The following is a 144179-nucleotide window of genomic DNA, read 5'->3' on the forward strand; positions in this document are numbered from 1 at the left end:
ATGAGAGAATTTTGGATAAGGAGCCACTTGCACTGGGACACGGGCTGGTAATTAACTTTATTAACTTCTATAACTTTATTTTATCCATGCCTTTGGATGCCACACAGGTGGCACGGGGTCATGGGTGAGTGACCTCAGAAGGAGGGGTGTCACAGGAGACAGCACTGCTTGTCAGGGCTCCTTTGTGCTGGAGCTTCCACTGCTCTCTCTGCTTTACATTCAATTCTCTTGCACATTATTCTGACCCCAGCTGCCTGTTTGCTTGGCTATGCAGAGTTGGGTCTACTCTGCTGTGGGATGGAGAATGTGTATGAGCAGAAGGAATAGCTGGGAAATATAGGTGGGGAGCTGAGAAGCCCTGTGTAGTGAAAAAAGAAAACACTTAAAAATAGTTTGAGTGCTTTCCTCATGCAAAGAAGCTGAAGAAGTGATACTGGAAGTTTTTGAGGCCACTGGTATGTACCCAGCATACAGAGATAACCAGAAATTCAGAGAATAACTATTTTTATGAACTCCAAATGATATTACCCAAACACAGTCAAAGTGAAAAAAACTGAGGACTGCGCTACTCCAGTCAATGTATTGATGGATTTTCTTCTCCATTAACAGGAAACTTGGAAGAGACAAAGTAGACACTGCAAATGCATAGCACTTAGGAGCTCACAGTCATTTCATGGGCAGTTATTATTTCCTGATTTCTCAGGTTCAGTGTTAATGAGAATGTGATGAGATATAGATTACTAAGAGGATCATCAAATTTGCAGTCACCTACTAATGGTTAAAGGGGAAAATGTGCTTCCACTGATGGCAATTCTGCATCCAGCCTGAGTATGTGGTCTTGCTTTTAGGCAGAAAGTATGAGGGAGATCAAATGGTAATGTTCCCACTGTAATATTTTGTTTTGAAGCCAAGTCCCTCTGGACAAGGAGCCATCCTTGACAGGCTGTCATCAGGCTCCTGCAAGGTAAGCTCCAGAGCCCACCTACCAGTGACTAATATTTTCCTTTTTGGACAGGGCTGAGTGTGTGGTTTCCAGGTCAGACAAAGTGAATCCCCCAAGGAGAAAGATCCGACTTATGGATTTCCTGTACTTTCCTATTGTCTAGCAGTGTCTGGGAGCTCATGTCAGTACAGTGCCTCGTTATCATCAATCCAAAAATTACATTTCTTTAAAGGCCAAAATGTCCTCTCAGAGAGCTCTGCTTGGTTCAGATTTCTGAAGCAAACATTCTCATTTGTCCATGACAGTCTGGGCAGTGATGACTTTTCTCTGTGCAGATCACATTTTAAAGTTCACCCTGTAATCAGATGGAATGAAAATAATGTCTTCCAGTGTTTCTTTGGGTTAGTGGGTTTTATGTGACTCGGTGGCATCTGGCAATTTCTTATCATTATTGTCCAATTGCTTTGTAAAAGAAAAGCACATTCAGCAAGTCGGCATAATGACTGAGAGCTGAAAGAGGAGACCTATTTTCCTCTCAGAATTCCATCTCTTGGGGTGTCCTGGGGTAAGCTGGCATTATCAATCCACAACTACACATCCTGCATGTGTTTAAGGCCAAATTGGATGGAGATCTGTTCAACCTGGTCCAGCAGAAGGTGTCCCTGCCCATGGCAGGGGGTTGGAACTAGGTGATCTTTCAGGTCCCTTTCAACCCATTCTGTGATGAACTGAGATATTTTATGGAGAAAATTGTCTTCTCAGTCCAGGAGGCCTGAGATAAAGAGCCAAAAGGAGAATCTCAGCTCCAGTTATGCTTGTGGACACAGATGCTTTAATACAAACCAGAAGAAACATGTATGGCCTCAGGCAATCTAAGAATACTGTGAAATAACAATCAATTTACTTAATTTCTTGATGTTCCAGCTGGATATATACACAAACATTGCCAGTGCCTGTTGTGTGCTTGATGCAAGTGATTCTGGAGAATGAGACAGGAAAAGAGCAGAGTGCTCCTTGTGAGCCTGTCTTTAGGCTTATAAACATGCACATACAGTACAAAATGCTGGGGGAAAAAATCACTGCATGTCGATGTGTTATATGTGTTTAAAACAGATGTAGTGGGGTAACAATGTCACGATGACAAATTGCAGGGTCCCTTGATAAACTGAGCCCTCCTCTGTTAAAGGGCACCCCACTTTTGACCTCTTCACCTAAAAAATATTTTTGTACCAGGATACTTCTCAGGGCACTGAGAGTCTCTGTCTAACAACAGCTGCATTGGAAAAATAACCAAAAGACATGAATTGCCCCCTCCCACACAAGGTATTTATTTAAGATAAATGTATTGCTCCAGATTGGAGTCTGCTGCAGCAGTTGGCGCTGGGTTTATTACAGGTTTCAGATCCAACAAGCCATTGCTTTCAGTGCTAGGAATGTGTTACATCCTGACCTGGTTCCCATCCACACAGTTTGGGCCTTTCCATGATGGTCCTTTGCAATCTCAGTCATTGTTCCAATGGTCTGGGCAGTGGTGCTCCTAATTACTGAGTACTTCTTGGAAAGGAGGCTCGTTCACGTCAGCCCTGCGTGTTTGTCTGAAATCTGGTCATATGGTTTTGTGGTGCAGGGCTTCACAAAAGAGAGATGGAGAGCAGGAGCCTATAAAATGTATTTTGAGTCTCTAAGGAACATCCAAAATAAGGGTTCTATAAAATAAGTGCCATATACAGAAGGCAGAGTGATCTCATTTGATTTCAGTTTTACTGGCAGTTGTTTTAGCCAGTTTGTACAAACTCCTTGTGGATGTCTACTCTTCAGGGTAACTTCACAGATTCTACCAAAAAGTATTTTTAAGCTGTTCTCCCATTCCATGGTGCATAAAGTATCCATTCCAAGGCCACTTTGAGAGAACAGAAACTCTTACTGGAAAGCTTTTAAAAAATCTGGCTATTCAAAAGTCTGGGGTTCAGGTGAAGATCACAGTAATTTTTTTTTTTGCCCAGGAGATCCACAGAATCACAAAATTCACTGCAAGGAATTCAAAACCTTGAGCTGTTTTGTTTTTTCATCACTCACATCCCTATACTCTCCCCCATTATTTCCAATTGTCAGAGTTATCCATCTCCAATGATATTATAATTAACAGTTCTAAAGGCAAGGATGGATGGATGGATGGGTGGGTGGATGGATGGATGGATGGATGGATGGATGGATGGATGGATGGATGGATGGGTGGATGGATGGGTGGATGGATGGGTGGATGGATGGATGGATGGATGGAGGATGGATGGGTGGATGGATGGATGGGTGGATAGATGGATGGATGGATGGAAGGAAGGAAGGTGTGTTTGTTCTTCCCGAAGCTATCTGATGGTCAGTGTCCTAATTGTTTCTCAATTAGAATTGATGAGTTGTAGAAGTTAAATTTTCCCTTCTGAAAGGAACAAGGACCATCAGGAAACTGTCTGCACTGTTAGTGTAGCAAAAATAAGGATTTACCATGTAGTTCTCTCTCTCTCTCTTTTTTTCTTTTTCAATGCTAATATGTATGAGTATTTCTTCCAGTTTTGGGTTGTGTATCAAGCTTCGTCTAAATAGGGTGTAACTGGGACCTGATCTCCCACAGATTAAAGTACAACACATTGACCTTCAGCTTTTAAATCTTGGTACCAAAGACAGCTTTTACCTTCAATATGTTTTAATGTAAGAGGTATCAGATGGGACTTGACAGCCAGTGACCCTTCCACCTTTCCACATTTTTCAGTGGCAAGAGCTGAGCTTCCTTCAAGCCTCCTCACACAGTTTGGTGTCAGCCCTTTACAAGTCTGTCATAAAGGTTTGATTTTTGTGATTCACAGAAATCTTTTTCTTAAATGGAATTGCCCAACATGCCCTGCACAGAAGCAGCAGTTGCAGACACTTGTAAAGAAAAGTAAATGAAATTCATGTTATCTGTGACTAAAATTGAAGTCCAGCCATAATAATTCTGAAAATAAGAATGATGTGACATTTTGTAATGCCTTTTATAATTTAGGCATTTATTTCACACTGCATCTGTTAGGTGAAATTACCTGGGGCAGGCAGGAGGACCTAAGAAACCTTTCTTACAACCTGAACCTCCACTCTTCTGCTCTAAACCAGATGCAGAGGCATTTTCTCTCACTGGTGTGCACATCTAGCATAGCCAAGACCCTTCCTGCTGGGCCTTAACCCCTGTAAAGTCTTCATGGGGTAGGTATTGAAGCAACACCTCTTTGAGGATCTCTTCTTGTACAGCACGTTGCCTCTGCCTCAATCTGAGGTTGTTCGTAGCATCAGGGACATAATTAAGGACTGATTTTCAAGACAAGAGCTGCCATGGCAGTTGTGAAGTGTTATCTGTCATCCTGACAGAAATCTATAAACAGAGAGTGTCCCTTTCCTTCAGCATCCATGACGTGCCTGGCGAACGTCGCTCTCACAGGCGTGGAGAAAATTAATCAGCCGCCTACTCATTTGTGCATCCCCTAATTGCACAGGCAGCTGAAGGAGCTGTCACCCAAACTGCCAGAACAGAACTGGGCTGGTTCCTGGAGCATTTGGAGAAGCCTTTCTAATGAGCAGCTCTGATGCCGATCACATAACGAGCGTGAAGACAGAAGTGTGACCGTGACACTTGTGCAAACACATTTGGCTCGGCTCCTTTTTAATTAGCGCCTGCAAGCAGGGCTTGCCAAATTCTGGGGGCTGCCTGTGAAGAGGCAGCTTGATTGAGGTCAGCATCCAGTCGTGTGTGCTGCTGAGCACTGGCTGCTGCTTGATCCCTACTGAAAGCTTGCAAGCCTGCAAGTTTTCCCCGTCCACATCCAGCTGAACAAAAGCGCCTTGTCAGGCAGCTGAGGGAAATGAAAGCAGTGGGAGGGAGGCAAAGAGGTTCTCATCTCTGCCATCCTTCCATGAAAATGGTACCTTTCAGCTCCCTGAGAGTCACAGCCTTTCTTTGTCATTCTAGGACACAAAATAAAATGATGCAGGCACTGGACTTTCCAAGGTAAAAAAGGGGGTGTTTAATTTCTGACTCCAACGTTTATAGTTTTCCAAAAGTGACAGTGGATTGGGGGATGACAGTGCCACCTCTCCAATGACCCTGGACAAACCAACAGTCCATCAAATTTCTCTTTCTCTCTAGAAGAATGCAAAACAATAAGTTATTTACATAAAGTGTGTGAGAAAGTTCGTTACAAGAATGTAAACACCAGAAGGCTTAGGAAAACTTAAAAAACCAGGGTGACATTTCTTCCCTGATGTTATGTCAGCTAGGGTCCTTTTGATATTTCAGCAAATAAAAATGATTTGTTGCTGTTTCCTTATGCATTATCAGAACTGAGAATATCAACCATAAGCTGTGTGGAACTTGCTTTCCACCACACACAAAACACAGAAAAGGACTGAAATTGTACATAACATGAAGCCCATAGGGTAAACTCCTTTCCATATACACATGTGCTATTTATAACTTCTAAATTTATTTTCTGGCAGAAAGTTTAAGGAAAGCATGTGCAACATCCCCAAATTGCTTACACTACAACACTGTTTTTGGAAAAGAGTCTGAGGAAGAAAAAGGGGTGGATCTTCAGTTTTTATCCTTTAAGGATGATATGGCCAGTTGAAGAATAAGGAGTGAAATGAAAAGACGTGGAATGAGATGTTTTCTGAAGCCTCACTTTTTACAGTTCTTTTGACATATCTTCTTGAGAGACTTTGAAGGACTTCAGAGCTGTCACATGATTTGTGGATGCCAAAAAAAAAAGAAAGCCCTGGGAATAAAGTCTTGGATCAATTTTTTTTTTTTTCTCTAGTGTGGTATGGTCGATGCAGAATAATTCCTGTTTGTGAGAATCCTGAAGAACAAGGTGCACATAATGGGCCATATTTACAGAGTAAATTTATTTATTTTCACTGAGAATTATATGAGTAAGTCACCAAGTTTAAGTGCTGAAGCAAATGTGACTGCTGGGAAACAGAGAGTAGCCAGGCTGTTGATACAAGAAATTAGTGAAGAAAACTATTTAAAATCATTTTTGTGCTCTAAGCTGAAGGAAATTGTACAAGAATTTAAGCCTGGAAACATCTGAATATGTCTTCATGTATTGTTTTACTTGCAGGCCTGGGGGCTCGAATACCAAACATAACGGGAAAAGCTCTGAAGTTTCTGTAACTAAAAGCTTTCAAAAAGAGCATTGGAAATCAAACTGAATAAAATAGCTTCAGATAAACAAGAGCTGGCAGCATCTAAGAGGCCAAATATCTCTTGGAAGATATTTTGTAAGAATCTGGAATAGTTGGTCAGATAAAGACCTTTGGAGGACTTGCAAAAGCGTGGAGAATTTGAGGAATGGCCTGTTAGGCAGAAAGTGTTGAGGGCTAAATTGGTAGGCATGATGGGTTATGTTTGGTTTTCAAAGCTAAACAGATGGGAGGAAGCAGGAAGCAATTGGGAATGGGGTAGAAAGTAAGGGAAGAACTATTGAGTCAGTGCTCACAAACCACTGGGACCAGAGCTCACTGCCTGGCAGGTTCCAGCTCTAATTTTCAGCCTGTTGGCCCTTTCTTTTTTTGCAAGGTTTCTGTTATTGTGATTTGCAAATGGAAACCAGCCAGACTCAAGGTGTTCTGAACAAAGGTTTCATAATCTTGGCACTTTGTCTGCTACTTGGACAGAGGGAGGGACCAGCAGAAGATATTCTTTTAGAAAGTGAGGTGTATTTTGAATTCTGTTTTACAGCCTGTCTTCCTTCTCTGTTTAGACAAGGAAAAGTTCTTTCTTGACCAAGAAATGTTTCCCAAAAAAAGTTATAAAACAGCCAAGAGCTGCTTCCATGGGTCTGTGCTTTATCCATCACCTCATAGCGTTGCTGGCATGGAATGCACAGAATTCTGGCACCTCGTGGGGATGGAAGAGGACAGTGCTGCAGGAAGTGGCAAACAAAAGGAAAATGGAGCCTTGAAAGCTGTGCAAGTTTGGCATCATTTTGAAAGCCTTGGTATTGGGCAGCCACACTATCTTTAAGATCTGGCCTGCTTAAATTGACCAGGAATTTATGACAGAAAAAGGAACAAGCTACTACAGGAGACACTTTGTCAGAAAGACTCCATCCTTTTATGAAAAACATTTTTGAGTGAGCATAGTTTATTAAACTTCACATAATCTGACAACTGTGGTCTTAAAGTAGAAGACTTTCCCCTTTCTACCCCTTATAAATATATTTTGACCCTTTTTTTTTTTTCTTTTGCCTCCCTTTAAGGGACAAATGAGTTCATGAACTTCATCGATAAACAACGGTGCTCCTATCTGGACTTTTGTTTTCCTTTCAAGAGTTTTGCTGAGCCATCTGCAGTTAAATCTTCATTATTCTGGACATATACTTTTCCAACTATTCCCTTCTCCTAGCTCCTCATATAGCAAAGCCATTCCTATTCAGTCATGCTCATAAACATTTGCATAAAGTGAGTTGTGTACTTGAGTTGGGGCCTCCGACATATCCTGTTTGATAGAGCAGACCTCATAAAAACAAAGACAAGACAGATGCAATTTGGGCCTGTCTGGAAGTGAAGTGCTTCTCTGCTTCCCTCCCATAAGCAGCACAGTCTGGCAGAGAGCAGAACATCTGGGTGCTGCCTGCTTTTCAGCCAGCCCTGACAGAAGAGGAATCCTTTTATAATGCAATTAACTACTAAACGTGTGAAAACCATATCAGTAAAATAGAAATAGTTTCTGAACACTCCAAAGCATTTTTGGCTTTGGTTGGTGATATGAAATGCTATATGCAAAAAGTTAAGGAGGAACCTGAGATAATTTTTTTTTTTCGTAACAAGGAAGCCATAAATGCCTGCAGAAGGGGTAGGACATACAAAGTTGCCTTATTTTTTCCCAGCACATGGGTGCAGAAGCTCTTGAACAAGGTCACTGTATTTTTCCATTAAATTCTCAGTTAAAATGTAAACACTTCTTAGGGTAACAACCACTGTTCATGACTCTGGTCTCTCTAGTGGGTGTGCTTGGAGGCCCTAGGAAGTCTTACTCTCTTTTCTGGGTACAAACCTGTCTTATGATGAAAAACTGCTCAGTAATAAGGTGAAGAATGCCCAGCAGCCAATTTCTTGGTGCTAGCAAAAACATCTGTACATCTGATGTTTTGTCCATCTCATGACATGAGCTTGGACAGCCAGAGGATCTTCATTGTTGAGGGTTTTGCCTTGAAATGTACCCACCTTCAAGAACTATCTTATCCCCTGCTGAAGAGTGTGGGTGGTCAAGTAGGTTGGGAATCTCTGATAGAAATTGATTTAACACACTGAACACCTCCCTGCAGTCCAGTGCAGACCCAGTGTTGGAGGAAGCTGCTCAGGTGTGCCCTTGCTCATCATCTCCTTCTTGGCCAGCCCCGAGGGCTGGGTCCTGGGCATGCCCTGGGAAGTACCAAACTCTCCATCTTCTCTTTGCTGAGCCACCAGTGCCAACACTCAGGTTAGCCCTTTCCAGGGAATACAGACCTAAACCTATGAAAAAGGCAAATTCTGCATTCTGCCTTCCTGTAAAATCTGTCTTGGGGCAGAGAGCTGAGCCTGGATCTCTGGAAATTGGCTTATATGGCTGGGCCTTCCTGCCTTTACACACACTGAGGACCTCAGACAAGAAAATTTATAGTTTATTCATAAAAAAAGTAAAATCTTAGGTTATATTTCTTGTGTGAGGTGCAGCAATACCCACAAGCAAAACACTGAAGTCCATCATTAAGGATTAGCTACGTAAATATGACCTATCAAAGAGATTCAGTGAAGACAGTAGTGCTCTGTGGAGAACTGAATCATTTAGGTCAGGGGATTTTATTTTATTTTTTTCACTATTATTTTTTAAAAGAGGAAAACAATTGCAAGGTGGCCAGCCAGAAAGCCTGGGGGAACCATTCATGCTCAAGGTGTTAGTACTAAAAGGCACAATAGGAAGCAGATGTGCAGAAAAACAAAATAAAACTGCAGGCAGGAAGGACTACCTCGGGCTATGGCTGTTCCTACTGTTACTAGTTAATGAGAACTCCACAAGGAATTACTGATTTAATTACAGCTCAGGGGCAACATGCTAGCTTATCCTTTTGAAATTATGCATCAGAAGTGTGCCTAGCAAATGGAGGCTTTTGCGTGGTTCCACGTCTCACAAGGAGGAGGAGACCTTTGGTTTTAAAAATATTCAGTGTGCAGGGGACAGGCATGGTGCCAGCTGTCCAGAGAAGAGCAAAATGCCATGTGGGAACAACTTCCATGATTCCAGGTGAGAGATGGAGCAGGATCTGGCTCAGAGGCTTGCCCTGTGCTATAAGGTCAAGTGCTTGGGCTGAATTAGGGTTACCCTAATTAATTCCTCTGTCATATTTCAGCAAATATGGCAGGTCGAGGCACACTGAAATTATTACATTGGTATCAAACCTGAACAAAAAAAGACTTTGAGTGAAATTTCAGGCCATTCCCAAGGGTATATGAATCAGCAACTCTTCCTAAAAGAGCACTAAATCCATGACATTTAAGCTAAAGGATGAAGGCTAAACCCAGGTTTCTAAGCTGTTTTAGAGGCCATTTCCCTATTCAGATAACAAAAAATTTAAATTTTTTGTTTGCAAGGGTATTACAGGAAATGTAACCCAGAGATTTTCCATGGTTTCTGCTCCTCTTGCCGACCTGGTCCAAAAAAGGAGAAGGCAGAAGAATAAAAAGAAAAGCCTGTTGATATTATATGGTCTCCTGAAAGCAAAAGATACCATTAGGAACTTTAAAGGAAATTTATGTACAGCTCCTGTGTGTCAGGGCTCAAATTTTTCCAAAAACTTTATTGTTCAACCGGATGTGTCAGGAACTAAACTGAGTGCAATTCCATGCCAAGAAACTGATGGTAAAGAGCATCTAGCACTATATATCACTGAGAAATCATTCCAGAGGGGATAAAGATATGCAATGATTGGAAACAAAAAAGTAAGTTTCCCCATAAAATGGGCTTAGGAAGCACTTTTCTGTTATTTCTTACAAAAATTCTTCTTAGTAAAAGATTATGGGCTCTCAGTATGAATAAATATAAAGAGGAAAAAAGGGCATGCTAGGCAGATTTTGATAGCAGGCAGAGTGTCACATCAGTAGCAAAGGGTGGGGCATGTACCTGGGCAGGCACTCCTGGCAGGGAAGAGCATTGATCCACAGATTTCTGTCAGTTAGGGAACACCCATATTGATGCTTGTGTCAGATAGTTGGGTTTTCCCCTCCACGTGCAGACAGATTCTAGAGCAGGGTTAAGAGATTTCCATGTCAGGATTATTCTGACATTTGTTCCACATGAGATGGAAAAGGGCCAGGCTGGAAAAGCTGGAGGGAAGAAACATCCTTCCAGGCAGGAGGCATTTGGGGCACTGCAGAGGTGCCCTCCCTGTGCTTTGCTTTGTTCCCTTAACATGAGAAGGAGGGGGGACAGCTCAGACTCACTCATCCCATTTCTTACCCTAATTCAATATTTGTTGCCTGGGTAATGTGCAAATCAAAGAGTCCCTTGGGTGTTTTTTGCATGTGTGCTGGGCTGGGTGTGGGAGCTGGCTGCTCTCCTGCCTTCCTACACATTCCACGAGCCCTGGACGTGTGAGTGGTTTGTATAACTCTGTGCATGCAGTATGGAGTCAGCTTGGGCAGCAACAAATAGGTTTCAGTTTGTCAGCAGCATCATATTAATACATGCATGTGTGTAAATTTAGAAATAAATTTAGATATAAATTTAGAAATAAATTTAGAAGTAGAAGTGTATATTGGCAGTTTGTGAAGCTTCTTCAGGTGATTTTCAAGTCCTTGTTTGTTCTCGCTGACCACAGGATGAAGGTTGGAAGGAACCATTGGAGGTTATCTAGTCCAACACCACTGGAATGAGCAGGGACGTCTCCAGCTAGACCAGATTGCTCTCACCCAGGTCTTTTCCTGCTGAGCAAGTCCCAGATATTTTCTCAGAACAATTTCCTCAGGATCATGAATAAATGCATAGCAAAGGTAGTGGAAGGCTGTCACTGAGCAGCCTGTTTCATAGAGCACATGGTCACCCTTGAGAAAATCATCATTTTGGCCAACAGCAGCAGGTCAAAATGCCTTCCTGAGTTTGTTTTTTGTTGGTGCTTTGAATTATGTTTATTTAGAAGAGAAAGGATCCTAAGTGATATTTCCATTGCCACACATTAGACATTATAATCCACAAACAAACACCTAGGCAGCCCGATTTTTGTCAGGTTTTCAGAAATCAAACAATAAATTGCTTCATCTCCCTAGGTGACTAACAGAGAACTGAATCAGGATTGCTGTGTTGCTTTTAAATTAGTTTTGGAGGTCCCTGGTGAAAACCAAAGTGAACTCCAAAGGACAAGGTTCCCCAGCCAGCTGATGCTCTCTGTGCATGTTGAACTGAGTGGGCTGATATTTATTTCTCCCTTTTCTTAAACTGACTAAATGAATTAGGGTTCAAACTGTATATTTGCTCTAGAATTTCATCTAATTCCACTCTCGTTGCAGCACAACATTTAAACATAAAATAAAACAGTAAACTCAGTCTTTCTGAGTCTATGGCTTGTTGACATTGAACCTCACACAGTCCTTGCACCGTCTGCTTGGGACGACATGGCGCTATTAGATCAACAATACCAGCTGGTTTTTTAATTCTCTTGGGAGCCAAATTTTAAATAAAGCTAAATATTAGGTCTGTGCTTAGATCTGTTCTATAAATATTGTCATTAATTTAGGAGACATTTGTTTTGAGGGTTTTTTACATTTGATTTTTATTGTTGATCTTTGCGATCTTGAATTTGTCATTGTTTTTTGAGGTATTCATAATAAGTGTTTTGTTTAGCATACTTCTGTGGTGCAATTTTTCTGTCATGATTAGATGTTTCTAATCTGCTCTGGGCTTTGTTTGCTTTGTCTCTGTAGTAATTTTAATTACAGGACCACATACTATTTGTCACTGAGTGTCAGAAAGAGCAGGGGGCTGAGACTTGAAAGGATTTGGAATAATTTGTCTTGTTCTGGGTGTTTCAGTGAAGTTCTTTGACCGTCCCCAAAATCTCTTGCATCTGTTATCCGGAGTGTTATGAGTTCTCAAATGGACAGCAAGAATCATGAGGTGATTTGGGCTGGGAGGAACATTAGGGATTGTTGAGTTCCAACGCCCTGCCATGGGCAGGGACACCTTCCACTAGACCAGGTTGCTCTGAGCCCCATCTAACCTGCCCTTGAGTATTCCTAGGGATGGGGCATCTTCTCTGGGCAGCCTGTGCCAGGGCCTCACCATGCTCACTGCGAAGAATGTCTTCTTAATATCCAATTTAAACCTGCTGTCTGTCAGGTTAAAGCCATTCCCCTTTGTCCTGCCACTACAGGCCCTTGTCAAAAGTCTCTCTCCAACACTCCTGTCACCCCTTCAGGTACCAGAAGGGACTCTGAGGTTTCCCTGGAGGCTTCTCCTCTCCAGGATTACCACCCCCAGCTCCCTCAGCTGGTGTGTGTTCTCTCAGAAGCAGGCAGAGTCGTTCAGTAGGATGACACATGACGGAAGAGAAAACCATGAATACCTAAGACTAATGGTCATTTGATAAAGGGAAATGGTTTTCATGCATGAAGATGGTGAGGATTAATCAGCATTTACCACCAGCAGACGAGAGATTTTCATAGCACAGCTTCTCATGTATCCAGACTTATCTGTCCTTTAACACGGAGCTCACGTATTGAGCGTGGATTGGCCTCGCGCGCTCGCTGCATTTCTCTGGCAGAATTGTCTCAGGTCATGCAGGCCCCAGAGAAAGCACAGCAGTGCCTTCCTGCCATTGTGCACCAGGAAGGGCTGGCTGAATGCCTGCAACTTCCCCCCCTCGGTTCTGGGATGCATTGTTTTCAAGCAGCCAGAGGAACAGGAACAGAAAGCTGCTCCTCCGCGCGCAGGAACAACTGCTGGGTTACGGGACAAACAGATCCCCACCGCAGCCTCTTCCAGCTGGTACCAACACCTGCTTCACCAGGGTTGTAATCCAACATCCTTATTGCACTGGAGGTGGAGAAATAACCCCACCTTCATGTCAGAGAGATTGTCAAGACTGAAAATCTGAGGCCAGATGCGTTAAGACCCCTCTGTGCCAATCAATGTGAAAATCAGAAGCAAAATTATTCAGCCCTTGCATCCCTTCCCATGTCTTTTGGTCCAGGACATGTGAAGGGATGAAGTTCTGGCTTCTCATGCCACAGTGAGCTACTCTTCCCTCAAAGCTCAAATACTGTCTGTCTGTGCTGTTTCCTGCAAGATTAAGTTATCATTTTGGGCTGGAAGGTTGTAATTTGTGAGGTTTCACCAGAGGTATCTGGGGTTTGTTTGTTTCTGCCTCAAATGGGAACATGGATAAGACTTAAGCACAGAAAATAGTATAATTTCCAAAGTATTAGGGAGGATGAAGGACAATAACTTGAGAAGAGATGGTGATGTTCTAAACCTGACGTTCCCACCATTTATACCACAGTAAATCCACAGGAATTGTGATTTTCTCTCAAATGCAGAGAGACACACCATCCTTAAAAACCTAGGAAACTGTGGGAGGAAAAATGTCAGGGAAAGGGCACCAAAAGAGATGTGTAAAGGGCTTTATGTTGGCAAAAAGTTAAGAAATAAAGCCTGTGCACTGGATGATTTGAAATGTCAAATACCTCAGTACATAAAAGTACACTCAGTATCCCCCAAATACCTGAGAGACTCATCTGGAATTAGGGATGTATTACACTGCATAAAGCAACTATGGAAACAACTTGATATCAGATTTTTGAAGAAAATTAGAAAAATAATTGATTTTCTGCTAGTGATTTTACTGGCTGCCAAATAATTCTTGAATATATGCAGTTTCCCAGTCCAGACAGAGAAATAAGTTTATCAAGTTAATTTTTGCTCATTGCTGCAAATAGATTAAAAAATAAACAGATGTTATATCACATTTTTTTATATAAAATCATGATTGAAATAAATGGAGGAAACTCTGAATACAGCCTAATACAGAAAAATGCAACTGCCCCCTTATGTGTCAGGCAACATTTTTTCATGTGCATGAAATAATGGTCCCATTTTTTATAAGCATTTGAAGTACAAAAAGGAATGAAATAGTGACAAAACTGATTTAATTAGTTTTAATTGTTTTATACTTTGCTAATTGGTCAGGCTGTTTGGGGGGTAAAAGCATCTCATGTCCCAAGCCTTTTATTTCTCAATCTCTTTCAGTCACATCCTCCTGTTTGCCACAATTGTTGAAGGAAGTTCCAAAGTGCTTTGGCAATCCTGTTTTCAGGTTTTAAAGGTCCCCTCTAGGAACAGCTGTGTCCCCCTGAGCTGCCTAGAGTGGGTTTTCGAGGCTCCAGCCTTATCCAGTCTTGTTTTTGTGGTGCTTAAGTTTTGGAAATAAAGAAGCTGAAAATATCTGTCTAATGAACAGCATCCAAGACTTAAAGACAACCCAGATTAGACATTGCAATTAAATCCTTAGCCTGAAAAATCCATGCTAAGCCTCTGAGCAGTATCAGCAACAACAGGAAAAAGCTTTTCCTCTCTGTACCTCCAGCACTTAAACTTGGGAAAGGCTTTTATTGGTGAGGCTGAAGTGGGATTTAACACTAAAGGCCAGAGCAAAAAGGGTGTCATGAAGGTAGGCTGATAAATCAGACAATCTATTCCAGCTGCAGATTTGGCTCCTAATAAATTGTTAGTTTTACAGAGACATATTAAAATAATAAAAGTCAGTGAATCAGCAGCCTTCACAGCAAACCATGTTACAGAAAGTTCAATCCCCACAAGAAGCTCTCTTTCTCCAAACATTTGGACATCATCTCTGTCTGCTGTGTCTTTTTGAGTTTCCCCTTTCTAATTCTGAGCAAATTACTGCATGGAGCTACTTCCATGTGTCAGAGGCAGTGCTGAGCAGCAGCTGCAGCCAGGATACACCAGTTCTGCCCCAGCCTGATGCAGCCAGGGAAGCAGCAAGCTGCTGTCCAGAGGATCCTTTCCTCTGGGTGTTTGCACAAAAAAATTTGAGTTTCTGAAAAGTGCAAGACTTCCCTCCCTCTTACTCACCCCCAAACAGCATAATTTAACCAAATAAATGGCTTTTCCTGTGGGGATTGTGTTCTTTCTATTGCAGGAATCATCTGCAAGTAAAAGAGGGAAGAACTAGGGTTCAGGCTGTGACCATTGGCAGCATTAGCAAGGAGCAGCCTTGGGTACCTCAGTGCTCTCCTGAACAGTCTGAAAAGTGCCTTCAAACTGATGGCTATATATTCTCCTAAGTAAGATTTAATGCTTGGTAATACAGGTCTGTAGATCTTGGGAGAAAAAGTTCTTAGTTACAATTTGGAAGCAACAAAAATTTACTGCAGATATATTGGGAAAGTAAGGAGCTATGCCCATAATCAGATTTCTTCTCCCCATATTTCTACCTTTTTTGGCTTATCCATAATAGTTGGGTTCTGCTTTTGAAATGGAGGTAAAGAGTTGTGAGTGAAATCACACACATGACACATAAGTGGAAATTAAAAAAAAAAAAGTAGTTAATTTTAGAATTAAAATCATTGGTGTCCCCTTTCACTCTGTTTTCAGCAGCTAATCATTTTTAATGAAAACATCTTTGATGGATAGGAGAAACTAGCTGGCAACTAAACTGGAGGAAGCTGACAGGGAATACATTAGCTGGGGAGAGTCATCTGTTCTGGAGCTCTTTAGCAAGTGGCCATATATTTTAAATTTGTGTTACATCAGAGCTGGTAAAACTGCTGAGCTGCTCTGCTGAGTGCATTGAAGTAGACTCATGGACGTTGCATGCAGAGATATTTGTTCATGTTAACCAGACAGAAACATTATATTTAGTGTTGCTGTGACTGAAACCCATCTGTCCTGACACACAGAAAGGAAGCTTAAATCTGGCCTGTGTTTAGAACAGCAAAACTATGTGTGTGTATGAAGTTATATGTATATATTATATGGAAAAATATGTAGGGATTATGGCTGCTAAATCCAGGTATCATGCTGGTTTATGGACCTGCAGTAATACATACATGTAAGAGAGCCTGTGTGGGATTTTTTTATACATGGTTCTAAAATAATAGTCATGACAGTGGGTTTTCTCACAAAAACTTGTCACACTCCTGACATATTTCTGTTACCAAATGACAGACAGACCTCATCTAGATCTTCTCCTGCTCACACATTTTTTTCACAAAAGAATTTATTCTGAATGAATGTGAGCTATGAGTTTTAGTTACAGCTAATGAATGAAGAGGAGGGGGAAGAAACCAGGTGTTGTTTTGCCATGATTTCTTCACATATTTAAATTTTTAGAGAAGATCAAAGCTTTGTCTTGTAAGATATAGGTGAAGAAAAGTCAGTATTGGGTTCTCCTGAGTAGAGAGAGATTTGTTGCAGGTTTCCTTGCAGTTTGCTGCTTTGCAGAGGATTTTGTATGTGATAAGAGGACAGATGATGCTCAGGCTTAACTGTGGCACATGGAACAGAAGAAGATGTCCCTGTTTTGGTTAAATAAAACTGATGGTGTATCATGGTGAGCCAGGAGTCTGAGTTCTCATTATGTTATTTAATGTGAAGTATTATTGGTGGAAGAATACCACAGGAAGAGCTGTTTAGAAGAAGCTACCTGGTGCAGTGATAGATGTTAGTCTTCAATTAATACAAAAGCTGTTAAAAGCTGAAGATCACTCTTTTTCCAACCCAGCCCTAAACCTTGCACCGACAGGAACAGAGAGACCAGCCATCCCCACAGAATCCCTTGGCCCACATTATTAATCAGGGCTGTAATATTTAAATAAACCTGAATTTGAAGACCTGCCAGCCATGCCAGAGCCCATCTCCATGGCTGTGTCAGTGATGCCTCAGGTTTTAGCTTTTATATTTTTCAGCCTCTGTGCTGCTTTAGTGGGCAGCTTTGAGCTTCACAAGAGGGGATGGTGAGCTCTCTGCACAGAGCAGGGAGATAAAACAATTCCTGCTCTAGCTGGACAACTGATCCAAAAGTCAGGATCCAAGAGCACAAACACCATGGGCTGAAGAGAGAAAAACAAGAAGGATGGGACTTCATAATCTAAAGCTGTAATTGGACAATTGACTCCAATGTGGAAATGGAGCAGAACTTATAAAAGTGAGAGACCCCATGACTGATGGTCCATTTTGGGTTCATCTGGGGTGTAGCCCTGTCTGGGCTCTTGTGCTGCCCAAGGTGTGTGGGGGGATAGAATGCAAGAAAATGAAGATAGTGCAGGAGGTAATCTCACACCTGAGGAGTTGCAGCTGTACTAATCACCAAAGATTAGGAGCAGGGCTGCCCTTAATGGGCCACAGCTGTGTCCAATAAGAAGAAGAGAGCCACAAAAGAGTGGGTTAGCTAGCTGGGGAGGGAGTTGGGGTTTGTTGGCTGTGCTGTGAGGAAGGAGTCAATGCTGTGAAGGAGCTGCCCTTGAGGTATCACCGAGCAGGTATGGAATTTTTGCAATAAGATGGCAACAGAGGTGCAGCCATTGAGGCCTTTTACTAAATCCCTAATTTATTCTTTAACTCTGTCTAGCCTCTGTTCTAGGTCAGCCTTCACAAGGTATCATCAGTGCAGCACTAGGGTTGCAAGTGCCAGATGGGAATGAAGCAGAGCAAGCAATCAGGGAGGTGTGATGGCTGGCCAGTTCTCTCCTGGAGGACCCTGAGTGCATTCAGTATGCTACAGAGCCAAGGGATTAATTTTAGGATTTATTGGCTTTGCAGTGATGAGTGGATGCAGTAGGGGAATGATGAGTGGAAAAAAAACCAGGGCAATTAAAGCCATGAAATATGATTGCAACTGTCCAGCCTACACCTTCCCCCAAATAAACAGAACTGACTTCCAAGTCAGAAATGGGAGCCAAGAAGCTGTGGAGAGGGTAAAAAGAAAAAAAGGAAAGGCATCCTTTCCATCTGGGCATGGGATTTATATCCATAATCTCTGAGGAAACCAAATAAGAGAAGGATGCATTTTTCATCCCTCTCCCACCCTGAGAACTGCAATTGTGGTGGAGGTTCCTCCCCACTTTCACGTGGGAACGGAGAGCGAGTCCCACCAACCAGTGAGGAGCCTTGTGTTCAGCATTCCCTGGAGAAGAGAAAAGATGGAACCAGTAAAGCCCCATCAGGTTTCTTTATTTCTGCTGGAATGTGGGAAACTGAGCTTTTAGGTATTGTGAAATCTCAGCTCCTTCTACCCAATGAACTTAGAAGAATTTATTGCAAGAAGAGATGATATTGAGGTTCAGTTTTATTTGTATTCAAAGATCTGGTTTTGAACTTGGCAGGACAAATTTTTTGCAGGGTTTGGCTGTTCTTGCAGAACCTAATCCAAAGCCCATTGAAGTCAGGACAAATCTCTCCCCAGACTCCAGTGAATTCTGGGTCAGACCCCTACAGTAACATTGATTCTGATGGTTGCAGAGGTTGAGATTTTATTACTGCAATCAACATAAAATATGTCTGGCTTTCATTTTGGATATTTCCCTCTTTCTTTTGCATAGAGTTCAAGAAATAATAATATTTGCTTTTTCTGGGGAAAATATTTATTTATAACTTTACAAAATGGCGAAGTAGAATTATTGTTATATGAAGTTACAGAGAATTCCATGAAAAACTGTACTCAAAGTTCTCTGCATTTCTCTTGCTTAATTTCCTCGTGTCTTCTGATGTTTATTCCATTTGTACATTACAAGACATGCAGTTTTTAATTCCCTTTCCAGACGAAGATTTTGCCCCAGAAAAGAAAATAACATAAGCAGAGACTACAACAGGCTTCATCCAGGCTGGAGCCCTAATTCTGCATATAATTCTGGCTATAGTTTTACTGACAATAATATTGGTGAATTCTGCACTCAATACAGGGCTATTATTAAATATAAATTGGGGTCTGCTGAGCCATTTTGAGGCCATTTTAGAGTTTACACCATGACAAAAATCACAAGCAGGTGGTCCTTCCCTCACAGAGGGTCTGGGATAATAACAGGTTTTTTTGTTGTTTATGGACACATTTATATTTAAGCAGCTTGGTTAAGCACTAATAACTTATGGTTTAACTTTTAAAAATTTTTATTTTACTTGATCTCAAAAAAAAAAGTTGTTAGTCTTTTTCTCTTTTTTGCATCTTTCTTTTTTAATTCCTGTTTTTGACAGCTAATTATCAAGCTAGAATCCTACTACAAAATTATCATTTTCTTTTTTTAATTTAATTTTTCCCCCCATTTTTAATTGGGATACAAAATCAAACACTTTCTGCAGCTGGGGTTTAAATCTTCTTGGGCCACAATCCAACCCCTGTGCCTTTTACTCAGGTGACTCCAGTAATCAGTGCCTTAACATTTTAAGGTTTGCAAATTCAAACCCAAAATCATTAAACAGGGAATTCTAGGAGGAGTGAGAGGTTGTGGAAACTGCGTATTTTCTTTTGTGTTACAGTCTCAAAATCTGTACAATGCAAATAATGGGTAGAAATATTCTGTGTCTGGAATGACAAATTTATGCAGGTGAAATTGTTGTGTTGTGAATACTTTTGGTAAGAAAGGTGAGGTGGTTTTATACCCAGTAGTACTTCATCCCCAAGGTTACTTTAAGATGGAGGAAAGAGCATTTACATAGAAGTGTTGTGCAGCTCAAGGAGTGATGGATAGTGCTGCTATAAATTCAAATCACCCAGCCCTTGATTTATTCAGGAATTTTCAAGAGTATGGCAATCTATATTTCTAATTTCCACTGAGGATGAATTTGGTGAAAGGAAAGAGAAATTATTTGCTGAAGTCTAAGCTGGAATGAGGGAGTGGATGCCAATGTTAACACTCCTAAAGAAGAGCTGTTTCCTGAATTAGGCTGCAGAGCAAGGAGCACTTTCGGCACCGAATTGCCAGAGCTGCTGACAGACAGTCCCCTTACAGGTGGGTTTGATTAAAAGCTGCTGATGAGAGCTTTCACTGCCAGTCCTACCAGAGCTCCTGCCCTCCACAGCAGCCTCCTGGCTGAGGAGACAGCAGCAAGCAGGGAAAAGAGGCTGTGGGCATTCCTCTAGCCTCCCTGGCTCCTCGAAGGATTATGGAAAAGAAATTATGAATTATAACTGCACCTTTGATGGAAGGTGCTCAGTTAGCTCAGAGATCTGCATTGCAAGGAATGAAAAGGCACCTGAGTAATAGACAGCTGACTATCCCCATTATCCCCAGCTCCAAATATAATAATCTGAGTGTGAATAGCACTTTTCAGCTGGAGATATTAACAAACTCCCCCTGTCACTTATGGAGACAGGAAGCACTATTATTGCATTTGGGATCTGGGGAAGACTGAGATACCTAGGAGTTAGTTTGTTCAAGATGGCAGGGGGAATCACTGGCAGAGCTCTGAGGACTGTGCCTGTGTTGCTGAACCCTTGCTGCTTATCCTTTCTTATTCTTTCACAGCACATCTCTGATTTAAAAAAATACTGTCTCCTGTGTCAGACTGCAGGAAGGGTCACGTGAGGCAGGGGGTGACCCTTGCTGACCAGCACACAAGGGCTATGAATGACCATGGCTGTGCAATATATTCAATTTACAACTTTGTACAGTGAGTACAAAGTGAGCATAAGGCACTGTGACCACAACATGTTCTCTTATTGCTCCAAGAGGTGGAAGACAAGGTCAGGCTTTTAGAATTGCAGTCTTTTTTTTTTTTTTTTTAGAAATTGTTTTATTTTTTATTGCTGCTGTGAGAGATACCAATCAAGTCAATCCAAGCACATAGCAATTTCAGCTCTGCCTCTACCCTAAAATATTTAAACTTCCTTGAAACTCTCACTCATAAGGAACAGAAAGCCCACACCAAGGTGAGTTTTCTAGACTGTTGTAGGGTACTATGAGGCTTCTCTCAAGCTTGGTCAGCAAAGAGCTCTGCAGCTAATCTCTGCACTTAAAGAAAAAAAAATAGCTGTGCCTTAACCTTAGGAGGAAAACAGAAATGCAGTGAGGGAAAAGCCTGTTGCTGTCAGTATTTAGAGTGCAGAGGTTACAGCCAGCCTCTCTGCCAAAACCTCGCCTCCACAGATTGTTTATTTTCAAAATTTCTAGACAGACGAAGGCAGTGCATTGATCTAAATTTCTGGGTCACCCACGATTTCTTATAGCATCCACCAGCAAATGGAGGGTCTGGAGCAAGAGTCTGGTGAAGAGCAGCTGAGGGATCTGGGGGTGTTTAGCCTGGAGGAGTCTCAGGGGGATGTTCTCACTCTCTGCATCCACCTGCAAGGAGGGTGCAGCCAGGTGGGGCTCCCAGCTAATAAGGGACAGGAGGAGAGGAAACAGCTCCAAGTTGTGCTGGGGAGGTTTAGATTGGTTATTAGGGAAAAAAAAAATTCTTCAGTGAAAGGGTGGTCAGGCAATGGAACGGAGAAATGGTGGAGTGGCCACCCCTGGATGTGTTCCTCATGCTGGGGACGTGCTTTAGTCATGGGTTTGGCAGTGCTGGGTTAGTTTGGCTCAGTGATCTTCAGGGTTGTTGCAAACCTCTCCAGTTCTGTTCTCTGAGTCTGTGGGCCATTTGCAATGCAGAGAAAGTTGGTGGCAAGCAGTGTTTTCTTGATGGAAAAATCCGAATAGTTTGGGAAAATACGAATCTCCAAACTTTGAGAATCTGTTAACAGACTGTGGGGAATATAAAATAACAAGTATTTATTGAAAAGGCCTTGATGAAGCCTTTTTGAAAGCCTCTGCATTTAAGAACCAGAGTCTTTTGTGATTTGACCTCCCAACAGCAACTTTTTTTTGCAGAGGGAAAGAAATGTTAAATGCTGTGACTGCTGGACTGGGAGCTGAGTTCAGCTAACATCAGGTTTATGACCCAGGATGGAGGTAAATGGCCAAACCTGATCAACACCCCATTAATCCAGGGATGATCAAGTAACATTGCATTTGGCAAAGCCACAAATAACCATGTAATAACATTGTAATTCTATGGTAATTCCTTACACATGGTTATTGATGCCCTGTAAAATAATGTGTTACCAATAATCCCATATTACCTCTCTGCTCTTAAATATAAGGTCACTGACAGACCATGACTGTTTAATGTACTTTCAGTCTCAAACAGAAATCTTATACAATGGTTATAAAAACGAGCCTTAGTGGGTGACCCTCTTTGCTCTCCTTTAGTTGTTTTTTTCCTCAGAGCATGTCACACATACACCAGTGCTACTCTAGATAGTTTGCAGGGTATTGGATTTCATTGACATTTAGCATTTCCTTTCCACTTTTCACCTACCTACTTAAAATTAGGACTCCTCTCAAAAATTTGGATTGTACCCACTTTCAAACCAGTGCTATGCTAGGTTTGTGTCTCTCAAATCTGGACCTTATTTGACTCAAAATAACTGTGATGTTTAATATAATCATTTCCACCTCTGTGCAGAGAAATCCATATTCCTCCATATGCTGCTGTTTTTACATGGAAGTTTTGGGTCCTTCTTTATAGTAGGTCTCACTCATAGTCTAAACTTTATCATGGAATGGTTTAAATTGGAAGGAACCTTAAAGATTATCTCTTTCCAACTCTCCTGCCATGTGCAGGCACACCTTCCACTTGACCAAGGTGGTCAAAGCCCAACTTTTTCCACTTTATTCTTGTCAGAAAAAAATTGAAAAAAGATATTAATTCTGACCTTTAACTTTGGTCTTGAATACTCTTAAAATTACAAAAGATGTTGAACCGAATTTACCTTGTATTTTAGGCCTGACCCTCTTGTCTTGGTAAAAAACATTGGAAAATACCTATTTGAATCAAATTGTGTTTTGTCAATTTTTATGCAGCTTTAATTAGGAACATCTAATGAATTAGCAGTCTGGCCACAAAAACCTTGATCAGGCACACAAGCAAGAACACATTGTGCTCCCACAGCTGAGGCACCCCAGAGCATCTCCTGCTGCTCAGCTTTGCCTGGGCTTCCACCTTCCACAATCCCACAGCCTGAGGCAAGGGAGTGCTGCACACTTTGAAACCCCATTTTGTTCTTTTGCTTGTGCCCAGCTCTGGGGTTGTGAGAGTTAGTTTTATGTCTGCAGTTCCTCAGGGCTGCTGTGTTTTGTGCAGCGGGGTAGCCAAATTTAACAGCAGTTGTTGTCATTCCTAGGCAGAGAAGATGTGTAACTGGGGGTTTATAACATTCTCCAAGAAGCTGTCCAGGACAAGAGCAGGTCAGGCTTTTCAGGAAAAAACAAACAACAACAAAAGTGCTACAAGGCAGAAGAGGAATCCCAGGAATGGTAACTGCCCTCTATGCAGAAAAGAGTGGAGAAGCCAACAATCCAGCAATCCCATCAGCTTCATATTCCCTAGGGTCTGACTGGAATTAGCATCTGACTGGGCTTCCTCTCACCAGCTGTGACTGTCAGGTAAACAGACCAAGGGGAAAATAGAGACATCTGTGCCTGGACCTGGCAGAGTTCCCCTGGCCTGTAAACCCACTGGAAGTCACATTCACTGGGCTCTGCTGGGGGCTGATGAATGAGAGCAGTGACTCTGCCTCTGGCCCAACACCATGCTCTTCAAACTGCACTTCTGAATTTGATTAGCTTCTAGGAGCCTAGTTATGTTTTCTCTGTACAGCTGTGGAGCACAAGCAGTTGTGTGGTTTCTGTGACCTTTTGTTGCTCCTTGCAGCCTTTTCTCTGATGCTGCCTCTCAGCCATTCCTTCCACCCCATCATGTTATCATGTGCACTGTTCATCTCCTTTAAAGACACAGCTGGGGATGCAAACATGATTTATGTGTTTCACAAGGTGTTCTGCACCAGTAAGAAAACCACAAGGCTCCTTTCCAGTGTTGCTGACTGGGACTTAGCTGGGGCTGTCTGTCACAGTATAGACAGCCATGACACACAGAATATCCACATACAATTCCAGAGGGCTCCAGCCCACACAGAGTCACACCACACCACTCCAGAAGGCTGCAGGCATCTGCTCTTCTTGTCTTTATCCCAACATTTTACACCCTCCTGTTGATGCACTGCACCTGTGTGCCCTCTGCTCCCTGGGGTGGTTGGTCAGTGCCCCTGGGCACTCCTTACCTTCAATGCTGCTCACCTGTCCTGCACACCTGTAGCCACTGGGGATGAGGCTCAGCTGCAGCCCCACTCCCAATTGCCTACAGCTGTCCATGGCATGGAAACTTCTGCTGATCTTCAGAGATGTGAGCAGCACTCACTCCTCACTCCCAGCCTTATGTGTTGGGTTTTGACCTGGGCATTGGCAGACCAGAGGATGTCGCTCATCCTGGAAGTTCTCTTTGGAAATGCCCTACTGCAGTCACTGGTGAGCCAGTGCTGGTCATCAGAGCTAGGGTGGAAATGGGGAGTGAGCCTCCAGGCTGCACTAATCTGTATTTCTTCTCCAATGGACAGCAGAAAAGGGCACAGCAAAGCAGGTATCAACTCTGGTCCCTTGCAAGCAGATTCTGACCGGCTTTGTGTAAAAGTCTCATGTAAAAACACATGTTCTTGTGAAGTTAAAGCATGAAGATACCATTCCTTTAACTTATAAAACAAAATTTCCTTATTTACTGAGTCAAGAAGAGTATTTTAAACTCCATGTTTTAATTAATTATTATTTCTATTATGAGATTGGATAAAGAGAGATTCTGCATGACTCAAGATTACATGTCATGCTTTTGAACCTGCAATGAAGATGCAAAGTTAAAAATCTATTTTTTATGCTAATTGTCAGGCTTATAGAATTTTTTGGGTTTGCTAAGTCCATTTACATGTCTGATAGTCAGTAGGATCATTTACTGGCAAGATTACTGCAGGCAGCAGTGCTTCCTTTTTTTTTCTGCAGCTTCCATCCCTCTTCCATAATAATCCTTGGTCCTGTCACTGGAAATTAACCTTTTCCCACGTAGAAATATAGCTACTCCTCTCTCACAAAGTGCAATAATATATATTCTTTTTAGTGATTAGCCAAAAGTTGCAAACTATTATTTTTAAAAATTTTGTTTAATGAGGAGAGAAATTAACCATAAGTGCGTTGTTCAGGTTCCTAAGCCATGTTCAGTCTCTGAAGGGTATACCTGGGCATCAGGGTATAGAAAAGGTTCTTAGCCCCCTAGGATTCAGCATTAACTTCCAGGCACTTGCCAGCAGTGAAGGGCTAATTTAAAGCCTTTTGATTTGGCACAATCCACTTCAGCATGCGGAGAGAAAGAGCGCCAGTCCCTTTGGAAGGGACAGCGTTCCAGCACCAACAAAGCCTCATTGTTCTCCTGCCCAGAGAGCCTGGAAGCACTGGTGACCCCAAAGCAGTCCCTTTGGAAAGGGAAAACTGCTTTGCAATAATAATTATTCCTAGAGTTCAAAAGACTAAGCCTTTCCCCGAAAGAAATCAAATGATTAAAAATTCGCACAACAGCTGGCTGGGCTTGAATGAAGACGTCAATTACACTGATAAGGAAGAAAGGAATGGTGCCTTCCAATGCTTCAAAGGAACAGCAATGTATAAATGTGTTTGGGCCTTGTAAAAATAGATCTACGGTGCTATGATCGGCCTAATTAATGTTCCTCTTTTGTGTGGCACTCCTGCCTTAAATGCTTTCAGTTACTTGAATAAGCACAGATTTCTCTGAGTGAATAAACCCTCCTGTTACCTTTTCAAAGGGCCTGAAAGTGTGATCTAAAACATTCCTTGATCCTCTCTGTCCTCCTTGGCCAAATCAGCTGTTCACAGATAGATCAGTGTCTTGTGCTCACTTTATGTACAGCAAGAACAGGCTCATCCACCGTTTTCCCTGAGGAGAAGACACAACCCATTTATTCTGTTATACAACAGACCTTCCCTCCTGTAGTTAAATGGCACAAAATTTGGCCCAAATACTCAAGATGCAGCTGAAATTTTAAATACAGGATGGCTTTCTAGGCACAATTTTAGAAAAACTGGCAAAAACCAGCAAAAGTCTGGTTTTGGTAATTTTTTTTCTTGTAAGATTTTATGGTCCTTCAATCAATGAATGTGTGAAGAATTAATATGGATGCTGTGTTTCTTACCACTGCTTACAACTCTGAGTGTGGCAAAGTTACTATGCAGAACCCATTGAATCATCAGCACTTATGCACCAGGGACAAAGCTGTGCCTGAGAAAGGGGGAAAGGAACTTTTCAGGCTATTTAGATGAAATGTTCCACGTATTTTCCACTCTTTCCCTTATCTGTGTGGGCTTTGTCTGTGACACAGGATAGGGGTTTACAGCAGCCCCCTCCACGCAGGACCATGCAGTCACTCAAGGGGGAGTGATTTTTGTACGAGGGCATTGCCAAGTGTAAAGCTCAGGAAACTTAAATGGCATATGATATCCGAAAGAAACTGGGTTTTCTGTGTCACTTCATAGAAGATTTTTTTTGGGTGGTTTTTTTTGGTTTTTTTGTTTTTGTTTTTTTTGGGGTTTTTTTGGTGGAAGGGCTTTGAGCAGTCTCATGTCTTGCAGGTAAAGGGAAGGGCTCTGCATTAAATAAATATATGGATTCTCTGCAGCCCTGGCTTCCCAAATAAGAAACCAGCCCTCAAATCATACATGCAGTTACCACCTGGCAAAATGTAAATTATGCTTTCCTCTGATGTAATCTGGGTGAGATTTTGTATCTTAGTTTATTCTTAGTGCATTTTCACAGATGAATGACCTTGCCAATGAAGTCCCCTTCTACAGGGACCTATTTGCCTTCCATGGGTTATCTATGTATTTTTTTGACTCAGACATTTTCTTTTAGAAGTGTAATGCTGGTAAATGTTAAAATGTTTTTTAGGCTCTTTTCCCTCTTTTTGGCTTCTCCACTTCTGCATATAAAATTCCCAAAAAGATGGCTGTGCAGTTCCGAGATGCACTTGCATCCAACGAGACAGAATAGATATATAAAATAAAATAAAGGGGCAGAAGTTAAAGCTCAGGACCTTTGGGAGTCATGATCTCTCCAGGTCTCACCAACCCACCTGTTACCACTGTCCTCAGCTATCCTGAATTGCTCATGTCTTGTTTTGTGCTACCATAGACCTGCCAGTGAACACGTTCTCATCACTGATGGGATGAAACGTGGGACAGAGCAGCAGAGCCTACTCCCAAAACATATCTGTGAGTTTCACTGAGCTTGTGAAGTTAAGGGCAAACAGGTAATCCTTCAAATGGCCATGCCTTCACAGCCCTGCTACCTGGATTTATTTCTTTTCTGTTTTCTTTTCAAAATGTGCTATGAGTTCCACATGCTTTTCTGGGCTGGTACCAATATCCAGGGCTTTCACCTTCATTGTCATTGCCATCATTCAACAGCCAATATCTTTCCTGGATTGTGTTCTTCCACTCCCTGCTGGGAAAATGACTTTTTGAATTTTATTCATGTTGTTATTTGCCTTGTGAAGTATCTGTTCCTGAAAGAAACTGTGAGAGACATTCAGATTTTATACCCATCAAATGATAGGTAAAATAGCTGGGGTTTTTCTCATTTCTCACCTCCTTCTTTCATTCACTTCTTATAAAGGTGCTAAATATCAGAAGTACCTTGTGCCCAAGCCTTGCTAGCCAAGCATGACTTAGCTTGGAAGTTCCTAAAACTTTGCTGAAATATCACCTGTACTGATACTCAAGCAAATTCTCCATGTGGATGGTCTTCAGCTGACATGGGAAATGAGGTCTGTGTGAATGGCAGAGGTGGGTGTATGGAAAATAAATTCACCTGGGAAATTTAGGGAATAGAGTTCAGCTTTGTATTGCTTATCAGCTGGAAATATTTCAGTTTATCCAACTTATCCAGTAAGTGCTGCTGTCTCTAGAAAACCAACACACTGGCTCAGAGCAGATGGGGGTGATGGAATAGTAATTCTTGATTGGGTTCATGCTCCTGTATGTGTATACAGGACAGCATTTTTTGGTTTTGTGTGCATGGCACATTCCTAAGCTGTAATTGCTAGACTCTCCAAGTTTCTCTGGCTGCCAAATCCCCCCACAGTGACTCAAGCAGTGTTTTGCATTAGCCATACTGTACAGTAAATATTATAAAGAAAATAGCCAGCATTGAATATTCTGCTAATGCATTTAAACCACCAACCTCCTGAAATTACTTTTGACCAGTTGTGTACAGCCCCAGATTTCAAGGCCATTTATGACAGAACCCAATTTATCTTTAGTAGTTGTAGTCATTGCTCTTAGTCCACCAGGCACTGCAAACTCTGATAGCCTCTTTATCTTCCTGTACCCAACCTGCAGTATTTAAAATGTTAACATCTCTCCTTTGTTACTGGCTCAGCACATTGAATATTGAATCTGTGCTTAAAATGCTGAAACCTTCAGAATATTATACAAAAGAGGAAAAAAAAAAAAGGTATTTCCTGTTCTGTAGGATAAAATTAGGACAACAGAAATCTGTTGACACAGTCTCCACTGAAAGAATACACTGCATAAAAGGAAGTTCAGCAAAATGAATGGGCACCAATGCTTGGCAGCATCCCAGGCTTTAAAATTAAACAGCAACTTAATTCTCTTTAGAAAGAATGGAGAGATAAAACTCGAATTATTCTTCCTGCAGTTAAGAACCCTGAACTTCTTAAATGCTCTTAAGACTTCCAAAATCCAAAGGCTATGATACTAAACACCAAAGGCCTCCTTGTGATCAGCTGTGGCAAAATCAAATACTCAACTGAGAAAGTAATGGGGATTGTACACCTGATGTACACCTGTGTGAAGGGGCATTGCTTAAGGTCAGGCAACAAATTTCTTAGGTGTTGAAGCATGGACTAAATTTTCCCATGAAAAAATGTCTCTGTTTTGTCTGTGTTCTTTAAATCAGCTTTTTGCAGAGATCAGGAAGCATTCAGTGGATACAGAAAATGAGCTTGGGAAAACTATTTTGGATTAGGAAGATTGATTTGGTAATGACAGAGCTTGCTGAGGATCAGAGGAGTGGTTTTAGTAATGAAGATGGGCTTGGGGTTGGAGAAGGGATACAGGGCAGAAAAAGTATAATCAGAGGAGGGGGGAAAACAGGAAAGATTTCACCTGCACAATGGGAATGGGGCTCCCTCTATGGGGCTGCTTCCAAGATGTCCAGTGAGCATCCTGTGAAATGGCAGGCTGAGCATGCACAGCCTTTTCCTCTCGGCTATGTGGACTCCTCCTTTCCAGAGGGCTGCAGGGAACACCCTCACTGGGAGGGCTCACAGCTCAGGAAGGGTCAGCAGTACCCGTGCTTGAAAGAGCAAGTTGGGCTGGAAGAGATAATTTGCCAAGAACAATAAAAAAAGTGGTGGTCTTGCTCACCTCATGGAAATTTTATTTCATCTTTTGGACCTTTTTGTGCCAGACAGGGACGATAACTGTTTCTAAACCACTCTTTTTGGAGTGCAGTTTTTGTCCCACCAAAAAAAAAAAAGCCAAAACCAAAAACCACAAACAAAATAACCTGCAATTTTTCCCAGTTGACCGTGATACAGGAACATGTGGAAGCCAGACCTTCCACTAATCAGAAGGCAGAAAGCAAGAAGGGCTCTTTATTTGTTCCACTGTATTTGGAACTACAAATCTTAGTGGATACTTAGGCAGAGCAGAGCATCCATGATCCTGCATACTTATTTTCCTCAACTGTGAATTTGTCCCTATTGTCTGAAATTACATTTCTTTCCTGCTGGGTTGATACAGTAAGGAATGTGACTGAACTTCATCAGCTGAAGTGAGAAATGGTTTGCAGTTCAGCTGGGAATTGGCAATCCTCAGTTTAATTCTCTCTTTCAAGATACACAAGGTTTAGGAGAGCTACTTGCTTCATATTTATGTAATGCTCTACTAACACTACACTGTTTCAGCAAATCAAGTCAGTTAAGTGTTCTCTCTGCAGGCTGAGGATGTCAGGTTCCACAAAAGAATACATAAATAATTTGCATCATCCAGGCACGGAGAATTGTGGTTCTGGCTCACTCTCCTTGCTGCTTTTTTTTTTTTTTTTTTTTAATTAAATGCTGCGCTGCCCCACTCAAGTGGTGTGCCAAAGCTGTGTGGTCAAAATGCTGCGCTTTGTCAGCTAAAACTCCCTCTCTCTTTTAAAACAATGTTACATCTTTAATTTATTACCACTTCTCTGTGCTCTGGGAAAGCTCCTGTGAAGGAGGGTGTCGATTTCCAGACTCAGTTCCTGAGAAGTTTGCTTTATAAGGTGAACTCAAGCAGTGCTGTGAACATCTCAAGGTCTTCCTTCATCTGCTCAGGGGTCAGGAAAGTGTTGGCATAAGCTTTCCCTGCCAAATGAGTCTCAGGTTCCCTCCTGTTAAGTGATGCACCACATCTTGGGGACATTCTCCTCTGAGTCTGATATCCATTTGTGCCAGCTACTGCACCACTGTTTTCTGCAACCTGCACAGAATTTATCCTGGATTAATCAGATTGTCTGCTCTTTATCTTTATTCTCTATTATGCCAGGGTGGCAGTGAGATTTTGTACTGAAAATGGCACAATGTTTGAAAAGCAAAGGGCAAAGTTAAATACTGTAGCAGAAGCTGACTAAAAAATAAAGCTTCTGAATCATATTGCAAATATTTGTGGTTTGCAAAGCAGCAAGAAAAAGACAGAACTGCCATTTAAGAAAACATTTATAATTCAACTGGATGACTCTGTGACAGATTAAATGTTTTCATCCTGGAAGAAAACATGGCTAGCTGGCCAGAATTAAGTAGAGATGAGGAAATCCTTTGCATATATATAAGTGTTATACTTTATGGGAAATTCAGGTGTTAGATATGATTTAAGGTGGCTCTGATATCATGCAAATGTAATGGGGCAAGTGGCAGAGGAATTTTTTTCATTGTGCAGTCAAAACTAGAAAAAACTGCAAAATTACATGCCAGATTTATTTCATGTTCTTTTCAGTTATTTTTGCAGCACCTACAGCTACTCTAAAGGCACTTTTGTTTAGGGGAAAAGAAAAACAGTTTTGCTTAGTGCAGAGTTTGAATATTTGATTTCTTGGCTCAGGTGCCAAAATTAATTTTACTTCATGAATTTCTTTCTGATATAGTGAGATTTCTTTCTTATGGTCATGAGCTTTTCACAGCTTGGGACACTACATCAAAATAATGAACTCAGCTAAATGATCTGCAGGCATCAAGCAGCCAAGCCTGTCTTTGGCCATTATGCTCAGAGGGGCAGCAGAGTGTGTGTGCAAACACCAGCCTGGTCACAGGGTGTGACTGAGGGCAGCTTGGTGGCCTGTTTCTGGGCAAGGCAAAGCCAGAGATGCCATTCTGCAGTGCTGGAATATTTTGGAGAAATCTTAATAAGGTGTTGCTAGAGAAAATTCTGTTTGGCTCATTGGAGATGAGAGGTGTATGAGTAGATGGATTAAACAAATGCCTCCCCTTTAGCCAGCTCTCAAGAGCCATTAAAGACAAACCCTGTCTTCTGTATTTCATGTTTACCCCATACAAAAATCTTGAAGAGATTATTTTTTTTTTTTTTTGGGGGGGGGGGGAGGAGGGATTTGTCTAGGAATTGGAATTGCTCTTAAAATGAAAATGAAAGGTAGGAAGGTTGCACAAGCACATACCACACCTTGGGGAGCACTCGAGGGACATTTCTAAAGTCTGAAATGGACACACAAAATAACTTTTTCCTCATATGCAGCAAACACCTGGAAATGGCTTGTGGAAATTAAAGTGAAACTGCAATTCATTGTAAAACTCACAAAGTGGAGACTCAGCAGCACACACATGACATGGAGAAGTTATTTCCAGCATCCTCACTGTTCTTGTTCATACTCAAATTATTGACAAGAGTCCTAATACTTCCAGGAAGAAAGAGACTCATATTCTGAGACTACAAACAGAGGCTGAAATTGGGGGCTTGGTTATTAAACAAATAGGTTAGTCAGGAGATCTGAAAGGGGAGATGTAAACAATTTACATTCCTAGTGAAACTGGAAGCCTTTCCACAATGTTTGCTTTTTTTTTTTTTTCCACGGCTCATTTGAGCTCACTGGAATCCCACCCAGTAAAACATGAGTTCCCAAAATGAGTTTGGAATGTGTCAGACCTGCACCAGCTTCGAGAGCTGAAGGTCTGTGGTGCAAGACTCGTGGCTCAGAGTGTGCACCTTTGTGTTCCAGCCCCTTTGTGTACGGCAGGAATGCTTCCAGTAGGGCTGAATTTGCTTTTTGCCAACAAAGGGCCCATAAAGATTTGCAAATTTAGCAAGGGGTTGCTCTCATAACAAATATTTTGGCTTGTGCCCTGCCTGATCTGTGAAACACCACAGCACAGTGATTTCCCTCAAATCCATGCAGCACAACAATAAATCAGCGACAATCTAATGCACTGGCTGCTAAAATGGAATGTGCCATGTTTGTTTTTTATAAGAGGAACAGATTAATCATAAATCTTCAACCTAATACACTGTAAAACTTACAAAAGTCTTCAGATATCTTTAGCTGCATTTCCACTGCTTTCACTGAGCTTTGTTTTCCAGACCCTGGTAGCTCTAAAACCGTGGTGATAGGACAGAAAAGAGCAAGACCTCTGCTGTATCTCACTGTAAACTGTATTTAAAGGGTTGGTTGGGTCTGAATTCTTTTAGAAGAACTTGTCTTTTGGGGTTTTTTTTCCCTTTGAAGAGCATGGGGACAACTTAATGGTTTGGCTGTGATAGTGTGTGTAGGATTTTTCAGGTAGGCATCAGTAACATCCAACATTATTTCCTATTTAGCAGAGAAGACCGAGGCAAAGACCTCAGCACTGAGTGGTTGTCTGCCTCGAATTTCTAGATTTCTGACTTTTTTCTGATCCCCAAAGTGCTTCAGTTACCAGTCTCTCTAGTCCAAAAGTTTTGAAGCCAATTCACTGCTGTGTTGGAGCAGCCATACAGAAGTGCCAACTCAGTCAGAGTTATGATTTTGCTAAGAAGAAATACAGGCTAATCCCATTTATTTCAGCATGACTTTTTCTCTCACATACTAAATCTTGCTCTTAGTATCCCCAGATGGGATCAGGAGAACACAGAATCCTAGAATGGTTAAAGTTGGAAAAGACCTTATCACAGTCTGCTCTTCCTACACCCTTCCACTTGCTGAAATTTTCCTCTGGGTGAGGGGAAGGGTACATTTTTAGGGTGATCTTCCTCTTCCAAAGGGAATGGCCTTCTGAGACCACATAAAATTGGTGTTGAGTTGCCTAATTGGAAGCGATTTGGTCTTGCTAATTACTTGCTTGGGTGTTTTATTTTCAGCTGCCTGTCCCCAGCGTTCAACAGCCATCATCATCGGGGCATTGTTTTTGCAGCTCCCTCAAATTCCTTTTCAAGTGATGTCTAAACTCCAAACTGTTTTCCTTGCAGGCAGGTCTACAGAGATTTACTGGAATCATGGGAACCACAAGCAGTCAGCAGGCGAGAGGAAAAGGCCCCATTATTGGCTCTGTCAGGAAAACTCTGCTCGTAATTAAATTCTGCTTGAGATTTATGAACCCAGTGCAGTGGGCTTGATTGGGCTGCTTATCAGTTATGGGGGAACCTCATTATTTCAATTTTCAAGTGAAATCTGTTTCAGAACAGCCACAACTCAGCAGGACCTTTTTATTGAAATATTTGGTCTGCTTAATAACGGGTGGCTACTTGTTAATTATTGGGGTGGGGAAGCTGGGCTCATTATTGGGATGAGTAGTCACGTCATCCCAATATTTTTCACATCAGTTCTTTGAAAAAGTCAAGTAAGACGTGAACAAAAACAAGAAAGTTCATGCAAGCTCTGAACTTTTAAGTGAAACAAGTATTTTTTTCACTTCAGAGTAAGAAAAAAAGAATTAAAATTTCTTTTTTTTCCTGTTTGATCTGTATAAGGACATTAACACTTCTACCAGCTACACCAACAATAAAAATAAAGTAGCAATTGTTTCACATTTGGAATCAATCTATTAAAACCTTAAAACACATCTCTAGTCACTTGTTAAGGCAAATACAAGTAAAAGATTAGCCAATTTGAAAACACAGTGAGATTTGGTTCAAAAACAGGAGAAAAGTGAACATCATTGGAGCAAATCCCTGGTGTTCCTTGAGAGCCTTGTTAAGGTTTTGCAGCCAAACTGAAAGGAATTTTGGGGCAGTTTTCTAGCACTACTGGAGCTGTGGCTCCCCTTAGGTGCTTGTTAAATCAGTTTATTTCTTTTCATCCTCTTGTAACTATATTATCTAGTGACCAGCCCCTGTACAAAATCAAGAGCAGAATTATTTTCATTTAAAAATACAGACTGGTCCAGAGTCTTTCATTGTTTCTTAATTGTGTGCTGCCCCACTCCACTGGAATGGATGGAATTGCTCAGGACTATCAGGTGGTGACCACTTTGTTGCCTGAAGAACCTCTTCCCCTCCACCCAGCCCATTCCTGTTCTTGCCACACTTGAGAGTGCCAATTTTGTTGCTTTTCAGACTTTTTTAAAGGGTGCTTTTCCTGAGTTCTCAAAGAGTGCTTCTCAAGGAGTGCTTCTCCTGAGTTTTCACAGAAAGGTAGCTCCATATCTTTGCTGCTACCAACTCTGATATCACAAGTCAAACATCACTTTATAAGTGCTCCAGCTTTTTTTTTCTTTTTTCCTCCTGTTTTCCTTCTTTTTTTTCTTCCCTTAAACAGGAATGAAGTGAAGTATAAACATTTCCTGCAAAAGTACATATAATAGAGGTTTGTTTGCCAAGTGGTTTTATTTTCCTCCTTGGCTGTGACTCTCAGAAAATGTTTAAACAGCAATGTAAAAATAAATGAATAGATTTTCTTCATTACTATTTTCTTTCCCTGCAAGAATGTGTGCCTCAGGGACACAAGGGTACAGAACAGATTAATAGGGAAATTTTAGTGGGAGCCCCTTGTTAAATACTGGCAGTACCTCACTGTACTGGAGAAAAATGAAAGTTGGTGCCCATGGAGCTCTGCCTGATAACTGATTGCAAGACGCCTTCAAGGCTGCAATTTATCTTCAAGAAATACAATAATTAGATCTGTGTAAGCTTGGGCTGTCTCTCTTCAGCAACGAGGCAGATATGATTTCATTATTCAATTCCTGTGAGGTCATTAGTGAACCTGGAAATCTCTTCAGCCTGTGTTAGCTTGGCTTCCAAGAGTGAGAAGAAAGGATAAATTGATCCCTAACGGTGCCAGATGAGAACCAAAGCCCTACAGTTTATTTGGACACACTTAGGAAGGAAAAAGGGGGGTTCCTTGGTGTTGCCATGCCATCATGAATCTCAGCAAAGTGCTGCCCACACAGGGCTGTCTGCTTCCTAAATCTGAGCTCCTCTCCTACTCACAAAAGTAACTTGCAGGATCTTGCAAGTTCAGTGATATTAACACACACTTCTTAACTCCTGAGTATCATCAACACCTACCCTGGCCAGGTATTTCTAAAGTAAAAATGAATACTTACCCAGTGCTTTCCAAATACCTTTTTTAATTTTTTTTTTTCAATGAGAAAAGCTTTTATTGAGAGAAAACTCTTCCCATGGGGGGAATGGTATAAAAACACACAGTTTGGGGTTTTATTTTTAAGTGTACATTTACATGTATAAGGTTATCATCTATCACCATCTCCAAGTGTTAGCTCCTGTTTCAATGAAACAAGGTGTTACATAAGGCTTAAATCACTCCACCAGCCTCAGAGAGGAAAATCAGATGGTGTGCATTTGATCTATCCAAACTACTTCACATTTATTACACTTGGGTAGCACCTAACACCTTCACCCAGCCACAGGGCAGCTGAGGAATGGATTGTCTTTTTTGCATTACACCACTACCAGTACTGTAGGAGTTTTTTTATCATACCCAGGAATACCTGTTAGGAGAAGATAGCAGGAGGTAGGAGCATAATTAAGGACTGAAACATCTCAGGGGGAATTCATTCTGTATTTAGAGGAGCACCTGTATTTCAGGCTAACCCAATCCAGCCCTGCTGATTTCAAAGTGGCAGCAGAGAGACGAGTGTGTTTTCATTGAAAATGCCAGCAAGGGAAATAAGAGGAAGAACTGTGGAGTGGGATCCAAACCAAGAGCAGGAAGATCAGAGCAATAACGATGAAAAAGCACTTAAAAAAATATAAAAGGGAAAGCAGGAGAAAAGCAGAAGAATCATGTTGGGGTTATCATAGCAGAATTTGGAGTTCTGTCCTTTTTGTATTTTTCCTGGAGGCTGCGGACACGGTGAATAGAAAAGCAGAGCATTAATTCAGTCTAAAAAATCCATTTGTCAACTGTGAGCTGTAGGAATCCCTCCTATTGTTTTTTCAGCTTGAATTCTCAGAAGTGTTAAAAGTTACTTTTTAAGTGCCTTTCAAATCTTTCTTTTTCCTCTCTGTATACCTACAAGCTCCCAAGTTTCATTTATTTATTTATTTATTTATTTATTTATTTATTTATTTGCATCGATACAAAGGGAAATGATAGCCCTGAATGCAATTAGGTATTAATTACACTGCTAAGGGGAAATATTTCCTTTCATCCTTCCCTTCTCCGTTCAAGTGCTGTTCTGGGCTTTTCTTGCCAGCTGCATCACAAATGGAAACAGCCAGAGGAGCCATTTACGTGTCATTATGAGGTTGTGAAACAAGTCGGCCAAGTGCCTTGCTCTGGAAAAAAGTCACAGCCGTGTCACTGCTCAGGGCAGTGTTACTGGTTAAGTGGGCTTGGGCATGCCACTGGAACCAGCTCAGAAAGGAGCAGAGAGTGTGCAGAGGACAGCGTGCAGAGCAGCGCTCGCTCACATTCCCTGTTCCCTGGTTTTGATTAGACAGCACAGGCTGAAACCCACGGACATTGCCTGGCTCCTGCCTAGGAGGAGCTCGCTGTTGTGTGCATGGCTGTGCCAGTTTTCCAGCCTCCTTTCTGGACACTTATTTAAATCAGATGTCTGTACTGTAGGTCCTGCAGCTCGCCTCGGCTCTAGGGGGAAGGGTAAACAAGCAGCATACATACATACATACATGGTATCCATACACTCATGTATGGATACCAGCCTCAAAAGGGCAGGAGCAAGGATTTTTATGGGCAGGTTGGAGAGAGCTCGGGTGTGAAATCCCACAGCAGCATCTGAAGGGGCTTGTGCCCTGAACAGACAGGAGTGGCCCGTGTGAACTTTCTCGAAAAACTCTTGGGTTTCCTTCAAGCACATAAACCCCTTCTGTGAGAGAAACGTGCAGAGCTGGTGGCAGCAGCAAGAAGGGAGCTAATGAAGGCAGGGAGCAGCTCTGTTGGTCTGTGTCAAGGAGCTCCCTGCATCAGCCCAGATGCTGGAGCAGACGGTAACCACACATAGCCTGGAACACCGAATTTCTGCACCGAGCAGCAGATTTTGTGTTATGACTGGCCACTGAACAACAAAGCGATCCAACTCCACGTTTCCCTTAATCATCACAAGTGCTTACTTTGTATTAAAATGAAATGCCTCCAGGACTAGATCATAGCAGGAGAAATGATAAATCTTGTCAGAAATCCTGCTTGCCCTGGCAGGATGCAGGCTCTGTGGTTTTGGCCCTAGCGCATCCGCGCCCTTCGCTGCACCGAGGGCATCACGCCTGCCTATTTAAGGTTCAGGTTTGGCTCTCCCCCAGCTGCCCTGGAACCTGTTTAATTTTCCCTTTAGAGACCAAAAAGTTCATTTTTCCCGGGGTAAACTGAGGGCCAAAGGAAGTGCTACAGCAAGATGGTCTAATCCTCTGTTTTTGTCGACTGTGAATGTTTTTGAGAGGCTGGTGCCAAACGGGGACCCCGTGCTGGGTCCCTGTCCCTTGATGTCCTGAGGTCCTGCCTGATGCTGGAGGTCTACCCCCAGCTCCACACCTCCCTCCTGCACGCCTGGGTTTCCTTCCCAGGGAGGGCAAGGCACAGGCAAAGAAGAAATATTTGTGGGCAAATCCCGTCCTGATGTAAGTTCAGAGCCCAACTGGGCTTAGCAGAATTCCTTCTTGCCTGTGTGTTTTTGATACAGCAAGTGTATGAAGCTTGCCACCAAAGGCATTCTCCTAAGTGCCAGAGTTGTCTCTGGGAAAATAAACTGCGTGGTAGTCTGGATGTTTTCTTGTTTTTATCTTTTTGTAGCAAAATGCTTCTTGGAGGCTTGTATCTTCTTGATATTTTATCAGGGGATTTCATACTGTCCTTGGAGTTATTTTGGTTTGCAGGGTAGAGAACAATGGGGGAGTGATAATATCAATTGCTTCCTCATATTGTTTTTATTTATTTTTTTTCCTCCTATGTTTTGGGAAATAGTTGAATTTTACATGAAGCAGCACACTGAATAATCATCTGTTGTCCTGGGTCAGTTCATGCCAGACAAATTACTCTGGGAAACAATTCTCTTCTGACCTTCATTTTTATGGATACTTGTACTAGTTGCTCATGTGGATTAAGTGGAGAAGTTTTGTAAACATATTTTTACCCTGTGCTTTTCATCACATATTTTGTGAAGTGCAGTAAAAGGACAGCACATCTTTGTAGAGTTTGGGGGTGTTTTTGCATGAAGAACTGGTAATGAATCTGCAAGTTAGATTAAGGGCTTGATGTGAATTTACCACAGATTGCAATGTAGGCTCTATTCAAATTACATAATTTTCCCCAGATTTTATTTTGTTACTCTTAGCATTTTACTGAGACTATTCAGTAAATAAAAATGATAATTCCGCAGCATTTCATAAGATTAGCTGCATTTCATTTATTGGTAAGAAATGCTGGCCACCAAATTCCAGATGTGAAACCGTAAAAGAATAAAGTGAGTTCCAAAATCATCCCTCCAGGGACTGTGTTCTTTTTTTTCCAGAAGAATAGCTATTCACTGATCCCAGAAAGCATGAGAAGGTGCACATCAAAAAGTCAGAGGGATTTCTGATTACATCCACTTGTACCCGCTTCTCCTTCCTTTTGTTTTGTTTCCTTTTGGTTTTGCCAGTTTTTAAGCAAGACGACACCAAAAAAAAAAAAAATTCCTTCACCGCTTTTGAAAGTTTATAAAACAATTGCACAAACAGGGTTTATTCATCCAGCTCAGCCATGGTTCAGTGGGTCTTTTCTGGTCTTAGGGAAACAACCTCAGCAGATGTTTTTCATCACTGCTACATTACCAGGAATGTGACCAGGAAAGGAGGTAGTGTGCCCAGAGAATTCCGACTCCTCGGTCAGCCTGGGTGCTGCAGTGGCTCAGGGAATATGCAGAGAGCTCCCTGGCAATACACAAAGGATGACTTGACTGGCACCAGAATTATAAAGGAATTTAAGTGCCCTGTCCTAGCTTTGCAGACCCTCTCCCACACTGTTCTGTGAGCATAAAGACCAGAACAAACAATGCAGGCCATTGTGTCAGGAGAGTAAATCTCCTAGCAGGGATGTCCCTACTTTGTCATCTTGTGGTTTGATAACAATTTTCTCCACTAATCCCTCTTCCCTAAATAAACTGAACTGCTTTGCTGTTTGGATTGAGATAGCCCAGACTGGCTGTGAGTAATTTATTTTTGTCAATTGAGACATCTTTATGATTTTTTACATTTGTTGACTGGGCTATGAAGGCAAGTTCCCAGGAAACCTTTGAGATGCTGGGGTGAGGACAGGGTGGGCAGAGGGACAAAAAGGGATTGTTTCCTCCAGCATGTTGGTTTCACTGTGACAGACACAAACCAAACCCAAGAACCCCTTTCTGGCTTTTTCTTTGTTGGATTTTGTGGTTTGTTTGCTTGCAGGATGAGATCTACGACGTGTGTCACAGAGATTTTCTTTGACATAAATGTCCTTTTCACTTTTGCAGCAGCAATCAGGCCTGTCTGGTGTGCAGCTATGGTGGAATCTCATGGTACAGGACATGCCTCTTCCAAAATTCTGCCTCTTCATGCACAATGGCCCTGGACTGTCACAGCCCTTGCTGCTGCCATCCAGCCAGCCACATTGCTGCTCCTTGCCTTAGAATGAATGCATGTCAATATTTTAAAGTCAAATCAGGCAAAATTGGCCCAAGTAACAGACAAAGGGGCAGGAACCAGGATGGGCAGGTGTTTAAGGTATCAGACTGAGGCTTGGCAGATCTGGTTTCAGTTTCCAAACCTGTCAAAGAGCTTTTGTACTATCTCCAACAAGCTGCTAAGTCTTTTGGGCATGGGTTCTCGGGCTATAAAGCGGGGGATGATATCATCTTGCCTTGAAGAATAATTGAGGGGTTGAAGTGGTTTGCTAGGGCTCCACGGTGAGATGGCAAGGGCTATTGCTTGCAGCCTGATCTCACAGAAATGATCTCATTGCTTCGTGGTTTAGGTTCCAAATCTGCCAAATGGGAACAATAACTTTGCTACCTCTTCAGGTCTGGTATGGAGCTTACTTCGGGAATATTTGGAAAAAAAACAAAACCAAAAAAAGCCCACTTTGCTTTACATTCTACTCTCAAGGGACTCCAGGGTAAAACAGCAGCTTCCTCACAGCCACCAGAGAGTTTTATGCTGAAGGGGCTTGGCTCAAATATCTGAGCCAGTTAAGGCTTTCCAATGTAAACCCTCAAAGAAGGGATCATTTAATGATTACCATCTTCATTTAGATTCCTCTTAGTCCTTTGCCTTGTATGTTGTAACTCTGGCTCCTAAGTTCCCCCAGCAACTTGCTCATGTTGAATTTGTTATTCCAAGAGCAGGAGAACTGGATTCATTAGTTAAACTCCTGTACAGCAGGAAGAAGGATGCCAACAACAACTGATTGTCAGTGCTTTTCTCTTCAAGACTGCACTTAGTCTCTGCTGTCGTTTCAGCACTAAATCACTTTTAAAAAAGGAACACAGAAGTGATTCCCAATTAAAGAAGTAATAAATAAAAAAGATGATGATACCTCTCCCAGTTTCTTGAAGCTAGAATCTTGGAAATTAAGATGGTGCAATAAGTTTGAAAGACGCAATCAGATGTCTTATGTGCACTACAGGAATATTTCCTCTCCCACTATAAATTACACATGTGTGTTGTTATACACTTTCCTTCTTGTCAAGCCACATTTTGTTGCATCTTTTGGATGTCCAGCTGATCTTCTCAAAACCTTAAACCAAACCACAGTAACTGGAGTGAGATTTACATTTTGAAGCAAGATAAGAACCCTCACTTCAAAGTCTCCTGAAATTCTGAAGCCAATATTTCTGTTATTGATGGCAATACAAAAATGCAGCTTTGATGAAAAACAACCCCTGTACAGAGATGTCATTTCTTACAAAAAGATCTATGGACTGTATGGGTTTGCTTTAGTAATCAGAATATGTGACAACCCCAAAATTTTAGAACTGCCTTGGTAGCAATACACACATGCAAGCTATGTTTTTATTAACATTATTTATTGATCACTGTTTAGAAATTACCTGTTCTAAGTTCAGCTAAAAAAATCCTGTGTCCTGAGCCTTCCATCCCTATACAGAGCCCAGTTGTGCTGTACCAACCTTTTCTTTCTCAGCAAAACTCCTACAAAGGGAAATCATGTTATTCTTGAACAAGGGAGGTTAACAGGATGAACATTTCTTTCAATGTTTTTTTTCATATTTTCTAAGCTTTCTTTTATATTGGCACCTCTTTTCCTGTGTTTTTCAGTTTTTCCAATAAATAAAGATCTGTCTATTGTTTTCATTATTCTGGTTCATATGAGGGGTCTCCTAAACAAGTTATTACTCTGCAGGGGAAGAGAGAACAAATTTCTTCAAGATTTTTGGAATGTGAGGATGTCAGCCAAGTCTCAGGGAATTTGCTGGGGGTTCACAGCAGTTCTAGCTGTGTTTTCTGATGTGATCTGTTTTAGAAGGATTTCCCTTCTAGGAAACCCAAGGAATTGTTCATGAATCAGGGCACATCAGGAAAGCAGAAGGAATTAGCACTCCTCAGTCCCATCTCAAGGCTAAACAAGTTTGCCCAAATCTACAAGGGGACCTCAGTCTGACAAACAAATGCCAGTCGTGCTCATGCTAACAATGCTTCAAGATTGAAAAATTAATGCAAAAGATACCTCAGTCTCCAAAGCAAGTTGTTGAAATCTTTCATGTTTTTAAGAGAAATAAAAGCAAAGAGATAACAAGCCTGAACTCTGATTTGGTTTAACATGAGCCAAGTAGGACAGTAATGTTTTGTTGTCCAACCCTATTTGAAAGGAGAAGATATGGAAAATGGAATCCCCTCAAATTAATTTTGTTTCTTTGGTTGGTTTAAAAAAAACACCAAAACAAACACAACTATTTGGTTGAGTTATATGTTTTTTCAGACCTAGATTTCTCTAATTTTAAAAATTGTCGAAGATTCTCCTCTTTTTTTAAACAAAAATATTTACCTCAGCTTATAAATTAAAGGGCAGAAATAACCACGCTTGAAAGTCAGCAAAGGTGTAGGAGTTACTGAGGTTTCCTTTGCACTTCTGTTAAAAATAAGAGCTAATTAGTGAAATCACACAGAATTGGTGAGAAGGAAGAAAATATATTTGAAATATATATTGTAAATGTGTATTGTAATATATTTGAAAATATATTTGTAAAAAAAATCTGCAAATTTTTTTTTAAAATATGAAAACAGATATGGGGCTGTCTCAGGTTTTTAAAAAATACTGACCAACTTAAATTTTTTATTATAGAAAAAGCAATGAGGAAAGTTATATTTGTGAGTCCCTGTGAAAAGACACAACACAATGTGATTTCTGTCACAGATGCACGTGGTTTTGGCAGACAAAGAGTCACGGATTTTACAAATCTCTCTGGCAAGTCATGAGAAGAAGAAAAGCCCTCGCATCGCATCCGCGTTAAATTATTTCAGCTCTGGTTTACATGCCAAAAGTTTACACTGCAGCTAGATATTATTTCTTCTCTGTGTACTTCTGACCTCTCCACTCTTGAAGAGCCAGAAAATCGCCTCCCTTTCCAGAAGAGAGCAATAATTCAGGATGGAGCAGAAGGAGCTGCTTTAAATGGTGGGACTTGGTTACCCCTGATGCAAAGCTGACCTCACCTGGGCTGCTCACTATGTGGGAGATTATCTATTCCTTCAAGCATTAATTAACTAATTGATAAATATTGATTCAAATATTTATACTCCACAGGTGTTAAGAGCTCAGTTTGGGCTATGTTGAGCTGGACTGGTGAGTCCCCAGTGTAGCTGGTCCCCATGGAGTGGCTGGGACATGCCCTAACCAACTCCCCTCAGGATTTTGTGCTGCTTTCCTGCTCCCTGTGTGCTGGTGACCTTGCCCCACCACAGTCAGGAGTCAAAAAAGGGCTGGTGGATACACCTTTCCACAAGAAATGAGAAATATCCTGGGTCCTACAACATTGTCCTTGTCCCTTGGGAGTCCAGCAACCAACAGGGTCATGCTGCAAAGAAAATACAACGCCCTTGCTTGAAACCCCACTCTAAGACTGAAAACCAAACCCAGGCTTTTGTATAAATGTTTTGTTTTTCTCCTCAGAAGAGATTGTATTTCAATCCTCTCTAGCCCTGCTGCTATCACAGAATGACAGAACTTTGGCCTAGCCTCAGTTCTACTAGTATTAATCAGAGGGGTGTCTCTCTCTCTTTTTTCTTCTTGAAATATATTTTCCTTGTAAGAACCAACACTCCACTTTATCCTAAATAAATCCAGTTGAAAATGATGCAGTCTGAAGTAGTTCAATACATCTTTTGTAGAGGTCAATTTAACCATCATGCCTCGGTCTTTGGGATATAAACAAGGTATCAGTAGTAAAGGAACAGATCTTTAAACAGCTTTCTGAAGAAATTCGCTGCATTTTACTAACCAGCACTTTCTCAATGCCAGTATTGGAACTTTCTAGAAGAATACTGCCCTTACTTTTAAATAATTTTCATGAGACAAACAGCAAATTCTCTCGGTCAGGTTGTCACTTAGATGAATGTAGCCTTCTTTCTAAATATTTTTTGTCTACTCCCAGGAGGTGTCTAATTTTATGTCCCTTCTTTTAGAAGCCCTGCTAGCACTGTCTGGTTTAATCGTGTTCTGATCACATGGGTTGTTTGATACTGAATTAGAAAGCTGGCAAGCAATAATTTAATGGATGACACAAGTGTTGCAACGTGTGTTCTCCCTTCCTTATACACACTCATATTCCCTCTGTATTCTTTGGGGTGCTAAAAGCAGCAGTTTATTTTGGCATTGGAGCTGCTTGTGGCTGTCTCTGCTCCAGCCATGGAGGCCTGCAGATGATTCCCTATCTTAGTGTCTCCCTTCTTTTCTTTGATGTGCTCTAACACACATGACTTCACTGAGTGAGTGTAAGGATGAGATTGAAGCAGGCTCTCCTCTCCAAGCAATGGGTGGAGGAACTAAATGAACAGTTTCTCTGATTCAATCTCTTTCACTCTGATTCAACAATTTCTCTGAATTGCAGTCCAGCTCCTCAGACTGAGGTTCTCATCTCTCAGTTGTTCATTGCCACTTCCTCCAGGTTGTCTTTAAGATACCACAGTTGTCTACAGCCAAGTATTAATACAGAAGTCAAAACAGCACAACTTCCAAAGTGCTCTCCCTGCTCTCATTGGGGAGGCAATGTCCAAATATGAGATTTTCTGACTTTAGGTGGATTTAGAAATGTTAAACTAATAAATGGATCAAATCCCCTTACAAAATATCTCCTCCAAATTCCACTGAAGTTAACTAGGAAAAAAATTCCTGTGTGACTCCTGAGGGATAACAGTTGTTGGCATTCACAAGCAATACTAGCTAGATGTTGGGTTTAATGCCATGCCTGCTGGGTTTTAACCATCACTCCACAAGCCCTGTGAAAAGCTTGATGGCTTTTCTTAACAAAGCCCTACTTTGCCTCCACCATTCCCTCTGAGTTCCAATCCTGCACTGCCACAGATGTCAGGGCTAAATCCCTTCCCCTTCAAATTGCTGTGATTACAGGCTGAAATCTCTAGCTCCTCATTTTATCTCCACAGATAATCTATGCCAGATAAAGCCAGGGTAAAATAGTCTAATGATCATCTGATCAGTTTCTAAAGTCAGATTCATCTTCAGAGAAAAAAAAAAAAAGATGGAGCAATTAGGAAGTGCAAGGGGCATGTTCAACAGATCCAGACAGAACTTTCAGGCTAAAGCCACACGTTGAGGGTTTATGTGCAACACAGATATAAAGCCTGGGGCCTTGCAAGAGCATTTACTCACATGAGTGCTCAGAATTTCTTAAAATGAGTGTGAGCTTGGGCATAAAAAGATGGAACACATGGTCAGCAGCTGGAATTTATGAAGACCTCTGTTTAATAAAACAGTAGTAACCACTTTGTGCTGCTGCTGCATTCTTTTCTTGGCGGCAAAATGGTGGCACACCAGAAGAAAAACTCTGTGGTTTTCAGCAGAAAAAGCAATTCCCAGAGGCTGAGAGGGTGGAGAGAACAATGCTGCAGGAAGGGGCTGATTTTCTGATAGTGCTCTATAAGTTGTTGGGTGGTTTTCAGTTGGGTTTTGGTTTTTTGGGGTTTTTTTTTTGTGGGTGATACCTTCTGTCCCCACTTGTGGCTGCTCACTCACACCCTTTCCTCTGAGGTTTGCAAGGCTTTTCTGGACAAAGCCACCACTGACTCAGGTTGAGGTTGGTTTTAATCCTGTTTAGGACAGAAGGCTGGAGTAGATGGTGGCCAGAAGTCCCTTCCGAGCCATATTTCTATGATTCATTAATTTTGTGCTGAATTTGAAAATTTTTATCACGTAATAAGAAACTTCTCAACACAAAAATGGTGATTGGGCCTTTTGCCAAAGGTAAAAAAGCCCCAAAATCTACACACTCCCCTTTTCAAGTACAACTAGCTAAGCAGAGTGTATTTTCCCAGATGTTGGGGCTTCCTTGACAAACACTGCCTTTCTCAATTCATTTCTTTGTGGGAAACCATTTGCTTCAAATCCCACTCCAGCTTGCACCCAGAACCAACCCAAACCATCCATTTGGAGCTCAGGAGTTCGACCACTTAAAAAAGGAAGCCAGCAGTGCCAGCTCTGTTGTGTGCAACAGGCATGCATAAACAGATTGAAGGACATTTGTCATTGTTTCAGTATTGGCCTCACACTAAAGACCAATAAACATTTAAAATAATGCACTTTGGTGGGCTGGGTTGTTCAGGGAGGCATTTTCTGGCTGTGGCAGCCTAGGGGTAAAGAGGAATTCTCAATTCGTGTCTGGATATGTTAAATAATTCATGTTTAAAATAATACATAGATTTATATTGGAACCCAGCAGAGAAGGCAATATTGGAAAGTCCCTAATTACCTAATCCCAACATTATTTTCAGCATACCACATTTGCTCAGCCCTCGTGATACTGTACAAGAGAACAAAAATTGCATAAATTTATAAACAGTGAAAGGAAAATATAATGCCAGGTTCTGCAGACAGAAACATGAAAAACAGTGTAAGAGATCCAGTAAGAAAAATAATAAAAAACTACTGGAGAGGGGAGTAATCATCTAGAGCCAACAGTAGTCAATCTGAGAACACCTTTGGAAATTAAAGAAAAGATGTAGAGTTAGGTTTTAAAAAGTTAGAAGGGAATAAGTGAAATCAGTTTTTAGGGGGATTGCAGTGTCCCCCACAGTTATAAATACCATCACCTGCCAATTTCAGAAGTGATAGCAGATTCTTGAAAGAGCAGGTATTGTGTTACCCCGTGTCTAAAACCCAGCCAGGCCCAACACCTTCAAGGCTTTCAAAACCAATAATCCCAATTGGAAGCCAAGCAGCCACACTGCAGCAGGCTGATGGAAAGAACATAAGGGGAGCATAATGTGGTTACAATAAGCTCAGAGCAGTACTTGCACACTGATTCCATTCTGGGCAAGACCCAATGGCTGACATACCCCCATCAAAGGTTTGGAGAGAGGAAAAGCTCTCTCAAACAGTACACTCACAATGAAAAGTGCCAAAAGAAACAGTGGGAAGCAACAAACTTTCCTCAGTAGGTTTCTTAAAGTTTCCCTGCGGTGGAAGGTATTGCTGATGTATTTTTCATCCCTCCTGTTTTGCCTGGGAGGTTCTGGTTTGCTGCTGCTCTCAGCAAAGGAGTCACAAATTTGCCTACCAGTGCCATGGGCTGTGCCAGCTGTTTGGCTGATGTTAGTGAGAACTGATTAATGACATTAAGTGGTATTTCTAACCTGCACCAACCAGGAATTCTGCAAGGAGCAGCTTTCACTGGAGAAACCTTAATTGTGGTTCAAATACATAGGGCAATTTACAGGAGATTTGGTTGTCTAGAGTTGTGGAAACAACAAACCCAAAAAGCTGTGCTATTTACTCAACATTTTGGTTATGCTTGTTTTTCTTTTCATGACTGTTTGCCATTAATACATAAAAGAAAAAAAAAAACTGAGAGACAGAAATGATCACTGAAACAATTTTGCCAAATAGAGATGGAATCATGTAAGACATAAAGTTGCACATTTGTGAACCAGTGCTCACAATTAATCTGTCATTTCTGGAGTGTGGCAACGCTGCAGTGACAGGAGTGAGTTCCTGCAATTGCAGGTAGCCAAGGCAGGTAAACCTGACTGGTTTTTGGAGCACACTAATTCAGCTCTCTCTTGGCTGTCTAGTAGAGATTAACTGCAAATCCCTGGAAGTGTCCAAGGCCAGGTTGGATGGGGCTCTGTGCAACCTGTCTAGGGGAAGATGTCCCTGTCTACTGCAGAGGAGTTGGAATGGGATCCCCCTTAAGGTCCCTTCCAACCCCAACCATTCCATGATTCTGTGATATCCCAGACCTGATCCTAATGTATATTTCTATAAAAATAGATACGGATGTATGCAGAGTGTAAGTTGCATGTATGCCTATAAATCCATGGATGCTCTGCCAGGAAATGCAACTGCTCCACAAGATGAAAGCCAGCAGAAGCAGGACTGCCTGTGATAGTTATGTTTGCCAGGCCCATGAACTGTTTGACATTTCTCCAATGAAAAATGATAGCCACAGACACCCCACCAACGGGGCACAGCACTAAAGGCCACCACCAAGTCAATTGTCCAATGTGCATTGCTTCTTTTCAGTAATATGTCACAGCTTGTGCTTTCTGTTTAAGATTTAGCTGGTGACTTAAATGGAAATGGTATTAATTATATGCTAGAACTATGTCAAGCTTCAGAACAGCTGTAGGCTTTTAGTCCAAGAGCAAAAAACCATAAAAGCATTCTAAGCTTTTTTCTCCAAAGGGACGGGGTCAAGATATGACCACAAGACCTTTCATTATCTCATGAGGAAAGCTTCCAGTGAGTCCATCCTCATCCCCTTTTTTTCACCTCTCATGGGTCTCAATTCCCCCCTTCCAGAAGAAAAAGGGAACACAGGGAGTGAATTTGGGTCCAGATCCCTTCTGCTGCCTGCGCTCGGCTTTGTCTTTGTGGAGAAACTGATTAAAGCTGCCAAATTTCTTATTCTTCTCTTAATTCTGCCTGTGTGCTGCTACATGAGCTTCATCTGCTGCTAAGCCTGGCTGGAGCATGTGTGCACACCCTGGCTAGGGAGGAACTCAATGGCCACTCTGTGTTTAGGTTTCCTGCTCACCCTGGGGTTATCCTTATGCCATCATGAGGCTCTTGAGCCCACTGGCACTGGCAGAGCACTGTTCTTCTTATAGCCTTTCAATAGGGAAGGAAAGTGTTGACAGCCAGGGACACAACCACAAAGACACTGCATTTGAGGAATGGAGGGGTTTTTTTTTCTCCCCTTCCCTTATTTTTTAATTTATTTTGCTGGTGGGCTGCTTTTCCAAGCCAAGGCACATATTTTGATGATGACTGCGTGATAATGAAAAGCTTGTAACTCTTTTACAGGCAACTGCATCACTTCAGAACCACACTCTTGGTTTCTTGTCTGCTATTTTATTTTACAAAGTCAGTGATATTTGGTCCAGATATCACCCAGAATTTGGTTCTGCCCTGACACTGCTTTGAGGAGACTCCTGTTATCACTTGGCTTTCTACTGAGCCCACAGCCTGTTGCCACTAAATGTAGCATCACTTTAAGAGGAGTTGTTATGAACTCATTGTAAGAGGCAGGGATCTGAATGAGCTACCAACCCAAGGAAGGTGGAAAACATGAACCCAAGGCAAGTTCTAAGCCATCATCTGGTCCCATTTGAGCTGCTTGATTGGGAGGCCTCTGCGGTGACAAACACATTTTAATTCCCCACATTTCTCTCCCAGTCACTGCTGGTGGGTTTTTTTCTGCCTCCTACCCTGATTTTCTGCCTTCTACCCTGATTGTCTCCTCTGAGTAGCTCAAAATGTGCAGCTCTCTGTGCATGTATGGCATTTCTGACTTGGCACAAAGACACTTTTGTGACTGTTCACTCCAGCCAAATACCAACAGCGTGGTCAGTCCCACGGGCAACATCTGCTACAGATAATGCATGCTAGTACAGAGATGAATTTGCTAAAACATGAATTTATATTTTATATTTTACATTGGGCAGGCATGGTTTGGTTCAGTTGTCTGTAAAGATTCATTGGTTAAATTTTAAAATAAAAAAATTAAAATGAATTAATTGGAGTATTTTAGCCAGATTTCTTTATAATCTTTTTTAAAAAATATGCATATCTTGGCCACATGCTTGTTAGCCCTCTTTGTGTTTCTTCCAAATAATATCTGTGTTACCTGATGTTAAAGCATTTCAGTACTGCTCCTTACTCATTTCACTTTTTATCATTTCATGAAAAAACCATCTACCAGCTTTGCTGCATCTATGGGCAAGCCTCTCAAGCTTTCCACCCAAAATAATTCAAAGATCACTTCTGTTACTTGGAGGAATTACTGGTTTCAAATAATTCTATAGCAATCTGTCTGTTGACTCAAGCTCCTTCAGGAGGTGTGAAAATTCAGGAGGTTTTAGCTTTAATAGGGGTAAATTGTGAGGAAAAAAAGAGTAAATTCTCTGCTATTTTCTTAATCTCTTAAATTTGGTTTATAATAAACAGGAAGATATATTAGAATTAAGGTGTAACTGGGATTTGGTTTTAAGGAAGAGGAAAACCTTTTTAGAGGCTTTTTTTTTTCCCCTCAGAACAGTTAATCTGCCCAGGGAATCAACCTGGAGTGTTGAATCTCAGTGCTGAACCTCCTAAGGGAAGGTTCAAAGTCAGTCACACCTTTCCAAAGAACAAAACCCACCATAAAATCTTTTCAGCTACGTGGCAACTTTAGAAGAAAAAAAAGTTCTGTTCTCTTTGTAGCCACAGACCTACATTAGGGATGTCCAGCTTCCAGTGAAAACTCTTTCTGGCCTTTTCTAGCCATTCCTAGGAAAGAAAGTTTCTAACCACAAACAAAGTACACATGAAAAATGTGAGGAACTTACATCTGCAAAGCCACACTGAAACATCCTCCCTTCTGAGACTCCAAGCTGGAATGGAATAATTGGGAAGTAAATTCAAGTGCTGTCCTTTTCCTCTCACTGCATAGAATTGATTTACTAGGATGGACTGCTAAAGACTCTTTTAAAATCAAACACTTATTCCATTTTCCTTGCACATCTTGAGAATTATCAGCATCTGCAGATAAACAAAGGTATCAAGCCTTGTATTCCCATGAATTCAAAGTTAAAAACACTCCTAAGTAAACCACCATGATTTAATACTCTCTGTGCATTTAATAATTTAAATTATCATGCAGATTTAAAGCCAGAGATCCTGGAAAGTCTGTGTATGTATTCCCATCTTACTTCTCTGATCTGCTCTTTCTCATTGAAAAACTCCCAGGGGAGATGACTTCTCTTCTCCTACTCTAATTCTTAGATATGGTTTGAAGCTGACAGATATACAGCTTTTGATCATGGTTTGGAGATTAAAATAAAAAAAAAAAAAAAAGAAAATGAAAAAAAAAAAAGAGAGCAGAAAATGATAAAATGAAAGAATACTTTTCTCCATGGAGGATGAAATACCATGTGAGGCTTTAACTGATGGTAATTATAACATGATCTGGTTATCATATCAAGTAACAGGTTTTCAATGCCCTTAACTTAGCTTGAGTTGGTTTTTTTTCCTTTTCCCTAAGTTTATTATATCTTTTTCCAAACCTTCCCAAGGTTTGGGGTTTTTTAATTTTTATGCTTCTGGACCATGAATTGATGACTGTGTCCCATTCTTACATAATTATCCAGCACACAGAAGCTTTGACAAAGACATACCTTATGGGATGAATTGTTGAGATTCTTTGTTGCTGGGGTTTTTTTCCCCCTATTCTTAATTTTTTTTCTTTATTCCTTCTTTAGAGTAAAAGAAGCAGAGATTAGTTTGTGAAGTTGAGCTGGGGAGATTAAAATAAAAGAATTTAAACCTGATGAGATGCACTTTAGTATTTTTTAGTGATACAAATGGCCTCTGACTTTGAGACTTTATCAAGGCAGGGAGATGCATTTTCCTCTCCTTCCTTTGGAATAGGATGCATTAAAAAGCAACTGGACCAATTCAGACAGGGCCAACAATTCTGGAAAGTGCAATCTGACAACTAAAAGTGGGACCTGGGTGTTCTGTCTTGTTGTGTTTGGGGTTTTTTTTGTTTGTTATCTTTCACTACATAGGGATGAGCAAAAACCATAAGATATTTATCCTTTCTTCAGCTCTTGAAACTTTTGCTCAAATGAAACAAAACTCAGATTGAATTATTCCCTGATCCGGATTCCAAATTCAAATCCAGCCAAAAAAAAAAAAAAAAAGTTATAAACTCCAGGTTACTTAGTTTCTAATTTTTCTACTTATAGAAAAAATATTTCTATTTCTATATGTTGAAAAGTTGCTACTTTTCAACACATATGTGGCTTAGTCAATCATTTGTAGGTGTGTGGCAGAAGCCAACAGATTTGAGCCAGCAGTGCCCTGGTGGCCAGGAAGGCCAGTGGCACCCTGGGCTCCCTTCCAGCCTGATCCCTTCTGTGATTTTGTGATTTAGATCAGAATCAACTTGAATTTTTGCATGCTTTATTGGCAGGCTGGTTATCAGCAGCTGTCAGACCAGTGGCTAAGAGTCACAGCAGGAAAAATCTTCAGTTTTAAACTTGGAAAAATGGATGCTTTGCTTCTGTCTCTCTTCAGTTGTATCTTGATAAAGGAACTCATGAAATTACTTGTAAAGCTCTTTCCTAAATTAATCCTGATAGGGAGGAAACCAGCAGCTGCTGTAGCTGAAACTCTTTTGTTGTATTGATGAAGTAGATGTGAACTGAATTTTCCTGTATAACTTCCTTAAAATGGAATTACACTACAAGTTAGGAAGAAAATCTGCTAGCTTCATGCCACTTCCCTGAGTCTCCAGAAAAACAGACCCACCTGAAGAACTGTTTTAACCAAGGAAGAGAATTAATGTCTAAATTTTTCCCTAGTTGAGTTAGCAGAAATAGTTGGCCCATTGAAACTGGCAAATACAAGAATGAGGGAAGAAGCCATAGAAAAGGTAAAGTCTTTTTGGATGTCACCTTGCTATAAAAGCTGATTTTCTAGAGGTTCTCAGATGCTCAATGATATCCTTTATACTATTTTTTTGAAAGGAAAATGTGATGAAATAATTATTTTTTTTTTAAATTATGAAAAGGAAAAAAAAAAAAAAAACTCCAAAACAAGAAGAAAATTTACAAATTATTTAAGCTTTGAATCTCAGACTCTGGAACCCTATGTCCAAAATGCTCTAGTAAAGCTAGGAAGGCATAAAGAAAATAACAGCTATGACCAAAGCCCAAAAATGTCTTCCACAAAAGAAAGTTTTGTAAGGTAACTGGGTTTAACCAAAATAAATGAAATTCAGAGGAAACAGTTGAAATGGAATTCTGCTGAGAAAGAGGAAACAAAGCAGAGGGTGTGATAGAAGTCTGTACATTAATGAGTTCTATTAAGAGGCTGAGTTCCTGGATATTAGCTGGTTTTCCTAACTGAGAATGAAATTCTCCTGTGGAGAAGAACAGATGGAGGAGAAGAAGAGGAAATGTCTAGGTTTGAATGTTATATGAAGGTATTTTTCCACTCCCTGCTTTTCCAAACCTAAGCTGCTCATCCTCTCCTGGCGAAGGAGCAGCAAGAATCCCCTCAGTGAAAAGGAGTTGTTATCTCTGCTCAGCTCTTCTCCCTTGCAAGCATTCTTTGCATACCCCACACACTTGGCAAGGGATTTGCTGTTTTCCACAAAAACTTCCCAACTTTTGCTGTGGTGATTCCCCAAAGTCACCATTAGTGTGATGGGGGTGTGGAAAGGGAGCGCTTTCCTTCAGTTTCATTTTGAAAATTAGGCACAGTGGGAATTAATTTCTTTTTCATTTCAACTGGAGGAGAAGAAAAATACACATGGCATGTGGGAAAACAAAGCAGCATGAGAGATGAAAATAAAATGGAATAAGCCACCTTGGTTAAATCAGCCAAAATTCCTGCATTCCATTAAATAGTATGGTTTAAAGGGTGGCTATAGTGGCTGCCCTGGGATGCCCAGAGAGAGCTCAGCAGGAGATTTGTAAACTCTGTATTGCTTCAATTTCATTTCTCAGCAATTATTTGTCAGTTATTCCACCCTTCTAGGCAACTGCTAAAAGCATCTTCTTTTTATCAAAGAAAGAAAGGTCACTAATATTTTTGAGTATAATTTCATCTGATTATGTCAACAATATGATGGCTAAAAATCTTAGTATTACATTCCTTGAATGATTAAGGAGAAGGGACAAAACACAGTGAAACAAGATAATTTACCTAGAAATACATGATAATCTTTATACACAATGCTTATTTGAGATCTGCCACTGGTCTGGGTTGATTTTGTTGTTATTGTGGGCTTTTTTTTACCTTGATGTATGAATGTCAGCCATAAATCAGTTATGCCTATTCACAGATATATATATATATAAATATATATATATATATATAATTTTTTCCCAGCTTTCTTATTGTGGTTTAAAAAAATGAACTTGTTCTCCATCTAAAGAAACACCTTGAAAGACAAAACACAGAAAAAGAGGGGATTTACTTGTGTTCTTTGGGGAAAACTTGTATTTTCCATTCCTTTTGTGTATGCAACAGCAGAGTCTACCAACAAACATGACAAGGCTTCCATTACCAGTGGCCAAAGAAAGTGACACAAATATTAGTTACACCCTTACTGAGTTACAATGCCACTAAAAATAATTCAAATTAGCACAATTTTGCTGAGCACACCAGTGGATTTGGGATCAATTCCATAATTGCTCATATATCTGAGCTGATGGTTTATAAAATCATAAATGGAAAAGGGGCAAAATGGTTAAAAATAACCAGAATATGGCAAAGCTTGATGGGGTATGTTGATTTAGGTTTTCAGCACATCATCAAGCAGACTGTTCCCACTTTTTATCGAATTTAAATGGTATACATGATTTTATTTGCAGTTTTATATGCTGAGATATTGTTAGAATAGGCCTAAATGATTTTCATACACAAACAAACCAGAGTTTAGGGGTGAGATAATTTCTGCCCATTGTGAAGACATGCAGAAAGTGCAATACTGAGGAAGAAAAAGGTATATTTTAAGGGTATTAGACTTATTAGAGATGTCAGACCTTCATTCATGTGTGTGCTGCAGTAGAATTCAACTGCCCCAGGACCCCATAAAGCCCAGGCTTTTTCCTTTTTTTGTGAAAATGAAGCCTCCATAACATCCTCCATGTAAAACACAGCTCCAAGGCTTATTTACAGAACCACTGGGGGGACACCCCAAAGTGTTAGAAAGCCTCCTGAGGTGAATGGATGGATTTCTGCTGTTCCCTGAGTGTGAGCTGAAATGCACACTTGCTTTGTGGTCAGCCTGTTTGGATTAGAGCTTTTAGATTATTCTGGGCTATGCCAGAGGAGAAAGGCTGGGAACTGCATGATCTCTATCAGAGCCACTCCTCCTCAAATAATTTCTGCTGGTCCTGGAGAGAAAGTGACCAGCAGACATCACCAAGTGCTGCCACAGTGCCATTGCCAACCAGGCACTGAGGTTAAAAAGATACTTTTATTTTTAAGGGCATTTTTGGTCAGTTCAAAATAAGCATTCATTTATATCAATATAATAACTGCAAAGAGACTTTCACGGGGTTTTAAAGAGTTTTCTGAGACAGCTAACCTTGGCTGAGCACAACAGCAGGGGTCTGACAGACAATTACACTTGTGGCTGTGGGATTTATTCATTGTTATCAGAATTATTGCCACATTTAGGACTCTTCTGTTTAAGTGGGCTGCAATTTTCACTTTGCATTTCAGTGAAAAAAAAAAAACAACCCAACTCTGATTATTTCACTTTCTTCTTTCTTTCATAGTTTTCCTCTTGTTGCTCTTGCCTCTCAAGGCTCTCAAGTTTTTCTCTTGTTTGGTAATTATTTCATTTCTCCTTTGTCACTTTGCTATAAATATGTGTTTCATCTTTCCTTCATCCTTTTTATTCTAATTTTTCTTCTGCTATTCTTTAGAAACTCCTTCCTGCACTGAGTATTGACCTACAGCTCTTTCCATTGCCCTTTCAAAATTCTCTTCTGTTAATCCAACCTCACCCAGCTACTCAGGAAACTGATTTATTGATTGCATTCTCATTCATCCCTTAAACAGGGAACTTCTATTCAGGGAACACATCATCTTGTATGACTTATAAAGTGCACCATCCTTTATTGTTGGACAAATATTTTGGCCTAGAAAAATGCTGCCAGTGCAGGGTGACCAGGAATTAAATTCAAAAAAATGATGCTAATCTTCTGGCAAGTGAACTTTTTATGGGAGGATATATATTCATGACAATTCTTCACAGCTGTGATAATCATAAAAAATAGTGAGTGAGAGTTATTCCTTCTTACTGCTTGGGATAAAATCAGGATAGCTTACTTTTGGGGGAAAAAATATACCAAGGCCAAAATTACTAAGTATATTGGACAAATTTTCTCTTTATTTCTGCCTTTTCACATTATTTCACTAAAATTTATGTTAGGCTTTTAGCTAGGGGACTGTAATGAAAAAATGGGGCAATTTTTTCTAAGTTTACCTGCAGTGGGACTTCAAAGATTGTCCTCTGAGAATCAAATCAATCACCCCCTTATTGTATTTTCTCTTATCAGCATCATCTAGGTTGCTAAACTTGATTTGCCTGAAGTTTTAGCAGGTTAGAAGCAGCCCTTTTAAACTTTGAAGAGACTTTTTAGTAGTTATTAACTTGCAGTAGTTTTTCAAAAGTAACATTTCCTTGTGGATCAAAAAGCAGCAAAATTGTGGAGTTTATGACAAAGAATTGCAAAAATAAATAGTGAGTTGATTGAATTAATAATGAAGTATAAAATATGCTTTTAATGCATGCTCAAGAAAAAAATGTGCTAAGTTCTAAAACAAATAAGTTCTGTGGTCTTCAGGAATTTTGCTAAACTTCTGTACTTCTGTGTGTGTCCTATTCCTTTTCCCAGCAGAGTTTATGTCAACATTTATGTTGATGTCAGCAGGAAGGGATCAAAACAAATTGGTAAAGCTGATGATTTGTGTCTGCCTTAATTGGCAGCTTTTAAAATCTATGGTCTTGTAATATTATTAACTTCTTGGGTTTTCCCTCAAAATTATATTTCATCCATAGTTTAATGAATACAAGTAAGATAAAAACAGGGTTTAGATTTCAATGATCAGGCTTTTCTGTCATTCTCATTTTAAAGCCTTTAAAGCTTGTTTTATTTCACTACTGTGGGGTTTACATGTTAAAAGGATTCAGTCTCACCCCCTATTTTTCCATGGAAAGTTTCTCTCAAATTCCAGCTGCAATGAAGCCTATTCAGGGAAATGCTCATTCTGAGGAGTTATTTTTGCCATGTTGCCAGTGCTATTGTGGAGCTACAGCAGAGAGCAAACACCATAAATACACCAAAGGTAAAATTGGAAAGCTCTGCTGCTGCTTGAAGAACAAGAAGCCTGTGATCTTTCTGTTACTATGTGGATATATCTTTCCAAGCTCTAACCAACACATTTCAATCTCTAAAATATTCCTGTTTCCAGTGATGTGAATTTAATTTTTCCCCAAGTGTATTTTTATTTTCTGCTTCATTCAGGTTTTGCTCACTTTCTCCTCTACCAATCTGTAAACTCCTGGCCATGTGACTGGCCCAGCTCTGAAATGGAAGAATACTTTTATAGCACAAAATGAAAATGGCCTGAGTTAAAACAAGCTTGTGTTGGAGCAGTCTGGAAATGGTCCAGGGTTCAGGGGGGCTCTTTTGAGTGGCACCAGGCACGTTGGTTGTCACATGGGCACTGCTGCCCGTGATCAGTGGCTCGTGTGTCACTGCAAACTCAACAGGCACAGAGTGTCTTATGTACTCCACTGATTTTGTTCCTAGAAAAATAAACTTAGACCTTTGTTTTCGTTTGTTGGTTTGTTTTTTTTTTTCCCTGCTCTTTTTTTGGTTTTTTTTTTTTTTTTTTGTCTTCTACAATCTCTAAAAAGTCCATGCAGATGGGAGGTGCATGTTCCTGCTGCTTTACAGCAAGGCTTCCCACTGGCAAAGACAGCAGTAATTAGCCAGAGAAACAATGATCACATTATAACACAGACATTTCTGCAGGGAGGGGGGTGGTTTTGGGGTTTTTTTTTGTAAAAAAAGCTCAGTTAGAGCTGTTTGTTACCTACAGTGCTGTATCAGACAGTCTATTCAGTCTCTGCAATCCACTTTAATGTTAAACAGTTATTTAGAGCACTTTACCAGCCACTGTGTGGCTGATAAATAATATTATTTTATGTATTATTATACTATGGGTAATGCTCTCTAACCCCTACAAATAAATTTGAAAAAGAAGAATTCATGACATTACTAACCCAGTTCAGTCTCATGTTTTCCATGGGTTGAGCTCACAGTTCAAATGATGAGCAAATTAATCTATGCAAGCCATAAAATTCCTTCAAACTTAGCAATGACCATCAAAATTCTTCCAGTTCAGACATTCATGACCTGTATTTTAATGGATTTTAAAGTCTGTTTAATGTTAGGCTTCTTTTCTTCTTTCCCCTCTCTTTTGTCCTTTCCTTTCCTCTCCTCTCTTCTCTCTGCTTCCTATTCCCTGAGCAAATGCATCTTAATTTTTTCTGACCTCATCTGAGGTTGATTAGTGTGTAGGAAACCCTAGCAAAAATTTAAATTTTTTAATTTCTGCTTTCCTTAAATTAGTTAAAGTATTCCTAAAGCCACTAGCAACTTAAATTTTCTTCTTTTCCCCCAAAATTTGAATAAACCAGATTAAATTTATTATTGTTCTGATGCACCTCTGACTTTTTTTAAACTCTTTCTCTTTCTGAGTATATATATATATATATATATAAAAATATATATATACATATATATATCAGAGATGTTTCATGTTTTGGCAGTTTCATTTTGCTGAGGTTTGTGCCAATATTTCCTTCGGTTTTAGTCCACATGGGTTCACACCCCTAAATTTAACTTTGACTTTCAGAATTGAGAAAACTCAGACTCTCAACTGAAATTTAAGGAAAATGACCTGCACTTGAGAGACATATGAAACCATTTAAATCCAAACCTTGAGCTGCTTCATATTTGTTTGAAATGTAGGGCAAAGGTATGTATTAAAGCCACAAAGATTACCTGTCTTTTGTCAAATTGACCTAAGTTTCAACTAAAATCCAGATCTGTTTTCTTTGCAAGTACTGAAAATGGTGCCTGTGGTAACATCAGAGCCTACACCCATTTTTTAGCACCAAGATGGAGCAATTCAAATCCCTTGTTTCTTACATAGCCAAAGTAACAATATTGGAGTGAGGCTGTTTGCAGATTCCTGTTGGAAATTAAGAAATGAAAACCCAGCCCAAATCACAAATTTTAACTCAAACAATAGTCTTAAGCCATGCTGAATGAAAAATCGTGGGATGGGGTTTGTTTTATCTCCTAGTTTGTTGTTTTAACTCTGAAACAGTTAAAACAACAAACTAGTTGACTCCTTTGGAACGAAGAGTGACTTAAGAAAATATATCTTGAATTTACACCCTCATTATCAGAATGAATCTCATTATCAAGCACTTTCCTTATGGTAGCTCTTGCCTTTCCCAAGTTTGGCTGTAAAGAGACTTATTTACACACATTTTTATCTCTGTACCTGAGAGAGCAGAAGGACTGATCAATAAATCTGGTGTACTACACTGTGAGTTCCATTCCATGATAAGCATTTCCCTCCCAGAGGAGTCATTTGTTGTCCCGAGTAAGTGTTGGACACTTCAGGCCTGTTTTGAGATTTGGGTTAGGACCTTTTCTCCAGCAGTGAATTCACTGGCAGCATGTGTGCACCTTAAGAATGATGGGTTTGTCTTGAGATGCCCTGCCTCAAAATGTCTCCAGGTAGGGATTTGATAATGCCCCACGTTTATCTTGCAGAAACCCCCAGGAGTGAATTGTCCAGCACTTTGGAAGATTGCTCCATGAGATGTGTGAACTTGCCCACGTGCCTCAAAGCATCTGTTCTGACCCAGAAAACAATTAGACTGAAATGAAGAAATTATAGTTGGGAAGTGCTTTTCTCCTTTCAATGAATAATTCTCACATCTCTCTCTCTCACTGCTTGGGAGCATGGCAGATCAAGCCTGTGTTTCCTTAAATCCACTCCCAATTCCTGACATTATTTCCTTGGTCTGTGCTTCCATTCTTAGCCACCAGCTCAGAAAACTCAAGCTTCCCAGATGTGCACGTTGAGCAGACAGAAAAACCAGGGAATTCATGTTCCTCTAGAGGAGCAGAGCTCCATGGACACCCATAAATCCTGGTGCACAGAGGGGGAAAGTTGAAGCTTTGGGAGAATTAAGAAACATCTCAGTGCTGTGCTCACTGATCCCATCCCAGGCATGAGAAAGGAGAAAGTGGTTTTCCCTGTCTCTAATTACCTCATACCTCCCCCTCCCTCTGCTCCTGCTGCAGCCACAGATCCTCCGTGGATCCAGGAATATCTTGGAAATCTATATTCTGTCAATCAAGTGAAATCAAGGCTGGATGCCCAACAAAGCAGGATTCTCTGGATAATACTCAGAGGGTCAGTGCATAAATCGAGTCTGAGGCTGTGCAGGACTGACAGGCAAGGCACACTTACATTCCCTTCTGCAGCTGCAGCTGCCTTTGCATGGCTGTTTTTTCATGTGTCTGATTGTCCTGTTAACTGAATGTTCCTAAGGGGGCATGGAAGGCTGGGGGATGAGCAGAGTCAGTATTTTGCTTTAATTAAGTGCTGTTCAACAGCTGCTCTAAGACTCACTGCCATGAACACTGGAGGAGTTTTTTATTTTTGCCCATGCTGGAGAATTGAAGGGACAAACAGATCACAACTTTTCACAGGTATCCAGGGACACTTGTGTTGTTTGTAATAAATCCTGATGATGAATGAGATATGCCAGTCAATGTTAAAATAGGGAACTCCACTGAGTTAACTAAAAATACCTGTAAAATCCAAATTGCCAAGGAGGAAGTAAGGGTTGTGTTCTCCTTTTTTATTTACTTGTCTCTTCATATCAATATATATGTTATTTATAACAATTCAGGAAAATAAGTTATTCAGCTAAGAACTGTGATTTATTAATTGCTACCTTTGGAGTAAAAGAAGAAAAACCAAATGAATGCCCTCCTTTATCTCAGCAGAGACATATGAGGTGTCCCTGCCCATGGCAGGGGGCTTGGAACTGCATGACCTTTAAGGTCCCTTCTAGCCCAAACCATTCTGTGATTCTATGAAAGAGAAAGTGCCATTCCTCACTCATTCCTCCTCTAAGCTACATCCATGTAGCTGCATCATCGCTGTGAATGTTCTCTTCACAGCAGCCCAAACATGAGAAGCATGGCTGTTCCTCTGCCTGCTAAAAATGGATCTTTATCCCCAGAAAATGGATCTTGCCCATTACCAGAGCAGCAATTTGTAGCTCCATTCTGGAGCTTCAGGCTGCTCCAGTGGGGCTGAAGGAGCAGCTGCCCCACAAGAGCTATTCCTGCTGAAGCTGTGGAATGTTTTAGTGTGCTGCCTGGCCCCAAAGAACACACTGGGAAATACAGTGTCTAGCAAATGCTTTCAAGATCTGGGGTGAGATAAAAGCTCCACTAAAGCAATGGCAAACTTCCCAGTGTGTCTGTGGGGCCAGGACTCCACACCTTCAGTTTTCCACAGAACACTCAGACCTGCTCATGTGAGATGTGAGCAGTGCTTAAACTGAAATAGGATCTGCCTGTGGCAGCTTTAATGCACATAATGCTGCAGTTACTTGCTGCTTAATTCTGCTATTATATCAATGTTGTGGACAGACAATCTGCAGCCACTAAATTCTGTATTCCTCTTTGGTTTGCTACACACTGGGGCTCAGTGAAGTGCATTAAATGGGTTGTGCTGGGACAGAGAGACCCCATGAGGTACCTGCATATGCTGAGTCCTAATTAGAGATGTAATCAGCACAATGCATGTGCACACCTTCCTGGTAATTCCTTCCACTGTTGAAAAAGTTGACTTTGTGTCATCTAAAAGCCACAGAAGAGTTCTGAAAACTCTTATCTCATGAGAGACAGACCAGGTTTTAGGCCACTTTAAAGATGAGTTGGCCTCAAGCCTCCAACAACTACAATAAACCTGTGAGGCTCTTCACTGCTTTTTTTGTTTTCTTCAAAAGCTTGAGCACAGATTCAGTCCAAAAGGGCATTCTCAGCTTTAGCTTCACATCAGCTACATTCATATGGACAAACTGTGCAGTTCTCAAACTCCTTTCATTTTCAAGTTGCTTTCATGCACATCAGCATCATCATGTAGATAGGAGATTTTTTAGTGCTGATAGCAGTTTTGTGTCGAGTTGACATGCACAGGAGTCCTTCACATATTTCTCTAGAAGTTAGCTATGAGGATTTGTTTGCTTGCTTTGAGTTGATATAAAGTAAACTTTCAAACTTTTTTTTTTCCTTTTTTTTTGACCATTTTAAGCTTAGTTCCTGGAGCAGAGTTCAGTATAAGAAACAGTCAGGATTTCTGCCAGCAGCCTGTCTATTTTATAAAGACTGAAAGTTTTTGGTTTTTTTTTTTACTTTTGGACAGGGAAGAGAATGGTTTAGTAGCTGGTGACTTAGACTGAGGTCACAGCCTCTGCACTCAAGTTCTGAGTGATCTCTTTCACCAACTAGAACATTTTTTTAACACACTTTTTCAAGTTTGCAAGTAAGCTGGTTTGCTGCCACAGTGCCTAAAGGGAGCCTACAGAGCTACACAAAAAACTAATATATTGTCCGTCAAAAGTATTCCAGTACCAGAAGGGCCTTCAGGAAAAACAACACTGTTTTCAATACTATTTGATAGGATTATCCAAATATGTCTATTTTACCTGCAGGCTACCAGTTGCTGCAGTTTCACAACCTCTCTGAGTTGTGTATGACAAAGAGAAAGAGGCTCAGAAGCAAAACAGCTGATGGCAGCTCAGAGGTGAGTACTTATCTGTTTTATTCTGCTCACATGAGGCCAAATTTACCATGATTACAGTGCTGAAGAACAAGTCCTTGTGGCTGAAAATCAGCCAAATTGTCCAGCCTTCCTTTTTCTGTTGGCTGTCTGTGGGTAGCAAGTCATCAAAGAGCAAGGCAAATCAGACTTGGGTTCAATTCCTGGTTCTGCTAACAAGCCCACCCCCAGGAGATGTCTTTGCACGACTCATTGATGTGTAAAGGTCATTTTCCAGTCCTCAAGAGACATCACATGTGTCTTATGGCAGAGCCTCTCGTGTCCTGAGGCAGCATGCCCACTTCTTCCCTGTGAAGTTTGACTCCTGACTGGTGGGATGTTAATTCCTTTCATCTTCATCAAGCAGAATGCTAGTGAACTGTGCAGCCATGCTCATCACCACGCTCAGTTAACATTTTCTTCCCACAGCAGCATGTTCCAGGAGCTCCACAGGTGGCCTCCTCAGCGGTGGTCAGCAGCAAATAAAAATCCAAATGCTGCAAGCACACATTTATTCCCACCCAGTGGTTTGAGTACCTGTAGGCTTAGTTGGGAGCCAGCTCCTCATGGCTCCAAGGCTTGTCTAAGGTTTTTGGAACTTCACTCGTGACAGTTTGGAAAAAATGTTCAGTGTTATTGTCAAATGTGTTGGTCATTCACCAGCCCAATCCTCAGCTCATCCACTCAGCAGAAATAGTACCCTGTATGATTATCTGCATTATTTTCTCCCCAAAGATTAGAATATTCACTGAGTGGAAAAAAGTTTGGGAAGGGCTATTTTATATAATAGCCCTGTAGTCAAATTCTTATTGATGCTGAAGACACTTTTCCTCTATGCAGTCCAAGAAGAACAAAATAATTTTACAGCTGTATGAGACAAGAAATATGATTTAAAAGACTTTTCTGAGTATTACAAGAACTTCTGGAGAAGTTAAAAAAAGACCTAGAGAAATGTGTCTTAAGGGTCCTTCACATAAATATTTTCCCTTAAATTTCAGTCCCAAGATTAATTGTCTCCAGTCTCCAGCCTTACTTCCCCTTCATCAGAGAACAGTCCAGAAGCTAGCTCAGCATTTTTTTTTTTTTTTTTGCCTGCTTAGTGGAGCATTAATCTGTAATTTTTGTGATTTAATAACATGCTTAAAGAAGTTTTCTTGGCTAAAATCTGATACACAGTGCTGGAGACCTCCAATGCCCTTCCTTTCCCTGAACCAAAGGCTTTAATTGTTCATCCTCCAATACGTACAGAGAGGCCACTCGAACGGATGGGATCCAATGTAAATAAATGACATTTGCTGATGAGGTCAACTTTCAATTTGAGATTTATTTCACCCAGATGCCTGAAATGAGTGGCCAGACTACATTCAAAGTTCAGGGAAAACTCAATAGGAATTTATCAGTGAATTGAAGGGGTAACATGTTGAAGGCATCTGTGATAAACAAGGTTTTAGGGAGGATACTCTGTCTCCAGCATCTTCAGGCCTTACGCTGCCATCCTTCATGAGAATGTCAGATCTGAGAAAATGGAGAGCTGGTAACAAAAAATTAAAAGAGATTATGATAAACAGGATTGAAGGTGCATCTGTATGTTTGACTATTGCAGGATGGCTACCAGGTCACTTCTCTGCTCCTGCTAATGTCAGAGGGATGTAGGCTGACATTGCTGTGGGAATGGACTCAAGTTCCCACTCAATCTACCCTTAAGTGAACTCATTTAACATGGAGATCAGGTTCATTATAAGTGCCTTGAAATCCTCCTCCTTCCCACCCTTACACAGCATTCAGCTAAGTAGCATTCAGATGTGCTGAAGACCTGAACCCAAAAGGCAAACCAAGGGACCATCCAGTTCTGTGAGAGTTAAATGCATGTTAAACTGTGTTTGTTTTGTGACCTGGGTTTTGGTCTTCATTCTTGCATTCCTTTCCCTTGTATTTCTGGTAAACATAAAAAAAATCTTGTCTTGTTCATAAATGATATCAGTAATCCTATTATAATCTAATTTGCTTCATGCTACTTATGACATGTTTATTCTTTGTAATTCACTTGGCTTTAGTACTCAGGAAAGTACTTTAGTAAAGTTCATTTTGTTTTATTTTCAGTTCTTGCTGTGGATCTTTCATTCCAAAACCTCAGTGAAATGTTTATAGAAAATAAAAAAAATCCCACAACTTCACATTTAAATGTTAAATATCTCATTATGTATGAAATATCAGAGATATTTATAGGCAATACCCCTCAGCAAATCCATCTCTTCTTGTGGAGATGGCTTAGGACCTGAGAGTATCCATTGCAGGTGTCTGAAATGCTCTTGGATCTTCCCAAAAGGCACATTTCAGGCTGAACATCCCCAGGACACTGAGCTCACACAGAACTGTCCTTCCCCATCAGCATCCTGGCTGACCTCTCTGACCTCTCCCAAGGCAAATGGAACACTTTTGTTGCCATCTCCTCATCCCTGGAGGAGGAACTGCCAACACTTCGATATCCATCAGATATCCAGCCAATGCCATGTTTGATATTTATCAAATAGAACAGCTTGACAAATGCTTGGGTAAGGGAAACACATTCTAATTGCTAGAGAGGCACTCCAGGGAGTCAAAGCATTCCCACAAGAAGACATAATGAGTCACAAGAGTTACTGAGAACTCTTGAGAGGGTTTTCCTCTAATGCTGATGCTTCATTCTTCTTAAAGAGCTGCTGTCTCCATAAGGACATACTTACAAGGTCTCTGGTTCTACAGATCTGCTTGCACAAAACTTTCATTTCTGCCACTTCACACAGAAGACAGATTGCAAAATTTACTAAGAATAACACAGAAGCTGCTGAACTCTATCCTGCTTTAACTAACTGGCTTCTAGTATAATATTAATTATTTCAACTGAGCTCAGCCATACAATGTACACTGTCAGGGATCCTATTCACACCAGAAGTCACTGAACCTGTGATTTGAGAGTTCATGGTTTTTTGTTGGTGTGGGAGGTTTTTGTTGTTTTGGTCTTGTTTGGGTTTTTTTTGTTGTTGTTGTTGTTGGTTTTTTTTTTTTTTTGCCATGTGCTGTTGAACTCTAATAACCAGGGTCTTGATATTTTGGAATAGCTATTTCAGAGCCTACGCCCTAAATTGTCACCCCTGACATTCTTAATTCTGCATGTCCAGCTTCTGAGAGCAAATTGAGAAGAATGGGTCCTGTGAGAATAAATACACTGAAAAAATGACTAGTGCCATGATATAACATCTGAGGAAATAAATGGTTCTCTCAACTGTGTTTAAATGGCATTAGAGATGGGAGGGACACTGGAGTCCACACAGTGATATACTGAACAACTTGCCATTCTGTCAGAGTCCCTGTGATTCAGTGAGGTCTGAGGGAAAACAAAAACATCCCAGGAGCCAACAGGTTTGACTACCAAAGCACACAAGGGGGCTGAAATGAAGTTATATGGGGAATCTCCTTTCTGCCATTTCCCATTTTCTGAGTCCCTGAGTTAGGCTGCTATTGTTCTTCCAAATTTGTTTAAAAGAGGAGTGTATCCATACATCCTGGTGTATAAAATATTACTGCCCACAGAGGGCTGGTTTAGCCAGGCTTTCTCATGAGAACTACTCCTGCTATGGCCATGTGGAGATCTGGATGAGAAATCCCAAGGCTCTTAAATTCATTTCATCTTTGCTACTGATTTCCACAGTGGATCAGAATTTCACCTTTAATACTGCTCAGGGTCAACACGCAACTGAAGGAAATGGGAGCACACGGTAGTAAAACATCAGCAGTAAACCTGTCCCACAAATTTCTCGTGGTTTTACAAGGATGTAGTTAATACATTAAGTTGTTGTTACCTAATTAGGTGACTTTTATTGTGCCATCAAATGGAAAACTGATACCAAATGGCATGTGCATATGAACGAATGAGAGAATGGAAGCAGCGTTATCAGAGCGGAAAATACTCTTCATCTCGAGCGTGGGAGCAGAGACTTTCTGAAGGACAGTATATTTATATGGAGGAAACAATTAGTGAATGTTAATTATAAGGAAGTTACTGGGGGTTTTGTCTTTATAGAAATAAATAAAACTGATCAAAACCTCATTTTTGCAACATTAAATAGTATCAGTACTGTGATTTACGTCTCCTCTTTCTCCAAAAGTCACACCAAAAGCATCATGACACCCTTAGAGGGTTCTGCATCCCTTACTCATTTTCATAGAGCATAAATCAGAGTAACTGAGTCAGGGTACAAGGTTTCCTCACATTGTTTTCTTTCCCATTGGGGTCACCAGGACTTTACCAGAGAAAGAATTCGACACAGCAGTGAAGAAAAATCTTTACAAGTTTAGTGAAGGTGACAGAGTTGGGAAGTAAACACTGAGCAGATCTTTAATGCTACTTACCTTCATTGAAAAATGCACCTTTATAAAACCAAGCATGCACAAATACAGAATCATTGAGTTGCTAAAGCTGGAAAAGACCTCTGTGATCACTGACTGCAATCATTCACCCATCACCAGTGTGCTCACCACTGACCCTGTCTCAAAGTGCCACATCTACAGGACCTTTGAACACTTCCAGGGACGGTCATTTCAGCATTTCCCTGGGCAGCCCTGACTTAGTCTGTGACATTAGACCCTCTGATAAGAGCAGCAGCAGCAGCAGATGCAAGGAGAACCTCAGGAAGCTCGGGGTACCAACAAAAACAAACCAAAATGAGCAGTCCTGCATCCCCACTTCACTGCCTCCCTCTCTGCTCACAGGAGCCTGGTCTCAGCAAACCAGAGTCACATTACCAGGCATGGCGACAGCAACTCCAACCTCAGGGACACTCAGGCTGATGTGGCACCTGAAACACGTGCTGGTCTGACTTTTAGGTGTTTAAATCCTAGCCAGCAGCTCAGCTGAGCCCTGTCCTCCTCCCACGGTAGCTGTGCCTCTGTCTGAGCTGTCCATTTCAGCTCGTGAAACCTGAGGCTGGCTGTGAGCTGCCATCCTTCACTGCATGGCCAGAGAGCCTCTTTGCACTGGTCATCTGTCACGGGCCAGGGCTCAGCTTTGTGCCTCAGCAGTTTAACTCCACTCCTAGGTGGCTACAACAAATCATGGAAGGGGATTTTAATGTCATAACAACTCTGGAAGCAGCAGGTCTTTTCTGCTGGCAGCACCAGTGGTTCCAAGCCTGGTGGTGGCTTTTGGGAAGCTCTCTTTAAGTTGAATAATTATTCTTTTCCAATATTGCTTGATTACATTGCTATTCACAAATGACCTAGAAATGCTATGGGGGCGTTGATCCAGTGATTTATTTGAACAGACCACTTTTATGAGACCTTTGTTATTTTCTTTTGAAGCTGTGCCTTTTCCACAGTAGGGAAAAATCTCAGTAGTTACCTACTGTCAAGTTTCTACTGTAACAGCAGAAAAGAGGAAAAAAATTTCCAATTGCTTTTTCAGCAAAAAATCAGTGGAAAACATCAAAGGAAGATTTCCATATGGAGGTTACTTGTAAGTTGAATCACAAGTCGTCATTCTGCATTGTGGGTTATAAGAATCAGATATAAACTACTTATTCTACAGTGATCTCTCTAGGAGACATTTACAAGGAGGAATTAATCCAAACTCTCAAATGAAAAAAATGTACTTACAGCAATTTATCAATCTTTAATAGCTGTCCTGCTATTTAATATCATGTTTGAGGAGACTCACCATGGCTTTGTGGATAAACATTTGTTAAACACAGTTTGCTTCTTCTTTCAAACAATCAGGTTTCAGATGCAGCCAGAGTGTTTAATTTCCCAAGAAGCATTTCCATTTGTTTGTACAATGATTCACTCCTCTATCCTATTTCTGTATATTTTTAAAATAAAACGCTTCTTTCTCTTTTGTTTTTCTAGTTATGGGAATGACATTATGTGGAAGGGAACAGCGTTAGGAATTTCTCTCTGGCTATGGTATTGTACATGCTTCACCCTTTCATTTCTTAATTTCTAATGACACAAAGCATTATGTCATACTTGTAAGTAATATGGTCAGAATTGCCAAATGAAAGTTTGTGTGAGAAACTTTTTCATTAATTACTGCTATTTAAGACCTCTTGTTTTAAATAGGAATTGATACCAGTACAAAGAAAATTAATACCAGTAGTGTTTGAACCGTGTTCAGAGAAGTACTAAAGAACTCAGGTGGGGAAAATGAGTAGTTGTTAGTAGATAAATTAAAATATTTTTTAAAAAAGCTTGATTGGATGAGGCTGATGTTGGCCTTGACATACAGAAATATAGTATCAAGTTTATTACAAAATTTTAAAATACAATTAGAAGACTGGAAAAAGCCTTTACTCCTCAACTAAAATATAAATTCTATGTTGAACATACACATTAGTAGGAAGAGTGAACTGTTGCATACATGGAGAAAACTGTTGCTGAAAAAGGGACTGAGCTGCCCCTTTCTTTCAGCTATCCCTGAAAAAGGGACTAAGTCTTGTGGTGCATGTTTGTTCCTGAATTTCCTTGAGCACAGCTGAAGCTCCTTCTCCGAGCAAAATGATCTGGAATTCCTGTTGGACACGAGATGTCTGTTAGGGGCTACCTAAAGGGCATTTATTTGTAAATGCCACCCCAGTGCAGACTTGGAGAAGGAGAATTAAGCTCTGAGAACAAAGCTCTCCTAATGCCACATGACACAAAGCTCAGCAAAGAATATCTTGACAGGTAGGGGGTGGAGGAGGGAAAAATCCCATAGCCTGTCTGTCTCAGCAGGAGCACACAAGTAATGTGGCATGAGGCTTGCAGGGAAAAGTACTGAGAGTCTGAAAAATGTGTGCTACACCAACTACATACTGCCTAACACACTCTGTGCTAATTGCTCAGCTCCTTTAGCACAGCATCTTGCACCAGGGACACCCTGAGGAACATTTTTGGGTTTGCAGCAGTATCTGCCACGCAGAGGTGCGAGACTGCCTGAAGACAATTCAACCCGTCAGCAAATCCTGCTGTCTCTCAGTGAATTCAAGAGATAATTCTGCATTCACCTGATGTCAGTCTGGCCCAAATGAAGGATTACAGGAGTGGAATTTTGTGGGAGAGAGGAGTGAGAAGGGACTTTGATTAGTAAAGATATCCCTCAGAGCTGTGTTCAGGGAAAAAAAAAGCATTAGCTTGGACAAAAATATGCATTAACTTCTTCATATCACTTTGAAGAAGTAATTTTTTGTGTGTGTTCCAAGCAATGTTAATGCAGACTTTGCATCAGTGGTTGTTTTACAGAGTCTTTCCCTCCTGTCATCTCAGACTGTCAAAAGCTGTAGTGATAGATTATATATATACCCTGTGTTATGTGCTCCAACTGCTCAGACATTCTAGACTTTGAAGCTTAGTTACATTCCAATAATCAGTTTTAAAATTGCATAAGAGAAGCCACCCAGCACTTTCACTGGTGTGACTGAACCTGCTGAATTTCAACTACTCAAATACTGACACAAAGAAACTTAAAAAGTTTTGATTTTTGGGTTGGTTCAAACAGTAAAGGATTTCTCACTTTTTTTCTACGTATGTCAGCATTTTTCTATCCCTGCTGAAATCTTTGTGTTTTGATGATAAAATGCCATTGCTATGGTTACAGCATCTTTAAAAAAAAATTAAATATCTATCAGCACTTTAATTTGTGTGCCTGTGTAAGGCTGTTAAAGCAAAAAACTCCCAGGCATGAATGTTGTCTTTCCTTCCTCTCCATTCCTGGCTGCACTCCATAAACATAACCTGGAGCTTTAGTGTCTTTGCTGCAAACAAAGAATGGCCCTCAAATTGGCTGGTGTAAATGTGGAGTGAAAACTTGGGAAAGTGAGGGAGATGCCATGCAGTTTATCATGAGCTCCAGTATCTAGGAGCTGGAAGAACCACAACACTTCAGACATTTTCACATTCATGGAGAGAAACCGCTGGAAAATGTGATAATGAACAGATAATCAGCTGCAGCTTCTTGAAACCTCCCCCTTTCTGGAATATTCCCCCACTTCTCCTCCTTGTAGCACAAGTCTGACTTCACAGCCCATAAAAATATTTCTGTTTGCTCGAGCAGCCTCCATTAGCCTGCACAGCAGGGGGGTGGTAGAGAACCAGGGTTATTATAAAGGTAGTTTTGGGTCTCTGAGGGGCAGTTCACAACTTCCCACACTTCCTCTGCTCCTGCTGTCACACTGCAGGGACTGGTGGCCAGGAGCAGCTCCACAGGTGGGCTCTGCCCCCTGCTAGACACTCTGTTTGACTTTGATTCATCCCCCAACTGCAGCCTGAGGCAGCACAGAGCCCCAGGGCAGGCACCAGGCAGCAATCAGCCTCTCCCAAAAGCACCACTGAAAAGCCAGCCAGCAGGATGCCAAGGGACAAGGCATGGCCACAGCTTGGCTGCCTCTCTTTTTGCACCACAGAGGAGGCTGACATGTAGGATGCCTTTTCCAGTTTTAGTTCCCAGTAGGGATATTGTTAGAAAACTGAACAGTTCTTCCCTACAAAGAAAGCACTGTTTTTCAAGCATCAATTTAATTCCATTTGAGGATTGAGAGACCTCCAAATCTTTCTTCTGAAAATGTGAGGATAAAATCATTTCAATCCTACCTTACTTTCCAACCCTCTATTTCTTCTACTAGTCTGGGAATATCTAGTATAATTGATTACAGAAAATTATTGTTTGATAAATGATACAGATAGCATCACCCTTTTATGTTCATGAAAGAAATTCTTGTCACACTGCTGTAGTTCAATGGTTCTCTGTGCTGCTGCTGCTATTTTACAGGCAGTGGCTTAGGAATAGAATATAAAACTTAGCATGGTTCTCCTGCAGACATGCACTGGCAACTTGTCTATCATACTTTACTTAGGTGGATATGGGATATGACAGTCTGCCATCACACAATCTGCCTGAAAACTTTGTGTGCCCCACAGCTGTAGTGCTCACTCACACCATCTTTTCTCACTGAAGCCTGGGTTTGGTGCATCTATAAAAGAATATTGTACAGGATAAATAAAGGAATATGTTGTACAGGTTTAGCATTTTCTAATTTTCTTTGGGCAGCTTGCAGAGCACCACTTGCCCAAATACAGGAGCCACAGAAAAGTGATTTAATGAGGGATTTCAGCAAGGGGGCACATTTTGAATGGAAATTAAACTGGGGGAATACTGTTAATTTTTAAACTGTTTGGGGTAAACCATTGCCCATTTTTGTGCGTTCATGTGTGCACATACACACCAATTTAATTTGCTGTGCTTGGATTTGGGGACAGTTCCAGTTATCTATACTCAGGTAGTGACTGATGTTGTGCCCCTGTTAACAAAAGTCAGGGTTGCAGCTATCTTAAGCAGACATAATTCCTGCCAAAGCACTTCTCTTCCATGGAGTTCCCTGTGGTGGAGGCACTTTTCAAAATTAGTCAGGCACTGTGAATAAAGTCTGTTTAATATGAGTCACTTTGGCCTCGATATCTTCCAGTTATGTTTTGCCAAATTAGTTCGAAAAACCTAGAAATAGGCAAGAATGTTTTAGAGTAACTTTTCTGAAGTTCTTCACCACCAATGGCAAGTAAGAGGGAATTCAGGAAGTGAGTTAGATGAGCTTTTTTAGTGGAGTTTGTTGGATGTACTAAAACACCAGTCAAAGCAAGGAGAAACTCGTGGATCTTCACAATGTTGTACTGCATAACCAGGGAAATAGACACACCCCACTTTAATGCCATGAACTGCACCACTCTGATTAATCCTAGATGGATTTGGCAAATTAAAGCAATAGAAACTATCTTATTTAAAATGTAAGTAGAGATTTTAAGATCTCTGTTGAAAGTAATTAAGGAAAATCACGTTCTTCAAACATGAAAAAAAATAGAATCTTACCCTGTTGCTTTGACATAAAATATATTTCCAGGTGGTATTTGTGGGCTTTTTTTCCCATTGCTTTCACAGATTTTATTCAAAAGCAAAGTGAGCCATTGATTAGGAGAGGGCCTTTATGACATCTTTGTTCTCTCATGCTCTTACAGTGTCTGCCTGAACTGAGCTCCCACATCCTTATCTGTGCTGTCAGTGGCACAGATTTGTTCCAACCCATCCCTTCATCACTCTCTGCTGTTGTGTTTAAAAAACCCTCTTATTTGTTATTGCAACCTACACGTTCTCAGAACCCATCATAAAGTGGAGCATTTGGTAATGTTGTGCTTGTTCAGAAAATAGATATGATCTAAAAAAACATGACTCTGGTTGTAAGGGGAAAACAACCCAACAGTGAACAAAAGCAAACTGTTCCTAAAGGAATGCATGCCTGGAAGACCATTTGATGAACTTGGGCTTACTTGGCAAATAGAGTATTATAGACTGTTTTGAACTCAACATCCAATAAAAAGATATTGACAGCAAAAGATTGCTGTTTATTCACGTTTCTTGCTTTTCACCTTGTTTTTTAAGGTGTCCTTAGATATGGAAGGCTGCCTGAAGGTAGGAAAAGCTTCAAAACAATAAGTACTGAATGCATGAAGTAACCAGCTGAGGTCATCTAAATAACTACAAAGTGACAGCCAAGAAATAATTATTCAATCTTGTCAATTTTACACAAAACCTTACTCAACAGCGAGGACTGCTCTTTTCTGAGAATGGAAGTATTTTCCATTAATTAGGGGTTCTCCAAAAGTGTATCAGGAAATGCAAAACACATGTCATTAATCTTCACTTGGGGCTAAAGAACAGCTCTGATAATATCTGTCCTCATTAAATTTTTCATTCCAAATACTGTTTATCATACAAATCTCTTGCATCATGAGTTTTCTATCTCCTCAGATGAGCAGACAGAAAACTTCCTTCTCCAAGGAAAAGCTCTCCTTGGAATGAAAAATTACTATTTTTTTCAGGGAGCAGAGAGATGCAATGGAGAAACAAGGTTCCACAGGCTTGAAGGAAGTTTCTATAATGTCAGGATGCTAAAGGAAAATGTACCTCTAAGTAAATAATATGAAAAAGTGCATTTGTCTACAGAGAGCAAAATGAGAAAACCAGCCATTCTATCTTGTAGCTCAGCAATAGCTCCTATACTCAAGTAATCCTTTCTGTTTTGTACTACACTACAGCTCTAAACAAAGGAATGCTGCTCATGTGATTAATGCAATGCAATATTTCTTTGCAATAAACCTTTTTCCGTGCTGCCCTCTGCTTTCTCTTGGAAGTCAGTTGCACTGACCAGATGGTGAGTGAGTCCATGGTAAGGCTTTCATGGCCTCTCTAGAAGTATTTAATCTCTTAAAACAAACACGTTCCAGTGTAAATCCACAAGGCAATGCATAAATACACACAAACACACAAATATGTGAATGAACAAACACCTATAAATGCATGTAGAAATAGGTATCAAATCAAATATCCATTATCAAGAAGTTTCTTGATAGATTCTTGCAAGTAGAATGCAATGGAGAAAAAGTCTTTGGAGTTTCGTAGATATCCTTGTAAAATGTGCAAATAGTTATAATGGCATTTTTTTTTTCCTGTGTTTTTTTTTTAATCATTCTTCAGAATCTTACCATAGACACTCAGCAACTTATTACCTTTTGTATGAAGGTCACCAAAAGAAGATAAAAGAAACAATTTGTTGCTTGGTTAATTTTTAAAATACTTTTTACATTTTTTTTAAATGTTTAAAATTTTTTAAGGAATTATATAGGACTTTCTTACAAATATATCTGCTTTTTAATTCTCCACTGCTGTGATCTAATGACATTTTTTGCTAGAATAGATAGAATTGGTATTAAAATGAATATTTAAATTTAATCTGTAGCACTATTAAAGTCATAAATTTTAAGCAACACAAGAGGTAGGAACTGTCATGGCTATAGCTGAGCAAATAATTGGATATATTAGTCACAAATTATTGTTTCAATAGATCTTTGAGTGAGTCATTGTGACAGCCCTACTTTGTTCTTTTAAGAGCAATTACTAAAGCAGCTTCTATCCCCTTAAACAGGAGTAAAGAGAGAAATCAAGAGTCAAAAGCTATGAAAAAGAAACATTTACAATTTTTTAAGCACGAAAAAGTAAAAGGCTCCCTCTTTTACTGACTGGCCTGTCTATGTTCACAATTGATATGTTAAACCTGTTCTCAGCCATTGTAGAAGTAGCCATTATTTATAGAGTTTTGATCCTACAAAGTCATTATTTTATACTTCATTGAAGATGCTTTAGTTCAAAATTGTCTTATAAAACCCTTTTAGGGACTCATAAAATAGCAGTAAAAGCATTCCTCTCCGAACAACCTGCTAAACTGCAAAAAGATTTAAAGTAAAAATAATTTTTAAGGTTTGGGTTGGGTGTCTTAGTGAAAAAAAACCGCAACAAGAAAACTTTTATGTATAGGACTATGCTAGAACATTCTATTTTTCCAGGATGTAAGGCACCCAAAAGCTAATGTGCATATGTACTGTTCCTAACAATTTCAAGGAGATGATTCGAGACCTAATAACATAATTTAATATTGTCAAAGACATTCCTAATCTCTTTTTCCCCTAGCTTATTACTTATTAGCATTTCACAAAATAAATTATATTCCATCTTTGCCCAGATTTGGGCTGCTTGTTTGACAGTGTAACTCCACTGGTCTCCTTTTTTTCTATTTTTAAGGGAAAAAAAAAGCCATTTGCTGCCAAAGGATTTTCCTAATTCCTCCCTTTTCCACATAAATCCTTCTCTTACTTGTCTGAGAATTACTATCAGTACAGGTTTACCTCTGAACAGGGACTCTGATGATGATAGCAATAGAAAGAATAACGAGCAAAAGGCTAATGAAAGGAAGAATCACTACTGAGGGAGTATTCCACAGTTTGAAAATATTGTTCAGATGTTGAACTAATTTCATCTCTGGAATAAATTTTTCTTTTTCCCTGTTATTACATCAGGGATCTTTATCCCTGACGAGATATTGTTATGTCTTGGTTAATAAAGCTTGATGGCTCTCCTTTCAGGTATCTCTAGTAGCTTCTCCTTCCCACAGCCATCAATCATCCCCAACTTTATCTCCTCTTTTATTTACATTGGCAGGAACACTTGTTATGTAAGTTTGCAGTGTCATTTTAAATGTTGTGTCGTGGTTGGAAAGGAGCAAGCAGGAAAGAAACCTTCGATTTCTTAAAATTCCTATAAGGAACTTGTATTTTCTTTTCTTGTCTCTCCCATACTGCTTGTTGGATTAGAAGGGTGGATGAGGAGGCAACAAGGACGCAGAAAAGGGGGTGTTTTAGAGTTTCATGTGTGATTTAAGACCTTCATAGTGCTGGAGCAACCACAGCCTCCAAAGGACAGAGATGATGGAGGGGCTGGAGCATTTTTCCCATAAGAGGCTGAGAGAGCTGGAACTGAGCAGCCTGGAGGAGAGAAAGCCCAAGGGATCTGATCAGTACCTCATGGAGCAAAGAAGACAGACCCAGAATCTTCTCTCTGGTGCCCAGTGACCGCCAAGAGGCAATGGGCACAAACTGAAACACAGAAGGTTCCTTCTGAACATAAGAAAAGTCTGTCCTGCTGCAAGGGTGACCAAACAGTGGCACAGATTTTCCAGTGAGTTGATAGGGTCTCCATGCTTGGAGATATTCAAAACAAGTGGGCAAGGTGCTCAGCAATCTGCTCTAGCTGGCTCTGCTTGAGCAAGAGACCAGACTAGAAAACCTCAGCTGCTCTGTGATTCTGACATTCTGTGGAAGAAAATACTACTCAGGCCACAAACTTGTTTTAGAAATGCCCCCATGAACCTCTTAGTTGCTTTACTAGTTCTTCTCAGTGCTGATGGGATGGGAGCAGGTGTGGAAGTCACTTTTCTTGGTTTCTTGGTGGCTTTCTCACAGAGACAAGTCACTGAATCTCCACCCTGGAAGTCCTTATGCCTGTGACAAACTATCAGAGGAGACATTCCATTGATGCCAGCAACGCCACTGATGTGGTTAGAGCCCAAGCACACACAAAACATGTCCAAAGATAAGATCTCTAAACAGCTTTTTCTTTGAGTCCTGTTGGTGGCTTTGGTGGTAGAAGCTCTGACCACTGGAATGCAGAAATTATCATCTCATTTTGCTGCTTGGCAGCTGTCAGATGAGGATAGCACCACCCCTCCAGGGAATCCAGCATCACTGCAAGCTCCTGTAACCTCAGCTCCTTGGAAGCCTTGAGTTTCAGGCCAGCTATAAATCTCCAGTCAAACAATCACCATCAGGTGTGGAAGAAACAGGAGAAGGTTTCAAAGGCTCTCTGGTGCCAGGGCATCCGGCACACTGCAAGGAAAGGAGAATGTAGAAAAGCTCTGGACTTCCTGCCATTATTTAAAGCAGGCATTCAACTGTCAGGCACTAGAGAAGTGAGGTATTGTAACAGCCAGAACTCTCACCTCCCAGGGGAAAGAATATTTCAGAGCTTCATTACATCTCCAGACAGACCATTAGCTGAGCTCCCACTAAAATACCTGCCAGGCTTAATTTAGCCCTTCAAGCAATCAAAACTGAAAATGATGCAAAAGATTCTTTATAAAAAAAAAAGAAGAAAAAAAAGGAGAAAAAAATATAGTCCATTCATCTATAAAATCATTGATTTTTTTCTTTCTCATTATTAAATAAAGAGTAATATAAATATAAAGAGTAATTTAAATTATGTTACATAATTATGAGGATTCATTATAAATGAACTTCCAGGAGAGCACTGGATGATATCATGGTCACCATGCCTGAGCAGTGGCTAGAAGCATTTACCACATCCTACCTACTGCAGCATGTGAGGACCTTCATGTGCTTCAAAGATGTGGATCTGATATTTCATATGCCTGAGATATTCACATCTCAGCTACTGAGCTATATGATAAAGGAAGTGAAATATAACCTGAGGAAATTCTGTACAATTCCAGTCTGGGAACAAGGAAGTCTTCTCCAGCCACAGTCATCTGAGTGGTGGTAGCTCCTCTTAAATACTACTCTTGGGTTTAGTTTCATTTTGGGTGGCAGGGAAAGAAGCTAGCTTGCAGGCTTTTTCAATATACCATAAAAACTGTGTGCTAACAAAAGAATAGATTTGGGGTGCCAGCCAAGATCAGATAATGAATGTGGGCAAAACTAAATATAGTGCCCAAATGCAATCCATTTTAGTTACTGGCTTACAAAGGAAGACTGGCTGGAGGCATGCAGAATTCCTCTTATCAGACCACTGAATCATTCTTGGTCTTGTGTGTCACCTCTGGGGAAGATTTAGACAGAACAAAGACAGTGAAGTCAGTATTTAACCCATTTATCTTTTTATGCAGATGGATACAAATATCTCATTAGGTTGCCACTTCTTTTAATTTCAATTCTCACATGTCTGGTCACTTCACAACATGTGGAAGCTAAACTAAAATGATGACAGGACTTTTAACTAGCTTTTCTCAACCTAAAGATTTATTCTTTACAGAAAATTAATAACATGCAAGAAGGGTCATGCCAATTACCAACACAAATATCTTATTTTTCCCATACAGTTGCAAGCTCTAACAGACTTGCATGGAAAAATATGTCAGTTTAGGTTCCAGAACAAGAAAAAAATTACAGATTCAGTCCATCTCCTTTAGAGATAATTGCTTTCCTGTTGTAAAGGATTTTCAGAAACAGAAATGAATGCAAAGCTGTAAGTCAGGAAACTCCCCCTGCATAGGAAGAAGTCATCAGCTGCTATTTGAGAATTTAAACAACCCGTCAGCTGAGTTGCTTTATTTGCAGTTTTTTCAACTTTCCTTCGGCCACTTGCTGCTAACAATCCTGTAAATGTCTGGCATATGTTTGACTCTTTTTCTTATTTTTTTAAGGAAACTCCTCCACTGAAATAGTGCTGTTTGAAGGTTTATGAATTATTCATATGTTAAATTGTGACACCTGTATTTAACTGCAAATCCCAAATTAATTGGAAAAACTCCTCAACGCTGCTTGTTTTTCTGCTCTGCTGCTTAGCAGTGATGTAGAACTAAATCAAAAGCTCCTTTAAAAGGATCAAGACCTGCTTCCAATATAAGAAAACAGCAGTAAAAGAAAAGCAGCCTGATAGCTGCATGACACTAAGAGTTAAACCACTGTTAAACAGAATTAAAATCATGGACTCCAGTTCTCCAGGCAATCACACACATGTTATGTTTTTCTTTAAATGTGCCAGTAGTTCTGTTGGCTTGCATCACTTAGGGGTACTGAAATGTTGTACACATGCTTGAGAGAAAGCCTTACTGAGTCTTTCCTCAAGAATGTGTCCACCCATTTCTACACTCGCTCGTGGATCGCAATCTGGGCATTTCAGGATTGGAGGCATTGCTAAAAACCCTCATGCCAGCTGAAAGCACTGAACACCCACTGCAAAACTCCAGTCCTGTTACAGCAGACAGGGGAATCTGCTTTTCAAAATGAACTTTTTTGCCCAGAAGGCTACAGAGATGAGTAAAGAATTTCCCAGACTTCTTGTTCCACATGCACTTTCTATTATTTATGATCCTAATTGATTGTGATGTTTCATGTTGATGCAAGTGTATTACTTTCTCTGTGTATAATAGAATCATAAATATTTGTCCACAGATTTATATTTATTAGACATCTTGTAGGTAAAGACTTATACTTTCTTAGGTCCAAATAGCACACACGTGTCCTTTTCTATTGGTTTTTTTCCAAGGTAATTTGAAAATATTGGGCAATTGAACTGACTGAAACAATCTCAATCATGTCTGATTGAATGGCTGCCCACCTCTTCATGTGGAAATAAAAGATTTTGTTAAAGCACAGATGAATTACTTCACTTGAACACTGGAAAAAAAAAAGAAAAGAAAAAGAAAAGAGGATATTTTGGCTGTGCATTAGATCCAGATGTACATTATTAACTGTCCATAGTTGCCTTTACTAATAAATCATGCCTGAAGGATTTTGTTTTGCAAGATGGAGAGAGCAGAGCGCTCTTGCTTGTTTTGCTGTTGTTGTTGTTGTTTTTTATCACAGTTGATTTATTGGTTTTGTTTTGTTTTGGTTCCCATTTGGGACCTCCTGGCAACAATGGCACAGCATTGGAGCAGCTTTGAGAGGAGAAGTGTGAGCTGTACCGAGAGCCGTGGCTGAAACGTCGGCAGCGTGCGGAACAGAATGTGCAGACCTTGTGCAAGGCAGAACTAAAAATAGACCAAAAACCAATTCTGTACACGGCTCAGCTGCTTTGTTAACACCTACCTAGTAACTGAGACAAAAATGTGCATGTGTGTGCTCTTCAATGCACATGAAAAAGCAGCAGTTTTCCAGCCTGCCTGCAGTTGCATTTAGTAGAAAACCCAAAGAGCATCAACTGCTCACTCTTATCTCCTAGCCAAGATGAGCCCTTCACTAACTTCACATTTTTCCTAGCTTTTCTATGAAGGGAACTCATCTATCCTGCTGTCCCACACAAACCCCAAACACCATTAGCTATGTTGTCTGAGCCATTTGTCCATGGAAATACACGCTCATTTCTCTTTTCCAAAATCTTCCTAAGGATATAAAGAACACTTATCTCCTGCAAAGTGCTCCAGTGACTCTTTCAGGGAATTTGCAGTCCTTGTGATAGCAAGATAGAGTGCTCTGTGACAGCTTGCAGAACTGGACTGTGTGTCATTCTGCTGTAACCTATCTTGTCTTTTCAATGATAAGCTTTCTCAGAGGATGGAGTGGGTTTCTCTCAGAGAAAAACACACACACACAAAGCCCCTAATGTTTACAGCATTTTTTACATGTCTGGTAACATTCCACAAACATCATGTGGTTATACAGTATAAATATTGCTTACCTAAGTTTATTAAATAAAACCTGACATTTGAGATGCTTAGAAGGTATTATTCCTATTTTGAAACAGACAACAGTGCTTTTTCCTAATCTACACAATTTTTATGACAACCACTTGTGCTCAACTGAATTATTTTCCAGAGCTAAAGTCATAAATTTATTGAAACCTTCTTCTCCCCTGGAAACTTACTTTTTCTGAATATTTTGTGATGCTTTGGAGCTATTTATTTTCCTTCCCTTTGGGTGCCCTTTCAGACAGACTGACAGTTTTTCACTTTCTTGCCTCTGTTATACTGGCAGCAGCAATTAATAGGCCACTTAATGAACTCTGTATATATGGAAGACAATTACTATGACAACTGTTTCTATTGCCCAACATTTCTCAGCTCCTAAGATTTTTCCTTCACACATGCTGTTGAAAGAATATGGAATATGGAAGCAAAAATCTGAGAAAATATGCTTTTTAAACCATTTTCCTTTGTTGAAGGCCTTTGCACCTGGACCCAGGCAATTCCATAGCATTAAATTGATTTATTACCAGCAGCGTTTGGCTGCAGAGCTGCCATGACACAATGTGAAGCTCTGCCTCTGAAATTTGTCCTCATACTCACCTGTAAAATCTAGGCAGCATCAGCAGTGATGGAGATCTGTGTAGATCCTGGATGTCCTTGCTTGAATCAGCCATGCCCTGCTCACACTGGAAAAAGCCCAAACCTGCCATCACATCGAGTGTTTCATGTCCAGAAGAGTTGAGGTTTTTCTGTTGGTGAGAAAGATGAGTATTCAGTAACTGTGGTTCATCTTTCATCATTTTTAATGAGAAACATTAAAACTAAAGAGAACCTATGAGGATAGAGCTGCTTTAGACATAATTTAGGAGCTTTGGTATGGCATAAATTAGGGCACATTCAAGTAGTCCACAGATGAAAGCTTTAATCCAGAATTGCCACAGGACCTGGCCTCACTCCTCTCCGTGCCTTTCCTGACAGGATGATGAACTTCCTAAGGAGAAAGAACTGGCTTGAAGGCAGCCTTACAAAAGCCAAATCTTCCCAGAGAGTCCTCCCAAGGCTTCTGCATAGGCACTTTTACAAAGCCCATCACCCTGGGGATTAATGGTGAGAAAGCCTTTGCACACAAGCAGCTGTGAGAGAAAGGGAGCTAAGGCACTTAAACTGCAAGGGCAACCTGCAGAAAGTGAGCAGCATGAATGCAGCCTGCATTTTTAGTTCAAAAAAAATACAGCAAAACTCCACAAAACTTAAACATTGCTGTAATCCAATAGAGGATTTTTATTCTATGGGAAATTAAACATATTGCAAAAAGGAATAGAGTCTGCTTGGCATAAATTGGCTAAGAATGGAGATAGTAATAATACATACAGAGATATTTTCTGATGGGAAATTCTTCAGCTTTATCTTTTCCTGAACACTTTGATTACAACAGCAAAAAGAAATAAAAGTGAGTATTTCAACTCAATGAGATAATTTGAAACCAACTATTTTTTCTGAGATCTATAACATACTCTTAGTATGCTGTTATAATCCTGTATTTTAGGAATCTTTCACTGTCTTTTCTACAAGTAACAGGTGCTAACTTCTCCTGCAGCTTATGTCAAATACTCAGACAGGTACAGCTATTAAGAGTTTCCCAGGTTGTTCAGGGAGCAGGGTTGCTGTGTCAAACAAGAGTTACTGGTTTCACTCTGTAGAAATAAAAACGTGTAGGCAGGGCAAAGAAAAGTGAGACTTGTTCGATACCGTGCTTGACCCCAGCCTTCTTTTTTACCAGGGCTTTTGACATGTCACTGTTTATCACCCTCCTTTATGCAGCAAGGAAACATATTTACAGCCTCCTGGCCCTTTGCATCATGCCTCTGAGTACAACATATAAATTTATGTGCATACCAGGAGTCCCTGAGCATCTAGAGAAATCCGCACGGAACTTTCCGTGCCCGTATTCCGTCACATTTTTACATGAGCACGTGGCTTTTAGAACAGATCCTGCTCAGAATTTGGGGCCCTCCTTTTTCTGTGATCCAGCCAGATCAGATGGTTTTTTCATCAACAGGGCCCTAAGACTTTACACTTGACTTTGGAAAAAGAGCTGGCCTCGGTGCCAATTTATGAACCGTGCAGTCATTGCCATGCACTTTTGTTGTGCCACACACATCCAAATACATAATTCTGGGAGAAAGCAGCATCCAGACCCAAAGCTGGGCCTCTGTGGGCACCAGGCTTTTCTGTGCATGTGGCAGCACCAGCCCTGGGCTCGTTGCTGTGGATAATGGATGGCTCAGGGCTGAGCTGTCAGTGTGCTGGAAGTGGAAATGCTGGGGCATTTCTTCACCCAAATAAGTAGTGGGTTATGATGCATGCATGCCTTGGCCAAGTGCCTCAGTTTTAGTCATTTAGCACAAAAAAAACCCTTCCTTTTTGTCTAAGGTTTCATTCAGCTGCCTTCTAGCTCCCTTTATGGTAACAGATTCCCACCCATCAATGCCCAGCCTTAGAAGGAAGACACATTTCCATATCAGAATTTCATTTCAAAGAGATCTTCATTTGCTGGAATTCAAAGATACCAGGAAAATTGGGAATACTGCCAAGTGATTATCACAAATGCCTTGAAATATCATCACACCTTCCATCACAGGATCTTTGGACCCCATTAGAAAAGTCAGTAAAGTTTATGATCAAGTGCATTACATGCTCACAAAACACTGATGGTGATCTTTAACATTATGTAGGAACTGATACACCATAAAGGAAACCCTGTTCTCTATAGTTTCAGACAAATTTTCTTACAGAAGAAACTCAGAATATGGAGAGTTAAGAAACAGACAGGAAATCCTTTGGCACAGCCAAGATAATTCCTACTGTGCAGTTACCTTACATTTCTTTCCTTAAAGCCAAACTGGTTTTTATAAATGAATTGTAATTGAGTAGAGTTTAAAAGCTTTCTCCAGGGTTGATGTCTTGGAGGCTGGTCTGTGCAGTGCCTGAGATGTGGCACACCATGCAATAAGTAAACTCATTGCTGATAAATTAGGAGGATGGTCTATATCTCCTGTTAGGTACCTGGTGGAGCTGTCCCTGGGGTTTGTGTTGGAACTGGCTGCCCTTCTGCAATTATTTCTGAGAAAACCATTCAAACAAACCCTTCTCTCCTCTACATTTTGAAAGAAAGAGCTGACCTGCCACCCACCAAAGATGAAATTGTCAAATCATATAAGGTTTGGGCACTGCACATTAGAACTTGCTCCAGCCTGTCAGTGCTTGGGAAAGCAGCCCCAGAGGGACCATTCCCAGGAGGGAGAGTCAGTACCCTGGATGTCCTTGGAGCTGGGAGAGAGCCAACCAGTGCTTATTGTGGAGATGGTTTATTTCATGTACACTCCAGAACTTGCAGTCAGCAAGGCCAAAACCATTGACTTGTTTAATTCAACCTTTATTATCTGTTTATCATTATAAGCATTTACAAGATATGCACCCTTGCAGCATCTGGACACACTTTGCAATTCCATGGACTGGAACTGCATCCCCTGGCACTGTTAATATCACTAAGAATTTGTTGTATTCCCACGTTGTTTCTATTGTCTTGCACACAGACTGAAACCACTGGAAATACAAGGAGCTTGAAGGACAAACAAACAAATTTTTCCAAGTGGTACAACAAGGCTTTATGGAGTTGAGCCCTAGCATTTTTTTTTCCTTTTCCCTGGCTTTTAGCATTAATAAAAACACAATTCAGACTAATGAATTTTCTCTGTGAAGACCAAGGCAAATAATAGACTCAGCCTTTGCATAAAGCTGAAAATAGAACAGTTTTTTTAATACTTACACAGCACTGATTCCCCAAAAGAAAACCATATGTCAGGTATCAGGGGTATCTGTCTGTAATGCATATTCTTTTAGAGCAGACAAATCTGGATACATGCAACTAATGGATGTTTCACTGTACCTCCAGGAATTGCAGTTTATGTTTCTGAGGAACTCCTGAGTTACACATATTCCAAGAACTATGAAATTATACTGCCTGCAGCCATGGCAGTGTGGAGCTCTGAAATCAAATGACCAGTGTCCCTAGCTCACTAGGATCTAGTTTCACTATTTTATTGAGAAATTACATCAGGACTTCTAGTATTTCCCAGAGAATGCAGGGGATTATCTATATGAAGCATTTCAGAGTGTTGGTAGGGCTGATGCAGGCTGGGAAGGCAAAGCCAAGATGCTGTTCTGAGGTAGGAAAAAAGTAAAAGAGAAGTGGCCAACAGTCAGATTTAAGATTTCAAGGCTGAAGTCAGGCAGCAGAGGTGAGGTGAAGTCTTTCTGAACATATTTTAAAACTTCTGTTGAAGAGAACAGCTTTATTAGGTTTCCTTGTTTCCTGGTGTGTGATGTCACTAGAAATTTTGGATGTGAGAATAAACTGATTCCTTTAAATTTTGAGAATAACCATTTGATTATACATTAGCCATTTTTTGATTGGATATCATCCTGGACTACACACATTTGGACATTTACATCCCAGGAAAGCATTTGTACATTGCAATTTTAGAACCTCACATACAGCAGGATTTCACTGCTAAGGTTCACTTGCTGTCCTCAGAAAGCACTTAAATCTGTTCCCTTTCAATATATTGGTATTTCTCACAATTCCCTTTAAGCCAAAACAAACAGCATCTTTAGATTAAAAAGCAAAACAAAATTCAAACCTGCTGTGGTTTCTCCTTAATTCACAAGAATCTAAAAAATAAGGATAGTGGAATTAAGCCAATCCATAGGATCTGCTTTTGTCCTGTGAAATGTCCAGCTAGTATCATGAATTGCAAATGGAAAGCTGGTATTCAAGGCTGAAAGGTCCTGAAGGAGACAACTAGGAATAAATTGGAAAAGACAGGAATTATCTGCAAGAACACTGTGTCCAGATTTCCAGGAGTCTACCCACAAGGAACAAAAATGTTGAAAACAAATGAGTTGGACCAGCCAAAATCTCTGTGGATATCCAGCAGGGCTGGTGTGTCCACCAGAGGTTAATGGTGCCTGTGCTGTGAAAGTGGAATAGAAATTAAAAAATAAAAATAGAGATCTGGGGCTGCTGCTTCTTTTAGGTGCAGAGGAAGCTCCCATTTACCTCCTAAGGAAAACAAACTCCTAAAAATCTGTAGAAATGTGTGGAGAGACATGGATTGTCTCATCTGCTACAGGGCTTGGGTTTTGGACTTGTTTTAAAAAATAGTAACAAATAGCTGGCTTTTCCCTTATTTTCATTGTCACTTGAATCATAGGAAATAATTTGTAAAGGTGGGAGAAGATTGTCCCTACTAATACAGTTTTTTCCTCAGGCCAGACACATGTGGCTGAACCTCTTCAAACTCTGATTAGGGAAAGAAGAGGATGTGCATCAGTCCTATGAAAGTGATATGTACAACAGAAAACCTCAGGTGTGCTTAGGGCAAATCTTGTCAGTAATATGCACCTGAGAATAACGGGAAGAAAAGTGAAATGGATGTGAAAAGTCCATATTTTTATAAATATAATAAAAGATATAATATTTATATACATATTTAAAATATTATCATATTTTTATGATAAGATATCACGTTTTATATGTATTAAAATAATTAAATATACTATATATAGTATAGTAGTATAATATAGATATAATAACTATAATATATAATTATAATTAATGTATTATATAATTATATATAATACATATTATATATTTTTATACATATATATATATATATATACACACCAAGATTATCACATAACATCAACAGACACACAGGTACTCACACACAAACATTTACACCCACATGAGACTTTCAAAGCTGCAGTTAAATGAGCATTATTCTGCAGAACTGAAGCAAAATTTCTGGATGCATTCTGCTTTCCAGAAGTCCAGCTGACTCTGGTATTTTGTTAGTGGGTAGTGACTGCAAGCAGGGGATTTGAAAAAATATTTATTTATGTACAACTGTGTCATCTGCTGGATGCTTCATTATTTTCCTGGCAAAAGGGCCAAATAAATGGAGAGTAAAATGCATGAATGAAGGTATGGCTTGTCACTGTTCTGTTTTCCTTACAGAGAAAAAACAAGGCAGTGACATAGAAATCCTCACCCACATCATGTCAATGGCCCACACTGGTCTTACTGTTGCCAGGACATCCCCAGTGTTAACATTTTCCTGAAAAAATGATTAGGCTGAAATAGCTCATTTTATATATACTTTTTTTTTTTTTTGTAATTGCAATCTTTTCTTATAAAATGCACTTTAAGAATTGGAGAGAATGTGTTGTTTATTAAAGCCATGTTTTGCTCATAGCATTTTGCAAGGGTTCAGATTACTCAGTGCACTCTTCTCTACTCCTTTTTAAGGAGGTGCTGTAATTTGGGGGAGAAACATTGGCCCCATTTGAATCTTGGGTTGCCATGGCAAATTCACTTTTTGATTCAATGATATTGTAAATAATAACATGGAATTGTGTGCAAACAGCCAGGTTGAAGATCAAACAAACCTCCCAAATACCCTTAACCTGGGGCAAGATGCTTTTTTTCCTGTCAAGCCTCACAATCCCTGAGACCTCTTCCTGTACAGCATCCATGTGCACTTTTAATTACATTTTCATGCTGTAGGTTGTTCTGAACTTCTTGGGTCGTGGACAATTTCTGGATAAACTACACAGGAAGATTCTTTGGCCCTGTTGAAGATGAATTTTATGAAGAGGCAGGTTCCAAACACTATCCAAACCAGCTGAATACTTTCAGGTGCTACCTAATATCTGAGTACACAGTCAGCTCTCCCTGACACATGATAGGGATGAGTGATGCAGGGTAGAAGAAAACTCTCCAAAAGCCATCAGCTCCAGTAAAACCTGAGCTGCTATCAACACAGCCAGCCTGACTCATCCCTTTATGGATCCATCAGCCTGGACAAGCACGTGGCTGTTGGTTCTGCCCCCAATCTAATGCAGCACTGGAGGGGTCTTTGTCTCCCAACCTGAGAGGAGACTTGAGATGTTTAAGAAAAAAAAAGAGCAATAACAAAAGACACATCCCAGGGCATTCGTTTGTTTGCTCTGCTTGTACCAGAGGTCAGCTTGTTTCAACACACACATTTTCTTTGTTTCTTTGTCAATATTTAGCAAATATCAGGGAGAGCAATCATGGTTTGCAGATAGTTTTTCATCCAAAGAATCATGAAAAGATGTGTATTGTTGCAAAGGAAACATAAATATACTCTGAAGAAAGAACAGATCATCCTAATCACTTTTGCCCTGCCTGGAAGATAGCAGGGAAGAGGGCAAAAATCTAACTGTGAAAAAAGTTTCCTCTGGATTTCCAGTGCATTCACCCCAGTAGGATTTTGTGCTCCTTATGAATTGCTGTGTTTTTATTTAACAGCTGAAATGTAGAAAGGGAGGAATTTTTTTTTCCCCTAAACATAAAGGTATCAAGTTACCAATAGTTTATAGGAATAAAAGTGGCAAATCAAACATAGGCAAAAATGATTCTAAATCAGCAGAAAAATGAATTGGCTTATCTGATTTATTTAATTTCTGAAGCTGAGATCACCTCATGCCCTTCTGTGCAGCAGAAGATTGAGACTGAAGGGCCCTTTTCAGGAGGCAATGCCAGCAAGCACTAGGTTACACTCTTTGCTCTGCCTCCTTTTCTCTTTACCTCACTTTTTCTCTGTCTTTTGGGCTCCTGCTCCCAACAGGGACCCAGAGCTGCAGGGGCTTTCCATCACAAGAGCAGCCTCCTGGGGAAAGCCAGGAGGGATGAGCTGCAGCCAAAGCTTGACCTCCCACCTCCTCCCATCTGTCTCCATCTGAGATCCTGGTCCTTCACTGAGCTTTCCCAGGATAAATAAACAATGCAGATATTGGCAACAGAGCTGCAGAGATGGTGGCAGCTCAGAATTTCTGCCTTTTGGGAATGGTGTTATTTTTAGACTTGTGTTTAAAGTGTGCTGGACTTAAACATCATATTGAACTTCCACACATCTTCAATAATGTTTTCAAAGCTGCATTTCTAGAGGGAGGAATTGTTAAATCAAAATTAAGTTGTCATTTTATTGTCTTCCTATAGTTTTCATTTTCTGTCATTTTTACTCTGCATCATCAATGGGAGTAAAAGTAAAAATATAGGGTTTTTTTTCAAATTAATGTAATTATTTTAATGGTTTAAATTCATTCTAATCATTTCAGATATCATATAGCATGTGATTTAGAACACCAAAACCTCTCTTTTTTAAAATGAAATTGCATTTACAGTACTACTTAATGCAAAATGAAATATGAGTTATTTTCAGCTCGTGTTGCAATAGTTTAAATATGAAGAAAACAAAATATGAAAACCAAATTATAATAGTGTGGTCAGTCTTGACAGTACAGATTGCCCTTCAGTCTGGTTTTGCTCCTTAGTTTTTCCCAGAAACTCCTGTGATCTTTTTCCCAGATCCTTCTGGTGTTTGGGTTTTTTTTGCTGTCACTCCCAACTGCCAAACAACACAACATCAGTTATACTGGAGGTGTTTCCCCAACAGAAATTACAAATTACCACTTCCCCTATCCCTCCTGCCCCATGATGTGATGACACTGATTTATTTAAGGAAAGGAGGAAAATTGTGTCTGGTGTCTCTGATCTGAGCATCACCTCATGAAATAAGAATAAAATTCTGGCTCTTGGCCAGCTCTACTGTCTTGGAGCAACACTTGCTATGAAAGCTCACACCACTATTATTGCTGAAAAAAAATATAAAAATTATCTTATTAATATTGTCAAGACCTTTTTTTCTTACAGATTTCCGGCCAACTGCCTTCTCTTTGCTAACAGTGGTGTTTCAATCTCTGCAGGTCTGACCACCTGCAGGAGCCACTAGCTGTTGAAATTGGGAAAAATAACAACAAGTAGACTACATTTCCCATGATTTAATTCCAAAAACCTTGCACATGTGCCTAATTTAAAGTGTGTGTGTGTTCTCAGTGGAGTCAATGGGAACAGGCAGATGACTAAAGGTAAGCAGATGTGTAACTTGTGGGATCCGGGGCTGAAATTAAGACAAGCTTCAAGAAGGGAAAACTGCAACAGAAGGGGAAATCAAAGATGACAGGAGCAATAAACAGCAATAATGTCATGTAGTCAACCTCAGGCAGTGTGCATCATGACCATCATTACATTGTATTTCAAATTTCAAAAAATAAAATATCAATGTATTCCAAATCAAAAATAATTTTCTCTTCTTTGAGTGGGATACCTAGAAGCACAGGGGCTAAGTCTTAAGGATGGAGTCAAATAAGGGGAAAGCAGGTTTTTAGAAAAGCTGTTGAAAAATAACTCCTCAAATATCAAGCTTACTACAAAATACAGAAATAAAAACTCGAAATTTTAGCAGCTCCATAGCAAAGGTGGTATGAAGGTAAAGAGGAATTGTGTCAGAGATGACCAAACAACCAAGAAAAGGCAAATTTGAATTTTTCTTTTGAAACAGGACAAGCAGCAAGCTGCCCAAGTGCTGCAATGATGATCCAGTGTGTGGATTCAGTGGAGAGGTGACCTTAACCACAGGGGTGAGGAAGGAGGATCACCTATGGCATCTGTATCTGAGCATTAGACAAGGCAGAGAACAGGGGGTGACCATTGTCAAAGACAGAGACAGTAAGGGCATGGGTGAACATCTCAGCTCTCTCAGCACAGAAGTATCACACTCAAGAGTACTTCCAAACACTTCACCCAAAAAAACACAAAACACCCCAAAAACTTCAAAACAAATACAGAAGTGTAAGACCAAAATATTTTCTTTCATTTTGATTGATTGGAAAATTCTTCCTTGCCACTTATCTACTTTGCAGTTTTGATCAACATATAATATAATATATTATCTGAAGGGAAGATTAAAAAAAAAAAAAAAAAGGAGAACAAGAAGCACTGAAAATGTTGTTACAATATACCCTGATTCCCAGCATCATTTTGGACGATGATACTGGTCTGACTGCTTTATATAAACATTCCTGGTACCATGCTGGTGTTTCAGAGCTGATGCTGTACCTCCTGTTGATTGCTTTACAGCAAGAACTCCTCCTCTCAAATGTCCAATCTCCACACCTCCCTGCAGTCATTCCTTTGTTATTACACACATATTTAACATCCAAACACTTAGCAGGAAGTAAACACTTAGATATCAATATTCATTCTAATAATATTCTGATGGTATGAACTGTGCTTTTGACATTAAGCACCTGTTTAAAGTTATTTTTCTGATTGAGCACCTATGCTCTCAGGATTAAGATAGTGAGAATGACAGATGACCTCTAAAGACCATGGGGTGACTGGTCTGTGGGTGGTATCTGTGGGTGGTCTGGAAGGGGAAGGAGATAGGAGCTGGGTAAGATTTTCAAAGGAAAAACGCTTAAAAGAGAATTTCTCAGCTCAAATTTATGATGTACATTACCTGTGTCTTGGAAGTTTTATGCTGACAGAGTCAGGGTGATTTCTCATGTCTGGCACTCAGTGGGAGCTCTCAGTACAGCTCAGAATGGGGCTTTTGCTGAGATACTCATTTTGACATTCACTCCAGCGCAGAGATGGAGCTGAGTCACAGCTTTTGGAGTCACAACCACCTCAGAAAATCCCTAAGTTTGAGGGCACTTGCACTGATAGTTTTGGCTCAAGTTATCCCTGATCTTCTTGTAAACAACTTGGCATCCTTCCTATTTGTACATACTCAGGGAATGATGTGAACTAGGAAAGAAAATAAGTAGGCAAAAATAATCCTTTCCCCCCTGTTGTGCATATGAATGGATTGGAGTTGGACAGAAAGGCAGATATCTGCCAGTACCAGCAGGGAAGTTATTATCTTTGCATATGTTGTTTCCTAAGAAAACCCCCATTAAGGACCATTGGGGTGAGATGCAGAATTGCATTAGGATGCATTTGCCCTCCACCCGTTGGCATCCATCTGACTTTTTCATTTCCCAGGTCTCTAAACCCTTCCTAGGGGAGCGGTGTGACACCCCTGAAGAGATTCCCTTGAACTGCATTCCATTCCATCAGTACAGGACAGTATGCATCCCAAAACAACCCTGCCAAGCAGGTCCCAGATCAGTGCACCCATGATGAGGTTGCTGCTGATAGCAAAGTTAACCAAAGCTGGAGGACCCAGGACTGTGCTTTCCTTCTGCCTGTTTTACGTCCCTGTTTCACCCCTGGTTTGCCTTTGTACAGAGCTCCACTTGAAAAAAAGGGCAAGAAAAACAAAAAAGGGGCATGATCTGTGTGTTTTCTGAACTGCCTTATGTCTGCAATTTATCAGAGGACAGCAAATGGCCAGCAGGTGAGAGAGAGGGAGGGAGGGAGGGAAGGAGTCAGGACCATCTATTTGTGTCTGTGCCTGTTTGGTCACATCTGTTCCCAAACTCCTGCACAAACCACAAGCAAGTGCTGAAGGCTAGAGGAGGGGCAGCACGAAATTAGGGCACACGAAATCAAGATCATTCCTTAATATGGGACAGAGCAGAAGACTACATCAAAACACAAGAAAGAGCTTGAAAAAAGGAATTTTTAAAAAAAGTCAATAATGGCAACATTTTTTTTTTTTAAGAAAAAGCAGGATCCCACTATAAAAACCACACCATTGGTGGTCACTAGTGCTGTGCTTAAGCTGTCATCTGTTGAATCTGGCAGTCGGCACGTCATTCAACAGATAAATGCCTTTAGCAGAACCCTCAGGACAAGGAGAATGTACAGCACACACATTTAAACCAGACTGCTAGGGCTGGGGGAAACTCTGTTGGTGGCCACAGACACCGAAGAATCAGGTATAGGAAACTCTGAGTAAAGCAGATGAATGCTTAGAGGAAAAAATAATGAGAAGCAAACCTTTTTTCCCCCCCTTCTTATCCCACATTTTGGTAATCCAGACTAATTGCAGGGTAATGCAGCCACTCATAAATCTAAGAATACACACGGATTACGTCTGTGTGGCTAAACTGGAAGTGGTCTTTCCTTTCAGGTAGCCACGGAGCCATACAATCTGCTTTGGGAAAGCGGGACATATGTTATCTTCTCTCATCCCAGTTGTTCCAAGGAACCACATACTGCCTACTCTGCAACTTATTAAACATGCCACAGCAAAGTTTTCCACTCTGTGCCATGTGGGAGTCTCAGCAGAGCAAAAAAAAGTGGGACTTTTTTTTGCAGATTATTACATGGGCTCAGAAATCCCGAGCCTGTGCAAACATTAAAGAATACTCAAAATATTTGAACTGGAAAACACACTCATTTTGCTGTAAGGCCTGTGGATTTCTTGAAAAAATAGAGGATCTTCTTTTCCAGTCATCCCCTTGAATGTGAAGTGGGATAATGAAGAAGAGTTCTAAACTATTTTATTGTAGCATGTCTTCATAGGCTCTTCACAGCCATTTCAGTTTATCCAATTACATACACTTTGTCTCAGTTTTCCAACAAAACCAAAGCTTTTCTTCATCCAAGTTCTGTCCTCTGCTCCATTGTTCTTTGACCTCATCCATGGAAATGGCCATATTGCTGGAATCTCCTCCATTCACATCAGCACTGGCACAACACTTAGAGGCCAGCAATTATGCCTGGGGCTTTTAGAGGGTATTCCTGGGGCACTGCAGCCCCTGGCACTCCAGAAGGAATGCTAAGTTCTGGGAAAACCCACCACGTGTGCTATTTTCTGTCTGCTGCAACACAGATTGAACACCCTCTCTCTGGGGCATCTGCTGCCATCACTGTGCCAATGCTCTCTGAGGATGTGATCCAGATTTATTGCTGCAGTCTGGCTCCTTTTCTTCCCCTCTCACCAGCCTACAGCTGGGATTAGCATTTTCTGTGTTATCTCTTGAGTACACATGTAAGGGGACAAGAGAACAAACCTTTCCATAGCACAAGGCAGAGGATCCTCTGCAGACCATTCACGTTCACAAGGTATTTTCCACCACATAATGTGCAAGCACAGTTGTTAAAATGTTACCTCTACAGAATTTTCCAGTTCCTTTTGTTTATTCCTAATCTACATCATCCGGGCCTCCTGTGCTTTTGGGTGAGCAGTTGGTTTGTAGTCCAGCACATGAATTATCTTCACATGCCAAAGAAAGCTTAGGAACTGCCCAGTATATTTCAAAACCTTGAAAAAGTAGGAGGTTGTATCTGGCAGCAGCAATAAGCATTAAACATTCTCAAAGAAATCTTTGTTATTAAAGAGAGGTAACCCGTTTGGATCAAGAAAGACCAACATAAATCTTCATTCAGGGCTTTAAGAATACCAAGAACTATTCTGAAATTAAATAAGCTTTTTTCTTTCTTCTTTTTCTTTCTCCCTTAAGTGTTTTGTTTGGAGGGGCTTTTTTCTGTATTTCCTTGGTCTCTGCACTGCTAAATTTTAACCTCTTAGGAAATAAAAGAACTCTCTGATTGCCAGTTGGAGCGTATGTATTGAGTAAAGCATAATCAAAAAAACCCATTTTGGTTATGCATGATATAGTTCCTGAAATCACTGCACACTTCAAGGGTTCTTTTAGACTGTTTTCCTGAAGCAGACAACCTGTACACCCCTGCAGCAAAGGCAGCAGGACAATTTCTGTTCTCATGGAATATCCTGAGTGGGAAGCGACCCACTGGGTCCAACTCCTGGCCCTGCTCAGGACCATCCCCAAGAGTCACACCCTGTGCCCAAGAGTGTTTTCCAAACACTCCTTGAGTTCTGCCAGGCTGGTGCTGTGACCACTGCCCTAAGGAGCCTGTTCCAGTGCCCAGACACCCTCTGGGTGAAAATCTTTTCCTGGTGTCCAACCTAAACCTCCCCTGACTCAACTTCCTGCCGTTTCCTTGGGTCCTGTCACTACATTAATCTACAGAACTCGAGGCCATCAGCATCTTTCAAACTGCCTGCAAGCAGAACCGAGCCCTCAGACCCCTTCCTCTGCCAATTGGCACAGACAGGGCTGCAAACCACAGCAGTGAGTCTGACCAGACCTGACTGCACCTTCCTTGAGACGTGAAATGACGCCGTGCCATCATTCCGCTCCTCGTTTCTCCACTTCTCTTTCTCTCCATTCCTTTCTCTCCTTGCTGTACTGGAGGTTTGGATGCTGTGCTGGAAAGATGGGCCCTACAGACCATAGACAGAGAGTGAATAAGAAATTCTCCTGCCCAAAGGGTTGATCCTGGACATATTTTGGGCAGCAATCTGCAGTTCTGTTGGCTGTGTGAAGAGGAATGATGAGGTAGGGAAGAGAAGCATGAATTTGGAGGTGGTGCCTCACGTCTGCCTAAGAATCCAAAATCTATGGAATATTTTGAACCTCTGTGGTTGCAAGGCTCTGGAATGTGGTTGAAATAATATGCAAATTGAAAAATAAAAATCCTGCTGAAACATTTGACTGAATGTACCTTCATTGAGCTGAGGCCAGCTGGGAATTTGCTCAGGGCCCGGAATGAAGTGAGGTTTCTGATGCAGATAGCCCACAATGGAGCAACAATGTTCCACGGATTTTATGAGTTTCAATAACTCTGCTTTAATCAGAAAATTAGAAGAAACCAAGAAACCCCCCTAAGGCCCGACTGGGGACTCTATTAAACCAGTGTAGCACCAGAGCAATATCATGGTTTTCAATGGAGCTACACTGGCATAAATTTGATGTCAGGGACGGGTGAATCAAGCCCCAAGACAGCTGTGAATTATTTTCTTCCTATCTGACATGTTAATGCTCAAGTGAAAAAACCACGGTGGAGCTGGGAATGAATCCCAAATGTTCTCAACCTGAAAGTCTTGATAGAGAGAGAGATGTGATTTTAGTGCTGGTTTAATCGCTCAAATGCACAGAATATATCTTACCAAAACCACTGGCTAAACAACCAGGCTGCCACAGTTCTTAATAAATTAACAACCTGCATTTATACACTGACATTAGTAAAACTTCGTAGGGTATTACAATGGACAAATCCAAATATTTGTATAAGATTTACTGATGATTACTATTTCATTTTTTCTGAACACAAAGTTGAAATATTTACCCTGTGGCACTAGGAATAATCTTGTAAACCGTAATGGAAGCAATGAACTTAGCAGTGCTTTTTCTGTGCAATTTATCTGCAAAAAAATACATAATTGCATTAAATTGAAGGACATTATGCTAATTAAAAACAACGAGAAGGAATGCATTTTACAGTGCAGTAAGATTTTAACTTAAGCGAGCCATTTTAGTTTTGCCCCACTTGTAAAATCACAGTACTGTAATGTTCAGTAAATATTTGCAAAATTACACAAAATCACTTAAAAATGGAAATCTGCTAAACAAGCAAAAAGAAAGCATCTGTAAGCAATCTAACATCTCAATGTAAAAATATTAATCAGGAGACAAATGTTGCCAAACATACATGTAATTATTTTTGTTCATTAGACCCAAGTCTGATGAATCTCAATGAAACTCACAAATACATTTGAGATTCAATTCATTCTTGCACCACTTTTACATCAACAGAATCCTATTAATTGGAGGTCAGTGGAGACCTTCTGGTGGTGTATGAAAGAGAGGAAATCAGGCACTTGGCTTACAGTTTTCCAGGCGAGACATAACCACTTATGATTTCAGTTTCTTAAGTAGAATGAATAAAAAAAAAAAAAAAAAAACAACCAAAGTGCAATTTTTACCGCCAGGAATTGTACAACTCAAGCATGCAAAATGAAGCAATATAGCATTTTAGTGCCAAAATAAGTTCACTTAAAAATTCTGAAAAACTGCAGTTTGCCAACTCCATGTGTGCTGCACACAACCAGGCAGTAACGAGGGATAAACATAGGAAGGTAAATGGCCAGCTTCCTGTACAAATACTTGACTTCATCTTAAATATTAAGCAGAAATCCCCCTACAGCCCTAATTCAAAACTGAATCTATCACTTTTATGCCCTTTGCTTACATGGGGGTTTTAGCATTTGTGCAACAGTTGGCATCACAAAAGGAGCTGAAGTCAGAATTGATCCTCCCTGAGCAGCCAGATGCCTTGGACAAGTCCAAAGTGGTGGGACTTCCAGGATTTCTCTGCTCCATGCCACTATCAGAACAGCTCAAGTTCTTCTACCTAGTTTAGGTCTGGGTAATTATTTAGAGTCACATACACGTGCCAGTGCAAACCTTACACATTTTTCCTAGAGCTGTCTAAAAGCCACCTGAGGTACCAAGAGCCTTGCAGGTGACACACAATGTTCTGTTTCGTGTCCCATTTACTGACCCACACAGGTGAGGACATCACTGATGAATTTTGGTGCTGTGCTCCCAGCTCAGTTTCACACATTTACTAGCCAGATAAACTGCAATCTTTTCAAAATTCTAAGGAAGCAGTCGCTTAAAGAGAAAGAAGAAAGGTCCAAGCATCAAACTCACTTTACACCTACATTCCTAACCACTGTCTTCAGAGCTAGGCAATGAACTCCCAGGAAGAAATGATGCAACACAAGACAAGAAATGGAAGGAACAGGATTGTGATTCTACTGGAAAGATTATGAAAAAGTACCCAAACTTGGATGTTTTTTCTAATCATGCATTTGTATGTAAGAAATGGCCCAAAATAACTGGGAGGGCAGCATTTGAAGGAGAGAGAAAGGAGAGAAGACTGAAAAGTCTACATTGCCTAATAATGATGTGGAAATATATCTGGAAAAATTTCAGTTATAATACTACAGCAGAGAAACAATACTATTGTATCAACAGAAGAGATGTTGAAAAATGTTATCTTCTGTTTTAGAAACCACTGAGCTGCCTTGTTATGATGGTTATTTAGACTGTCTAGTGGAGCTCTAGATCTTAAAAAAAATCTTGCTCAATTAAGATATGTTCACTAAAAACAAATTATTAAACTGTACATTGTTTATCTTACTTTGATCAGCATAGACTGAGTGTTTAATTCTTGAAAGCAATGTTTACAATCTACTGTACCATCTCCTGGAGTGCAATCCCAGTGTGTCTTGCAGAAAAGGGTTTTACTGCAATTTTCAATGCCACAGGAAGTGACATCTCCATCTAATTGTCACTGAGAAGACAATTTTCCAAATATCCATGTCTGTTTCTGTGTTAGTCATTGAGCCTGGTGGTTAAATTAATTTCTTCCCCAGTTAAAACTTGGATGAATAACTATAAAAGAAAGGTATCCTAGGCTTTTTTAGAGCATTCTACATATGCTTTGTTCAGATGACATTTTTCAAAGAAAGCAGGGGATTCAAAGGCATTTGAATTTTCTTTTCCTTAATCACCTACCAAATCCTACAGCTTGCCTGACCTGTATAGCCAGAATGATGCTGCTAAATTTTGCAGTACCCAATTCACCATCACTATGGCTGGAACACTGGAAGCTCATGGCTGGGGAGAGGAAACCACAGTTCGCCTACTTTTTGTGCTTCAGCCTCCAAAAAGGAAAGAAATGTTCCTTTTGCAGCCTTATGAGCTACTAAACACATAAGCTTTGATTAATGTGTGTCTGCTCAGTGGTTCGTGTTCTTGGACTGGATTGAGAAGAGCGACTGATCCCGTCAAGCCAGATACCTAAATTGGAAACAAAATATCCTTTAACAATTTCAATCCACAGGTTTCATTACAAAAAGATTTTTCAAGTTGTCCAGAAAACTCATGTACTGTTCTCTGGAAATCATTTCCCATGCTGCAGGATTGTTTATAGTAAATAAATCATGTGCTGGATTAACAGAAAACCCAAGTCAGGTTTTAGCTTGAGTCTTTAAGCTTGAGAGTTTACAAAGAGATTCAGCAAACATTTTCTTTTTTTAATTCATCGCTACCCGAGACCAACTGAAAGAAATCTAATCTCCAGCAAAGACATGACGGGTAGTTTCCTTTTGTCACATGATGAATACTCCCCAGAAGATGACCTAATCAATTATTCCAGAGAAAACCTCTGTTTCTCTTACTTCAGGACTAATCCAGCAAGGGATGTTTCTTAGCATTCCTAATTGTAATTAACCTTGAACATGACTTCCAATATATCCACAGTATTACTTCAAGAATATATTGACACAAACTCTTTTCTCACAGCACTGTCTGATTCATACATATGATGCTGAAAGAAATCTTTTTCTCAGTGTCAACAGCCATTCCTCCCCAAGAGCTTTAATACCTTCTCCAATAACAACACCAAGACCACTCATGAAGAACAATTTCACGAGTCCCCTGGGCGCAGGGTTTATTGAGCGTAGTTTAGTCGACCTGGCAGTAACCACTCATGAAAACAATATCTTTATGGCACATATAATTGTGATAACAATTACTCCCCATTTCCAATTTCTTCCAATTTAGAAGGATCAGTTTCTTTTGGAATCTGGCAGCTCCTCGTATTCCTGAGATTTTTAGTTGTTGACGTTTTACAAGTTTGCCATAGATTCATCACAAGAGCCGTAAGAAAATACACTGGAAATAGTACATAATATGTGCTAGTAAAAAAAAAACCAAACTACATATTAACTTTATCTGGATCTGTTTTGACTTTCAGTTTTCAGCCATTGAAAAAATTTAATATGTTGAGGTATTGAAACTATTAATATCAGCCAGACTACCAAATCAAACTTCCATTCCACTCAATAGAATTGAAACACCACTTCTTCGAATTCCAAAACAAAGTCTAACATACATTACCATTTCTCATTCTATTTCCTAAAAAAAACCTACTTTTTCTATTCTTTCTCTTTTTTTTTATAGAGAAAGAACAAGACACATTCCTCCCAGTGAAACTACAGGAGTATAATTACCCAGCAAATATAAGGGTTTTCCCTTATATGCAATTTGCACATAGCACAAAGCTTTATGAAAGACAGAGCTCTCCTGTTGTTTGGTAACACCATTTCATTTGTGTTCCCAAGGGTCAAACCAGGAAATCTTTCCCCCAGAATCCTGGATTAAGAGTCTCACTCTTGAGTGCGTAATTAACTTTATTAATTGTGTCTGAAAGCTGTGCTACCTAACACAAAGTTGCCACTTTCAAAAGAGAGTACCAAAAATTTTAGCTCTGTGATATCATCCTCATGGCCAAAGCTATGAGTTTTAAATCTCTAGCTTGTTACTATTGTTCCCAAATCAGTAAAAGGATGGGAAAATCTAAAATGTAGCCTGACTTTACTAATTATAAGAGCAATAAGAGCAAGTTATGGCATGGGATTTCTTTTCCCTCCTGTAGAAACTTCAGTCTTGCCCTGACATCCAGAGCAATAGTGAAGAGGTCAGCAATACCAAACCCTTGCCCCTCTGAGGTGTTGGGTGTGTCTCTGCTAGTGTCTGGGCTTCCATACAAATAATTTCCTCATACTTAGTGTACATTTAGACTGAGAGTGTATTCATTGCAGTAGAGGGCAGTAGTATTCATTCACAAGCCAGACAGAGCTGAGTACAGTACATATAAATACCAGTGCAGTTGTCAGACTATTTAGGCAAAGGGAGTGTGTTGAAGGAAAAGCAGTTCTTCTCTGGAAATTAATTTTATTTTTAATACTTTGATCGGGGATCATAATGAGCTCACATCACACTCTTTACAGATAAAGACAGGTAATCAGATTTTGTAATCCCAACATTAAAATCATCCTCCACATGTTAAAATTAGTAATCTCTTAGGAAATCAGTCCAAATTGATGAGTGAACAGAGACTGCAACCACTTGTGCTTCATGCAACAATATGTGTAATTTAAAAATCTGCAATATTGAACTTGGGGCCATCCCTACCCCATTAAAAAGAAAAGTCTCCTCCAAGCCAGTGGAAACTGGCAATCTTCACCGAGCAGCAACAGCTTACAGAAATATATCTCCATTTGTAATCATTTTACTGTATGGATGATGACATTTGCAAACATCTGGATCTGATGATGTCCACAGGAGATTCCAAAATGGTAGTGTCTAAATGTGATGATACAATAAATACAAGATGTTTTATTTTAGATTGAAATAGCAGAATAAAGACAAGGGCAGATTTAGATAAAGCATTCAAGCATGGGACTTCAGGTGGCAGCGTGCAGACCTCCTAACTCTGGAGAACACCTCCAGCTACAGCCACCTCCTGAGATCTCAGAGCAGCCCTGCAGCTGCTTTCCAGCCAAAATTCTTAACAGCTCTGTGCTCACCAAACTATGCGCCTGTAATTTAAACCATTCACTGCTCAGCATAATTAAGAACCAATCTCTGAGTCCAGAACAATAGTCTGCTCAAGCACTAGCACATGGGAGCAAAATGAGACTTTATGTCTTGGCTCATGTTTGCTTTCATCATTTTTTTTTTTTTTTTCTCCTCCAAACCTTCCCCCTCTCCTCCCTGCAGCACACCCGTGGGCAGTTTTCAGATTACTGCAGCTTCCTCCAGGTTTTCTTCAACACTGAAACGGGGCTGCAAAGTCACCCCAAGTGTATTGTCATGTAGGAGTGCTAAAGCAATAAATTTTGGGTGCCTGACTTCGCAACAGCTCTCTTGGAGATCTGATGGAGACACACCATAAACCAACCTGGCTCTTATTTCTGGTCCACCCCACTTCCAGTGTGGAACAGAGGGGAAATGGTGGGCTTTACACAAACTTTGCTGCTTTATGCCTCAGCTTGACCAAGGGCAGCCACAGGGACAGCCCTGGCAGCCAAGAACAGCTCATACAGAGAAGCCCTGGGAGATTTCTGGTTTCCCACCACATTCCCAGCTCCGCCACGCAAGTGCTGAGAGGGCCGAGAGAAATAAAATTGGTTTTGTGACACAATTTTCCCTCAGTCAGGAAAATTTTCTTCTGGACAGGGCGGGCACTGCTCTGCTTTGTGGCCAGGAGGTTTGCAGTGAGCAGAAGAAGGCTTGGGAGCAGGTCCTCCCCATGCCTGAGGTGTGTGACAGCACTGAGCCAGCTCTGCACAAAGCTCTTTGGCACAGGCTACACAAGATCTCTGCTGATGGGTGCAACTTCAGCACTGGTTAAGGGTTTTAACAAAGAAACAGAGCAATGAAGGAAAACAACGTACACAGGGAAAAGTGTGAGACTTTCTGGGCCACAAGCAGAGAGAAGAGACACCCTGTCATGGAGAACAGTCAGAAATGAGTTGTTCTTCCTACGAGTGCCGAGCTTTTAGGAAAGGACCTTCCTCACTTCAAGCTACTGACAAAGGCATAAACTCAGGAAATATTTTCTGTTTTGCATAACAAAGCCTTGCAAAGGAGGCCAGGGAGGGAACTCAAAATATGTTTTGAAGATCTGAAATCAAAGCCATGTGGATCCTCATGAAAACATACAGCAGACAAGGGTTAACAGAGATGAAATCTACACGAGGTTCGTGTCCTACTTTTTCTCTGTGTATTCCTTAAAAATGACACAGTGTCCTTCCCCACAGAGAGGCCACCACTAGTCTCCCTAAGCCTGGAGACCAAAAAAATTGTATTTGCAGTTCAAACCTCTCTACCCTCACCATGGGGCACTGCTCATTATACCATCTCTCGAACTCCAGCTGACTAAATTTGCATTATTTAAACTCAGAATAATAGGTAGATCAAATTCCAGCAGGGTTTTTCTATCCCCTAATTAACCTCTAAATTAGACACATCTGAGATTGTCTTTGTAAGACATATCCACTGAGGGTGAGCAGTAGCTGTGCCTGTTTACTTTGCTAATCAAAAATAAGTTACGTGCACAGTTTGTGTCATCTTTGCCATGGAAACACGGAAGGAAATGGAAGCCAGGAAAAACTGGAGCCATCTACTTCCCAGCCCATAGCTCATTTCCATCAGGGAAGCAAAAATTTGTACTTTTAGTAGCTTAGACGCTATTGTTATTTCATTAAAATTGTTCCTAGGCTTCCCAGATTCTGTGTGGTGCATAATGGGGTGTGTGTGCTGCTCACTCACGGCCCAACACTTCTGCACAAGGCTGCACATACGAAAAGGAGGAGAAAATCACCGCTGTTAATGTCAGTCTCTATTGCTGTTGGCATCACTGCTACTTCTTTTTAAATACAACATTTGGCACCAGAACTACTTCTCCTCAAAACTGACATCTTTTCTGCTGAAGGCACCTACACCACTAGTGTGCGCAGAAAAATACAGCATTTCAAAGTCCAGAGCCATCAGGGCTGTCTTTGTTTTAAGACCTTGAATTAAACTGCCTGATGCTTCTGCACATTTGAGCCAGAGGAACTATTTCAAATAATTCTTAGGTCTGAGAGCACAAAGCTCTTTGTTCACAAGTTCCCTTCTGCCTTTGGAATGCACGTTACATAAGTTCATCATTCTCCTCTCTTCTTCCCTTCGGAATATTAAACATCCAGTGTTTGCTCCAAATTCCACGCCATTATGCATGCTTGAGCACACACAGTCTGAATGACAAAATTAGTGCATCACATCAGAGTTTATGCCACATCACATCAGAGTTTATCAAACATCATATCAGAGTTTATCCTGCATCACATCAGAGTTTATCCTGCAACAATTTTTCTTTCTGCATTAATTGTGTGATGAACTATGGATGAAAGAGGGGTCTTCTTCCCACTCCTCTTATCTATGGATTGTAACTATTATCTGGAAAATGGTGACCCCCTTCCATCAGTTTCCCATGATAACTTTATTGGATTTGTTTAAACAAACTTGTGTCCCAGGCCCCTGATACACTGACATGTTTGTTGTAAAATCACTGCTGGTAAATCACATACTTTACAAGAGGAGCACTATCAAATGTTTAAGGTTTGGCTCTGTGTCCCTGACAGATTGAGCAATGATCACCTCACCATGCTGATGAAGGAGGGTAAACTTCAGAGTAGAGAAAAAAAATCTCTTGTGTGTGGATTTGCAACAGGAGGGAAAAGAAAGAGAGGTCCAATGCAACCTTGACATGCTGTTATTCAAAAGGTGAAAATCACCAACCCTGCCCCTCCTTTCCCTTTTCCTCCCCCGATTCTGGAGGCTGTTTTTTCCCTTGCTACTCTTATCAGTTCCCAGGCTCCACCCTGCTGAGATGGAGGGACACTTTTCTTAGAGAGAGAGAGCACTTTCAACATCAAAATCTCCTTGCAGCTCCCCATGACTCACAGGCTGTGCCTCCCTAGTGCCAAGGCCTGGGGTTTCCATGAAGGGTGATGGAAATAATCTTTTACAGAGCACAGCTCCTTTTAGAGCCCTGCTTAATTGACTGGTGTGACATTTCCTGGGAGAAAGCAGCCATGCTTCTCTTTCCTGTGATTTGCTAAACAGTATGAACTATGCTAAAACCCAAAATCCTGCAAATACCTGTAAAGCCCCTGTTGGGGCATTCCTGACCAATTATTTCCTTGGAAGTGGCTCACATTAACGAAGCAATTAATGGAAACCTAAAGAAAACAAGAAATTTGGAAAAAGCAAACATTGAATAGCTGGCAGTCAAGTGAATGTTGGTTCTTTTCTACTCACGGGCAATTTTAATTCCAATTTTGTGCACTTAGTCAAACACTAAATCTAGGTGCCCTGTCAATCTCCTTTTTTAAAATTCTGGCTAATTTACAGCTTCTCACTGAACAATTTATAAATAATATATGCTGCCCTGTTTTTATAAAGCTGTTGAAAGCCAATGCCTGCCCCTCCTTTGGTATTCGGTGTGGAAACTGAGAGGAGGAAAGAGCAGCACAGAAAGTAAAAATTCTCTGAGGTAACACCCTTCCTCTCAAGACAGCAAAGTGGGAGTGGAGAGCCCTTTTCACTATCCAGCTCTGGAGCCAGGAAGCATTCAGATAGCCATAACTTTTAGCAGAAATTGTGCTCAGCCCTTTCCCGGGGTGAGGCGAGCTGGAATCACAGCCTCAGCCTCTTAGGGAATGCCAATCCTGTATCTGCTGCTTGTGCAGAGATTTATTTCTCCGTGGGACTTGGCTGGATGGTGCTGGAGATGAGCCTGTTGGGTTGACTCCCACTGCCCTTTTAACTTGTGCAGTGATGCAGCACCTCCCTCCAAGGCCACTGGAGAAGAGATAATCTGTGCTTATCAGCTAAAACTGATCGCTTCTTCACGTGGAAGTGAACTGGACATCTTGCCCAATGCTGGTCTAAAACACAGCCTCCCTGCCAGCACTGAAAGCCACGAGAAATGGACAATGCCTGAAAGCTGTGAGGCTTTGATTTTTATTTTTTTTTAATTGGTTGTGTCTGCTGTCCACCTGTGACCAAATGTAAAATTCTGCTGGGGGTGGAATGAGTTCCTGTGAATTCCCACAGGCAGAGCAGCATATAAAAAAAATAAGACTCTCCTGGGCTTTTGCCAAAATAATTGGAAATCTCAATTTATAAGAGTTTTAAAACCCTGTACTGGCTGGCAGCTACTGTTTGTAGGAGATTCATTTTGGTTATGGTAACAAATAACTACTTTCTTCTGAGATAATAACAGACTCTAGCTTCAAGTTGAAATCCAGTAAGGTAAAACAACCTTGCAGTAAAATATCTGCTATTAAAGTATTTTGGGAAGAAAGGTTTCTATTCCTACATGGTTGTTCTTAGGCCAACACCGTGGAAGAGACCAGCATGCCTAGAGTTTGCAACTTCTACAGTTAAATTCCATTAAGTAAAACTATCTTATAAACACAGCAGAGAATTAAGTGTGCTCTGCCAGAGCTTTATATTTAAAATGAAACTTTAACTCTGGTCCATCAGTGCCAATGGCAGAGATTAATATTCCGTACAGAAGGAAATTTGCATAAAGAAAATATTGTCCCAAGATCACTGGATACACCAGAAACAAAAGAGTGTGAAAGCATGAAATAAAGAACTAAAAGTATAGGATGAAGCTTAAAATGCCACATCAGCAGAGAAAGCCCCTTACCCTTTCCCAGGCTGACCTCCCCTCTCTGCTGTGTGAGTCATTTGGTCCTGACCCCCCCTCCAGCACTAAGAATATTTGTGAGGAACTCTGGTATCAAGTGAAACCACTGTCAGGATGGCCAGCAGTAAAAACCCTCAGCAGGCTTATGTTACCATCAAATCTTCTTGAGTCACTAAAATATCATTTCTTTGTGGGTTTGCATCACTTGTAGAAAATGACCTGGTAGATGTCTGAAATAATACCTAGTTTTCCCCAGAGTCAGTGATTCTGAGGAAAAGGAAACTTTATGAATCGCTGTAGGAATGCTTCTCACTCCTCTCTGGACCTCAGGAGGTGTCAGGAGCCTGAATAACTGGCACACAGATCACCTGCCTTTCCTGTATCAGGGCTGGACATGAGCCTGATGAGAAAACAAGGGCATCACTTCCAATGTCCTGAGTATGGATGGCTGCAATCACGTCCTTCCAAGAGATGGGGAGACAATACAAATGACAACAATTACAGGAGCTGAACCAGTATGGAGGAATAGAAATAAAACACTGCAGCTACCTGTACTTGAAATTCAGACAGAGAGATGGGAAGAAGAGGAGGAGAAGGACGGGGAAAGCCCAGCTGTCACAGTGCCACTGGGCCAGGGAAGCAGGGAGCTGTGAAGCCCTTCCATGAGGCTCAGATCAGCAGCCCAGGACTGGTGGATGCACTGGTCAACAATTTGCTGGTCATCCAGCCCAGCATCACCCAGTTCATGGCCTTAAGAAGGAAGAGTGTGTAAGCTGCTGAGGTTTTAAAGAGGGAGTTTAACATCAGAAGATGTTTTTGGGATCCAGTTTAGGGAACCTAAGTTCCAGAGTGGAATCATATTAAGAGTATCACCCTCTTAATATTCTTACTATTCCCTTTATCTGTAGGCAGTCTCTTGCTGATCATTGATGGGGTTTTGTGAACCCAGTTTAAATTAACTCTTATGGTGGATTTTATGCACTACTTTATGACCATAATAAATCATTTTCTTGGACCAAATTCTTGATGCTTCACTAAATATATGCCCTGGAACTTGGAAACAATATCACTAACAACTTTGGGTACCAAGATAAATATTTCATCAACTACATCAAAAATTAGAGACCTTTTCAGAGTATATGCCTGTCTATCTAATAAACTAAAATGGACAGAGCTTAGGCATCTGCATCTGTGGATCAAAAATGAGGTTTAAAAATTACCAAACAAATACACCCATGGTTGGAACTTCAAGGGACTCCACAGTAAAGAAACTCTTTACTTCACCTCCTTGTGGTGGAGTAGATATTTTCCACATGAAACAGAGTCATGAGCCACCATAATGCTAAATAAAGCTGTGGATGCAAAATCTGGGGAGCAGATTGCAAGGAAAACTTTCTCAGACTTTCACAGAGTAAGAGTGCTCAGCTGAGTGCTGTCTCCCCAGGATTCTGCAATCACAGCACAAAACCTTTCACCTTTTGTGGCAGTAAATGAGCTACACCTGCCAGGCACAACAAATTCTGACAAAGGGAAGAGCTGATTTGAGGAAAGGCATTATTTGTTGTAACTGATGTTTTAATAAAACCAGTTTTGTCCACTTTACAAAGACCATGTGTTGAAATAGAGACAATACATCATGATAAGAGCCTGAAAGCTATTGTTTATTATCTCTTCCTACTAAAACACAGTTTTCAATGCTCCTCAAGCTGTTTCTGTCCTTTCCTTGTTTGGCTTTGTTTTTTGTGTGCCTTGTCCGAGACTTGCCTATTAACTTTCCTCAGGAAATCTTGTCGAGTAGAGCTTTCACAAAACTCTTGCAACTGTGAACTTGAAACCTTTAACAAAATTTCAAACTGAAAGATGACAAGAAGCTCACGCTCCTGTAACATTTTGGGAATCAGAAGAATCCTACAAACATGCCTGGCACCAAGGGCATCAGCAAACCTGGAAGAATTGGCAGGTCTCTGGTGTTGGGTTAACACTGGGCAGAGCTGTATGCCCAAGAGGAGACAAAGAAATAGAGCAATGGGAGAAGGAGCCTCACTGGCTGAAGCAGCACCGAAGATTCTTCATTCTTTTTCTCTTTATTTGCATTTACCACAGGCTTATGTCATCATGGACACATAATGCCACGTTTTTAAAAGAGCAAGGCCATGTTGACTCCCAGTCCTGGGGGTAAATGCTTTTTACTTGATGATTTGGAGAGTCTTCACAAGAAGAGGCAGCACACACACCAGAATCACTGGGATAATTTGCTTGTGGGTACCACTCAGAGCCACATCTCACAGGGTCCTGGGTCAGTACTGGTGAATGTGCATGACTGTGGCGTGAATTTCTATCAGAGCTTTTGTCTCAGATTTGGAGAACAAAAAAGATTTTGTGGCATCCAGGGGATGCCACTGAAAAGAATTACTGTTTTTCTTTTATTTCTGTGCTATTGTTTTAATTAGGACAGCACAAAAGTTATTGTAATGAACTGGACATCTAAAAGAGAAAGGTAAAATTAAACCTGAATGTCCTTGGCAGGAGTGCTTTGATGTAATGTTTAGTTTAGCTGAGAGATAGAAGTGCAGAAAAGAGGGGTAGGATGGCTTATGTCTGTCAAGTCTCCTACCATCGCTGAAAAAAATGATCTGAACAGTCTGCTGTTAAAATGTCTGAGGCAGATGTTACTTTTACCACCACAGTCAAAGCAAGGGTCTTCAGTGTTTGACTTTGCAAATCCCCTCTAAGTTCCTTACAGAGACATAAAATGGTTTGTTTATGAAATCTGTAATTTTACAAAACTTGTGAGGTCCAGAATGAAATGCCGAATTCTCCGCAATCTCTGGTGGGACAAGTATTTCCCATAATCTCTTTAAGAACATACCTCCTTCAGCTCACACCAAGTGCCACACTAATAAGCTAAGAAGACCCTAAATATTCTTTTTTCTTTCATTATCATTTCTGCTATAGTCATCTTGAATACTTCCCAATTGAGCCATTTTATTCTTGTGAACACATGGTGAAACTCCACTTTCTGTCAATTCCCAAAGCCTGAATATACTCATGCTTACTTGCTGCTTTTTTCTCTCAAAAGATTTCAAAGCTGTTTTCAAGCCTCATATAGGAAAGATTCATTTTAAAAGCCACAAAAGATTGATCATTGCTCAGCAGCAGAGCGCAGTAAAGCTAAACACTGAGGAGGATCTGGTGTCAAGAAATACAAGTAGAAGCTTTCCTGAAATCTATGTTCAATTAAGATATTTTTGTTTCCTCAACAGTCTGATTGGGCAGTTGCCTCTTTGCATTTCAGAAATCAAAAATGGAATGACACCCCAGTGACAACACTGGGAAATAATGCAGCTAAATGGATCTATTGTCTGCATTTAAATTTCTCAACAGTTAGGTAATAGTGAAAAATTCACATCAAACTTTTAATTTGAACATTTAAATTTAAATTAAACCTTTATTAATATTTAATAATAATTTAATAATAATAATAATAGAATTAATATTAAACATTAATTTAAACATTTAAATTTCTCTATAGTTAGGTAATAGTGATTAATCCACATCAAACTCTGAGCGCCTGAACACGGCAGACTTCAAGCAGGGAGAGGAGCTATGGATCCAAAAGGGTACAGCATCTCCTAATGTCAAGCAGCATTTAAAAGTCATGGTGGAGACTCTAAACCCACAGAAGCTGGAGAGAGCTTTAGCTTTTTTGGCTGTGTTGCACTCACCCACAGTTCCATGTCTAATGTCCCACAGGAGTTTAAAGACACGCACAGCAGCGCCACAGAATCCCAGCACCTGCCCTAATTCCGGTGCTGCAGCAATCATCAGCCAGCCCTGAGTGTTTAGGATTGCTGAGACTAATTGGGATCAGGACCTGAGCTCTGAAGGGGGGGTCTGAACAGACTGACAGATGAGAAACTCATCAGGATGGCATCGGGCAGCCGCCATCCATCCCCCGGCACCTCCGGAATGTCGCCGGGATGTCACCGGGATGTCACACGCTGATTGCCCAGATCTGACACGGGGCTGACATAAACCAAACTGCACAAAAGCATGGCAGCCTGTCCTGGGATGCAAGGAGAGCTGGGAAGGGCAGGGAAGAGAAATAGAGGGCATAGAGTAAGGATGAGGAGTCATCTTGCCTAGGCAGGATGGGTCTGGCTGTCTTCCCAAACAAGAGGAACAGAAAACACAAGTAAAATAAAGCAAACACCAGAAGACACAGAAAAGAGAGGAAACCTCCCTGAGTAGGCTTCAAAAGGTTTCCTACTTGACCCTGAGACACTGATTACTACTTAAAGACATGGAGTTTCCTCTCCTGTTACTCCTGTGAAAAGGAAACAGTAATGGGCCTCCACAGGATGGGAATTCTGTTTCTTTCCAAATATTGTACACATTTGTATAAGCTTTGGTAGAATTTGTATGCAAGTGTGCAAAGAAACCAGTGAACAGATGCCTCAGTTAATGCTCTGACTTGTTTATACAGCAACAAGAAGATTCAGACACAGAAACAAGAGCTAGAGTGGCACCCCAATATCAAGGCTCCTCCAGAAGTATTTTTTCACCGCTGATGATTTCCCACATTTTAAAAGTATGTATGTAATATATGTAAAAGTATATAGGTATAAATAGGAATACCTATTAAGATGTGCACTGTACATCCCTGACTTCTTAGAAATCAATACAGAATGTCCTCTGCTGATTCTAGGAACAAAACTACATTGATAACAAGGATAGGAATTTTGTAGTGATGTAAGTAAAAACGACGTTTTATGAGAAGGATCAGTAATTCTACGAATAAATACCACATGACTTGCACCCTTTGTTTGTTGGGAACAAGCACAACCTCAGGTGGCATAAATTACTCCTGAACACCTTGACTCAACCCCCTGAGCTCAGAGGGGTGACCTGTTGCCTCCAGTCACACCTACAATAGCTGTTATCCCTTTTGGCAGAGTGTAAGCAAGACATAAAAATTTTCACATTCAGGTCTAACCATGGCAGATTTTGGTCCCGTTCCAAATACATTGTATTTTTCTAGATGCAAAAAAAAAAAAAAAAAAACTTTATTTCCACTAGTCTCAGCAAACAGAGGGGCTCAGAAAACATCACAGAGGAACCTACTGTTGACGGAATCACAGCAATTTTTATGGCTGAGCTTACATTTACAAGCAGGAGTACCAGCGGGGTCACAGCCCTGCTTCATGTCATGTGACAACTGAGCAAAGTTGAACACACACAGACAGACACTGAGGTGGCCAGCTGGCACAGGAGGTAAGCACTGCAGCATCACTCTGCCCACCCACATAGAGAGTGTTTTAAAACCAGTAAATATAAATACAACAGTAGTTTTATAGAAAGGCCAGGCCATAAATAATTAATCCATGGGATAAATAGGCTTACATCAGACAGAAAGGCAGGACTCACCAGCCAAACTTTACCCTATATAAAATTTTCTGGAGCATGTACTATTTTCAAGTGCAATAGTATAGCAATACAAAAAACACTGCTCTAAAATTGTTGTATCATGCAACACTAGCAGAAGCCTTTCTAGAGAGACGTGCTATATTTTAACACCCAACTAACTCTGCACCACAGAAAGAACCCTGCTATCTGTCACACAGACAGCTTCCCTCAGGACTCCACTCATCCTGCAGCTATCTCAATTAAGTGCTGATGATCACAATCATGTTAATGAATATGAAAGCTGCCTGCATTACAAAGCTATCTCTGGCAACTGAGCATTTAGGGGAATTCAGAACACAATGCAGGTAAGACATCAGGAAGTGTGCTCTTCCTTGTTTTCTCAATAATTTCTCTCTCCAGCTGTATCTGTTGGAAAAAGCCATACAATTCTTCTTCATTATTAAATGAAAAAAAATTTTAATTTTATGCTTTAAAAGTAATGTACATTTATCACTTGCATTAACCTAACTGTGACCTAGGCAAGTATCCTTAGGACTATCTAAGCTTTAAGATAAAAAAAGTTAATAAAAATTATATTGAAAGTAGGATTTTCCACTTAGTTATAAAAATAATGCTCTAGCTTAATGTTCTTGAGGACAATTATGAGAGGTTTAATTCTTTAAAATATATGAGAGCTATTCAACAATACATTCACTTTTTTTTTTTTGCAAGAAGAAGCACGATTTCAATAATTTGAATTTTATTTTATGTACAAAGGCCACGTCCCTTTCCTACAAAACTATGTTAACCCTAAGTAACTGCAATGTTTCACTATGCTGGCAGTAAAGGTGAGGTAGGGCCAAGGAAAGCTGATTTTCTTTCCATACTGCTCTGAGATGAAACACAAAAATTTTAACTAAATTTTCCCCAATAATCTGGAGTGAGGTAATCAAACTTCTGGTCTAGTAATTCCTTCCCTTGCAGGGAAGCTGCACGGTTCACAAATGGTGTTCTGGGCCACCATGAGCCCCAGGAGGAGACAAGCAAAGAAACAAACTGGAATTGGAGATGCAAATATCAACACCTACCAATAAATCTGGGGGGTTTTTTTACTGTGTTTTGAGGTTGATACATTAAAAATACGACCCATAGTATAGAATTTCCTAAGCAATTCCCCTATGTGCTTCCATAACTTTTTTCTCAGCTATTTTCCTACAGATCGTAAAAGAGCAAAATCAACCAAAACCCCAATAACTATGGGGTTTTTCTCAAATCAAACTGTTTTGGAGACAGAACTTTATTAGACTGCCCATATGATGGAGCTTTACAGACAAAAGTAAACACTTCTTAAAGCAGTGCACAAACAGTCTTTATTTGCAGCCAGATAGCATCAAAACTAAGAATTTAAGAGCATTCCAGAAAAGACTGGAGAATTAAAAGACACCAAGAGTCACCTTCATAATGAACAAGAAAAAACCAAATTTGGCTAGGGCTATAAAAGAAACCAGAAGTCTCAGGACACGATCCAACCCTCACCACATCAGGGAATTAAGGAACTCTTAGTCTCACACGAGAACTGATATTGACTTTTACAGAATATTTCTTTTCTAAGTGACACAAGCCAATGGGCAGGATTTGGTCCTGGCCAGATTGATGCACCAGGTACCCACACTGCTGATCCAAGTGTGAAATGAGGTCTGCATTTCATGTGTGCTGGGGACACCAGGCCCAGCAAGCCTGCAGGGTGCTTTCCTGCAGCTGCTCCTTGAATCCTGCTGATCAGATTTGCCGCATATTGCTCTAGGGATTTTAAAATAACTCTGCACAAAGAACCCAAGTCTAACTCTCCCAATTCCCAGGCTGAATCAGGAAGGCTACCACTTATTTGTAATTCTGATTGGAAAATAACTGAGCTAATCAGAGGAGGGACTCAGAGTATTCTTCCACATACCTCTGCTTTTGAGAAAGAAATACATCGTCATGTGCCTCAGCGTTTCAGGTTTAGGCACAATTTCACTTCAGCTCTCATTTCATCTTTTCTTAGTTTTCACCTGGTTTTACTAGAATTCCTGAAGCTTTACTTCATGCCTCTGCTCCCTTGCACTTGATCTCTCTGGGATCCCAGGTAGGGTTTCACTCCTGGCTCGCCGCGCGCAGCTACCGGAGCGTGGTAGCAATTAGGGCAGCCCAGGGGCTGGCTGAGAGGAGTGGGAGCTGCAGGTCTCCACGTGGGGTGAAAGCAGAGCCCTGCTGTAGCTGACACCTGGCTCTCCAGGACCACTTTCCCTGCTCAGACAAAAAAAAATCCCGTGCAGAAGCACGAGGCTGTCACTGATGGCAGTCACTGGCCCATGAAAAATCACTGCCAGCTTCAGAAAGGGCTTTGAAGGAAAGGGACATTTATACCAATAACAATCTGATAACATCTTTCACTTTCCCTCCCTGAGTTCCCTCCTGGCCCCTTTACCTCATCTTTTTTCTCCTTCTCTCACTCCATTCCTCACCAAAGCCTCAGACTTATGGTTGGACTCAATGATCTCAGAGGCCTTTTCCCATCTCAACAATTTTGTCATTCCAGGATTTCTACCAGTGCACTGCTTTCCTCTCTCCTCTATGCCACATATCTGAAAAACTCATGTCTCCACCTGCTTTCCAGTTAGATGATGCATTTCTTTCTCATTAGTGCACATCAGATAGACTCATGGTTTTCAACAGAATGGGAAAATAATGTGAATGGGATCCATATGTAAAATACAGCCCAATGTTTTGCTTACCTATTTCATGAATGAAGGCACTCTTTTCTTTCCTCAGCTGTTGGTAGGTTGTGTTGATAATCATCACACATGATAGCTACTATTTGTTGCACATTCTATTAAATTATCACACATGCAATCAAGTTGGTGGTTTTCTCTGCAAGAGATGTGCATCAAGGGAAAACAATATTTGCTAATATTTTTTCCACTTTCATGGAGGCAATAAAAGTATCTGGCTATAATTCCACCTGTAATACTAACAAAGTGAGAACAAATAATGAAAAATCTGAACCCTCTACCAGTGACATGAATTTCAATGCCAACCCCTTTACAGAAACATGGTAGGTTGAGTAGCACAAGAAAAAATAGAAAGCCTTGAGACAATATGTGTAAAGAGGGATGTTTGCAATTCATGTTTCAGTATGTGCAGAAACCTCACCAAGTAGCACCTTTTACTATAAAAACTTCCCCAGGTTTTCCCTTCAAATTTAGATGTTTGATACTTAAAATAAATACCTGCTTATTTCCTACCTAATCCAATACTTGAAGAGTCAAAAAAGACCATTAGGTCATATAGAAAATCTAGTGATTATCTTGCTTTACTTCCTAGTATTTTTTATTATGTTTAATCTTGCTTGTTTTGTCCTGATAACAAAATGGATTTTGAATTAGGCATCTGATATCAAATAAAGGCTATTAAACTGAAGACATACTTGGTGAAAAAGTGTTGCAGTAGTTAAAATACACCTTAATATCTGGGTTGTTGTACACTTCACATCATACAAAATTATTTCAAGTTCAACACCTTCATTGTGTGCTGTAGTCCTTCCAAATTTTGGCATGGAGAGAGTCAAGAGGTCACAAGAGTGTCTTTCCCCTCTGCTGTGAAATTTCATTTGGGTCTGAAAAAAAGCCCTGAGCTCATGGGGCTGTGACCTCAGTCAGGAAGTCCACAATTTCTGGTGTTCACCAGCAGGAGGGCAATGAGCTCCTTGGTCTCACAGCCACCCTCAGCAACAGCCACATCCCCTGGGACTGAGCCCTAGAAAGGGCAGCTCTACAGATCAGCTGGTTAACATCTTTGCAAGAATTCTTCACAGGCAAGTCCCTCACAGGGTCTCATAGTGGCATTGTTACATTTGCAGACAACACCATTTTGTCCAGCCTGAGTTGCTTTTTTCTACTCAAAACCACACACCTCTAAATAGATGCTGTTTCATCCCATGAAATGCAGATCAGTCCTGGATTTAAGATACTCTGCCCTCTAAGCTTTTTCTCTCTCTATTTTTTTTTTAAGTCAGGTTAAATCCACCTTAATATCATTAAACATCTCTCCTTCCTCTCTTAAAGTTCTCCCTCTGTAAGATGGAAATAGCGGCCCTGTATGTCAAGAAGAGATAAATGCCTTAATATTCTCCAGGTACTTTGCTGGTACATTGATGGATATCCTAAATGAGGCTAAAAGTAAATGTACAATTCCACATTTAATTCCAGCCTTAAAGACAGAAAGGGCTCTGCAGTGAATAATGAAAAGAAAGACCAAAGTTGGAAACTGTCTGGAGTACGTGTGAACACGTAATTAAAGACTGCACCTTAATGCAAAAGGCAGATGAATTAGAACTGCAAATCCACTTAGTGTTAACACTCCTTGCTTCACAGAACTTCACAGATTAATGTACTTTTAATGTATTTATGAGCAATGATGTACAAACCTATATATAGTTAAGTATTGAATGAGCAATGGATCAAGTCTGACTCAGGAGAGATTTACTGTGTAACAACTACAGGAAATAAAATCTGGATGAGAAATGTCCTATGTACTGGAAATTATTTTCAAAACAGTCATCTATCTATTCATGGAGCTCTAATGAAAAGGATAAATTTTGCTTTCCAAGTTAAAATTAGAAAAGTCATTATTAAAAAAAACAAACCTCACCATGACCTTAAACCCATTCTAACCAACTCAGTCAAAAACTCCATTTACTACAAATTCTAGCTTTGCAGCCATTGTCATTTCCCCACTATTGTGATAATTTACACAGCTGCCACCCCACAGCATGCATTCCCTCTGGGTTCACCTCCCTTTTCCTCTTGGTGATGTCCTGATGGCACAGTTCAGATCTGGTCCACCCCCTACCTTCCCTGCACAGTGATGCACATTGGAGTCCTGTTCTGAGGCTCACTGCAGGCAGGGTTGAGAAACCCACAGGGAAGGGAAAACCACTTGATTTTTGTGTTTTTATGGAGTGTGGATAGGACCTTATCCCCCCTGCTAACATCTTATTTGATGGCTTGCTTGCCTTCCCTGAAGATGTGGTGCCCTCTTCCCCACACCAGCAAGGTGTCTTCCCTCTCAGGGAACTCGTGCAGGGAGGGGAAAAAGGTGGAAAGGAGACCAACCCAAACCCAACCTGAGAGCATGCACAGCTACAGTCTTGGTAGACACTGCCTCTTCTCTCTGCAAGGCTCCTCAGGAGCTCCCCAGCCTGCCCCTTCCCTCTCCCCACAGACCCATCACGGGGCGCACGCTCAGCTGACGTTAATTCAGCTCACTTGACTCAAAGCTCAAACGAAGGGAGGGGACAAAGGGTAAAAGAAGTAAAAAATAATGAAGCAATTGCTCAGTTAGTGTAATTGCATAGGCTTCAATAGGAATACACTAATTTCCAGCAGCTGGAGTTCTGGCTCTATATTTTTATTTACTTTACCTCCTGTACTTAATTTCCTACCCTCCCATTTGTTATTTTCATGTCCTATGGTGGCTACATTTGGAGAGTAAATTTCTTGAGGAATCATGGCTGGGGGGGGGGGGGGGGGGAGTTAAACAACCACCCAATTCTAGGACATAAAATAAATGCATTCCACTGAAAGATAGGTAGGAGAGATGGGGTAGGTATAGACAGTATAGAACTGGAGCAAAAAATGATATCTGTATCCAGCTCCACTAAATTTTCTACCTCGGACAAGATTTTCTTTCATACACAATGTTCATTGTTCCATTTTACAATTCATAATTTAAGAATAACATTTTCTTGGTCAGGTTTTGTATGAAATAACCTTCATATGTTTTTGGACAGACATGCTTTGGTTCCCTGAAAATATGATAATTTAACAGATGTGTTTCTTAATGACCATCATAGAAATTGACTGTAGAACCCACTTCCCCACCAACTGTTTGAGAAAGAGGGGAGTGGATGACATACAAAGTGATGTTTGGAAAGTATTACAGGACTCTGTGCTGCCTAAGCTACTGCCAGTGAGCAGACAGACCTAAAAACACAACAATTGGATCTTCCACTCTCAGAGCTTTTTCCTGCACCTCTAAGGAAGGAGCTTTGAGAGGACTGGTGGCTATTTTTCACCTTTGGTGATCTCTTCCTCTTGTATTTGTATCTCTTCCAAAACAACCAAAGGTCTAAAGGAGCCAAGTTGTGTATTTTGGTGAGAACTTTTTCCAGAGAAAACCCTAAATCAAGCTCTCTAAAGTTTAAATCTGCTGAGCCACAAACTAAAGTACAACAAGGCTGATGACACAAACAGATATAGAAATGCACTGAAATGCAGTATAATACCCTCACTCTATAATAGATCCCCAGAGGCCTTGCTGCTGTTGAAAAGCAAAAGAAAACATTGCTGAGGATTATCGTCACCAACCTGTGACAAAAGTCCTCAAAATAATTCAGTTAATAAACTGAACTCTGCTTCAAAGTTCTGAGTAGTCAAGGTGAGATTGGTATAAATGTTTTTATTTATACATAAATGTCCCCAATATTTTCTTAGCAATTATAATACCTTAGATAGAAGAGATTTCGGTATCATTAAGTATTGTATAAATATCATTGCAAATTACCAGCTTGTTTCCTACTTATAAATAAGTTTAATGGAATTTATTTTAATAAATACCATTTATAAATTTCATGGAATCAGTTTTATCCATTTGTGGGGGAAAAAAAAAATCCATAAAGCAGTAACAGTTCCTAGTCAAATAGTTCTCTTGGTACCAGCTGCACAAAATGCTTAGGACTGGGACTGAAAGGACATAAACCCTGCAATCCTGTAATGAAACTGTAATTAGACCCTGACTGTTCCCAGGGGGAGGAAAGGTTTTTCTAACACAAAGCATCCCTGTGCACGTGCAGGGGGGCTGGGAGTCAGCCTGTGCTGTTACTGCATGGAAATAGAAATGTTTGATGTTATTTCATTTTAATAGTTGTCTTTGTGCAGGCAGACACATTAGTTACATCTGCAGCTAAAACTGACACATAATAATAAAAATATAAAACATAATAATAAAAACATAAAACAGTGTTTTACTCATCCCTTACATTCATCTTTTCTACCATACTTCCACCAGTAAAAAAGAAACTTCTGGTCACAATCTGTGAAGATATTTTTAAGATATAAGATTTTACCTTGGAGTTCTATTATATAGCCAACTTAATGATATAAAGCAACGTATCTTTATTTCCTAACAATGGGTTAGGAAACAACAATTGAGCAACAATTCAGGTCAAAGTAATCTTGTTTCATGGTTTCTGCAGCAAAAGTTGCAATCATTTTCTACAAGCCAAATCCATTATCAAAGTCCTGGTATTCAATACAAACAATGACATTTTAAATACAAATAACAAATCGTTTTTACATTTTGGTGCTAAAGCTGGACTTGTTAGGCAAACCTGCTCCTAACTTTCAAAATAACATATTTTCAGTCTGCTGGAAATATCAATGTATCCATTTACAAAAAAAAAAATTAAACTGAGGTTAAATCATTCAGTCACCCACATCCAAAGATTTTGCTTATAGTTATTTTTGCAGACCATTTTCATATAAATATGCCATAAACATTTTCCCATTAGGTTTCCATTTCCTAAGCTACAGGTGCCATTCTGAGATGCAGTTTACAGAATATCATCATAAAAATTTGCATTGGTGTGGCAGCAGAGGTGGAGGCAAGTGTGAAGGAAACTGGTTAGTGGAAGAGAGACTGATTGCCCAGGAATCTGGTGCTGCAGTTTTTTAATAAGAGAAGCCTAATTTCAGAAACTGGGCTGTTTAATGCTGGGTATGGATTAGATTTTTGACAGAAGAGTATTACTCTTGTTTTCTAAGAATCTGCTGTTTCTAAGATTTTGCTTTGATACTTGTGGATGATGTAAGGCTCACAGAATACTGCAAAACTCACCCCATCTCCCCCAGATCAAAAGCCCCAGTATTCCCCCTGAAATTAAGCCAGCACTCCTGAAAGGGTTTCACAAGGACAGTGGGGTCAAACGCTGAGCTGAAGAACAGAAGTTGAAATGGAAGTTGTAAAATTTGGTCTGGGGACTATTACAGAGCCAGTAGTTAATGAGTTTGGTCCAGCAGTAAATCAGGAAAGGACTAACAGTGAAGGGACTAAAGAGCTCAGTGGTGTCTGTGGTGTTTTTCCTCTACTTGATGAGATTTCACTTGCAGAGTCATTACACGAGATGAATTTGTTCAAACAAAGCCTCGAGGGATTTGTTCTATTATTCCTAGACAGGAAGAAGAGTCTAATTTCTCTGGTACAGACTTGATCCAGCTTACAAGACCTCCAAAATATCTTTGCATACACATATTTATCTCTATTTACTGTGAGAACCCTCTCCTTGAGAAAAAATATAAACAGCTTTTACCAGTGATTCATTGCAATTTGTATTATCTTCATACTGTAAGTATCTGTATTAAATGGCTCTTAAAAATAAGTGACTTTATTCCTGGAATAAAAATTGCTAGCAGTTTTTGAAAGTTATTGCTCTTCTCCCAGTTATTTTGTGTTGCCTGCATGTACATCTGAGGATAGAACTCATAAGCATCCTAAAATCCCTGGTGAGAGAGACTTGTTTTCCTGGGATGAAGCCCACCCAAATGAGAACAGACAGATCTGGTGAAGCAGGAGACAGGGACATAGAAGTTGAGGGGTCTGTTAGGTTTGTTTTGCTCATCTGTTTTGAGATATTGCATCTTCCTGATCATCAGAAAAAGCTCAGTTATAAGTTCATCTTGGTACAGCCTGCACTAGACCTCTAAATGAAGTGTTTTACAAGAAAAAGTTTTATCCTATTTCATACTTTTATTTTTTATCAGACAGAAACAAATCATAAAGAAGCCTGCAGTTCCTGAAACCATATTAAACCCAAAAATGTGCAATTTTTTTTTTCTTTTCAAATTAGCAGCTTGACTTTTACATCAGTAACAAACTGATCTGCAGTGAGTAACATTTATAGATGACTTTTCAGCTTAAGTACACGTTATGATGTGTTTATTCCATTTTTAGTTTAAATATATAATAATATCCCATGAAGGTATCATTAAATTCAAACCCACTCCAATTTAACTAGAGACTAAAGAGTTTATTCATAAGTTATTTATCCCATTGTCAGCAGCATTTGTCCTATAATGGACTTATTTTTGCTGTTCCTGAAATCTGTGAAAAAAATATAGAACAAAATCTTAAAGAAATCATTTCCCCTAGAAATGATTTATCACACTGTAAATTTGTATCACATGTACAAACCCTGGAAGTATCATTGAAAATGTGTATTTCCAAATTATTAACTGCTGCTGTCATCATGAATTATCTGGTCCTGTTGGCTAAGAAGTGAAGTTATCAATTAAAGTAAAATGAGAACTCACCCCTTTTGACTCAGTCTGGTCCTATAATTAGCAGTCATTTACAGGGTCTTCCATTCATGGTGTCACTCCATTTACAGTCTACAATAGTGAGGGAAAATTAATGTCCCAAATTGTTTTAGGCTTATATAATGTGCAAATTGCAGTGCCAAGTATAGTGATAATGTCATTTATGGGACAATTCTGCAGGAAAAGAAAATTGTGATGACACGTATTTCTATAAATCTTTTTACTGCAAGTAGAGTCAGGACAGGAGTCTTTGGATATTGAAGCTTTTCCAATTTTAGGAAACAATTATTTTCCTCTAATGATAAAATTAAGGGAACCAAGACTCCTTTAGAACCAGTCAAATATGCTTTAAATGCCATCAAATACAGTCTGTAAAGTAAATATTACTGTACTGTAGCCCACACCATTTTTCCTTGTCTTGCTAAAAGTTGAAAACATTCCTCACAGGAAGGTTTTATGTGTAAATTCTTACTGCTTAATGACCCCAAAAGACAGAAATGCTAAAATTTTTAGGTATTTTTTCTGCCTTTTCCAAGCGCAGAGACTTTTTTCTATGGTTTTTTCCATAGAGATTACTCACTCAGCACTGCATGAATTTTGGCCCATCTCAGAGGCCAGGAATGGATAAATATATCTAAATAACAGTTTAAATGTCTTTTAAATGTCTTTTCATTTTCTCAGAGAGTGAAAAAGGATTAGAAGTAGATTGCTGACTTTCAACAGGTAGATTTTGCCATATTTTAGCATTTCAAAAAGTTAATTAAAAATATGTTCTGCTCAAGAGACTCATCTGAATAAATATTTAAAACTTCAGAATTTTGAAACTCGAGCCCATATTCCTTCTGTTTATACACTAAATGTAGCATAATTGGCATTTTAGCAAAGATCAATTTACATTTGAAAAGGGATAAATGAAGCAATTTAAAAAATGAAAGCAGAAATATATTTATGAACTCTGAATTGTATTTTTTTTAAAGTTCAGAATTTTGACTGTAAGACTACGACGTGATTTTTAAAACAAACAGGCAAACATCAAAAAAAAAAACCAAAAAGCATTTTTCTTCCCCTTCAGATGGTGTGGGAAAACCCTTCAACAAGTCCATGTCAGCGTTTGCACAACAGTTTCAGATTACGAGCTGCATTCTCCAGCTTTTACAGGAAACCACTGTGCTTGGTGGCAGTATTAAGTGATTTTTTTATTGGCCTAGGATGTGCACTGGTTAAGGCAGGGCTGTTTGGTGAACCACACACACAGGGGTGTTTACCCACAGCTAACAGAGCACACGTTAACCCGTGCGAGCAGGACGCGCGGACAGAGCTGGGGCTGACTGCGAGCCCCAAGTTTACCTCCACCATCTGTAAATTTGCTCCAGTCAACCACACAAGTGCACAAAGAGATGGAAGGGCAGATCAGCTCTCAATACTAAAGAACCCAGATTTTTTAAGCTGTTTTTGACACCTTCTCCTTCCCAGCTGTGTTGATCTTACTACTGCCTGAGTGGGCCAAAGGACGCAAAATTTTCTGTGTTCATTTAGTGGCTACATAAAGCAGAAGGAACTTGGCACCACGACCTCAAAGCACTCTGGAAAAAGTACCAGTCACATTTAATTCTAAACCAATAGACCTTCCAAATTATTGTTGAAAGCCCATGAAAAACCACAAAAAAGAGAAATTCTTCAGAAACTGGAAAGAAAGGAGGGCAGAAGCTTTTTACATTATACACCCAAATATCCTTTTTCTCCTCCTGTCATTGTCTGCCCCAAAATCAGGAGCTGGATGGAAATGAGTCTGCAGTGCTAGAGGAAGAAACCTTCCCCTGATTGAAGCAACTAAGGCCAAGTGGATGGGGACAAGATGCACATGAACCTGGGAACACATCTCCACCCTGTTTTGCAGGCACCACTGTTTTGTTGCTGTTTTTTTTCCTTTGTGGAAAAACAATGCAAGAGCTTTCAACATCCAACATGCCCTTTTATGAAATTTATAAATATGTACATGTTTGTCCTTGGGTTCAGTCAGAAGTATTTGCTCTTAATAACTCAGAGTAGTTAGTCTGAGTAAGTAATTCTTAATTTAAAGGTCATATTCAGAGATAAAATACTGTAAATAGCGACAGTGTTTATTCATTACAATAGTTTGCATCACCACAGCCCTTGATGGTTTCAAGATAAAACAGAATCTATGAGGCAAGACATTCTAAAGTGAGTCAAGACACACTGAAATTGGTGTAGTCATAAAATGACCCAAAACAAGGGAAATACTGGATCTACTGTGTTATCTGGCAGCAATTAAAGAATGTGGAATGGCAGATAAATCCTATAAGGCTGCCTGGAACACCTTTAGTGAGTTAATTCTATGTGCAATCCTACTTTGCCTTTCTTACGTGACTATTCACAACATCTTAGGAAATCTTTTTTGCTGTTTGGAAACTTTGGTCTAGTGGCAGATTGTAAGGGACAATCAAATTTTCCTAAGCACCCTGAATGCTAAATTCTAGATGTGACACTTTGAAACAGCTCATTAAAAGCCATCTCATTTCAAATTCAAGATATAAAAGCTTTCCTTTCCGGAATGCTTGGGAAACTCTCCAAATAAAACCCGAGATTGTACCATCCACATTTTGCAAACATTTCTCAATGTTCTGTGCTTTTTTCCACAAGTATGGCACACAGATAATCCCTCTACAAATTAGCCACTCACCCAGAAAAATTAAGTTAACATTTTGGCATGTCAAAGCTTCCCTTTAGTGTGAAGTTTGGATAATTTCTGGATTTTTTTAATCCCAATTCCTTGTTCTCTAACATACCACCCAGTAAGGCTTTTGGGCAACCTTGTGTGTGATTGGGTCACGTAAAAAGAAAATTAGAGCCTCTGCTTTTCATCTTATTGAGAGCTTGGGACTGCAGACCATGCTTTTAATCTTGACATTCCAGGATGTACAATTATTGTTCTCCTCTTTTGTCTTATTATTTGCCAGGGCAACTGGTATTTGGACTTCTGCATGGACTTGACAAAAAGAACAATCCCAGGCTCTTTCTCATTCAAGCTTACAAAACATTTGCCATGATTTCAGGAGAGTGCCAGGCCCTCAAGGGGGCCTTTCCCAACACTCAGCTTCAGCTTTTGAAGTTCCACATGGCTCAACCCAAAAGTTGAGTCGCTGGGGAGGAGCATTTCCTTGAATCTTTGCACGCTGAAATACACATTCCAAAAATTGTTGAGGCCAGTTTAAAATAAAAATAATTTTGCCAAACGTGCCATGCTTTTTCCTCTGTTTTTTTCCACGGTACCTGCACTTGGCTGTGACCTGGGCAAGTTCAGGTGTAACTGGCTGTTATCACAAGAGGATACATTTGAAGAAGTGTGGATGGGGATTTATGTTGCCTGGAGAAGTCACTTTCAGATGAAAGCAGTTTGTTCAACCATTTTCCACTTAACCAGGGTGATGTCCCCCCAAGTTGCCAAGGAAGACTATGGCTGCAGTGGCAAGGGTGACACAGCTGACATGTTATTCCTTTTGCAAAAACCCTCAGGACTTTCTGCAAAGGAACCCCAGTATTTGGTGAAGCATTAAGGGCTCTTTGGAAAACGTGCTTTGCTTCATAAGAAGTTACTCAGAATGCGGTTCAAAATGTGTTTTTCTAGCTAAAGAGAAACGTGTGGAGCATATGAAAAAATACAGAAACCCATGAAAGATATCTTTGTTAAATGTCAGTGATATGTGTCTGTTATTTTTCCGTCTTGCAAGCTAATAAACTTAAGACCAGTTGCTTTACAGACAGGGTAGTTATTAGCTCTCAGTAGAAAATAATGTACCACAGGGAATTTACAGTATAAGAGAAATGCTCTTAAATATTTGGGGCCATCTGAGCCACCCAGGTTAAGTGTTTTCTGGCAGTAGAGGTGTTATTGTTGCCATAGCCCTGCCACATGATGTTATTCTCCCAAGTAAAATGTAGATTTCCCATTAAAGACCTCTGCTGAAGTCCATGATTTCCTTCTCATACCCAGGATGGAAGAGATGTTTTTGAGGATTGTACAAAAAATCCAAAAAAAGAACAAAATTGCTGGCAGTATTTTAAATAAAGCACGTATACTCCAATAAAAAGTCATTTAATTTCTGACTGCTGTCACAGCAAATAGAATTGTTGAAGGACTACATTACTGGGTAGAGTGACTATAAAATTATTGCTTCTGTCTTTCAGGAAAAGCAGAAGACCCCCAAACCCAAAAATAAGACCCTACAAAATGAGCTCTGTGAGGAGAAATCTAACCCTAATGGCTTTATTTTTCTGGAACTCTCTTTCTGCTATTAGACATCTCCTGTTTTTTCTTAATTGTAGCTTGAATCTAGCAAATGAACATCCAGACTGGCAATAAGAACAGCCACCACTGCAAACCCAACAGCCAGACTGTGTGGTGATTGTCAGGATTATCAACCACCTTCCAGACAGAAAAATAAACAAGAAATTGTGTTTTCAAACCCCTCAAACAATGTCTGGCCATCCACATTCTTGGCCTAATTCTCTGCTTTTAATAATGTAAATATAAAATTATTCTGCATTAAAACTTGACAAAATTGCTTCAATTGCTTATTCCAGGGCACCTATAGCAAAGCTGAGGTTTTATGAGTGTAAGTGCATTAGACTTGCAATGTTATTTTTAGTTGTGTAGTTATTCATGAGCACAGGGTTTTTTAGATGCAAACCAGGTGCAGAGCAGCTGCTTTGTGTATCTGTGCAAGTGGCCTCAAACAAAAACACTGCAGATACCTATCTCTGAATAACAGCACGTCTGTGACACACCATTCCTCCACCTTATCCTTGCACAACACTTTTCCATACCTAGATAATTGGTGGGCTCCTCAGCTGAGGTCAAGCCACGAGTGTCTGCCTGAGCAGAGCCTCCACAGGGCACCTCAGGGCCAGCCTGGCAAGGCAGGGAGTGCACACTGCTCCTTCCCAGCCCCATGGACCATCCTGGGATAGAGGCAGCCCCCTCCCAGCCCCTGCTACGTGCTGACAGAGCCCTACAATAGCAGCACAGATAGAAAACCAGCAAGTCCTGCCAAACAAAACAGGCTGTTTGAGACAAGGATTGTAAATCCCAGCCGAGGTCAGCGTCTCCTTGACCGTAAACAAACAATAATGATTGATATCAACACGTGAATTCGTATGGGGAAGGGAAGAGATGCCTCAAGGAGAGCTGGGATGCTCACTTAGAACCTAAACTGCATTTCACATATCTCACAGTGATTTGCACTCAGCTTCTGAATAAAGGCCGGAAGCAATGCTTGATTGGAAAAATATTGTGCAGCCAGAAAGCAAGAGCTGAGAGAAGGGAGCCTGCAGCACTTGAGACTAGGGGCTGAAAGTTCCATCTGATAGAAAAAATGAACGCCTGTTGATCTGGAGCAAACATAATGTGAAACATGTTTGCTGAGTGAGAAAAAAGTTGCTTGGGCAATATCAAAAGCAGCTGTGGTGTGACAGTCGAAAACCAATTAAGTAAATGTGACATGGCAGCAGAAGAGTCCGTGTGGATTTGGGTCTGTGACGCTACCAGAGGGGACAGGGATGTACAAGTGCCTCACTGAGCTGCAACTGTGACGACAGCACAGGGGTCCTGCCAGGGCTGGGGAGAAACAGCTGTATTCCTCAGATTCTGTGTATCTTCCTTCTATTATTATTATAATTATTCATTAAATCTCTCAGATTTCCAGTGGATCAGACACATCTCATGCTATGAGGGCAAGTTAACAACACATGTAGCCATGCTCAACTGATATTTACCTAATAGTTTCCATTCCCTGGATTTCTTCTTGTTCTGCTTTACACCAGTCTTGAAACAAACCCCAAACAATCAAACCACATAACCAAAAAAAAAAAACCTCCACAAACAATAACAAAAACTCCAAACCACTGATATGCAATGTATTCTGCCAGACAAGGAAAGTGTTAGATTGACTGTGCTGTGATTTTTAATTCTGCAAGAGTTGAATAAAATATCTATACGTTTTTACTATTGAGAGCAGATCTACAGCCACCAGCCTTCTCCTTTGCAGGAATATGCAGTGCCTGCAATGGAACAGCCTTCACCTGCTTCTACCTGCTTTTTGAGGTATTACTAAAACCAAAAAGTACTGGTTTGTCTAAAAAGACCAGATATTGACATGCTGATCAAAAACTGGGTGGGTAAAACGCACTACATATCAGCATTTTGTAAAGCATGCAATGAGAAACTGCTTTTTGTACTTGAAAATACTGGAAAGCCAAAATTCAAACACAGACAACAAGGTTTGTGTCCTTTCTGTCTTTTTGTGGGTTCTTCTTGAACAAAGAAACTAGTATTCAATTTTTCTGGTTATTTGAATCACATAAAATGTTTCGCCAATGAGTCACCGTCAAGAGAGTAGATGAAAAACCTTAATCATCAAGAGATAATGCAACAAAGCAATGCAACTTTATGTTGCAGATTATTATGTAGGAATTCCAGCATACTAGGACTCTTTTGCAATGTCTGCTTACAATAACTCTGTCAAACATGGGTTTTTTCCTATGTCCCAAATGGTGTTAGCAGTTCTTTTTCCTGAAGCTTCCTGCATTTCCACAGAACGGAAGCAACTTTCCTTCAAGCCTCCCCGACAAACTCCCACCTTTTCCTTAAGGGAGCACTTTGGGATGAATGGATGGTTTAGACTCCATGACCTCCTCATTCAGTGGTGCCACTGTGACTGCCAAGAAGTGACTGATGTCGGCTTTAAGTGCCAGGCAAAGGCCAGGAGCAGACAGACAGACACCAGGAATTCACCCCACTCTCAGTGCACATTCCTGCTGCTGCTAATCTGCCTGAATCAGTGACCTACAGCTAATGCACTCAATAGCCCTTCTGCCTGAGTCTGACCAAGCAATTACTGACACAGCTGGGCAAAAAAAAAAAAAGTACAAAAAACAGTTTGAATATGTATAGGATCTTTTAATGACCTCCTCTATTCCTAATGCCTTCAACCCACTTGCTTCCAGGTCAGACTAATGTCTAAAGCAATCATCCCAAGCAGCAATGGGTTATCTTTGGTATCTACAAACCTTTCCACATAGTAGGCTTCCCCTTTTTTTTTCTCCCAACAGCAGCTGGGAAAGAAATTGCTGGTGGAAACACACGGACACAGTGAGCTTCAGCACCGCCAGGACTGCATTAGGCCATGTGGTTAACTTGAGCTGCACGGGTTTGGATTCCCTGTCTCAATTCTGAACCCACAACATAAGGGGAGCATATTTCCCTGCTCCCACATCATTATTTGCAATCACTCTTATCCAAATAATCTGGTTCATAGATAAAAACTGTTTCAAAAAAAAAAAACGTTGGAAGAAAGACAATAGATTAGCTAACAATAGACTGGCTAATCATTTAGGAAAACTAATAAAATAATAGTGACATATTAATAAACCATTCAGACTCCTGGCTCACCAAGTATTTGGTCTATAAGCTACAGCAAATCCAAAATCCATCTGCTAAATTCTACTGACACTGAACTCTATAGGAGCTCTTGATTCTTGTGTAGGGTGACGGGTCAGTTCAGTGAGTTCAGCCAAGCACTAAGGTCTGAATTTGGCTTTGGGAATTCTGACATGCCTCCACCTCCAAGGGATTGCAAAGGTTTACCAAGCACCATAAATAGCCCAAACACAAGGCTCTGAGTGAGCAAAGGACACAAGAAGCAGCTGCATTAGGTTTTAGCAATAAAAACCTTGTTACCTTCTGCCTTACATAGATTTTCTACGTGACGAACATCAGAATTAAACAGTTGCAATATTCAGCACATTTTTATCCAGATAAATATTGAAAACATATTTAATGCAATATTGAAGGGATTACAGAATTCAGAAAAGGGAAAGTCTGACTAATGCTGCAGCTGTGCAGCATTCCAGTGAATCCAAGCCATTGCCAGCATTTATTAGCCACTCAGCCTCTGACAATAAACAATCTCCAGCTCATGATCATCTATCCAGACAGATAGATGCACAGTATTGCCTACACAGACACATTAACGCTGTCCTGTCTTTGTGATTACTTTCCAGCATTAGCTTTAGTTCAGTGAGCCTCCTTCAAAAGGTGAAGCTCAATTTTGATTTTATTTTTCTTTAATGACTATAAACAATTACAGTATTACATGTCCTGTTGTACATTTACTGTTGTTTTCTGGAAGAGTTACTGTGGCCTGAAGTATGTGAGGACTGTTTATTCCAGGCATTAAAATGAAGACTTCAGCCATTTTACAAAATCAAATTTTAGGTTGGAAAAGGTTTTTCCCCATAATACTTGGAATCAAACTACTTTAAGTTAAGATAGTAACTTCAATAGGGACCAGGTTTTTATCCACTGGAGTAGGGGTGATTTGAAATAAAAAACACCAGTGGAAATGTCTAAGCATGCATTTCTCAGGGAAAAGTACAGTATTAGAAGTACCAAATAAATAATCATGATACTATCCCATTAAATCAGATGAAGAAAAAAAACTCAGGGATTTTTTTTCCCCCACCCTTTTGTGTGACAAGTAACATAATTTTTGTGAAGTCTCTTCCATTTCGGCATGCATTCCACATTGGATTCAGATAACCAGGCACACAGGGGATGGACTCAAAGCTGCCTCTCTTATCTTTGGCCACCACCACATTATAAACTACAGTTAAGAGCTTTATTTATGCTTGGTGTCTGCTGAAGGCTCAGAAGAGGAAGCAAAGAGAGGATTGTCATTAACTAAACAGAGCTTTGCAACGTGAGAGGGTTTTGGTTTCTTGAAATACCTGCTCTGCCAAGGACATGCTCAAGGGTTTATAGCAAACAAGGCAGGACACTTGCCCTGACACACAGCATTAAAACTGGACTAATACCAGCCAAGATGAACCTCCAGTCTGAGAGACTGCTCTGAGAAAGGTCTAAACAAGAAAACAAGAATGCTTTGCAAGAGGAAAAGCCAGGGAAATGATTCAATGCTTCTGATAATGCAAAGTAGAAAGTCACACGAGAGAGCCTCTCGTATAAAAATATGCATTGTTTCAATGCACAAGATAAAATAAGTACTTGGCCCTCTTTCTCCTCTGTTTCTTTTGGTAGATGAAGAATGAAATGTCACCAGTATTATTCAGTTATAGTCTTGTCAAAGTTCAACATATCAGAGAAAATCTCCAATAATACTGAGAAAGATTTTGTTGTCAGCTGGAGAGTGTTTTATTGTGGTACCTTGCTATGATAGTTTTATAAATATAGTCCAAGAACAAGTGGAAAAAGCAACAGATTGCTTGCAATATATGGAAGGATTAGGGTAAGAATAATATACCTATTTTCATTTTTCCCCAGTGCTGAACGTTCCAACATTAAATACAATGGGAAAGTACTTTAGAAGCATATTTTTCATTAACATAGAATTTTCCATTCAGTGCAACCATCTCTGGGTTTGCACTTAAAATTATCACTTAAAATGATCATTCTCAAAGTAGCCTTAGGTGTGGTGAGGATGCAAACCAGCAATAGCAGAACCAAGCACAGAGGTGGGGACCCAGCTAACAAGAAATCATTCCTGACCCCATCACATTGGTCTAAGCTGCCAGACTGCAGATTCCCAAATTGCTGCAGTTTGTAGTGTGTTTTAGGACAAATATTTGGAGGCAAAACAAACTGGATGAAGTTACATGTTTATGACTGGAATAGGCAAGCAGATCAAACAGGTCTAACTCATGAACAGGATTGGCAGGTCTAAGTCATGCTTTCATCACTCATCCCAAATTGCCAATATTTGAAATTGCATTTCAAAACTTCTCTCCTGGAAAAAAAATGGACCCCTATATCCTGGTCCACATCCCAGATGTACAAAACTTGCAGTTGTACGGGCTTTGATGCTCTGAGCATTCAGCCAGCAGAGCAGGGATGCCAAGGAGCTGCCCCAGAGAGGTGAGAGACAATTCTGATCACAGCAAGCCATTGCTCAACTGCCCCTGGAGATCAGCTAGGGAGCAAGATTTCTGAGCTTGGAACTGGATCCAGCAGGCATGAGAGAATTAAACACCGGGGTTGTTGCACTGCTCTTGGATATTTTTGGTAAAGAAGCATTGTTAAGATACCACTTCAAGCCAAACTTGCCCTGTGGCACAAAGGTGTCAGGTGGTCAGCCAAAAAGGGTCAAAGTTATGGAGTCATAGCAAATTGTTCCTTTGATAGCCCTTGCACCCTCTTTCATTAATGACTGAAGAACTCAGATGAAATACTGAACATTAGTTAGCTGTGGAAGTCCCAATGTAGCTGATGGCTCACATTTAGTAGAATTGCACTATTTCAAACAGAACTCCACCACGAAGAAGCAGGATATCACCCCTGAGTTCACACCAAGTTCAACTTGCAAAGCACCATGGTACAGGACGTGCTGCTGGATAGAACAAAATGAAGAAAATGACTGCAGCTAAACTGAGGTTATGGAACCTGAGAGAGTTGCTGGAATCAATGGTATCCATCTGAAAGCCTACCACGGTGGTCTGATCCAGAGGACATTTATTACTGGACAAGGAGCACAAGCCCAAGAGACTAGACAAAACTCAGTAAATACATTTTTCATTTATGAGCAGGGTGATAACCTGGACAGCCAACTAAGATCCTTTAACAACAACAAAAGAAAAAAATCATTCATTTCTCTGGCCTTTTGTTAAATTTTTTGGATGCTTCACAGAGGTTTAGGAGAAGCTGTGGTCAGGGATCAGGAGCTCAGAGGCAAGTGCCTGCAGGTGATAGTCACATAAAAGATAAAAGGGCTACAGTACCAGATGGTATCCAAGCAATCAGAAAGAACACTGGTAGAGAAGAAAAGTAAGGAAAAACAGCCTGAGGTACACAATTCAACTTGTAAGCTTCCTTTAAAAAGAGAAACAGAATAAATCCAACTTCTTTACCTTTAGAAATTACTCTTATTTTTAAATAACGTGTGAAATTATGACAATTAAAGTAACATCTACAGGTCAAATTGAAAACAGCAACAACTTCTAGGTTGTCTTCTCCAGAAAATAAAAAGGAAAACATTTGCAACTAAGACTTTTCTTAGAATCTGCCTACAAAGTCACATTCTAAATAAATACTATTATCATGAAACAGTATTGGCTTCTTTCCACTCCTGAAATCAAGCCAAGTATTTAAGCATATAATATGGTTTTTGTCATAGCCATTCTAAAAACCCAATTCTTTGCATTAGGCCTTTCTTAATGAAATGCTGCTGAGATTCTCAGCTTGATCTTCTAATTAGTTGGTTATGAGCAGAGTTCATGGTGGTTTAAAGATCAATATTAGTTTAACTTAAAATTCTCTCAGATTCTCAGAATAGTCCTAAATTGCTGAATGAAGGAAGTCAAGGCTGACCAGGACTGTTGCAAGGAGCTGATAGTTTGTCATGTACTGCTCAGTGATTGTTTCAACTCTTTTTATGCATCTGCAGGATAACACACTTGGGTAATCCCACGACAATAAATCGTTTGAGGACTCATGGCTGCATTTCTATAAAACATCAGATAAAGTTTGCACAGACCTTGTCCCTCCTTTTTCCCACCTCAGATTAAGCACCTCCATTGGAAGACAAAGCACTCCAAGCACCTTCTTATGGGTGATTCAGACAGCTTGTATTTCTTTAGAAGGCCTTTTAGAAACTCCTGCATCTTTCCAATGCATGGGCTTCAAGCTGTTCCATCCCAGGAGAACCCTCTGGTTAAAATCAGATGGAGTTAAACAGGGCAAAGTGCTGATACAGAAAAAGTCTTCCATTTATTTGAAAAGCAGCCTAATATTACATTTGTATATCTTTCTCATCCCTCTTCTTAATTGTGATGAAAATCCTTCTCTAGCTAGCAGACTTAATTATTGGGAAAATTTCTTTAGTGTATTAAAATTATGTCTTTCAGTAAACAAGCATTTAGGCAGGATTATATTACCAGTCCTTTTATCAGCTTGCTTTTTCTGAGAGATTCAGTTCATTGAGAAAAATACCCTGTCTGAATTTTGAGCACTTTGCAGCACTTGCAGTGAGAATTTGAAGATCAAAAACAAGATACAAGCAGCAACAAATTTCTGTAAATTTCTTATTTCATTATAAGAAATTAAATGCCCTGTTACAGCACTTTGTGTATATTCTGAATAAAGAAACCTTCCTAGATTGAAATAAAGAATAAACCAAAAATCAAAACACCTTGACACAGAAGTGTGTTTCCTAACATAATAAGGAACTTTAAGAATATATCTATGTATGACTTGGTGACAGTGGAAAACTTTAGGAACATTGCTTTTTGAATGTCTCTTCATAGCTCTGAGGGAAGCTAGAAATATTATTACAGGTAAAAATAAAATAATGTTATGCACACATTTTTGGGCCTACAAAATGGGTGTCAAATTGAAAGTCTCTATTTTGATTTAGCCATGAATTTCTTTATTAAACAAAAGCTGAGGAGGCCTCACACTTCCACAGCTACCTTCTGTTAAAAAGGAATTTTTCTAGATCATGGCCTTCCTATTGCCAATTTTTATGTAATATAAAGGCATATTAATGAATTAAAGGAAATGAAAGGAATATAATATGAAATAATACTTCAGAGAGAAGATTATGTCTGCCAGGGAAATGCCAATCAAAGGGAAATGCAAGGGGAAGATAGCAGCTGGGGTAGCTGATAAAGGACAGGTAAAGCCACTTCAACAGTCTGTCATTGCAATCAGAAGGGAATTCTAGAAAATCCTGCTGCTCCAGACAATTTCTCCACAGGTTAGCAGGCTGAGTCCCCAGCAAGTAGTCACCTCAACACAGTGTGGGAATCTCTGAACCAGATAATGGCTTTGGGAAAAAAAAACCCAATCAATCAATCAATCAAACAAACAAACAAAAAACCCAACCAACCAAACAAAAAAACCCACCAACCTATTTTGTCTGAAAAATAAAGAATCATGTTTGTGGTATTAATTCTTTAGGAAAAAAAAAAAAGATATTTTGTCTGCAAAGTGAAGTATTGAGACATGCTGAAGTGTTGCACAAAATACAAGTGATTTCTGTCAAGTTAAACACTGCAGGAGACATTTCCAGAGCCTCATAAGGACCACAGATAACCCCTTTCCCATTATTGGGTTTTAAGGCATCCAGACCCCACACTAGCTTTGAAAATTTCAAAGTTGATGAGGAGTATTTGCTCAAATTCCTGTTTCATTTTTAGAGGGTCTCTTCTGCCTCAGTTGAGTAAAAACAGATTTTGTGTTCACTTGAGCAGGATTAGTTTCCTTCATGAGAGGGGACTAACCAGGATTCATGTCTTCCTATTGTTCCCTGTTCAAACTTTATCACAAAGTGTAACCCCAGAGCACTGACACCTGATGTACCCAAAGCAGAGACACTCTGTGCTGCTCTGACCTCCTCACATCCTGCTGAGAACCACCAGGTTAATCCAGGCTAAGTGAGACTCTGATGTTCAGAGCAGGTCTGGTTTACAGCAGAATATTCATCTCCAAAAGGGATGGGAAGAAGTGTTCAGAAGCATTATTTATAAATGAAGATAAGTGCTGGCTGACTTTCCTGCCTTGTGCTTATATCATCTAATTACTTTGGCACAGCGCTTCACTCTTTCATGTTCCAAGTCTGGTTTCTGCTCCAGCAATTCACATCATTCCCCTTCCTATCTCTGAAATTTTCTTTCCCCTCCCTTTAGATACACCATTAACAACCCTAAGTAAACTGATCTTCAGGGGCTTATATGCTCAAGGTTACACAATTTCTGCTCCCAGTTTCCAAACAATTTCATTTTTGACTTTCAAGGCATTACGCTATGATGGGAACTCTTAATGGGATCTCCCAGATCCCCACATCAATCTCAAAGCACCCCAAAACCAGTGAGAGCTATGAATCTCCACTCCTAAGTTCTATATTTTGGAGAGAGGGCCACCTAGAACCATTAAATCCTACAAACAACAGTGAAACCAAGTGAAGCAAGACCTAAGATGCCAGACTTATCTGGCACGTCTAAGGGCTCTCTTTTACAGCACATCAAGTTAAATGTTCAAACAACAGCATGGTTTAGGGCTTGCATGGGCTGGTAAAAAGGGTTTGTATGTGACACAACCCTCCCACTCTCTGCATCTGCAAATCTGAGTCTTTTCCATGTCTCTTTGCTTTGATCTTCCCAACATGAGCAAACAATTCTCTCAGCCCCACTATCTGCATCTCGTGCTTTTGCAGTTAGCTCTGAGTTTTAGTGGCCTGCTGAAGTTTCCTAGATGCACCTTATGTAGAGGACATTTCTTAATCCCAAATCGAGGTAATGGAATACAATTCCTTATGCAAATTGTCTAAAATTGTCTAAATAATTCCTTACACTAATTGTCTAATTAATATTGTCCAATATTAAAAAATGACAAATCACTCTCTTCAAGAATTAAAACACCAGCAGGTAGCTGGCAGAATAAATTATGTTTAACTACAAATATTTGCACTCCACTGTCAATAACAAGATTTAGGAAATAGACTGAAAATGTAATGCACATCTTTTTTGCATCCATTTTTAAACAAATCTTTACTTCTTCTTCACACAAATGCATATCTTTTCCTAACACTAGTTTGTAGAAACTACATCAGTACCAGGGGAATCTTTGATCTGCACAATTATCAATTACATCATTAAAATCAGAAGAGTGGAGATGCTTTGAAGATTTATTAGCAACTTAATTTATTCTCAGTTATTAATTTTCATTTCCTAAGACTGAAAAACATGAAACAACAAAGTGTGCATGTTGGCTCTGTAGTGGTCTTTGAACTAACAAGCCTCCTATGAGTTCCAAGAAGGATATTTTGGGTTATTTAATAATATGGTACATGGGTTCCTAGGAAAATATAGGCAGAGACTGCGAGGGGTGGATTTGTGATTTGTTGCAAACATTTATGTCTATATTTGAGATTTTATGAAAAAAACAGACAAGTTCTTTAAGATTTTAACTACATTTTCTCTGCAAATTTATTCTAAAGAAGTTTTTTATCTGAAGTAAGAACAGGGTGGATACTAATATTCCAGTCCAGTCTCTTTCTTTACTACAATCCTTTGCATTGGGGGGATTAAAATATAAAATATTCAGCAACTCAGATCTTGTGATAGCACACAGTGGCCTACTGTTTAAAATGAAATCATGGCACTTCAACCTTTCTTACACGGAATAAAGATTTTTAAACTTATGCAGTTTATTTGTATTTGCCAAAGATGCTACAACAGTGATGTTGTGCCCTCACAAGCAAAGGTAAATCCCGTGCCACACAATTTTCCTCTAGCTAGGCAAAGTGATTACTCTAAATTACTCCTTCTGTGCAGCTGAGTGATATTAATTAACCAAGTGGTTACTTGGAAACTCAAATATCTGAGGAAAACTCTGGACTAGCTGACACGGTGGAATCACAGAAAAAGGAATATACAGGTGGTAAAAAATTCTCGTTTACTGAAAAAGCTGCAAGCCAAAACAAAACACTCAGATATATAAAAAGATTCTTTGGGTATGAAGACTATCAAGAAGCACCAGGTTTTGAGGTTAAAGCTTTTTAAGAGAAGACAGCATGCAAATCAAAACAATGAAAATGGATATTGCATCTGCACACTATAAACTCTAGAAGGAGGTAAACACATTTCAGTTTAGAAATCATGTTCTGGATTTTAGGAGAAACCAACTTATTTGGGGGAGTTTAAGAAGAAAAAGAAGGAAGTGTGCCGGAGCATTTCATCAGCAAGGCCCCAGCCTGATACCAGCAGACTGCTTTTTATCATTTAAATATCACAGAAAACTGCCAGAAACAGAGTTATGCACCATACCAGCCACATAAATCTACCTCCTTAAGGAAGGATTTAAAGTTTTGTCATTCAACATCTGTTCATGAGCCTGAAGGCTCACGTCAAGTATTCTGCTCCTTCACCTCGTGTACTCAAACAGGGAGATGGCTTTTGTAACTCTTACACACAAAGAGAACAAGGAAAAAAAAGCAACAGAAGTTCAGAGGATGAGCATTCTGCCTCCCAGCCCGTGGAGCTGCACTCCATGCATGTAACTTTGATTTATGTGTAAAGGGTGAGTAATTGAAGATGAAATCCCAAAAGTTACCCTCTACAGCCACAGACATCTGCAGTGATTTCTTCTAGGAATCAGGCTTTCCAACACCACCTCACACACATGATATTTTTAGTATTTCCTGGTTTCAGTTAGGAGAAAAAAAACCCAAAACCATTGCTTTTTAAATGTATTTTCCCATCTATTTCTCTTGCCATTGTACCTTAGAAGTAAACCATAGCAGGGAAACAGAGCACAGCAATACAATAAGCATCTGGAGCAGAAACAAGGGTGAGTTACTTCTTCCATTTCAGTGGGTATTTATGTAAATGTAACTTTAATCAGATGTGATCAACGTGCTTTTTTTAATGCTAAATGCAAAAACCCAGCCCAGTGAAATGTTACTGCAAATGGGAAATAGCATCAGCTCTGGCTGAAGCTCTTCCCAATGCCATGGAGCTGAGTAAAGACAGAGTTACAACTTCTACTTGAAGCTCTCTGATACAAATAACTAAATGGCACAATCTCTGGCATTGACCTGCATTTTGCTAAGTTAATTTAATGCGTTTTTTACCAAAATATGGATCACTTACTGTGTGGAGAAGTCACAAACTATGCCAAGCAAGCAACATCATGAGCTACCCCTCTCCACCCTAATTTTTTTCAACAAGGCCTACAGTATCCTCCTTTTTATTTTGTAATGAACAGCCTGAAAGGATGTGCACACTGCTGTGTCCTGCTTTGGACATGCATGACAAATAGATTTTCACAACAAATGAAATTTCACTGCTTTAAAGCCAAATAAAATGGTTTTAATATGGCCAAGGGTTTGCTTGAGAACTCAATTTTCAAACCAGTCTTTCCGTTTCAGAACACGGCCTGATCATTTAAAAAAATGTGGGAAATGTACCTCAAACTTGAACACAGTTACTTTGAATTGCTTTCCAAAGATTCAGAATGCAAAGCAACCTTTCCAGTGGTTTGGGCCATTCTGATAACTTGGAATAGTCAGGAACTGGCAGTGGTTTGTGCCATCTGATAACTTGGAATAGTCAGGAACTGACTTCACAGCTGCTTTAGGCTCCCAAAGTGGCAGAAAACAAACTGGTTGTACCAGGGAATTCATCCTTTCTTATTACTCTTCTCACGTCTATATATCAAATAACTACTACACAAAAACAAAAAAAAAAAACAAAAAAAAAACCTCAAAAAACCCCCAAAAGAACCTAAAACAACATCAACAAAAAAACCAAACAAAAATGCCAAACTTTTATTGAAGAAATAAGATAGCAGTACATAAAAGTTGCAATGTTGCTTCACTACTCATCCACTACACAGAAGCTCAGCGAAGAGGGAAGAGCTCCGAGACTTAGGAGACAAAATGGGAGTAACAGTTTCCTGAGGACCTCTAAGCCAGCACACCATTAAATGTATGGTCTGACATTGTTCTATTCTTCCACTCTTGCAGCTACCACATGTGATGGACAAAATCCAAATTAAACACTCTCACCAGAGCATGCTCCAAGACAGACGACTGGGCCTCGCCAAAACAATGCAGTTCTATTCTCTATTTATTTTTGTAGTTCAAAGACCTGGCAGTAGCCCATTTGATGCCTGCCATAAGGGCCAGAGCGCTCCTGATTACTGCCATGAGATTTCCAAGCCCACAGAGGCATGTATTCCAGCCTATGCCAGTCACCAAGATGGACTATGTACAAACAGCAGCGGGATCTTCTGAAAGAAAGCAAAAAGCCAGCTCCCATTTCCACTTTGAACCCACCCATCATAGGCTGCCAGCTTGAGGACCTTGCTTTAATCACAGCAACCACATGAAAGGGTTTATTCTGTTTATCTTGGTACACTTAGGAAACCAGTGATAAGTCTGCCATGATAAAAAATTCCATCTTCTCCTGGAAGCTGGCATACTAGTCCCAAGATACAGTCTTTGATTCCATTTTAAGTGTGGTTATTTACAGTCATATCACTGAGGGCATGAGTTCCCATTCTGCCAGATGACTTCTTTTCCCTATTAAGCAAGCTGTGATAGCTTCAAAATCCTTCTCAAGCAGAGTGGTATCTCTGGGGGGGAGTGCTGGGGAAAGGGCAGCAGATCCTCCTAAAGTCTGCAGCGTGCAGGCTGCATCCCTGATTTGTCTCAGCCAGCCAGGAGGCAAGAGGTGAGGGAAGAGCTGTGGCCCACCCATGGGAGGGGATGAGATATACAACCAACCTTTCCTTCTTGCACTAAATTTTGGGAAGAAAATAGGACAAAAGCAGTCTTCAATAAAGATATGAGACCGGGCCCAATCACTGAACACAAAAACAGAGTGAAAAACAACAGACATTGAGGCTCATGGAAGACAAACTAATATAGCCCTCTTCTGCATGGGCTAGGTGTGAATTTCCTGGCTGTGGAGGATCAAGGGTGGCCAGCCAGGTTCTCTTGTCCTTGTGAACCAGAGCAGTGTACATATAATACAGTTTACCCTTGCTGTGGGCTGCTGGCTGAGCCCAGGGGTGTTCCTGCTGTAGCCAGCCACCCTTGCACTGGTTTTTGGGCTCACCAGCTGCCCCACAGGGCTGAAGGGTCAATGGACGTGGTTCTCTCATTGGACAGGGATGGTAGCAGTCTTCTGTAACCAACTGAAAGACATTTATGGACATATTGGATTCCTGGAAGCTGCATGAAGCCTCAGCATCTGGCAAAGACATAAATGGGAATGGACAGGAAAACTTCTCTCATATTCACTGAAAGGTGCATAGATTTCAGATTCTGAGGCATCATTATCTTCAGAAAGACCATTTTTTCCTCTTAAGATGTAGGTTATATTACTACATTTACTTCTGGCTTCTAAGCCCTTGGCACCTATAATTCAATTTCCCCATTTAAAAAATTGCTGAGGTCTCTATGCTGATACCTCAGCAAACACAATATTTCATTCCTAACTGTTCTCTGTTAAGTCTGCATTTGTTCGTGTTCACAAGCAATGGATTTGAAATACAGCCTTGCAGAATAATCAGTAATAAACATACAAATGTGACAGGCAATAATTTCATAGTTTTCATGTGAGATAACAGATGATATTTTGCAAAACTCTGCTGTATTGTGTGATTGTGCCAATTTACCTCTCACAGTAAGATGGAGTTATTCGCCTTGCGAGATATTAGGAGATGCTGCTATAAATCTTGCAGTATCTTGCAAATGGTGCAATTACTCTTTGCAAGTGCCCAGATGGGGATTATATCTCATTATATCAAGTGCTAGGCAAAAAACATGTCTGGCTGTAATTAATGGGGTTGGAAACTTCAAGAAGAACAGATCTGCTGATGAAAAAAACACAAACCTTCAGAGTTTTGGTTTGAATAACAACTCCAGTGAGTGGATGTTTATGTTAGACTTGTCCAAAGTATGTAATCACCCTGAGAATGAAAAACTGGACTGAATCTCAGGAGTGACCTTCTTTGTAAGATTTCCACTGTGTCCTTTATCTCTGTGTCTATGCCTCAGAAGTATGTCCAAAATTTTTCCTTTCTGATGCTACAGTAGCATTTAGATCTCTGATCTGTTTTTTTAGAAACAGAAATAACAGAGCACTAAAAAAAAACCAACAACAAACCAGTTTTATACATCTTTAAGGTCAGAAAAAGGCCCATTTTGTTGGAAGCTAACATGAGTTCCTATTTCATGTGAGAACTGATTCACTCCAGCACCCAGACTGTGGTTTGCTCACATAGGTGTAACAAGGTGTTGCCAAATTCCCAATTACAAGCCCTAGCCAAACGTTCCAGCACAAAACATTCCCATTCCTCCTGCCTGGAACCTTAAAATGTGTCTCTCAATTCTCAGCCCCCTTCGTGTAACATCTGTAAACAGACAATATCCCTGGATTGTCCTGCTCAAGAAATGCTTGTGGCCAATCCACACACTCTGCAGGATTTCAGTGTCATTTGCCTGAAAAAAAAGATTTCCCCAAAGAAACATCTTTGGATGATCTCACAGGCAGGTCAGAGAGAGTCAGTTTGAGGTTTTCCCTAAAGCTTTCTGTAGCATTATTTGCTGAACAGGCTGAGTGTATATTCATATGTGCTTCTATTAAAATTCACTTTTAATATTAGTCACGAACAGATCTTCATACTTTTACACAGATTTTCCCTGAGAGCCAACATGGTTAAAGAAAACTGCATCTGAATAAAGTTATTCTCATTGTCTAAGAAATATTCTGATTAAGCACACCAAGTGTGCATTCATCTCTAAAATATTTTTAAATGATTTGAGTTAAAGTTTTCAGTTTGCTCTAAAAATTGCATATTAGATGTATTCCAAAGGAAACATGGGACAAGTCAGATCAGACTTTTAAGGTGAAAAGCGAAACAACATGGAATTTTTGTTTAAGTAAAATGACCTTTCTGAAACAAAGGCAGTTCTACAAAACAAAACTGACAAGAATTCCTTCCCCTTGCTACTGCAAAAGGAGTCCAAAAGCAGGGGTGGATGAATTTCAATTACCTGCCTTTAGTTTCACCTTAGCAGTGTCATTTGTCAGTCAGAACCACAATTATTAGCTGAGCTCCTTTTGCTGCATCCTTGCAGCTCTTACTACTGTGCAAGCCATGAACCATGAAAGCTCACATTCATTTTGAGCTGAGTTTGCAGAACAAGCAACCAGGAAAACCAGCTCTCCTGCCTGCCTCTGCCTCCAGCTCCCAACACCTGTCTTGAAAATGTTCAGTGAGCCCAACCCTGCACAACCCCAGGGTGTAAATGGATGCTGCTTTTTAAACAGACTGTCATAAACACATGATGAACAAGGGGAGCTGTACTGGCAATTTTTAGGTGGATGGCACCAGTTTCTGAGCAAACTGATTTTTTTTTAAGGAAGGCTTTCAGATCACCCTATCTTGTATGCAGCTACCTGAATTTACCTCAGCTTCCTCTACAACAAAAATGAAAACAAAACCCCACCAGTAAGTGATGCCCAGCATTATCCCTGAGCTTTCTGTTGGATGGAGAAGAATTGTCCTGCCAGTTCCATGGACTAACAACTCACTGAGCAAGGACTTGGCTGACAGAGGGAAACTCCAACCCACACATTTATTCTTCTGGCTTACTAACTCACTCTTGTGACTTCTCCTTCCAGTTTCTTCCACCCAGTTTGTGCATAATCAACTCTTTCAGTGCTTAGGATGTGAACCTTAGGTTTCCTTCTTGCTGGAATTCCTCCTTCCTTAGTCCCACTCGCTGTAATTTTGTACTTGTTACATCTGTCCAACACTGGGCTCTACTAGAGAACTGGTATGCTTGCAGTAATTGGCAATGAAAGTTGCCCTTGAAGGACCACTGCTGTTTTATGTTTGGAAATACCAACCCTGACAAGACATGCCAACACTTAATTTGTACTTGAACCCTTTAGTAGGTGAATTGACTTTGATCACCGTAACAGTTAAAAGGACCCAAAAAAAAAAACCTAACAAAAATAATATACAATGGGAACAAATATGCTGGAATATCTCTGCATTCTTGAACTCTTTTGGTCTCTTTTTCTGATCTGTGCAGCTCTGAACAGCATAAGAGGCTTTTATATGCAGCAGCCTGTTGAGGAGAATCTCCCTTCAGCTGGGAGAATATGATGGTGTGTACTTAGCACAAAATACACAATCCTGAAAGGCTGCTCTGAATTTTTTATGGGTAGGGAGTTAACAAGGGAGGGCTCTGCCTGTGGATGAACTAAGAAAGTGTTACCTGGATGTAATGATATGCTCTCGCTTTCAGTAAAATAGGATAATGCAAACCAGAATAATACTCTGGCTGTGTAGCCACAAAATATAATTTTTTCCACCAGAAACTAGAAAAGTTTAATGTGTTGATTTTTACATCCTGCTACAGTCCTTTAATAAAATCAGCCTGGAGTTTGAAGGGTTTGGTTATTGTATTTTCAACGCATTATTGTCCAGATTGCAAACTTGACCATTTCTCCTTCTCTTGTGCCCATAACAGCATTACAACAAAAAGAAGTGAACCAAACTGTGCTTGTTAACCTACTTACACAATTTTCATCCTAATAAATTCATGGGTTTATGTGTTCTGCTAATTTTTCTAACAAAGCCAGAAGAATTTATTTCTAGTGGTTAACTGAGGGTTCTAATCCAACAGAACACTTGAATGGAAACTGAATTTTGAACACCCGAGTTGATGCCTTGACACCAGCTGAAATACCACAGAGCAAAACTAGTGAGAAACAGTAATCATAGAATAAAGAATGGTTTGGGTTGAAAAGGGCCTTTAAAGGCCATCTAGTCTAACCCCCTGCCATAAGCAGGGACATCTTCACCTGGATCAGGTTGCTCGGAGTCCTGTCCAACCTGATTTTGAATGTTTTTAGGGATGGGACAGCTGCTTCCTGCCAGAAAAAAAATCCAAAAACCCACCAAAATCTGGTAACACCTTTCCTCCACAAGAAAAAAACCACAAAACTAAACTTCTAAGAAATTAATCCCAAATCTGTACTCACAGAAATCCCTAAAAATATTTATTTTTTTCATTGAAATGAGAAACAAACACAAAGTTCTGGCCTTCTGAATGTGTGCCAGGAAAGCTCCTGTCATTTGCCAGAAAGTGAACTTACAGCAGGAGAAAAGGTGGCTTCAATAAGCAAAAGAAGGGAGCAATAAAAGCAACAAAATTATTATAAACAGCCTGGTAGGTAGTAATTGCAGCCATAAAACCGTTGCTATTTACTTACTTGTTTTTTTATAGCTATTGTGGAAAAGAAATGGGAAAATGTTGAAGAGATGGTTTTGAGAAGCTTTAGGCATTGGAGAAGCTCACAACGTTCAAAGGAGCTGTTAAGGATGAAACACAAAAAAGTTCAGGAAACATGAAAAATGGGACATCTCCACATCTCTGGTTTTTGAAGAAACCTGATAAAGACAATTTTATGCATGGGGAGTGGGGAAAGGTCAGTGTAATTTTTTCAAAGAGCTTCTTCTTGAATGAATAAAAACATCAGTAACTATGGGAGAGTTGCATAAGTGAACTCAATATTCATATTAACTCTTTGGATGTGTCATTGCTGATGCCTGTTAAACAGTTTGCTGCAAGTATCTTCACTGGGGTGGGGTAGAAAGATTATGTTAACATTTATAATGGAAAGGTAGCCATAAATTGTCTTTGATCCTGCATTGCAGAAACTATAAAACTGAAGATCAAATTTATAAATTGAGGTTTTGAAATCTAAAAAAGTGCCTGAGGATCTCAAGGCTTCTGCTTGGTGTTCTGCCTTTTACTTGACATAAATGAGATGTAATGATTAAAAGGAAAAGGCCATTTTAAAGAGCTGCTGTGGTTTGTGCCCAAAGGTGCCAGGAAAAAGAAGGATTAACATTTTCCAAAGGAAGCTAAAATAACATGTGCAAATAGCATAAATTCGTAAAGCATTTGGTTGAAAAACTAATTGAAGCTTCAGGGTTTAAAAAAAAAAAAATTAAATGCAAAATAGATACTTGACTATCAGATTTGATACAAGCAATCCTTTCATTCTTCTTGTTGCAATGTCCCTTTAGAATTCAAGGCCACAATACAAGAAGTAGCCATAACAGCCACATCCAATGCTAGGAGCTTTCCATGATGTAGAAGACTGAGTTGGGCCTGACTGCTGCTCTGCCAGTGGAAGCAAAGATGAAGATCAGGAAACATGGTGCCTTCAAAGTTTTTGTTGAGGACTTCTTTTAGCATTTTTCTTATATTTTTGCTCATCATCAGCTAGATAGCAACAGGAGAAACTATTCCAAATTAGTTTAGCTATGAATTAGTCAAGCAACATAAGGCAGCCTCATTCAGCAGTGACATTAATATCCAATAACTAGGTCACATTATCCACAATTACTATAGAGACTATAGAGTTCCTAGTGGAAAACAACCTCCTATAGTATCACAGGACATGAATAAAATCTGGGATGCATCTAGTTCAATAATGGACTCAGCCAAGCAGAAAATTAACCAACACATGGTCTAACCACTAATCCCACAGCTCTAAAATTCCTGCAGGATGTTAGGTATCTGTTTCAATCAAACCAGTAGTGAGAAAAAGTCCAGATTGTTTCACAGAATGTTCACAGGGAAAGAGAATTTTGTTCAGAAGTGAAAGACTGGATGTTTTCACCTACTGATCAGTACTT

Source organism: Haemorhous mexicanus, chromosome 4 (assembly GCF_027477595.1).
Source record: "Haemorhous mexicanus isolate bHaeMex1 chromosome 4, bHaeMex1.pri, whole genome shotgun sequence".
Lineage (NCBI taxonomy): Eukaryota > Metazoa > Chordata > Aves > Passeriformes > Fringillidae > Haemorhous > Haemorhous mexicanus.